The sequence below is a fragment of the Argentina silus genome, assembly GCF_951799395.1.
Source record: "Argentina silus genome assembly, chromosome: 3".
In the NCBI taxonomy this organism is placed as follows: domain Eukaryota; kingdom Metazoa; phylum Chordata; class Actinopteri; order Argentiniformes; family Argentinidae; genus Argentina; species Argentina silus.
Window position 1 is genome coordinate 7,394,262 of NC_139657.1, and position 144,179 is coordinate 7,538,440.

Genomic DNA, 144,179 nt, shown 5'->3' on the forward strand with positions numbered 1-144,179 from the left:
GTGACAGAGTTGCGGGCCTTATGTTGATGCAAAGCGACAAAGGGGGGCGCCACTCGGAAAGCACATGTGCAATGCACTGTGAGTCATATTACACCATGACAGACCGTCACGGCGAATTAAAGGCATGGCGCTCGAGGGGGCGGCGGTCAGAAAACATCATTAACGCAAAGACGCCCTCGTCCCCTCTAAACAAGCGGCGTGCACGTGGATGGCAGGAATGGTGGTGAGAGCAGACGAAAAAAGAAAAAAAATGTGTGTGAGAGAATCCACTACCATCTGAATGAGGAAGTTCTTATCCTTCTCTGAATTAGTTCCAGTCACTTCAGTCCCACACCAGGTGATATGTGGAACATTGTGAGGCTGGAGAAATATGTCTTTAGAGATCACTCTCCTTTCCACGGTGAATCACTGGCTTGCGAATGGAAAAGTAATCCTGGCTGTGGTTGTATCAAGTTGCGAGACATCGTCATGGAGAAACCCTCCAGGTGCCCTGTGTGTAATACTATGGGATGTAGTAAGATCAACGTTGCTAAAACATCTTTAAAGTCAATGGTACATTTGCCAAAATTAAGTTATTGAAATAAATACAATTGTAACTAATGATGGCTAGACAATGTGTGGTTTTACAACAACACATTTTTGAGATGCAAGGAAGATGAGGAAATTGAGGTTTGTGGATGTGTGACTAACTGGGTTTGAACCAAGGTCATTAGCACCTAAAAAGGCTGTGATAGGCTGGGTCTTAACTCAGGAAGCTAACACAAGTCCTCAGGTCTCAGCCACCTCTGTTACAGATGCACTGATAGGAACAGCCTTGGATCTACACAGCAAATGCAGGAGATACGAGAAAATACCATCATGTCTGCAATTGTCCAGGCCAAACAAGACATGCTAACGTGTCTATGGCTCCATACCAGAGGAGACATGCTAGTGTCTGTGATTTATGGCCACACTTTCCTGCAAATAAATCACACAGATGCCTCTGAAACAAAAATGATATCAGCAGTCATCTCCTGCCAGACTTCCATCTCTCTTTTCTGACTGCTAAAATGACCTTCATCCCTATAAGAATGACAAAGCAATGTGTTTCAGATGGGTTGCATGCAAATTACCCCTCCATGACTGTCATTGTGACTGGGGCTCAGGAGGGAGGGACAGAAAACATCACGTAATTTCATTTGATGGTGATGTTGTTTGTCACATAAAAATGTTGGGGTGCCATTGTTTTGTTATGAGTTTTGTATAAGTGAGTTTTGGTTGATTGAAGATGCCTTATACAGCACTACTATAATTAGTCTGCTATCTACAATCCTTTCAGACTATTCTGAATTGAATATTGACTTAGCATGCACTATGTCCCTGGTTGGAGTCCAGATCCAATTCAGGCACTTAACCCTCGAATTTGCTACAGTGGTGACCGAGGGGGATGACTGACTATGCTCAGGCCATCAGAGGCATACAAAGGTATTTTCCCTGAAGGTGTTCAAATTCAAAGCACTTCCTAAAGGTGATTGACATTGTAGCGGCCACATCTTAAAGGTCCGGTATGTAGATTTAAGCGTTAAAATAGTGCTAAATGGCCATGACAAATCGGTAGTGATCAAGGAATGAGATCACATGATAATGAACTTTCAGTGAAGAGTGCTGTTTTGGTTCAAACAAATCACTTTCTAAAATATCGACATTTACAAATTTGCTACTATTAGAAAAGGTAGCATATTGACATTTTAAAATGTTCAGTGTGGCCAAAGAGTGCAGCAAAGCGCAGAATGTACTTTAACGGAGTACTCTTTGACCTTACCAAGGTCCCTATAGATGGAACCCTCCCACCTGCCTCAAAGTTCGCATACCACTCAGGACATTTCATTTTAACGACACACTAAAGTGACTTTGATTTCCATATCAAATAATTTCGGGGTAAACATTAGATTAACTATAATTGTTTACAATTAAAATGATTAAAAAAATAAAAATAAAAATAAAAAAATGAGCTTTTGTGCTGACCATAGTTTCTCAAGCCAGCACCACTGACCATAGTTTCTTAAGGACTGTCTCTGAGTTGTGTGCGGGGCATGCTTTGGATTTTCTCATCTTTTGCAGCAATTTACTGTAAGTTACTGTGCGCTATCAGAACAAGTCCTCAAACAACTGAAAAATATAGAAACACAGTATGTACCTTTCAGCAATGGTTTTATGCGATAGCAACAAGACAAAAACAGTCTTCAAAATTCAATCAGTAACTGGCTACTTTTAGTATTAGAACTGTTTTGTAATGGCACGGTGAGCAACTACTATGCTAGTTTTTGTCCTTATTGTCAAACTTAATAAATACTTTACCCTTAACTTCAAAACTCTTTTGCTAGTCATACACTCATGTAACTAATAAATTGAGAGAAATGTCAATATAAGTTAAGGTCTTATTGTTTTGATGAATAGACTCATGACTGGTTTGAGCCTGAAACTCAAGTTCGTCTTTCACGTTGCATCCTCCGGATTGTTACAGGCATGTTACAGCACCGCCAGCAGGGGTCTTGCCTCTAAACAACGTACCGCAAAAGTGTGCAAAACGTGCACACAACGTTACTTGGGAGCTAGGTTTGTAAAATTGTTCAACTCTTCTTAACGCAAGTTAGCGAACATTATGCATATATCTAGCTTGCAAAATACAACACTGTGCTAGCTCAAACAACAAGATAACTTAAGCTACATCATTTTCTTACCGGTGTATTCTGAGCAGGCTTGCTGTATTTTACCACAACATTCTAAATGGCCAGTTTAATCTAGTTTCGGCTGTCATCTGTACCTGCCGGGGACTGTCGCTGGGTGCACTGCTAGTGCTGGCTAAAACGGGAGGAATGTAAAACCTAAACAAACGATATTAGAAGTTAATTTGATTGAGTTGTACTACCCAGAGCAAGCATCTTATTGGTGTATTACATGAGCAGGTCTTGCTGATGAACACGAAACCTCTTAAATCACACCCAAAAACGGAGCCTTTAAGGGAGAGTAGACAGGGCTGGGTTTTTACATAAAGAGTACTGGAAAACGACAGAAAACTAATTTTTCCATATTTGGGTTATGGTAATTTGGTCTGGTGAAGCCAAAATTGAAACCAAAATACTGGCAATTTTCACTTTAGTGAATTATAGTTTCTGCTTTTCCATTCCTCTGCATTACACAGCTCTCACTGCCTATCCTTTTACTTTGTATTCACAAGACACTCTGGGTCCCATGTTGCTTCTGTTAAAGAGCGCTGCGCAAGACTAGAGTGGGCATGGCCGCTAAATTGGTAATTTCATTCAGCAACGTTTCAGTTAGCGTAGATGTATGATATGAAGATGTCAATTGTCCTCGCCAATCAGGATTTCACTGCTAATGATAGAATGGATAATTTGCCCACACTATCAGTTGTAGGTAACAAATGTAACCACGAGCTGAAGTGTCTATGATATCATAATCTAAGCACTCAACAAGCCTGCAGTGGCGCGCCAAATTCAACCTGCTGCGCGTCTCCAAACGCTGTAACGGTTTAATGAACCTGTCGCGACTTTTCTCATGTTTTTTGTTTTGTTTTGTTTTTATCATTTGCATCAGCTAAACAAATAGGCAATTCTGCTTTATCTCTCGCAACCACCAGTCATAACTATAATTACCTAGTCTTACAGTTGCCTTAATGCATTTATCATTGCATACCTTTTTAGTTTCCTCTCTGTAAACGCAGTCTGTAAAAGCCTATTGTAGGCCTGTTTAGGGTTGCTGGCAATAGTGGATAATATTCAACGTAAAAAATAAAATACAATACAACCATTGTGTAGCGCATTGTTTGAACCTGTTAAGACAGCGATGTGCACGGTTCCGATTATCAGTGTGGGCGATCATGCAGAGTGGGGGTCGATTTACACAGGCCGATTGTACGGTATACTAGTTTATATTATTCCCTCCTCCCAATATTACCATGGATTGAATACATGTAATTGGACAACTTTCAGGATGATTCTAACATTCATCTTTTAAAGGCTCTCCAAACGAATTAGGTATGCATATTTTCCTATAATCTACAGTATACAATGTTTAAGATATTCTCCTATTTGATTTTATACCCTATCAAAGACATGCACGGTTCCCTGATTTAATTAGAAATTGTCACAGAGAGCGGAGGCGATCAATGTATGCAACATTGGTCATTCGATGTTTACAGAATGTAGTGACGCGAGAATATACACTAGGCCTACTTCCACATATTTATAGAGGGTGTACTGGAGGGGGATTATCCCCAACAGGCGACAACTGGTGCCCGTTATGATAAAATAGGCCTATTGGTAGTGATTGAACGTGGAACTTCATAGGTGTTTCAATTTGCCATCTCTCCTTCCTCCAAAAACTCCCATTTACTGCCCCACCTATATATGTGCTAAATTAGTGTTGGTCGGGACAGACGCATTTTGCGATGACACCGAATTACCATAACAGTCTTCGCACATGATTTTAGTGCGTTACGTTACGCAGCGCTCTTTAGCGGAATCAAATTGGGGCCTTCCATTTGTTATCACTACTTCTACGACAAATGCTTCCCTGACCGCATGGCAGGGCTGAAACTACCCTCCCTAACCTTAACACCTGAGCTCAACCAGTCCTGTTCCTTACCACAACAGCTACACAAGACTGCTGTCATGAAAAACAGCCATCAACTCAGTTTGTCACATTGTACATTAAGCATTGAGCCCATTGGAGGAAATTAGTAGATGACCTAGGCTACCCAGGGAGTCAAAACATGCAGTATGAAATGAAATCAGTTTTTCCTATAGGTTTACTGAGGACTGAGGAGTAAAAAAACGCATATCATAATTATGTTTGGCCGTGAATCCAGTAATGGAACGTTGCCCAGGCGCCTGGACAAGGCAGCTGACTCAAACATTTGGACTTCATTAATGAAAGGGAAAAGGTGAATGCGGGGGAGAGGAGGCGTTCAGCGAACAGCTGACAGAACACCGAAATGTTGGATTTCTCTCTCTACTCTCTATATCACTGACCACGTTTATATGCACACTAACACCCCAATTTTAAGTGTTATGGTTAGGACATGGCCCATGTAAGCACCTTACTCTGAATGGAGTAACCAGAATAAGCCATTGTTATGATAATGGAAAACCTGGTTAAGGTGTGTGGGGTATGCCTCTGATAACCTGAATACTGAGGCATGTATACCTTACCCCAGTTTCTCCTCATATTGGAAAATGTGCTTCCGTTAGATTATGCTCAGTTTTACAAATAATGGTGGGTTATGTAGTTTGTACACTGCAGAGCAGAGAAGATTCAGGTGTTTGGAAAGAAGAAGAAACAGACTTTTGTCTATCGGTAATGATAGTCTCTGAGTGTTCTGATGTGGCATAAATGAGAGGTTGCTCGGGATCATCACAACATATGCATTTTCTAATGCCTCGTGCTCCAGCATGCCACTGTTTAGGACATGAATCTGCACAATTGTATATAAAAAGTTGTTCTGCAATAATGGGAAGAAGAAAACACAGGTTAGCAAAGACGAGCATCTTCTCCCTAGTACAGTTGTGAGCCAGATGTGTAATATTTAGGACAACATCTAAGGTCGAAGGTGTATACATGTCCTAATAGTCCTATTATAATCTGACCACTACCGTGATATTCCATGTTCTATTGGGAGTATGTTTACTCTGATTAAGGCCTTATTCAGGGGAACAAAGCCAGAATACAGTGTTTACGTGACTCATGCCTTATTCAGACTATTGCCATATTCAGGGTAATATCGGATTATTAGCGTGCATGTAAACATACTCACTGATGAGCTGTTTTGTATTAATTGCTAAGGACATGGAAGCAGGTGAGCCTGATAAGACCTCTTCACCCCCACTACCCCCCTGTACAAGTTCTCTCCTGTTAATAAAAAAAAAAATATATATCTTCTTCTAGCATTGTTACTGCCAATGGCCCCTGGTCAGAGCACTGACTACTTTATCTTATGATGACTGATGGATAGATGATTCACTTACTTAAACAAATGTATTTGTTGTAAGTCGCTTTGGATAAAGGCGTCTGCTGAATAAAAAATTGCCATAAATGTAAATGTAAATGATCATCTGATGTGGAATGTTCAGCGTGGCTCTCCAGAAGCCTCCCTGTGAATTTCTGCAGTGCCCCAGTATCGCAATAAGGTTCTAAAGGTTCCATCTTATTTACATATTCTATTTAACACACAAGATGTTTCTGATAGTGAGTATGTAGGCCAGACCCGGTAGGTCTAAAGTGTTCTTACACCTACAAAGTGGTTGAAAAGGAGCCACTCAGAGCAGCACAACACAAATAAAAACAGTAGAGGGTCAATGATTGAGGAGTGTTGAAAGATGGAACAACTTTATAGGGCCAATAGGGGATTAGATTTAGCAATAGCGAGTCCTCGTCATATCCAACCAAATATTAAAACCACAAATAACCTTACACTGCTGGGTGAAACGAAACTGTGATATATACTGAAATGACAGAAAACCACCACTTTCAATGCATGCGGTGTAATGCTGAAAGTGTAATATATAATTCAACCCCACACTGAGAGTTAAACCCTGCTCCCCCTGGCTGAGTATGGAAACCACTTAAGCTTAACATGTAGCACGTCAAAAAAGACCAGAAACTGTTAGCAATATCATAGGTTCCCCATTGCTGACTTGCACTTGGATTTTACAGACTCCAAACTCACAGGTGCTGTAAATGCCAGATGGAGTCACAAAAGAAATCGCTCATATTTTTTAAGCAGCGTAGTCTGCCAGTGTTTTGTTTGGGAAAAACTGCTCTCTGTACAACACTGACACATATTTTCCAAACAGAGGGTGAAACTTGGAAAAGCACAGACTCTCACACACACTTAAAAATACACATTCACACATGCACACAGGGCCTACAGACACACACACACACACACACACACACACACACACACACACACACACACACACACACACACACACAGACCATATCAGAGATTCCAGTGCCGGTTGCTATGGCAATGCTTACATTTACCACAAACATTTGGGTTCTCCTCTACGGCTTATCATAGCCCCTGGGCCTCAGGGAGAGTCTTTTCAACTGTCTGCCTGGAAAATGTGAAACTGGAATAGCATAAGACAGAACTAATTGATCAACTCTGATTGACGCCCAAGAGAGAGAGAGAGAGAAAAAAAGAGAGAGAGAGAGAGAGAGAGAGAGAGTTGTGTGTTCTATAAAAAGCAGCAGTGGATCTATCCTTACAAAAAGAAAAAAAAAAGAACAGTAGAATGACTATTATGGAAAAAGCATTATACATAATAAACACTGAATAATATATCATATAGCACACTTACACATATACATGAGTTTACTAACATCAACATAACTGATAAACAATTTTGAATATTACGCATTATTCAATCGTTTATTTGAGCTTCTGCATGCTTGTGTATTGTAGAATGGGTTGAAAGTGTAATTTAGTATTTTTAAAGACAGTGTTACAGTGTTCTCTCTGTTCATCTTTGTAATTCAGGTGTTCACAAAGGTAGTCTTATACCACAGTGCTAGATGACACATCTGGGTGTATCTTGATACAGGATAAAGATAGTCAGCACTGCAATAACAAATGGTCTCAAGGAGGGGTCTTTTTGAAATACAAAAATCTCTCTTGAGCACAGAAGGAAATGCGAGATCTATTTATAGCGTCAAACGTGCAATTTTTCAGCCAGCACTCAGGGGAGGGCACCAAGTCCCAATTAACCCACCGGAAACTCACAGAGGCAAACATTGAGATAACTAATAATAAAAGCGCTCCCTCGATGCTGAAACACAAGTGAAAATATTTATTCAGTCTTACAAGACTAACAATAACATTATTTTTCAGATATAGAGTGCAGAAGGGATGTTAAGTATTGTTATTGTTCGTCCCTCTCTTTCAGATAACAAATTACAAAAAAAAACAGTAAACAAATTATCCTTGTTAAATAGACTATGTGTAATGTGGTTGGGGGGAAGTCAGACCATTTTTAAGTGGGCGATAGTGTAATTTGGTGACCTTTGGACAGGGTAATTGTTAATAAGCAGCACTTTAAGCCAATTCTTGCAGGATATTGTTTTATGCAGTGACTTTGTTACTGTGCAGCTCTTGCACTAAGAAGTCAGCCTTATTCTACACAAAGCTGTAGTGTTCATCTTCTGTGTAGCATTCAAGTCTGGATACTATACGCCTTGAGATGTAGGCTGGCTATGTGAGCAAATGTTTTTGCCAACAACAGCGTACTGACATTGAGGAACATTACCCCATCACAACTATTGACTGTCTTCTCTACAAGCCATCCCAACACAAGAAAAAAATAGGCACTAATTACTACTGTACATCTAAGACAAACACAAACGTCTGACGAGTACTTGCTATCAAGGATACCTGTGTAGTAGTATACCTGTGAGTGCAGAAGGTTTCTGACTTGGGAAAATGAACCAATATGTACTGTGTACAAAATAACATATAATCCATTTGTTATTCATAAAAATGAAATGAAAAGGGAATTTTCCATCGCTGCTGCAGCAACGGTTTAATGTGCCAGCTGCAGAATATATCTGAAGAAGGAGCAGAAAAACATGACTGTATAAAACCAAGACTTGGCTTGGGGGAGAAAGGACTTACTGTTTGGGGCTTGAGAAGTCAAACAAAAATCCTAAAAGAGAACTTTGTCATGTCCTGCGTAATACACCCTGTGTACTGTAAGTACAAGCCTTCTAAAATTATTCTGTGGATCTGGTCCAAACAAAATGAAAAGACATGCAAAGCCCTTGAGTGCTGACTGTTATTTTTAAACATTTTTCTTCGACAAAATCAACGACTAGTGTAATTGCAAATAAAAGAAACTCCACAACACCACTCCATGCAGAATATATCCCTGACATGTTTTGTTGGGCTTGTTCTAAGTGTATATCCTGTTATCAAATGAATCAAAAAGTAAATAAACCCTTCAATTATGAATGTTATGATGTCAGCAATATAAACTAAACAACAGCATTCTCCACCCATCAGCAGTATTTATGCAGCTATATATCTTAGTTGGTTGAGAAAAATGTGCTCTCTGACACATGTGCTCTGTTGTAGCCAAAAGCCACAACTTTATCTGTGATGTGGGAGGTTAATTTTGATTTGTGAAAGCTTCACAGAGAGATGTTATGACATTGCTTGCCTTGTACTTGAAATGTTTAAAATGTTTGCATATAAATTGCAGGCCAATCACTTACAGGATATGTGCGCCAGTACACAATAGTAGTTACCGACTAAACGTGCTAATGCACACATTGGCCAATAGCAACCGGCAGAGAACTACAAAAGAAACATTGCTTTGCTAGGTGGTAGGCTGGGGGTCGAAGAGGGCGTATAACCATGACTTGCAACCTGAACGTGCCAGGTTTGAGTCAGCTTCGGGGCAATTCAGACAAAAGTGCTTATAGTGTTTCACAAAAGTGAAACGGGTGGGTTTTTTTCTTCCAGGTATAGTAAAGTCTAGCTTAAAAAAATCAAATAGCATTTTCAGCCACATAGGCAGATATCCAAAAACTAACTGCAATCCACAACCTTTATTTCTCTTGAGTCTCAATGACTTTTATTTTTATTTTGGCAAGAGGAGAGAAGCAACACCCTTAATGAGAATTGAGGTTTTGTTGACAGTCCATGGACCATGCAGTGTGTGCAAAGAGACTGCACAGAGTTACAATATTCTACACATAAAGCGTGTGCAATGAGTAGGATAATGTGACACACAACCTTTGGTACTAGCACTCATGAGCGCTACTTTTTTAGTGGCCAAAAGCTGATGTGATAATTGATATGACAACCACATGCTTCATGACATACTGACATACTGCAGCCTTAGTGTTCCAGAACATGTAGATCCGGAGGTGTTTCAACTAGTGGAGGCTGGTGGAGGTAGAAATCGGAGGATGGGCTCATTGTAATGCATGGAATGGAATGTCCATTCCAAACCATGCATTACAATGAGCCCTTCCTCCGATTTCTACCTCCACCAGCCTCCACTGGTTTCAATGACCACTGCTTTATCCACTCCTCTCATATCTCAATGGCCAATCCAATTCTCCCATAGCTGACAATGATGCATCTGTGGCCCCTGAAGTTAACCAGCAGAATGGTAGCCCTAAAGCCAACAGCTCCTCATCAGAGAATATGTTTTATGGTTGGGTAGCTGCTCCGTTGCATTAAATCTAGAGCTTGTTGATATACTGCTGCACCACCGCAGGGCTTCAGGTTGCACCCCAAGCAACAAAACACTATGTTCAACTCCATGTGACATCTTTAAAATGCTTACCTGTCCAATGGTGTCCTAAAATGTAAGCCCCTTCTGGCCCAGATTTGTTTTTTCATGTGTGACTTCAAAACTTGAGACTACTCTAAGGACAGCACACAAAATGTGTTGTTAAAAGATGGGGGGATGCAATTAGACCACTTCCCATTAATGGGATAGTTCACTATTTTACACCATATAGTCAGTGATTCCTTACCTTGAAAGTAGCTGACAAAAAAACAAGGGAGTGATTGGGGGGAGGGGGGAGCCTCAAAGTTACGATGAACCAAGTCAGATAGTTCATTTGAGGTGATTTGGCCACAAATGTTTCCCAATCACTCCCATTGTTTTGTTGTTAGCGATGGCTAAAGTTAGTTGAAGTTAGTAATGGCAATTTAACCCTTTGACGTGTACGATCACATGGGTGTAGTCAGTCTAGAGTGGTCCCTCAAGCATACAATCACACTGATGTGATTGGAAGACTTGATTAGAACGTCTATTTACGTTTGAACAATCAGGGTTTGTGCTAACCACACTGTTTTTACAACTGTATGTGCTTAATGTGAGCAGTTAATTCGTTCACATAAGTGGCAATAGCATAACACAGTTCTCATCCAAATCGGAAAATGTTGCCGATGTTATTCCTAGCTCTGAAAGAGTGATCTTACAAGCAGTCTAATTGAACTCTCGGCTGACAGAAACCATAATATAAACAATATATACAGTAAACATGTTGTCCCTCTCGCCCCTCCTTGTGTGAATTGATGACAATTATTCAAACGTGACTGAAAAGTTACCGGAACATGTAGTGCTTATTTGATTGATTATCAGTCTTGCTTCTTACAGCTTTGTGTTTATTTGAAGGCAGTCCACGGATTTGAGGTAGGCCGAAAAGTTACCGGTGCTTGTAGTGCTTATTTGATACATTTCCAAGGATTTTACAGTATTATTTGAAAACAGTCAACATTCAAACTCCTAAACAATCTCAACGGCAAGACGCAACATTTCCATAATATAAATTAGCTTATCCGACTGCTATTTGTTTGTGCATGCTGCCATGTTTTTACAAGATTGGACACTCCCATCATTCACTTTACAAGTCTTCTGGAAAGCTTTGCTATGGGTTTCCCGAAATACAAGTCTTTGGTCTGACAGACGTTTATGTGACAACCGGAATGCATTGAATGATGACAATAATTAGCATAATTATCTTATTATGATCAGTACAACCTTCAAACAAGTATTTTACACACATCATATGTGTCCATTACAATGTATTGGAATATTGGAAGAATTGGAATACATCATTTGTCACCAGTATTTGAAAACATGTGAATAATACAGTAAATAAAAAAATTATCATCACACAAACCTCTGTCAGTGATTTTTCAAGTGCCGGTGTCTTGGGCTGAATAGATTCGTCGGATATCCAATACAGGCAAAATTGAAGATAACATTAAGCTATACAAGCTAGACCAACCTAATTAGTCTACCAAGGCTATGATATCCAGCTCACAGGGAAGACATGCATACTGCATACACTGTGTCACAACAATCAAATTCTAGAACAGGAGCTGTGTATTCTGATATCACGCCCATAAAGAACATACGTTGGGAGGGCAGTTGGAAATGTCTAGAATATATGTGCATGGATTACATGGATTACAGTTTATCCTGGCCCATAGATTACTTTCAATGTAAGGAACCATCTGACTAGGGTTGTAAAATAGTGAACCATCCCTTTAAATTGGGCTTAACTGTGGGATAACTCTGTCGTTACCACGTAATACCATGCCTTGTTTATGACTAAAAGTCATTACGTGGTCACATCACGCAACAGCAGTTGACTTCCAGACGTGTAAGTGAGGAAACCCTACACAAAAGTATATGTGTAATTAGCAACGTAACCTACACGTCTGGAATTAGGAAACCTAATCATCCCTATGCACTGTCGGATTAATTCAAGTCACTGGAAAGATCAGCTGTGAGACTTAGTGTTGTGAACAAAGAATCGGGTTGCCATCTCTCAACAACGGTATATTATGTAACTACTAAATCGAAACCACAAGGTGGTTTAGACTTACACTGAGGTTAGAGTCCCAGGGATCCAACATGCATATTGGTAAATCTCCCCGGCATTTGAGAACAAAGATAGTTTCCATACAGGTGACAAGCTGTATGGAAACAGTATTTCCAACCTCTCCATACACATGTAAAAAAAGGTTTTGCCTTTCAGTTATCTCAAATCATGTTCTAATGTCAACTCAAAAAGAAAACAATGAAATTGCTGCATTTTGGAGTTTTGGAGGAGTCTACTGCTCAGTAAAGGTTGAGAAGTTGACTAAATGACAAATTTTGACCAATGAATTTAATAATTTATATTGACTCAACAAGAACGGGAATCATGTGAAGTTATTCCCCCAAAGTACCCATATGTGGTGTACTGTATGTGCAATTTGTACGTCTTTGACACATGTCCATCATCCCGGGAGAATCAAATAAGACAGTGTGGGTAATCATTTATGTTCTTTCGGTTGCATTATCTCACTAACTAATGTACCTGTGATGTTGGCCCTTGTTTAATTCTAACTGTTTTACGTCTGCACTTATGTTCTTGCATGTGCTTCGTTAGGGTGGTTGGCCGGCACCCATTGGCGTGAAGTTTATGCAAGTTCGGCCCTCCACCTTACAATTACAATCACTAATCAGGGTTATTCACCTTTGAGGAATTTTGTGGTACACCCTTTGAAGAACCCTTTTGGATTCCATGTTGAACCCACTTTGGAAAGGTTTTTAGCATGGAACCTAAAAGGGTTAAACATATACAGTATTATAGTATTACAGTGTTTATATATATATATATACAGTATTAATTAATAATAGAAAAGCAAAGAAGACAACCAAAGTTAATATGAAATACATGAGAAAATAGCAGAGGGTTCTTGGTATAACCATTTACCATTTACTGAGCAGTTGATTTGACTTTGAGTTGCGTTACCTGATTCAAATTGAGTCAGCACAACTTACTTTATGAAGTTGAATAGACTTTAGATTAAGTTAACCCAATTTACTATCCTAAATGGATTTAAATAAAAAATTATAAGGCAGCCACATAACTATATATTTCAAGTTGAAACAACTTGGAATTGTGTACAGTGCAGTGTTTGTGTTGGAATTACATTGTACTGTAGGCTAGATATGTTAAGGGAGAACTAACCACACTGCGAATGTCCAGAGAGGAACACATGTCTATTTGAAAAGGCACATGGCCATAGTCCTCAGCCCCTACTAACCCTTTCTGAAATCTAGGCCATAATGCTGCTTTTCATTTCCTACTTTCATATGAGGGACTGACTATAGACCTGGGACACCAGGGGAGGGGAATCTCTTATCAACTATCAATCAAATACCAGGTAGATAAGAAACACAGCAGTACTACGGATCTCAAGGCTCCGATTTGAGGACCCCTGTTCTAGGCAGAGAACAGGGGTACTTGTAGTTTTGAGACGATTGGATGCAGTACCTTAACCTGGTCCTAACTGAAGTTGGTTCCCCCTCATCACAAGGGCTGAGCATAGTATGGTACCAAATTTGCACTACAAAAGATTGTCATGCACATGCACACAATCGTGTCTCTTAAGCAGTCACAACAGCTTATATCACTGTATGACATACTTAACTCTATGGCATGACACTAACCATTTTTTAAGCAAGCTCATTGGTTAGGAATATCACCAGTCAACTAGATTATCGGAGGAACATTTTGTGTCATGACTGTCATAAGCTGCATTACGTAAGCATTAAGAATGAGGTGTGAGTATAGTTTGGGTTTGTGCCACACAGGAAAAGTATGCAGGTGCTGTGCAGCCATCTTGTATAATTATTACTGTAGCTACCCCAGTAGTATAAACATACACACACACACACACACACACACACACACACACACACACACACACACACCACTTTCCCATAACTAATTACAGTCTTTAGATGCAGCACACAACACGTTGCTTCATGAGACTGTGAAGTAAGTACAATGAATGTGAGAGGCTATATATTTTGTGAGAAGTGTTGACAGGTTTACTGGATAAACTCTGAAAGCATGAAAGCATGAAGGGCAGTCAAAAATTATAGAGAATGTTGCTTCTGTCTGCCAATATGATTCTCGACTCAATTGTATGTCTCAAATGAGCTGAACAGACCTGTAAGATATAATTCGATATGGTGAACAAAATTATGCTAGTTTGGGGGTCACTGTCTTTTCCAAATGGCAAATTATTTGTTTCAAATATGTACAACCTAGCAAAGAAAACATCTACCACACCGTTACTCAGCCTTAATTCTTCCTTTACGCGCGCAATAGTTCTTGCTTAAGAACGTTGCAATACATGATATAGTTAGGACCAGTACATTTCTGTACAATGTAGGTGGAATATTACAATATATAATTTCATTAACAAAACACATGCAAAACGGAAAAATATATTCCTTTATAGCATGGGCACCCACGTCTCGAAATGTTTCCAACGCGCATTGTGGAGATCAGATAAGCCTACTTACTGTGCGCTCGCTCACGGTTGTATACGTTTGAGCGTTCCTGCTAATGCCCACAATGTTTTGTTATTCAGCAGAAGGTACACCACAAAAAAGGCGGATAGCACTGGAACATAAAATGGGGACATACCTTGAGAGACACCTGCCTCTTGGAGATCTTGCTGCGCTCTGGGATGACCGGTATACTTGTGCACAAAGTCCAGCGGACAAGAGATGAAGTCAACAAACCCAAAGTTTCCATGACACATGAGTCATTTTGCTATAGGTTTCCGTCAACATCCGTGTAAAGGGATATTGTCATTTTGAGGTGGGTTTAAAGGGACGGGGTTGTTGTTGCTCAAGGCATATCCGTGCAGAATCTCCCAGGTCAAGCCCGTGTTGAGCGATTTCACAAACCAGTCTGCAGCGTAGCATATGTTATTCCTGTGCTTCCCCTCGGTGGTCGACTTTATTTTGGCCTAAGCGTTGCGAATGGTGTTTGTTCGTGGAAAGTGCCGAACAGGCGTATAGGGTGAAGTCTAGCCCTAGTTCACTTGCTGACCGAGTGAGCATTGGAATTATGTGCTGCCAATGTAGTGCTAGAGCTGTCGAAATTAAAATAGGTATCATGGTCAAGCACCTCATCCTTCAAATCAGCTATTATTTTGATTATTGTCACACTTGGGGATATCAGCATGGGCCACACAATTATTGTTGATGATGACTCGGGAAAAAAATAAAACATTAGCCAAACGGTCGACGGTGACTTAGTTATTGCCATTTATATGGCCTACAGTTTTTGTCTCTCTCTAAAAAAAACTCCAAGTCTGCCAGACTGTCTTGGAAGTCAGCGACTCAAGCAAGTATGCTTTTACAATAGTGCAAACGAATTTGACTTTATTGCATAACAGCAAAAATATAATTGTATCTCTCCCCTTCCATCATTTACAAATGAAACTCATAAAGTGCGTATGCATCAGCCTGATTGTTTCTATATTGATTTCATAGGTTATATTTAGGAGGCCTAGATCGGTCTGTCTGATATCCACTATATCAACTCATATTGGTAATATAAATTAGGGCGTCTATTTTCCGTATAGGCTTTATTCTTCTAAGCAGCCACATGTCAAAATAAAACATTATTTTATCTCCCCAGGATATAGCTAAATATAAATGGTGTGTGTGTGTGTGTGTGTGTGTGTGTGTGTGTGTGTGTGTGGGTGCGTGCGTGGGTGCGTGCGCGCGTGCGTGCGTACTGGAGTATAACCACCTATATGTGTGTTTTATTGGAGGGCATATCTTCATCACGAGAGTAATCCTTTTTTGTAATCACACATCCGTCTGAAGCGATTTAGAGTTACTGTTTTTCCTGCCAATGTCTGTACCATTTCCCTTGCTTGGGCTTTGCTTGTCCACCCCACACAGCGACTCAGTTACCCCCTCCTCCATCTCCATGTACTCCGCTTTGTCACCCAGCGAAGAGCCCGAGGGGGATCCTTTGAATTTTTTCAGAAAGTCAGGGAAATAGGGGCAGGCAGGAGGTGGGCTTTCAACAACCGGTGCCTGGTCTTCATTATCCGTCTCTCTGTGGTAGAAGTAATTGAAGTTGGACACAATGACGGGCACTGGAAGAGCTATGGTTAACACACCCGCTATGGCACAGAGCGAGCCCACAATCTTGCCACCGACGGTTATCGGTTTCATGTCTCCATACCCGACCGTGGTCATGGTGACGACAGCCCACCAAAAAGCATCGGGAATACTTGTAAATTGAGACGAGGGTTCGTCTGCCTCCGCGAAGTACACTGCACTTGAGAACAAAATGACACCAATAACGAGGAAGAAAATCAGAAGTGCCAGTTCCCTCATACTTGCGCGGAGGGTATGTCCGAGGATTTGCAGTCCCTTGGAGTGCCTGGAGAGTTTAAAGATGCGAAAGACCCTGACAAGACGGATTATTCTCAAGATTGCAAAACTCATTGCCTGCTCCCCTTTGCCTTGCTGTTGAGCAAGGTCTGTGCCGAGAGTAATGAAATAAGGCAAAATGGAAACAATGTCTATAGTATTCATAATGTTTTTAAAGAAATCGGCTTTGCTTGGACTTGCAAAGAAGCGGACTATGATTTCAAATGAAAACCAAATAATGCATACCGTCTCCACAATGAAAAATGGGTCGTTGAATGGAGTAAATCCATGGTCAGGTTGTGTCGAATTGTTTCGTGGTTGAAGGTATTCTTTTTCGTCCCTGAACTCTGGCAACGTTTCCAAACAGAAAATGACAATGGATATAACGATAACCAAAACGGACACGACTGCAATTCCTCTAGCAGGACTTGAGCTCTCTGGGTATTCAAAAAGCAGCCAAATTTGGCGTTTGAACTCGTCCTCTGGTAAGGGCTTTTCCTCCTCTTTGACAAAACCCTCATCTTCCCGAAACTTAAGCATTGCCTCATCCCCGAGTTCATAGAACTTCACCTCCTCAGAGAAGATGTCAAACGGTACATTGGCGGGTCTCTTCAAACGGCCGCCTGACTGGTAAAAATAAAGAATGGCGTCGAAGCTTGGTCGGTTCCTGTCAAAAAAATATTCGTTCCTTAGTGGGTCGAAGTACCTGATTCGTTTGTCTGGGTCTCCCAAGAGAGTGTCAGGAAACTGTGCGAGAGTCTTGAGTAGAGTTTCAAACTTCAGACCAGACACATTAATTACAACTCTCTCGCAACACCCATACTCACTGTAAACATTTTCATACCCTGATTGGGGACGTCTGTCTGTGAGTGAGACAGTATCCTCTTCATCATCCATATTACAGAGAAAACTTGATCTTTTGCTTCCCCCGTCCTCCTCTTCTCCACCTTCCGCCTCCTCTTCTTCTATCATAATATCCTCCTCAGATCCGAGTAGCGCCAACTCTGAGTGGCGCAAGTCCCCACCGAGAGTCGGGCGACTCCTTCTCCAGCGTCCTACACCGCGTTGCTTTTTCCGTTCTCTGAGAACTTGTTGTTCAGGCTCGTGTTGGTGCTGCTGTGGCGGTTGCGAGGAGGAGGGGCGCGAGGCGGTACCACCGCTACTGTTGTTGGCATTTGATGAGGAGGCGGTGCGAGACTGATGCTGCTGGTGGTTGTTAAGGAGATGGCTGGAGGACCCCCCACCCTCTCCACTCGATCCACTTTCAGCAGCCGTTGCCGCTCGTGACTGTGCCTGTCTCTCCATATCGCACTCCCTCTCCCGTGCGCGAGCTTGGGCATATCCGTAAGGCAGGTGACTGTTGCATCCACCATCCGCACCCATCAAAGCAAACTCCATTTTGATCAGTGTGTAATTCAGTCCTCAGTGGGCGTTATAATCCCCTTAGAGACACGTGCAAGCAAACCAAATTGACAAATTGCAGCCAGGACGCACAGGTTGGCTGGTGGTGCATTGACAGGTATCAGGCACCTGTTATCAAGTGAGGCTTATAAATATGTTAAGGATTTCTAAACCTTAGAAGGTCCATTTTGGATTGTAGTCCATGTAGCCACTCACATGATAAGACAATTTGAATGTCTTCTCCTTAAGCACAGTCTTCATACAGTGTAGGCCTAACTTATGACATCATTGTAATATCCATATGGATGGAGACTAAAGGCATATTACGCAAACCTTTTCTTTGATCAAATATGCCTAACGTAAAGTGCCGTTTGCCTGGGTTTCTTTTGCCGATGTAAGTCACTGGAATAACACACTGACCAATATCCCCATAAAACCACATCTCATGTGCCCCTCAGATAGTTAACTTCTCCAATACGAGCACTTGCAGAAATACGGCATTTTTGCCTGTTCGTGGTCACTCCTGGTTGCCATTTTAGGTGATGAGAAAACCGTTCCCTTAATCCTGCACACCTTCAGTGATTCTGAATGACTTTGTTCATTTGACGTCTTCAACAACTGCAAAGAGAAAACACCGTCTAGGTTAGACAGCCAAATTGATGTGAGCTATTCAAATAAATGCCCCTATGGCGATAGAATAATACGCATCTTTTGAATCGCAAACATGTTCAAGACAACGTTAAGTCTGATAATAATAACAACAATAATAACAACAATATGAATAATAACAATATGAATATTATTGTTATTATTACACATAATAATACTAACAACAACAATAATAATAGCCTAAAATAATGACTAACACGGCAACAGGAGACAACGCATGACAACACTCTCCAACAGCATGTGTGTGTTCTTAATCATAAACACGAACGCACGAAATTCCTCTGTTAAAAAATACCCCACCTACATGAATTCTGATATTCTACTTACATTTGAAAAAGGCCAAACGAAGTCTTCTCAGACCCATACAAAAATGTGCTGTAGGTAGGTGAGGATGCAATTCCTTAGTTTGCCCAAATTATTCTCTTGTTTAAAATCTCCAAACGGCGTACATATCACCTAGCTTCATCCGTGCTCTATTGCTCTTGAGGGATGACACTGTTGGACGCGTCTCGACGTTGTCTTGTCTCAATTCAACAGGATCTATCATCACTTGAGTATCACCCCCCTTCCCGAAAAAAGATGCACCGCTGCATGGATGCTGGCAGCAACAACAAAAAACAGGTGTGGAGCATGAACAGCCCGCCTAATAGCCAAATAATCAGCGTCGCAGAAAGGATGAATGGAAGTTTATGTTGACATTTGAAATAGCCCACGGTAAGTGAGAACATCACACATCTGTCTGTTGCCCCTACCTCCCGTATTTCCCATTGTGCGTGTTATTGAGGAGCTCTGCCCTGACGAAGTCAAGCCTGTGCTGCAGCGCAGGCAGAGCTCGATCATCCCCCAGTGGATAGATTGGGTCACTACGCACCTCCGCCGCCACAACCATGCTGCAATCCCATACACTCTGATGCAAAATGAAACTGTTGCAGTTCTTAGGGCCAGTCCTCTAAAATGCATAGATGCCATGACCGTTCTACGCAGTTGTAACAAAAGTCGCAGGGTAGATTACAAAAAGCACTCGATGAGACAAGCGTCGGTTTATCTTCAAGGTTTCTCGAAAATGAGAGAGATATGGATCAGTCAGGATTTGCCATGAGGAAAAAGTATAATTAGAGAGCTAATATTGTCCATATATCTGACATGATTGGTTCCCTATATTTTCCTAATACCATTATGATTGCACTCACAACTCACTCATGATGTAAAAAGCCTTACATAAGGAATCTTTAGGCTACCAATTTACATAACATATTATATATTTACATAGGCAATACAAGATACTCAGCTAAGACCCATCACAAGTTACTGTACATCATACAGTTTGTAATTTATTGTGTCACTAACCTGACATGTTAAAGGTACATTTATGACAAGGTCATGATGGTGTATTATCCATATTATACATCTTAATAATCTTATGGGGACTTTTAATAGCAAACCAGTTACTTTTTACTTTTTTTAACCACAAAATGACATCTCAGAACTTGGATTCCCACACATCAAAGTTTGTTATGTTCACATTAGATTCCCCACTAAGCTATTATTTGGGTACACTCTTGAGATAGATACAACCATGTAGCATCACGTTCCTCAATGAGGATCTGCACATTTAAGATGTGTGTACTGTAGTCTGAAAAACATCAGGTCAGCTAATTCCGAGGCTCTGCATACATGCTTTTACTTTTGCTCCCAACCCCCTGCAATTTATGTAGCAACCAACTCTGTCAGCACAAGGGGGAGTTGTGAGGTCAATAATAATAAGGGTGGTACAGACCTATAAAGTGAGGAGGGGAGGCTGTTGGAGGTAGAAATCAGAGGACGGGCTCACCGTATGACCCTTCCTCATTCCATTCCATGCATTCCATTGAGCCTGTCCTCCGATTTCTTCCTCCACCAGCCTCCCTGTGCACTTACAAAAGTCACATATATTTAGGGCCAGTTTAATTAAGCCATCCTTTACTAGATCATACTTTCAATGGGAGTGGGCTTGATGTTTGGGAAACAATCCCTTTCTATGTTGGGGCTACAACACATAGACTGTATGTCTATCATCTTGATTATTTTTTAAATCTCATAAACTATGGGAAATGCTATTAGCATCCTACATATTTGCATTAGCAACAACAACAACAACAACATTTTTTGTAATGATTCATATTCACAATAAACATTGGGAAAAAGTCAAGATTCATGTTCACCAGGTAACGTAGGCTCAAATACCTAAAGTACTACCTCATGTACAGTTTGCATGCTGGGGGGAAAAAAGCAGATGTCATTGACAAAGCACTTTGGAACATTCAAACGGTCCCTCCACCTGCCCTGTTGTTGGCTAGTTGCCAAAGGCAATGAGGTTCATCCCAATTACTTATTCAACACAATGCATGAGAGACTTGCTTGGACTCATCACAGAGTTGTCAGCTATATACAGAGTTAAATCACCATCCTTTCTAGATTTGCAGACAACAGCTTGGTCCTCATGAATGTGAATAAGACGTTTATGTAAATAGTGTATAAATAGTGTCATCTGAAAACATTACACACACAGTGCTTGCTCTGATACAGAGGTTTCTCAAGGGATGAAAGGCATGTAATTGTATTACTAAATGGCCACTGTAATTAGCATTTTTTCATACTTTATGTAAATCTATTGTCTGACCAGATGCTAATGACACAAAGTCATAATGACTGCCTGAATTCATATGATGTCATATGAATTAAGTAATCATGTTCTCATATTACAAGCAAATGATTAAGCAACCACTTTATCATTGCTCTAAAAAGAGGGCTTTAGCCAGCTGGTTAACAATTATATTTAAGTTAATTACTAATTTAGTTGCAACTTCTGTGTGGAAAACAACAGCAAGCAGGTTAGCTTGGAGGACATGATGTGAGGGTGACATGGCAAAAAAGCTTTTGAGGCTTGCCAGGCTGGTATGGTCTTCAACGGGGGTGGCAGGGAATTTGAGTCCCCAGTGCCTGGAGGGGCAGATGGACCAGCAGTAGGGCGAAGCATGGCTGACACCCAAGTAACTACTGTCACTGCAGGCTGACTAGGCTGTGGTGCAGCACTAACTTTTACTGAATGCAGCAAAAGTTTCCGCTTTTAAAAAAAGCAGACAGCAGTCTCATGGGCTGCATCTGCTCTTGCCATCTTAATAAACAAGTTGAGTTGGGGAGAAATAGATAGATAGTTTCCTTTTAGATTTTCCTCAGATGAAAGATGAATACGACATGAATGTCTCAGAAATGTTTTAGCAATGTTGTGCATGTTCCATAGCAATTAAGGGTCCAAACGTTTCCAAACAAATTAACCCTGTGCTGCTATTTTGGTCCAATGTGGTTGTGGAATAAATGTATGTATTGCTAAAAGCTAGCATGGAGTGGTCTGGGAACATTTTGGAAACTTTTGCAAAGCTTGTGGGAACATTCTGAGACCAATTATTGTTTGCTGGGATCTGTGGTAGAACCAGATTATGTCCGACCACAGAGCACCACAACGATGCTGCTTAAGAACAATAATAATTTGACCAAAAGTGGGGTTGGCAACCTGGTGCTCAACCAAGCATAATTGGCATGTGTAAAAATGTGCCAAACTCGGCCATCTTAACTGTAATATTTCTACTGTAATATCTAATATAATATTTCTACTGTAAATCTTTACCCTAATACTTCAAATAGCGTGAAGTTTTTTAGAGGTTTTACAATTGCATTGTTTACAAAGAATTGAGTAAAACAAGCTGATATTTTGGGTTCAAGTAGGTTAGCTCATGAGGCATTTGTAAGTTTGATTCTTCAAGAATCAATATATATATATAATATATATAATTAATTAATTAATAAATGTACCAATTACAGATTGCCCCTTTAAAGACAAGGTACAATAAAAATCATGCAGTGTTGAGTATTCTGAATTGTTCTTTTGCTCTTCTCAGCACTATTTGCTCAAGCAAATCCATGGGAAAGTGTTGATAACACTGTTAGAGTCTGTGAAAAGACAGTGATGGTCCTCTGTGGATTTGGTGAGATGTCCTCTTTTTTGAGATGTTTGAGATATGGAGGTCAGTATATCAATATTGTGCCTTCGGAAAGTATTCAGATCCCTTCACTTTTTCCACATTTTGTTGTGTTATAGACTCAATTTGAAATTGATTAAATTAAAATAATTTGCCATCAACCCACACACAGTACCCCAGAATGACAAAGTGAAAACACGTTTTTTTTAAAATGTCAGTAAATGTATTAAAATTGAAATATGGCAGTTGAAGTTTTCGCTTTGTCATTCTGGGATATTGTGTGTGGATTGATGGCAAATTAATTTTTAATTTAATCCATTTGAAATTGAGTCTATAACACAACAAAATGTGGAAAAAGTGAAGGGGTCTGAACACTTTCCGAAGGCACGATATGAAGCATGTAGGCGTGCTATGGATTTTCCATGGTGTGGTTGTGCTGTAGTGGGAGCAGACAGACTGGCTGATCCATTTAAGCCCCTTTGCCTCATGTTTTTATACAAATTTCTCTAAGATGGAAGCTTGTTCCCCTTATATGTGGGAGTCGTGACCTTGAGGTGTAGCGCTATGCCCATCCATGGAGTGAGAAAGCTAAGCCTCTACATTTACTTACACAGACCGAAAACCTCACCATACCAAGGTAACAGAGATTAAGAGATTCGGGTACACCCCCATAGGTATAAAGAAAGGCCTTGTCGGCTGAAACCAATCACAGATGCCTTGATACCCTGCGTGGGCGTTGTTGGGCATGCAGCGAGGATAAAAGAGGTGAGGCTTCTTCAACACTCAGTCCAAAAGGAGAATCCGACAGGTGAGCATGCTGTCGCCAGCGACTCTTGTGTACTTTTGTGACATTAATGACTTTATCTCTATCCCTTTAATGTCTCTATCTTTAATGTCCTTATTTATCTCAAATGAGCATATCTGTCCTCCCTGTGTGTACCGAATATCTGATTATTGTGTGTTTTATCCTACATCTTCTCTCTTCTAAATTTCTTTGATACAGTTGGCTTTAACTGTTTCTTAAAGTCTGTTGCAATTGTGAAATTGGGTCAGGGTAGCATATCATTTTAGGGTGTTGCAGATGCTCTGATAACATAATTAATCCTTTAATGTGTTCATTTATAAGATACTGTTACTTAACATCTTCATTTGGTTGTGTTATAATACATCATTTTGGCTTTCGTCCAAATAGGGAATTAGTCTTTAAACCTATGCACTGTGTGTGTCTACTGTACATACATTTTGATATCAGAGAATGTGACCAATTGGTAGATTAGGCCAATATTATGTTCATTTGACACAAAAAGAAAACATTTGGCAATTTGAGAAATTTCAAGAACAGTTCAACAAGATAACTTACTACAATCATGCTCATATTCAAGGTTTCTACAATGCATTAGTGGCAGAGTATATGTCTACCTGTTAGTGTTATCATGGCCAATTCATATCATTCTCAGCATCAGCATCTCTTTGTGTGGCAGATACCCAAACGCTCCTGTCCCCCTTGTGGAAGCATTCTGTAGTGTACCCAAATTGAGGATGCAGCTGGTTGTCATGGCAGCACTGCTGGCACTGGGAGGGGCAGGGCTGGTGCCAGACTGCAGGTATGACTGTCGACTAGATGCCATCTCTGTCAACATGGAGAGCGAGGAGTGTGGGAGCTCCGTCAGCATCCAGACCACCTCCTGTTCAGGCCATTGTTTTACACAGGTATAGGAATGAGATGATGATGAGTATGATGTCCCCTATTGTTTTACAGAAGCAGAGGAATGAGATGATGAAATTATGAGTATGATGTCCCCAGTTTTGTATTTTCTCCCCTGATGGCAAGGATTAGGAATGGGGGAGGGTAAACTGGCTCTAGATTAGCGACTAAGGGAGCAACTTGTACCCAGAGCTAATTATTGTAAGAGCCATACTGTAGATAAACATAGACACCACCATGTATGTATGTGGCTTTAATGGTAACCATCTGCACTGTACTGTATACAGAACCTTTCTCATACTCAAAGTGCTCCACAATATATGGGAGTGACGCCCACCTTCCACCGCCAATTTGTTGTAACTAACTTCGGCTAGTAAGGAGGTCCGGTGGGAGCCTGTTTGATGTTTACATCAACAGTCCCCTGATAAAAGACCATGTCACAGAGGCAGCAGCAGAGTAAGACAATTGGTTATGTTGACGATTTCAACCGTGTTCAGAGATTGGTGATTGCTGTCGTTGGCAGGATCTAGTCTATCGGAGCGTGATGATGAATGAAAATCAGACGACCTGCAACATCAGGGAGTGGTCCTACAAGACCATCGACATACCAGGGTGCCCGGAGGGGGTGGACCCCCGCTTCACTTACCCTGTGGCCGAGAAATGTGAGTGCAAAGTTTGTGACACGGACAACACCGACTGTGGGGCCATCAGCCTGCCTATGCCAAGTTGTCTGTCCCGCTAAAGACCAAGGGGCTCCAAACAGCACATCAAAATATCCGCTTACCCAAAGCAATAGGCTTTGACCTTTTTGCCTTTGGGATCTCTACTGCTTCAAACTAATAAACAACATTATCATCAGTGAGCATTTGTTTACTCTCTTCATTTGTGTGTACCATATAGACCCAACTGTTGAAAAGACGTCAGCATTCTAAATGGAATGGTGAAATCTGTATGATTCCCTGCTGTTCATAAAATATTAAGTCGGTGCAGCTTTTTATGCTGACAATACCATGTCTACTTCCTCGACCCTAGCCCTTAGTTATACAGTATACCAGCCTTGTGGCGCTGGATAATGACTCTGGACATTATTAATGCAACATGTACTTCATAATACAAACATATTATTTGTGTAACTATGACACAGTTATCCTCTGTTTTGCTCTGTAGTGGTGTCTGAATGGTCATACCTGGACCTGTTCAGTAGGCGTTTTCAGTATGCAAGACTAGAAAGTTTTGCAGTATTTGAAATTTACCGAAATTTAGTACAGGTATGTATAAAATGCCAGGATGTCATACTAGCTTTGCCTTTCCATGTAGTGTGAATACACTGTCCACTCTTCAGGAAGTCCTTTCCGAAATGTAACCAATTACCATGAACAACATGGTTTCTCAGTATGAATGAGATGTAGTATGTTGAAATGTGTCGCTTACTGCATACATTTGACTGAATTAAGCTCTAAATAGTATGTAGTAGGGTTAAGTATGTAGTAGACACAAAGGTCACATGTTTTCATGTTCTTTCATAGTAAAGGGGAAGCAACTGCCTATAGCACCGCCTGTAGGAAGAACAACTTTGCATTTGCCATGTTTACACAAGTGCCAAGTTCATATAATCACATAATCGCCTGTTGTCATGTTAAAAATTGCCAATTCTATTTTAACCAGAGGTCAGTGCTGCAGGGGTGGCTGGTGTTACTTTGATGTCTAAAAGGGAGGTGGAGTGAGACATGGCTTGAGGAAGAAAGTAAACATAAGATACCTTAGTTAAGCTGATCAAGTCTGAGTATGAGACACTTCTGACAGGTCAAGAATAAACCAAAGATGTCACATCCAATAAGTGAGAAATTGTTCCTGGGGGATGGCAAACTCTGTGTTTTTTTTGCAGTGGGAAGAGAAAACAATGAAATAATACTATTCCTGGTCATACATCTTTGATTCAACAGTCATATGACAGCAATACAGTGGCTCAAGTAAGTATTCAGCCCCCTGGTCTTTTTCCACATTTTGTTGCATTTAAGATAAGTGTGTCAGTAAAGCAAAAGGGGTGAATACTTATTGACTCTTTTCATGTTGAAACTTATGGGGTATTTTGTTTAGATCTATCAATCTATTTTAAAGTCAGGTTGTAACACAACAAAATGTCCAAATCGAAAAAGTCCAGGGGTTGAATACTTACTGAAGGCACTGTATCTAAGAACTACAAAAAGATGCAAGGCTTGCAAAGTCTTATTTTGGTAGTAGAAAAAGTTTAAAGATGGATTAAAGATGGTTTGGACGATAGATAGATCTGTTGGGTAATAAAATAAATTGATCTAATTTTATTATGGAAGTGGATCAAATTAAAGATGGCTTGGTTGGTTGGTTGGATGGATGAATGAATGGTTGGTTGGTTGGTTGGTTGGATGGATGGATGGATGGATGAGAGAAGGTTAGATAGATGAGAGAAGATTAAATAAATTGATATAGATCAATAGATAGATAGATGAGAGGTTAGAAAGAGAACAAGATGAAAGAAGGTTAGACAGAGAGATGCTTAAGTAATGGGACAGTGAAGCATTTTTTCTTCTTTCGGCTCTGCTCTCCAAAAGTTTGGATCTGAAATCAAATAATTACTATGAGGTTCAAGTAGATTCTCAACTGCCTGAAGTCTGTGACCCATTGACCCCACCAGACACTGGGTATCTTCTCTGGTGATGCTCTGCCAGGCCTGTACTGCAGCCATCTTCAGTTGTCTTTTTGCCTAAAGTCTTATCATCAGGAAATGAAGGTATGTTCAATTGGATTTAAATCTCAATAACTTGGCCAGTCAAGAACTTTCTGCTTTTTGGCCCTGAAAAACTCCATAGTTGCTATGGCAGTATGTTTTGGGTTGTTATTTTACTGTATGATGTAACGCCATCTAATGAATTTGGAGGCATCTGCTTGCACTCGTGCAGACAAGATGTGCCAGTTCAGAATACATTCTGCTGCTGCTGTCAGCAGTGACATAATCAGTTAGCCAGTTCTTGTGGCAGTTATGCATGCCCAAACCATAGCACCCCCTTCCACCATGTTTCACAGACGAGGTGGTATGCTGTAAAACTTTTTTCTCCAAACTACTGTACATGATAATATTCGTCTTATTTGTCCACAAGACCATTTTCCAGATCTCTGCAGGCTTTTTAGGTACTTTTAGCAAACTGTAACCTGACCATCCTTTTTTTTTTAGGATAACCAGTTTGGCTGGTGACGTATGCTGTGAATGTTTTATTTTTATTTTTTTCAGTCTAATAATGGCTTCCTTGACTTTGATTGACACCTACTTGGTCCCCATGTTGACAGAAACAAATAGAAAACTCCAAAGGCAGATCCAAGCTCTCTTATTCCTGCACAAAAGATGTGACGGAAAACACCTGTCAAGCCAATTGTCCCATTACATTTGGGTACCCTAAAATAGGGGGACTATGCATAAAAAGTATTATAATTTCTGAATGGTGAAACCAATATGTACACAAATACCATCAAATAAAAACAGATAATCTATTTATCCTCATAGAAATTGTTTGATTTCAAATCCAAACCTTGATTTCAAAGCCAAAACAAGAAATGCTTCACTGTCCCATTACTTATGCAGGGCACTGGAGATGAGGAGGTTAGATATATGATAGGTTAGATAGAGAGACAGATGAGAGAAGGTTAGATAGAGAGACAGATGAGAGAAGGTTAGATAGACAGACAGATGAGAGAAGGTTAGACAGATGAGAGAAGGTCTTATTCCTCGACTCAATGATCAGTGGCAGGTGGGTTGGACAGACTCCCACCACATTGCTTTCCCCAGACATGCTCTTATTACTCAACGCTCCTGAAGGGCAAGAAGAGAAAGAAAGGAAGATCTGGACTCACAGGAAGCTGATGGAGGTGGAAATCAGAGGACGGACTCATTGTTATGCATGGAACAGAAACCATTTCTCATTCCCTGTCCGTCCTCCAATTTCTACGTCCACCAGCCTCCACTGGATGTGGTTGCAGTCTTATCCCTATTCACTTCACTCAGTATAAGGCTGGTCTAGAAGTGAAATTGATATGGTCAGGTCTGGGCAATTCTTTCATTCTTGCCAGTGTGATGAATTGCTGTGTCATGCTGTTTACTTGGGACGTCCTCTGGGTGTATATTGACCCTGATGACATGGAGCAAATCTGGACTGCTGTCCTATCCTCCATCCTTCTCCCTGAAGGATGACGAGTCCCCTTTCCTATTTTTTCTATCCTATTTTTTGTCTATGGAATGTGAGAACGGAATAACTATAGTTATAAATGTGTTGCGCAAATACTACTTTCACCTAATCACATGCATTATTCCCATCCTGGTCACCACCTCTTCCAAAGACTTCCATCCGACAAAAGGTTCCGGTCTATAAAGACCAAAACCTTGCGCCACCTGAACAGTTTCTTCCCCATGGCAGTGAGGCTCACAAACAAGCCCCCTGTCTCTTACTGACTCTGGGACTTCCACTCCCCCCCACCCCACCCTGTCACTCTCTCACTCACACACACACACACACAATGCACTGAGTGTAATTTATATTTATTTACATTTATTCTAATTTATAGTGTACATGCCCCATACCCATTTCACAGCCTCTAGCCTCATTGCCTCTTAGCTTCGCACAGCCTACATAATCTATTGTTCAATTTTGTACTTTTTTTTGCTATGTTGTTAATATTTAGCTATTTTGTAATTTATATACATATTTTTGTTAATATTTTGCTTATATATATATATATAATGTCCTATGCACCAACCTCACCAAGTCAATTTCCTGTATGTGCAAATATACTTGGCCAAATAAAAGAATCCTGATTCTGATTATCATATAGATCAATTTAATCAATCAAATGCTACACAGACACTATTTAAAAAAATAAAAATCAACACAAACTGAACATTGGAAATGTAACTATAAGTGAATAGAGCCTTATAGAAGCCTTACAACATTCTTCTGGCACAGTCACAAGAGTGCATACCATACTGATTAGCCTGAAAAAGTCCTCATAAAAAAGTCATATATCAGCCAGAGCCTCTGGAAGGGAAGGAGGGGCTAGCTGGCGTACTTGTTGCGGATGATCTCGCCCCCTTCCACCTCCACCTGCTCATAAAGCCACTTCCTGTCGCAGCGGCACTCCACGCCGCACTTGCGGGAGCCGCACTCGGGGCAGGCATAGAAGCAGCCCATGCAGTCCACATCCAGACAGTCGCACATGTCCTTGCCGCAGGAGAGCAGCCAGCCCTTGTTGTCGTACACTTTGCTCTTGGCCCCCATGGTCTGTCTGCACGGAGAAGGAAGTGGTTCAAACACACACAACGATACTATTACCCTTAACGGCGTTGTGGGTTTTCTGTATGCTGTCTCTTGTGTAGGGCTACTGTATATTACTTTCAATAGTTTGGTTATCTTGATTGCACGTGTAATTATGCTGTGGTGTATTTTGTGTTCAAACTGGTGTCCAATCTCACCTGTCATTGGTAGAAACTCTACCTCCTCGCTTCCCCCCCCCGCCTCTTCCCTGTGACACCAACAAACATTACAGACAGTCCTGATAGAAATATATTGAGTAGATCAGATTTTTGTGCTGCATTCACATTTCTGAACCATCCATGGTATCTCCTCTGTATAAACCCAGGAGACTGGAGGCCCTCTTTTGTATCTTACCCTGACAGAAGGACCCTGTCGCTTGTCCTTGCGTTGCTTGGCAGCCTCGCGCTCCTTTGCCCAATCAAACCGGTTTGCAGCGTTTGTGTCCTTGGTCATCACCCCCCTTTTGCGTAACTCAATCTGCAAAGATTTTAGTGAACATTGTTTTTTTAATAGACTTGTCTAACTAAGGCTTATTCCCACAGAAATAATGGTAAAAAAAAAAATCCCTGTATTTATTGTAATTTACAGACCTTGATTTACCTTGTTTTACTTGGGTAACCCCAATTACACACAACAGTGCATGCTGGTAATGTGGGTGGGTTGGGGAGGGGGGACGGAGGTCACAGAGTGGAATTCAAAGCAAAATGCGATTGAGCGTTAACTGCATTTCCCCTCTCCCCCATTTACACAGACCCTTTACCAGGAATTTAATGGTAGCATAAGTAGGTCTGCCACAGGTACAAGATTTAGTGGTGTGCCCAGTCACCGGCTCAGTTGACACAGACAACAGTACCAGTAAATTACCGGGAAATGCCTCTGTGTAAGTGGGGTTTAAATAACACTAACTCAACATGTATGGGTGGAGCAGTCTATAAATAAAGCAGTCTATAAATTGAATTTCATTGTGGTGATTCTACTGATGTTGAAACAAACATGTGAAACAGACTCATAGCTTTGCTAAGAACAGGCAGGCTTAGCTATGTCAATCCACCTATGTAATGAGCTCAGACCTTTGATGAATCTTGCCCTGAGCCGAAAATGGTGGGCACAGCATCTTCCCTTAGAAACTGCTTTCCATTGTAGTCTCGGAAGCAATCCGGCCTAAAATGATCTGAGCAGAGGCAGGTGTTGGTCGTTGGGATGAAGTTTTTCATTCCCAGACTTTTGACCCATTGACTGGCAAGCTGAGGCTTGCTGATGGGAAACCTGTGGGAAAGGAAGACTGCATTACTTTAAAGGTATTGTTTGGAATTAAAAAAACAACAAAGTGGACTCCGCACCAGCTGTTTTTGGAGGACAGCTGAGGGATCATGGGGCTGGAGAAATGTAACCACTTTCAATTTCATAGACAGAGCCATGGATGCAAGGACTGACCATACATAAGATCATTATAGTTTTAAGACAGTTGAACTAAGCTCATGAGGCATTTATACGTTATATTCTTCAATAATCAATGGCCATATATAAATAATTTAAAAGTAAAAAAAATGTTGCCCCTATAAAAACAACCTAAATAAACGTTTCAAATAATATCAAATTCACTCAATAATACTCATATTTGTATCATGTCAAAGATAATTTCTAGCTAATGTACTGTTTCCGACATGTTGTGTTCTGCTGCTATACATTTTGCCACCGTATGTTATTGTTTATTATTATATTGTATTGCATCGTTGGTTCTTGTTTGCTGCATTGTTGAGGAGCTAGCTTGCCCTAAGCATCTCATTGCAACGTCTACGGCTGTATTCTATGTATATGATGAATAAACTTTGATTTGATTTGACATGGCTGGAACACCAGCAGCCCGCAGAAAAAATGTAATAGCTAGCTACAAGTTAAGACAGTGGTAGTTAGCCAGATATTATGCACGACTTACCTATAAAACCTAATTTCTGACCCTTTAACAAACTTGTTGATGCAGCCATTTGCTGCACAAATTACAGGCATGATTAATACCGTTTGTCTGTAGAATCTAGTTCATCTACTCAATACAAACACTAAGTGAGCCAGCTAGCAATAGGAAGCTTTGTTTTGTATCCTTCTTCTATTACGGAATTAATGGCGGAGTAAATTACGTAGAAGATGTATTGCGCCATCTCCTGGCAGAAAGATATCTTCTTCTACTGTAAGTGTAGCTAAGACAAATCAATGCCTTGATTATCGCCGCCTAGAGGATTCATATATTCCAACAAACACCAATTATTTCTTTTTTAAAGGGAAAACTGCACGAGAAGAGATCAACATAATTTGTTGTCCATCGATATTTTCTTTGTTTAATCAACGCCTTTAATCAGCTAAGTACTCTTACTTTTTCCATCCATTTGACCAAAGCGAGTACCGAGAGAGCAAAGGCAAAGCTTCAAAGTGGAGCGTCATGGAATGACGTCACGAACAATCGATCTGATGAATGTTGTGGACAAGTCAGCAGTGGTATGTATCATACACGCGACTTTTACAATACCATTCCTTGTTAGCTGTTAAATGTGATTTCTGTATTGGACTACTTACGGCAATATCGATATTATTCAAATCTCTATTTAGGTAGCGCGCTAGCAGTTGTTTTTGCTATGGCCTAGCTTAGCTTAGTTATTTCCTGCTCGTGTCACATGATGGAGGAGTATACTGAACACTAGCAATAGCTGCTACTACTACTAGCTTCGTGGCTGCATTGTCAAACCGAGTCTGTCAACCACGAAACGGGGTAACTATCGGTTAGCTACGATCTCCCAGGCAAGCCACCATTCACTTCTGACTTTGATTTACTTGAGCTGTCAATTTGAACTGTCAGTGTCATAAGATAGAGAGACGCTAGCTGTCAGGACCGACGATCCTATATTAGCGTCAGCTTGCTTTTCGCTAAATAGTCAACTAGAACTAGCAAAACAATCAAGCCAAGGGAAGACCGTCTAAAATACAGTGTAGGAAGTATTTCCACGCTGTACTAGACGGATTCTAGCCAAACATACCTAGCTTTACTATGTAGTTCAACTTGGTCAGCTTCGCCGACAGATAAAGTTACTTAACTTGTCAATTAACTTGGCTAGCTAGCTTGCTAAGTGTGAATGTGAAAACAGAAAACAAGCTAGCTACTAAGAACGCTACATAACCTGTTGTTGTTGTGGTGGTCGTGGTGGTCATGAATTACGAAACAACGAGATTGCCTAATTTGGGATCTTGTCTTGCCATCTAGCTAGCGTCAGCACCGTTAAGCACTGATCGTATAGCTAGCTAGATAACCAAGTTAGGTACGTTTACAGATTGTTTGTTGGATAACGTTTATTATCACCATATTTGTCATTTGGTCCATGAATCATGAAGTAAATGGCTGTACTAATTTAGCTAGACAAAGTTCATAACCAAAGGAAAATCTGTCTCACTGTGACTCTTATTTTTTCACCCACAACAATCAGTTTGACATCAGCATCATCATCATGATGGTGATTACAGATGAATGATATATCTAGTCTAGGTAAGTTTTGAGACTCAATTCTTCAGACCCCTTTGAATGACATTTAATCTACTATAGCTAGCTAAGATAGGACTTCTTCTATATTGTGTACTCTTGATTGCGATGCATTCTGTTAGTGTCACACACCCATTTCTTCCAGTAATTGTGGAAAATTATTTTTTGGGGAACCCAAACGACATTGCTACCCTCAATAGGTCAATGGAAAACAAACTTCATGATGTCAATCAGTAAAGTGTCCTGTTTTCACACGGTTGTTGATGCTGAGTATGGAAGATCTTTTTTGCTTTACAAGGAGAGTTGCATCCGCTGATGGTGTGAGATTATGGGAAACAGAAATTTCCCACCCAATTTGCTTGCTAACTCCTTTTGCTTCTCTGTTGGAACTATATTCTGTTTACAGAGTGGTAGAACTTTCAGATTATTCACACACGCACACACACACACACACACACACACACGCACGCACGCACAGGCAAAAGAACACAGAGACACACTCAGACTTATGCTCACCATCAAACGAGGTACTGAAACTTGACATTAGTAACATATAACAGTTTTTTCTCTAAGAGCTTTATACGGCCTCTTCAACACATTAAGTAACAATCCTATATTTAGAGACTAGGGGATTGTTCCTCGTAGCTCTCATGACAGGCTCAGAATAAAGTAAAGGGCATAGGCTATCTCAGATCTAAGATGGTCACACAAAAGAAAAATCCAGAAAATGTCCACTTCTGACCAACAGATGCTTCCATTTAGGTTTTGGAATTCATTTAGGAATTCAAGTTCTATAGAGATTCACAATTGTGACATTTGAGATTAATTCTCGTCAGTCTTTGAGAGATCCCATTCGGACAAAGGTAGCTGACTGATAAGCTGTACAGAACATTGGACTTGGAGGGAGTGAGGGAATGGGGTTACTATAGGTCAGAGGCAGCACAACATAACCCACCCTCTGAAGCTATAGGCTAGATCTTCTCATCCACCCAGTTAACGCTACGTATCTCATCACCCACAACTTGCCCTGTATCCTCTATTTCCTGGAATTGATCTTCAATCAGGCCAACCTACAGTTAGGCTATTACGTCAAACATTTTGTATTCAGAATACAGGTCCTAAGTATGTGCATAAAATGGGGCTGAATGTGTCTGCACGTAGCAATGTAGACCGTTGAAAAGGGACCAAGGCTTGCCGTTTGAGTGTGAAATAATTGAGTGTATTGATTTCTGGATGTCCTCTTGAACCTGGACTTTCCCCCCTTAGTGAATGAGTGTGGTCACAGAGAGCAGGGACCCCTGTGGCTGATGTAATGCATGGTACAGCTGTGCTGTCTCTGATTCATCTAAAGCAGTGCAAGAGGGTGTGTGTAGAGAGTACTTACCGGTAATCATGAAAAACGATTGAATCCCCTATTGTAGGAATGTGTTTTGTGTACAGTGTTTGTTCTGTTGCTTCTAACCGCTTTACTGAAGTTCGTATTGGTTTGTGTTTTGATATAAAGAACTTTGATGAAGTCCTTAATGTGTGTGTGTGTGTGTGTGTGTGTGTGTGTTGTCAGGGTGTTTGTGAAAAGTGTCTGCTTAGACACTCAAACAGGAAAAGGCTTGATCATAAGGCCTTGTGGGGATTTCAGAGCCATGTAAACGACCGATAGTAACCTCTCCTGTTCCCATTTCCCCCCACCCCCCCTCTCTCTCTGTTTCTTCTCTGTCTCTCTCCCACAGGACACAGCAGAAGGGTTTGCTCCTCTCTCTTCTCAAGATATTGAGTCAATCAACTTTCACCAGACAAGCAGAGAGATTTGTGTGTTTTCTTGATTTGGGCACGAAAAAGGCTTCTCACCAAAGAGGTTCCTCTGTCAACACGGGTGCAGACGGGCCGGAAGAGTATGAGGTTTGAGTCACACGTGGACAAGATGGACAGTTCATAACAAGGCATTACTCCAGAGGTATGTTGAACCCCATGCTTTTCCGGAAGTCAATCTCACATTTTGTCACTCGCTTAACAGGTGCATCAGAAAGTATTATGCTTTGCAAATTCTGTGCTGTTTTCTCGGCCCAGGCCTACAACTATCTGAACTTGCGGCGCAGCAGTCTGTTTGTGAATGCCCTAGACTAGTTATTCATTGCACTTCTTCTTCACGCTGCACCTCTTCTTCAGTTGTTCGAGCAACCTTCTTTTTATTTCTGTCGAGTTTGCCTTTGTCACAATGTTGGTCATTTTTTAATTTGGGTATCAGTGATCATGCCTGAAGTCAGGGCAGACACATTTTCTGTCAGATACAGTTGTGCTGATGTAGGCCGTTTCCCAAGCGCTGTCACTGCGTGGCTGGAACACCACTCTGGGTCATGTTCTGTAAGGGGTGAGACACAGGTCATTGACCTTATGAATCATAGGGATAATGATTATGGTTGTGATAGTATATGGCCTTCTTTATATATCCATACAACCGTAGGCCTGCACAATCAATGTTTTTCCGTCCACAACCCCATAGACTTAACAACTTGATTGAACTGCACTTATCTCTTGAACACTCACATTGGAAAATCTCAATTCTGACTCCCTTAGATTGTGGCAGACTAAAGCATACTGTTGCCCACTTTTTCTTTTTTGAAAATCTAATTTGTAGAAAAATAATACTTTTACGAACAAAATCTGGAATATGATGGCATGACAGTGATTTGGGCTATCCTTAGATTACGATTTCAAAATAGGCTGATTCCATATTTGAAAAATCACTGATACCATTTCTGCTTTTCTACCACTTCTGCTTCTACTTATTTCCTTTTTTTTTTTCCATGTTCACTTTTGACACACATTTAAGTATTACCAAGTAGGCCTCTGGATGTTTTAACTAATACAGAATCGGTGCCCCAACAGTGATTTCCTTCTTACTCACTGCAAACAATATTCAATCAAATACCTTGAGAGAAGTAGGAGTGTTCCATAATGTTGACTCTTGTATTCTTCCCCTAATGTGTAGATTGATTTCGTAATGACAAGCTGCTGTGCAGAAGATGTCCACACTGTCTGCGACTGATATCACAGATGTTGGTCATGGTAAGAGCCCCATCTCTTTCATTCTGAAGAACTATACTAATTGGTTAGGAATGCATTATGCAATATGTTCATATTCAACTATCTCTACATCTGTTATGGTAAGGTATGGTTATGTAACCAGGGATGGGCATGAGTACTCAAAAGGCCGTTATAACTCAATCTTTAACCAGAGATGACATTTTTTCAAATACTGTAGAACTATTTGTCAGAACAATTTCATAACTTTTGTCAAAATTAAAAATGTGTTATATTGAGAGAGTGATTAACTATGACATTACAACTTTTTTAAATTTTTTATTTAAGCTTAAAAAAACAACAACACTGTTTTGTTGTGAAGTGCTTCTGATGGCAGTGTGGGAGCTGTTTCAGTTTAGGTGCTGTTAGACGGGTCGTGGTGGCAAACAGTGGGCAGGGCATGAAATTCACTTTTTGGTCGACCAATGAAGGCATCTAGTGGATGAGAAAATTCACCAGCCACTCAGAATACCGACGTTCTCAAGTGATTCCATACCTTGACTAGTAAACTAGTTTGGTGGGTTTTGCTCAACATACAGTATTCTCTCTGTAAGGCAGCACTCTGTGTACAGCTTGCGCTGCTCTGTCGCCAGTGAATGGTTGATTCAGAAATCCGGGGATATAAATAACGTATGAAAGGTGTATAAAAAGTGTTGTTGTTTCTAAGTGGTGAAACCAATATTTATACTCAAAAGCTGACAATCTGTACTTTAACCTCATATTAATTGATTGATTTTGAATCAATCCTTTGGAGTATAGAGCCAAAAGAAGAAAAAATGCTTGCACTGTCCAAATGCTTGCACTGTATTTCCTGGAATAGTCTCATGATGATAGTCTCTGTTGAGACTATTCCAAGAAGTAAGTCTGAGCTCACAACTAGGATGTCTGAGGTTTTTATGCACACATTCCTTATATTTTTGGACCATATCAATGATGGGCTGATGAGAAATATACCAATACATTATTAATGAGTAAAATTGTGCTCCCATCCCCGTGTCTAGATATTCCCCCCTGCATGTTTTCTGTCTTGTGCTGTTGAGCATAGTTGATTTTCCTTTAATGATATATTTGAATGCATTATTTCAGGAAGATCATGGTAAAGTGAGTGTGAAAGGGAGGGAGTGAGTCAGCTGGGGAGGCATGTGCAGCGTAGAGATCTCAAATGGTACTTGTTTTTTTGTGTTGACGTTAACATATTGGAATGCCATATTGGAATGCCACGGCACTATATTTGAGTGCTTGTTCGCTGTCTACAGCGTCTTTCCCAAATCGGGTTGGCCTGGAGCCTATTTAATTCATTATCATTTTCCGGGATCATATAATTATGCTTCCCATCACGTTTTCATATGATGTTTATATATTGCTTATGGCCTGTCTTGATAGAACAATTATAATTTGGCACAGTCATGATTTTGAATGCAGCATTATTTTGCAGTTGCGGATGGTATAGCCTATTCACACTGTCTAAATTCTTACTATTAAATGGAGCATTATGGCAGTTAGGCACATAAAGGTGACATTCTGGTAATTCTATCAATACATAAGTCAGGTACAGGTACAGTGTGTTGCCAGCCCTACCCCAAATCTTCCTTTCTTATTATGTCAAATAGCCAGTTACTGAGTGGACCCATGCATAATTCTCTCTCCCTTTATTTCATGTTGCCTAATCATTCAGGAAAGATGACATGACTTGGCCTTTGCTTGTTCCTATGGTGTTTTCTTTTGACATTGAAAGAGAAATCTCTCTTCTAGCAAAATGTTTTAAGAACAGCTTTCTAAATGCGGTAAATACCACGCACCATCAACAATAAAGTTGGAGCTGAGTACTGATGTGTGTGTGTGTGTCCGTTTGACTGTGTGTGTGTTTGACTGCGTGTGAGTGCGTGTACGTGTGTGCGTGTGTGTAACTGTAGGTGGCTCATTTGCAACCTTCGGTATTATCAGTACAGTCTCCTCCTCCAATTTAGCACCTCCTCATTGAAATTTGCCACAAATGCAAAACATGTGCGGTCCAGGTTTTCTTCTTATCACACTAAAACGCTTTAGCAGCACTACAGTACATTGGAACAAAAAAACCATCATGTAACAATGTTGCATTGTTACATGATGTTGAAAGAATCCAGTATATTCAGACTACTGACAATTCATCAGACTACTTCATTTACACTTGATTAAAACACTTTGAATTGCATACCACAGGTGAATTGCATACCACAGGTGAATTGCATGCCACAGGTGAACAGAAGACATGAATATGTCTCTGAATATGCTGTGCTCCAGTTGAGACCTGAGGGATAAAGCTGTCAATGTCTTGTATTGTGCTGCAGGTGAGAGCAAGGTGTTTGATGGGGCCTTGGAGCTGCAGCTGGACTGCATCAAGAGCAAGAGCAGCACGGCTGCTGAAGTGAAGCATGAGGACCTTCTGTCCCTGCCCCACCCAACCAAGTTCCCTAGCCCCTTTCAGAATGGCCCCTCGCTGGCTGAGATGAGCAGCCCTCTGTCCATGGAGCCCAGGGACATCAAGCTGGATCCCGCAGCAGGCGATATGCCCGCCAACACAGGTGCGAGTGTGTCCTTTCGATATGATGTCTATGATGAAATCAAACCTGTCTGCCTGGTTTGAGCTTGTAGGCTCCTCAATGTTTGTTCTCAGTCAAGTTTGCATTTAGGGACTTGTCTTGGCCCCTCATATGACATGTTGTCTCTGTGTGTGTTTACATAATAGGCTGCGACATGAGTCACTAAATGTCAGGCTGCCATTCTAAACTGATTGTCTACCCTTTTCAATGCCCCTGGAGAAAAAAAAAAAAAAAAAGATATTTTCAGACCCGTTTCTTCTTATAATATATCATGAAACTGGACCAGAACTAGAATCCCCCTTCCCAGATTTTCCTTGTTGTGCAAATTGCATCCTACGGTACCAGGTAACTAAAAGCGACACACACACACACACACACTGTATTTCCATTTATGTGACACAGCCATACAATATCTCCCCAGAGGGCCAGCCGGTGAAGAGGAAGAAGGGGCCGGCCCCTAAGATGCTGGGGAACGAGGTGTGCAGCGTGTGTGGGGACAAGGCCTCTGGCTTCCACTACAACGTGCTGAGCTGCGAGGGCTGCAAGGGCTTCTTCCGCCGCAGCGTCATCAAGAGCGCCCAGTACTCGTGCAAGAACAACGGCCGCTGCGAGATGGACATGTACATGCGCCGCAAGTGCCAGCAGTGCCGCCTACGCAAGTGCAGGGAGGCGGGCATGCTGGAGCAGTGTGAGTGGCTCGATGGTAAAAGACTGACCGTTAGACAGAATGCAGTTTGTGTTTAGAACAACGTGAAAGAAAAGGACTTGAGTGGCAATGCTCTACATCAGAAACATAGAAATGTTATTCCATGAGGCAGGGGGTTAGGAGGAGGGTAAGTCTTTAATGTTGGAAAGCCCTTATTACCCTATATAGATAAAGGGAAGGTACTGTATCCCCATATACTCCCCCCCCCCCATGCATTTTTCCATACAGTAACTGCGGGCCTCATGATTGACGTCATTCCATCGTCACCATAGATATATAAAGCTGACTGGAAACCTAAACTAAACACCGGTCAACCCATCAAGGAACGTCGATTTGAATTGGAACGTTCATTCTGTGAAATGTAATTCTACACCATTTAACTCGTTTTGGTTCCTCTCCTCTCCGTGGCTGCAGGCGTTCTCTCAGAGGAGCAGATCAGAGTGAAGAAGATGAAGAAGCAGCACGAGGATGAGACGGCTCGCACGTCTGCGGTGGTGACTCCGACCCCGCCGCCGGAGGTGGTCACCCTCGCCCCCGAGCAGCTCGAGATGATCGAGAAGCTGGTGTCCATGCAGAAGCAGTGCAACAAGAGATCCTTCATTGACCGCCCCAAAGTCACTGTGAGTGTCGACAGGTCAACCCCATAGAAGGGTCTTAACGTACTATTAGGGGAGCCTGGGTGTCTGTCTCTGATTTAGCCATGTTTTCCATTGTCTTGTTGAGATTAATTTAAGAAAACTGTATCATCTTCTGAATATGGTGGGTGTTTATATGTACTGAAGGTATTTAATCGATTCAGTATTGAGATGGATCTTAATGAACTATTTGACAGCTCAGCTCCTGATTTTGATGTTTATCATCTCTGGGCATATGAGTCAATCTCTGTGATGATCAATATGTGGATTGATTTATTCATCCAATCATCGATTGGTTCATTCATTCATGTCTGTATATGTGTTTTCTAGCCATGGCCACAGAGTCAGGACCCACAGAGCAGGGAGCTGCGACAGCAGCGCTTCGCCCACTTCACCGAGCTGGCCATCATGTCTGTCCAAGAAATCGTGGACTTCGCCAAGCAGCTGCCCGGCTTCTTAGAGCTCACCAGAGAGGACCAGATCGCTCTGCTCAAAACCTCAACCATCGAGGTTAATAATGCTGAAATTCACCTTTCCCTTTCCATCTTTTAATCTGATGTTTATTTCCCAGTAATAACAACAAATGTCTGTTTTGAATGTTCTTTGAAAGATTTAGACAGGAAATAGTGGTAAGTCTGTCAGCGTCAATGTCTAGCACTGTAGTTCTTTCTCCCAACATCATTGTGACGGCTGTCCGGAATAAACGTCTCAGTATGTCACGTAGGCGAAGTCTCGACTATTTCTCTCACCTGCGTTCCAGTCACCGAGACGTGTGTTTGTTCTGCAGATCATGCTGCTGGAGACATCTCGGCGGTACAACCCTGCCATCGAGAGCATTACATTTCTGAAGGATTTCAGCTACAACAAGGAGGATTTTGCCAAAGCAGGTACACTGTCACACTCCCCTTCTCTCAGATGGTCTACTTTAGCTTATTATCTACACTCCAGTTGCCGTTGCTTTTGGAATACAACGCAGACTGGTTGCCAGATTGACAGGCATTGCTTTCAGTCTCAGGAGAGAAGTAGGCGATGTTATCACCAAAGATAAATTGAATCCATAACAACAACACCCTGGTTTGGTTGTCTCACCACTGCTCACAGGAAAACGTTGTCGCTATATAATCACCGACGTCTAATCTTGAAAGTATTTACAATATTTGCTTTGAAGTCATGAGGAAACGGATCATTTGCTCAGTGATGAAAGTGACACTAGCTTGATAGGATGGCTGGCGCGGCTTTGTCTTGTTATTGTCTAAAAACATTTCCATGCAGGATTTATTGGAATATCTGAAAATATTTTAGTCGCATGAAAGCCCTGAGCTTGTGATGTGAGCGGTATTGGAGCGTAATTGGAGCGGTAGAGAAGCCCGGTGCTCCAATGTTTTGAATACCTGCTCCAATCTCCGGTCAAATGACGTCAGCTCCTCTCCGCTCACATGCTCTGACATGGGTGGTGTGCCAACAACTGAATTATAATCCCAGGGAACATAAAACCACTTCAGCAATGCCCATTTTAAAAAATATAGCTTGCTGGTTAAGTTGATCACTGACTAATTAGCTCTTTGTAAGAGTAACAAAAAAGGTGAGGGGATATTGTTCACAAAACATCACTTCTGCTCCAAGCCAATCAGAATGACACCACTCACAGCCTGCACTCCATTCAAACGGAATCAACTAATAACACTTTCTCCAGACCTCGAAAGGAGGCTTGAGAACAATGTGATTTCGAGGTCACAGGATATGGTCTCTGCCTGTGAACACCCAGAGGACTCGCTGGCTTTGTGCCAGCTTTTAAAGCTATTGAATGAGAGTGGCTGCACTCATCACAACCTGTCTGTTACCATTTAGGCCTATGCACTTTGTTGTAGTGGGTGTGATGTAATTGTATGTTAACTATGTATTTTGTAATGTACTGTTGTGTTTTTGATGAGCTGATTTATTATTTCCTGTATGTGTCATTCTGGAAAAATGACATTCATCTGATCTAAACTAAAAATGTCTCATTTACTTGTTCATTAATTTTCCCCTTTTTACCAACCTTGAATAATGACCTAATTTCTCTGAGTACCTAAAGCGCCACACAGCTTTGTTATTGTGCCATATCACCCTCCTGACAACGGCCCAAGGCTCCTTCCCCTCAGCCCTCAACCCTCTTGTCTCTATTTCTCTTTCCCCTCAGGGCTTCAGTTTGAGTTCATCAACCCAATCTTTGAGTTTTCCAAGGGTATGAACGACCTGCACCTGGACGAGGCTGAGTACGCTCTGCTCATCGCCATCAACATCTTCTCTGCAGGTCAGAGGTCAAAGACCAAGGCCAGGCCATAAGGGGCAATGCTTCAAATGCAAGGGCTTAAAGGGGAAGCTCACTCTATACAAATGCTAGCCTGAGGCAGTTGTAATGTAGTTGAATAACCGCAATATACAAAAACAGTCTGGGTTCATCAGTAATAGCCAAGGTAAAGAGGGAAAATATGTCAACTTGAGTGAACTGTCCCTTTAAGATCGAACTGATATTTGTATGTGTAGTCTGGATGGCAAACTCAGAATAAACTCAGAAAACAAGGGATATTTGAACAATGAATACAATTGGTTCAGCATTGATGAGATTTACAGAAAATGCACAACGTGGGAGCTATTTACAAGAGAGCACAACTCAAAACAAAAGCACCATGTGCCAGAGAGACTTCTGTAGCCTAATGCTTTTCATGTATATACAACAATACAGTTTCCATCGATGCAGGTCACAATACATATTATTTCTTAGTTGTTTGCCACGTAGAGAAATCAATCAGTCCAAAGTTGACAAATCATCTATCTAGTACTATCAGTGTGTACATGTATGTTACTCCAGATCCCATACTGATGTGTTACATATAAAACATGGTTCATCTGTATCCACATGCTCTCCAGATCGGCCCAACGTGCAGGACCATGATTTGGTGGAGCGACTACAGCAGCCATACGTGGACGCTCTTCGCTCCTACATCATGATAAAGAGACCAAATGTAAGTGCCATCCAGTTACAAAACCTCCCAGGCACATATTGAACCTAACTGGATGGAAGATTTGGTCAGCAGTGACCACAAGCACACTGCAGGGTTGGGCTAAATTCCATTACAATTCGAGTGTGAAGATCGTTTGAAAACTTGCTGTGTAGTCTATTTACAGTACGTCTGAATAGATTCTGATTGATGATTTAGCGTTTTCCCTGTTTAGATAAAATAATAATGATTTAAACATTGGTTTAATGTTCCTGTCCTCTCCCTCAGGATCACCTGATGTTTCCCCGTATGCTCATGAAGCTGGTGAGTCTCCGCACCCTCAGCAGTGTCCACTCGGAGCAGGTCTTCGCCCTGCGTCTCCAGGACAAGAAACTCCCCCCTCTGCTCTCTGAAATCTGGGATGTTCACGAGTGACCAACCTCCCTCTCCTGCTCAAAACTAAAAAACGATGTAGACTTTCACCGCCCTGCATACCTGGGTAGGACATAAACAATGGGGCATCTTCTGTGTGACCGGAAAGCCCTGAGAATAAATCAAGTCTCCCAGGCACCCAACTTCCTCTCTCTCTACCCTACTGGTCAAACTTGTGGATCGGTTGCCAGTTTGGAGGATGTTTTCTTCTTCTCTGATTATTCTTCCATGGGATTTGGCGGGATAGTGATGCCCCCCTCTCCTGTGGACTGGGACCCTGTAATCAGATGCGGGGGTGGGGGGGGGGGGGGGGGCTGGCACCCTGTAATCTGATTGGGGGGTTGGAGTGTACAAACCTGGTTTCTTGCCGCCCTTGCTCATCCTGTTGTCAAAAGATGAGACGGACGTATGGTGAGATTTGCTAGCCAGTGTTAATCATGAATAATCTATTGATGGTTAGTCTAGAGCGGTTCTACATCTCTAATGATGATTATTACCATGATGCATTGAGCAGGCCATGGCAATAGCTCTCTTGTAATCCAATTCCTGGACAATGCCCCCCCCCCCCCCCCCCCCCCCCCCCCGAGTAAAAAAATAAGCAATTTTACGACCCTGTGCTGCAGTAGGACAGAATACGGAGGACTGCAAACTGCTACCCAATGTTAGTAAGCAATGTCCTATTATTAGTGTCCTGATTTATCATGGAGTGGTAGGTCATCTGGTTGGTATTGTGTGTTGTTGGTAGAGCAGGGCTGCACTGAGTAGGGCACATTGTTGTAGAATGTTTAGGAAAAATTCTAATTCAGGAATGCTACAGGGGTCCGGGGAGGTGGTGGGTCAGACCAAGGTCTGCTTTAGTGTAAAAGGGCAACCCAGGTTACTCAAACATATTTATAGATCCTGAACACGGCCACGCCTCCTACTTGGGTCAAACAATACAATGCAACGTTCTAGCAGGAGGTGTGCATGTGCCTTGCAGAACCAGTATTGAGGTGGTCCTTTGTCAACAGATGCCTCCCGTTAAATTCCCTGGGGACATAAGCAGATCGATTCATAGCATTTCTATCTGCACCGTTCATTATGCTGCACCCTCCTGAACGCAGCCCTGCCAGCGGCTTGATTGTCAGCCTTCTGATTGGCTAAACTGAACATGAAAACAATTCTGATTGGTGTAGAAATGTGCCAGGTAAAGTCATGTGATGTGTATTGTTGGTATAGAGAAGTGTACTCTCTAGTCTACCACTAATGTTTCCTCTTCCAAGACACCGTAATGGGGCTCTTCTAGCGATTTATACAGTAAATGTCCCCAAACACTCACATACATCCAGAGTATATATTCATAAGAGACACACATATATATATATATTCTATAATTTAGTATGATCACTATTTAATACATGATACAATCAACACACACTAACGCACAAGAAAACGGTTATTTTTCAAACATCATTGGATATGTGACAGACAGGCTGATTTCTCATACACTGGTTTACGTAAAGTTCCTTCATGCTCATGCATTGTTATTCTAAGAGGTTGATTCAAACACTTAACACAAGTGCTGTAAAAATGTTGAGGATGGGATAGCTTGTTCAGTGTTTATTGAAAGGATGTTCTATTGTCCTACTTAATCTGTGAACTGTGTGCTGCTGCTCTGTTCATTGATCAGCCATCTGCAAAGCATTCCTTGGGAGATATGCATCCCTCGAAGTAGATTGTTATTGGTCTAGTCATTTATCCTGCCCCCCCCCCCCTTATGGCCTCAGACACATACAGATATATAAACTCTTATTTTACCTGCTACATATACCAATACCCACTAGGCAGTCAATTAAACATCATCAACCAATGAATCTAGCAATCAAGCATGTCACATACTGTATTAAAGCTAATTCCCACTAAGTCTCACTCTCTCTCTTGACATTATGTACCATCATTATAAACAAATAAAGTAATTAACACAGATACTGTATATTGTTTCCCAGCTTGGTAAAATGTTGAAATACTGTTTTTTTAGTTGAAGTCGTACAAGTTGGTCATGTTGTCCAAATACAGCACCAAATTTGAATCACTGACCACCGGCTTGTGTCCAAAAACATCTATTAGATTCATTACATCTCATTATCTACGGATTTATTCATTTCTGTTTCTATCAAACTGGAAAATAGTCCTTACATGGCAATGATTGCAGACACAGGATAGCTGTTAGGGGTAATGGTTTTGTCCATTCCAAACACTTTACTCAACTGTAATCTGTCTGAAATAGACACACTCTATCATAGAAACAGCTGCACAAATGAAAGACTGTGTCTATCATAGAAACATGTGAAAGTGGCACAATAATAAGGGAATTAGCAATATGGAACAATTACTAGGGGGGGATTTCAGTCATGGAAAAAAGCAATGCAACAATATGTAAAAAATGTACAATATGGAATATGGCCTAAGGGTTGGCAGTCTTGCATCTGCAATCAAATGGCTTCGATATTGTGTTTACATGAGCTGACTCTAACTCCATTCAAAGCTCTTCCTCTTGTCCTTGGACCTAAAAAATGCCCAAGGGAAATACACGTGTGGAGCCATAATCTATTTTCAATGACTCTTGAGAACCAAATGGTGTCTACTGTGGAGGAGGGCAGGATAAGGGTTCGCTTGTCACACTCACTGTTCTGCTTCCATTGCAAATGTGAAGCGCACAGGGAGGGCTTCATCTGCAAAACCAGGAAATCTGTATTTTCTTTTACATTTTACTCCCCCTTCAACATCTAACTCATACCATAGAATGATAGTTGTCTGCATTTAAATGATTTATTTCAGTATTTTCAGTCTAAATGATAATCATTAACATATGTGATATACATGGTATGGGTCTTAAGTCAGATGTTTGTTCTCAGTTGTTTGACATGCATACAGTACATGATCTTCCTTAAAATTGTTATGTTAATAGATAACTGAAAGTTGATTGTAATTGACTCTGGTGTGCAGAATTAATTCCCTTACCTGTATCTCAAAGGGTGAAGCTGTAAACAATGTTGATATAGAAATGCAAACTTATTTTAATATTTTTTAACGCCTTAAGACCTTGTACAATATTCTGCTTTATATGTATAAATTAAAAAACGAAAAAAAACAAAACATATTGTAGCCTAGTGCCTGATTATATATTTGTGTTACAACTGAAACGAGAAACCACTCATTTTCCGATGTTTTGTTATCGTAATTTCCAAGTAAGTGATTTGAGTTGAGACATCAATAAAATGTACAATTACTGTAGTGGTGTCTGTATCTTGCTTTTCTCTCTCTATATGTAATATTCTGTGTTATAGAGATTGAGGTGATCATGCGCATCGCTTTTAATCTTTCATCGCGCACCCGTTCTCACACAATGGTACAGTCTCCCTCTGGGTCAACACAATGCGGAACTCCCTGCACGATAATCTGAGGAAATGTTGTGAAGTCAGTTTGACAGCTGACCATTCAATGACTAGGCTAGCTGCTAAAATATCGCGTATTAGCAAAGAAGGAGTGAATATGGACCACACACGGAATAGATATTAAAACGCGATCTACAGACAATGCATCCGGGATATTTCTTAGATCTCATGTTTTGAGAAAGGTCTCAATTCATCTCACTGGCTTCTCCCACCACCACTGCCAGGCCGACGACATCAGTTAGCTAGCACTAGCAGGTATTGCTAGGTAGCTAATATACTACTACTAGTAAGATGTTCTTGTGTCTTGTTTGTATTATTGTTGAATTTAATTAATGGCAGTCACGAGGTATCATAATAGCGAACGAATCGAGTTCAAATATGTAATGTAGCTGTTTTGCTCGCTGTTAGTCATATGTCAATATGCCATATGAGCCACGGGTAGCGGACAGAGCTGGCTAGCGAATGCACTCGTGACGTAAGAAGTGATGAACCAGACCTGTCCAGAGCCTGTATCTGCTAGCATGGGGAGGCTGATTATTTATAGACGGCGCTAGCCGAATATGCATTTGGAGGTAGCTTGTCTACACCGTGTTTCATTTAGCTAATACTATAGCCAATTACCTAGATATAGCTAGTTGGCTAGTATATCGACGTCGTCGTAAGGCAACCAGCTAAATTGACTAGCTACTAAGCTAGCCAGTTCCTTCATTGCCTCAACGACGGGAAGATGGGTCGCTCCCCCACACCCATTAAAGCTCTGCCTACCTTATGATGCCCACAATGACAATTTCTTCTTGGTTAGTGCCTGTATGCCCTCAATGACAATTTCCTCTTGGTTAGTGCCTGTATGCCCTCAATGACAATTTCTTCTTGGTTAGTGCCTGTATGTGTGTGTGTAAATATCTATATCTATATCTATATATATCTATATCTATATATATATACACACACACATACTATCAATGGTTAGTACCAGGAACTGAGGTCAAGGGCGTTTAGACCTAGGTGGGCTACATTAGATTAGAGGAGATGGAGATGAATCTTGACTCTTGCATCTTTACGTCAGCCAAAAGTATTACAATGATGTCAATGAGAATTGCATGCACGTTGTTATTTAACCTGTCAAAATATAGCAAGAAAGACATCTTGTCAACAGACTGCACATTGCCACGTTTGGAAGAAATTCTCATATGTTATCAGAAACCTTGCACATGACCCAACTATCTACATTTCCAGGCAGGCCAACAGAGAGAGTGAGGGAAAATCCCTATTTAGACTAAGAGACTCTGGCTATCTAATTGTTTTCATATGACAGATCAATAGAAAATATGCAAAAAAAGAGAGACTCCATAATGTGTTAAGTGGAGACGTGTCTTGCCAATAGGTCTGTTATCTGTTTTGATGTGTGGGGGCCATTTTATCCTGTCTTTATTGCAGGTCAGTTTTACTGGCAAGAACTGGTGTGCATGGTGTGTGAATCATCTCTCTCCCCTCAGTGCTTACATAACCAGTGAGTGCTGCCTGCAGACCCTGCCGACTAGATTCAGCTGTTGTGTTAACCTGCACCATTATTTAGCCTGTGTGTGATTCGATTTCAGTTGGCCTGCGTTTCCTCTCATGGAGGATCAGGGCCAGGCATTATGCACATTAGCCCACACTGATTTCCTGTTCACAAGAAAGGAAGGCTTTGATTGTTTGACCCGTAGCTCACCTCTTGTCAGATGAGCCTGCTGAGAGGTTTGAGTCTTGAGCGGTGCATCCATAAACAAACAATGTGCCCCTCCCCCAATTTTTTTCCCTTTTTTAATTTTTTATACTTCTGGGCCCCACCATTCAAGCTGTGTTGATAATTTGTATTTTGGGTTCCATGGAAACATGATTACATTTTGGACGCATAGGCATAATAATGTAGAAGGTGGCAGTTGGCTTCCTCTCTCCTTCCAGATGTGTTAAAATAGAATTCCACACAGGAGAGATCCTTTGAGAGTGATATATTTTTACATCATATATACTGAGAATTCCTAGACGTATAGGAGTCCTGTTTGAAAATATCAAAGGTATTTGTGATTCATTTGACATTGTTTATTTAGATTCCTGCATCCAGTTCTAAGCGTAGATCAGAATTCTCAGTACATCTTTCCATAGGCCGCTTTACATCAAAGAACGATGATATGATTAAACAGCTTTGCCTAATATGACCAAGCCTGACTATTTTATAAAATGTTATGAAACATTTTATATAATTTTTTACAAATGTATCTCCATATCTCCCAGCCTTTTGACTGAAATCTTATAGAGTGGGCCCTGAGATTCCATTTGAGAATGATCCTGTTGGAAGCAAAGCTATGATACCAATGCATCAGATAGGATTGCAAAATGAATAGGCCTAGGCTAGCCTAGAAGACATGATTGGCCTAAATGATGGGTTTACTGAATCGTTTTTTTAGGTCACTTGGCAGACGCTGAAATTAATTTGCTGAATCACACGAGGAATTAGCTGCAGTCAGTTGTGTAGGTTCCTTTGAATCATATCCAATCCAATGACACAGCACCAATCAGCAAGTGGATGAAGTGTCCTATTCCGCCACACACATTATATAGTACCTAGAGTGACTGTTGTTTTCACTGCATTCTGTAGACCTAATTATACTTTGTATGGCTCGGTCAAGTTTTTTTGTTGCACACGTCTGCTATGCAGCATTTTGATGATGATTCCAATGTATTCAAACTTTGTCATATTCCACTTACTTACCTTGAAATGTGAGTTTGTGAAATAGCCATCTTGAAAAAACAATAGGTAGGCCTATTTCAAATGAGAGCCAACAAAACTGTTGACGATGAAGGTGGTTAGACTTATAGAGAGAGTCTATCTATGGTTAGACTGAAGACTTACCAGTAAATAAGTGACTGAATAGCTTCCAACTTAACATTCAAACATGAGGCTCCATTTTTCCGTTAAAGTATTTTTTAAATGTAATCCTTCACCACCACAGAGAGTTGCTGCATTTGCCTCTGAAGCACTATTGATTCACACAGTTATACGTTTGGATCGTTTGAGGATCCATTACTTTATCAGATCAAAGACAGCCACCTCTGACAGATTCTTGTAAATTGATATGATTGGAGCATGTTTGTCTTTCTGGGTGGAGAAAGGAACCACCTGCATATTTACCTTTGTCTTAAATGCTGTGAGTAGTTCAGAGGTAGGCTAAGCACTGCAATACGGACTGAATGTTTTCACTGTATAGGCTAGGCTAATTTAGTTATGAAAAGGACACCAGCGTACATTTGAGCACAGCTTTGTGTATTTTGCTGCCAGTTAATTACCGAGTTCCCAAGTTGATCAGCCCCCACAAATGTTCAATTGAATTACTGGTATGCCTTGGTGTAAATGCAGTCAACAAATAATGCCATTGCAATGCTCTCTGATGTATTTTTGATAGAAACTGCTGTGGGTGCAATAATTGTTATGATAAAATAGTCAATGTGGGGATGATTATGTAAACTCTTGCAGGATTAGGCCTAGCCTGTCGAAAGTGAGATTAAAATATACCCTTTCTTTGTGTGTGTAGCTGAAGAAAACATGCCAAAATGTAACTATCAATATCCCCAGAAGATCTAGAATGGCTTTAGGCCATACTGCCTTGGCTATCATAAGTTTATTAACACCTTCTGTCTAGACTAGACAACGTTGAGTTTTTGTTGTATGTATTGCTTTCACCTATTCAGTCATTAGATCAGTGGTCTAAAATGAATGGAAATGAGATGAGGAAAAGATGCATGGGCCAGGTCTGGTCAGAGATGGTTGTGCGAATGGGATTTTTCTGATCGAGGATCTGGGTGATGTTTGGCAAAATGGGAATGTTTAGGGAACAGCAATGCCATTTTGTCAACTGAACTGGGAATAATCGTCAATGGACATCTGTTTACACCAGCCACGGTGACACTATCCTTGAAGGCATGATTGTAAGTTGTGCACACAACCAACACCATTTTCTGTAGTCTCTCAGGTTAATTAGCCTATGCTTTGTTGCCTTAGTGAGGAAATTAAAAAAAGTATGCCTCTGTATAATCAAACATTAACCCTCAGACAGTGAAAGGCCCGCTATTTACCGACGCTGCCAGAGGAACTGTAGCAACATGATCATGTTTATGAACCCTATATAGCTTTTTTACAACATTTGCTCTCTGAGTACCACTGTTAAAAGGATTGTTTTTGTCCTATTTCATCAATGATTAGGTAATGAAGTAGCATTAGCCAGTGTCTTCAAATGTGTCCTCTCAGGTTTTTGATGGGTTTAAAGTTTTGGTTTGTTGTTTAGGCTACCGTAAAAGTTGAGGTTGGGTTGTTTAGGCTACCGTAGATGTGTCCTGCTTACCTGCTAATGATTTAGGGCCAGTACAGTGTTTTTTGTAATTTGATTGGTTAACCTAAGCTTAGCGCAAAGCTCAGCTGTATTTAGGAATATTTCCCATGAGGTACCCTGGAAGTGCGCAGAAAAGCTTGCCATAAGCATTTCATTGCACTGTATCCTGTATATTGTGTATTTGATGAATACACTTTGATTTTCAATGTCCCAACTTTTTAGTTTTCTGAACTATGACTCCTACTGACTTACTTAAGTCTCATTGCGCCAGGTGACTCACAAGGCCTCAACAAGGTCGCTCCATCTCTTCCTGTGTTGGGCTATTGTTGATACTATGGCTGTGTTCCAAAATGCGTTCTTGCATTCTATCTAGAGTGTATATACAGTACTTGGATGTCTCTGGGTCAGTACACTATTTTCTGATTAACAAAAGCCCACACAGCTGAAGAAGAAAGCAGGCTGGGTTGCTATGACAACCGTGTTGAGTGAGTGTCATTACCTCAGGGTGGGTGATGCCAGTGTTGTAGGTGGAATGAAAGATGATTGACTGGGGAGCAGGTCCCATGGCCAATTAAGTACGGATGTGAGACTTCCTATCTTTCCAGAGATTCTTAGATCTAGACCAACACTCAGCAATGGACCTTTTCCTTTATGAGGAAAGAGTACTGGTACTGGTTTCCCATCTAAAATGATTATTCAAAGATTTGATGGATTATTGCAATAATAGCAGCGCCCTTGTCTATCAAGGCATTGCTTGTTTTTGCCACTGCAATTTATGTCAGAATTTGATTAACTCATGGTCTCTAGAGACATCTGGTGCTTAGTGTAGCCATAGTGATGATCTTTCCTAAGAACTGCTTTATTGGGAATACTGTGGTGAATTTGTAGCAGATCGTGGTTTGGTGAACAACAGATGGTTTGGGACGATGAGCAGCTTAGACCTAGGCGTTAGGCTTGAAACGTGCAGATGACCCAGGTTCGATCCATTTGTCACACATTTTCAGTTGAGTCTAGACCTTCCTTTAGCTAGTTTTCATTAAACCATATCCAAAAAGAAATGGGGAATTCAAGTAGGCCTATATTTTCACACAGGTTTACAGATAGTGAAAGTTGTTAATTTTACCAGAGCAACATTATGGTCTCTATTGAAACCCAAGTTAATTTCTGCGACTTAAAAATGCTTAATAGTTTAAAAAGTCCATATACAATAAACAATCTGTGTAGAGGTTATTTGAGTGGAGTCAGTCTAGACACATTCCTAAATTGGATTGGGGTGTTTAGCTCAAAAGATTAAAGAGTAGATTGCATTTAAAAAAGTACCATTTGAAAACCAATAGTGATACGAATCAATGGGATTTTACGCACATTTGAGGACAGTTACTTTAATTACCTGAAATGCAATGAAACCCCAGAAACAGGCAAGAATGGCCACGTCCCTTTTTGCCACATTGAGAAAACATGGGAAACTACTGCCTACTCACCAATTTGTCCCTATATGCTAGGTTTTTGTTGTTGTTGTTGTTTTTTTATGAAATTTGAGATCCAAACCTCGTTTGTAGCCTTGTTTACAAGTAATCAAAGATGTCTAGAATATGCATCCACAAAAAGTATTATCTGACAAATTATTGTCTTTGTCAAAAACTGCTTTATATTGGAGGAGTGCACACCACACATGTACAGTAGAGTAAACCAGCTGGCTAGCTGAACTATGCAATTTTTTTGTACTCATTACCAAACTTAATAAATACTGCACCTTCAACTTCAAAACTCCTTTGCTAGTCATACATTCATGTAACTAAGAAATTCGCTGGTAAGAATTTGTTTTGTTGAATAGTCATGACTGGTTTGAGGTTGAAAGGTTTGTCTGTCCCACTGTAACCATTGTAACGTTTTAACAGCGGCGGCCATGATGGAACCTACAAGCGTTAATAGGAGCTTCTATTCAAGAAGCATTCTGGGTATTTCTGTATTCTAAAATCTCTAAAAGTGTTGTTGCTGTAATTATATTGTTTTTTTAATTTGTTATGGAAAATGTCCTTAATACACAGGTCTAATGTATACTCATTAGGCTCTTACAAATTAGAATTACAATAATTTCAAACTTTGGTCTTTGCTCCAAATGGAAATCTGTTGGGCAATGTTTTAAAAAATAAATAAATAAAAAGAAGAAGAAGAACATATCTCATTTAGAATTTCACGACAGTCACCCTATGCTTTCTATTAGAGGATTTATGCTAATGTAGCATCTCTCAGAGATGCTGTAAGGCCACAGTGCACTTTGAAAGAACACAATGAGATTCATATTGTACAGCTTTACAAAGCAAGCTGATGTATTGTCTCATTGCAAAAAAGGCCTATGTCTTTTGGGTTCCATGTGTTTGCATGTCTCCTGCTCTTCAATTATTCCTCTGGCCGGCTCAGCTGCTAGAACTGAAATGTACGCTGCGATCCATTCCTAGTTTCAGTTACACATCTGTTGTTATGCTCTTTTAGCAATAAGAGGAGTAATATCTAAACTGTTCTTTGAGGAATGTGTTCTGCGTCACTGGAATTTGCTATCTAAATGGTCTATTACTGGTGACTTACAATCAGCCAAACTGTCAATTTCAAATCATTGTCCTACAGGTTAATTATGTGCGGTATGTTGACTCAAACTGTGAGCTAAAACTGCTTTTCGAGCAGAAGTGACTGCTCAGTAATCACTAAATCAAACCTTCATTTCCTCCCCCGCCAACAAGAGAGAGATTGATAGGTTTGCTTGGTTCAGAGCTGCTGGAGACTTGCAGCCAAAGTGATTCTCCACAAATGGTAATCAGAGAAATGTGCCATTATGGAATGGTGGTCGTTGATGCTAATGTTTCTAAAATGTGTCGTTTTAGGGAAAGCGGTAGGTTCTGGGTGCTTTGTGTGATGTACACCATGACTCAGGCATAGGCTAGCTAATCGACTAATGATGATACACAATGTCACTAGTCTATTTACTCTTGTTGAAAACTTCAGCTATGTGAGTGAATTTGTTAGTTCTTTGTACGTCAAGGGTCGGTGAAGTTGTAAAGGTGGGATTGGAAAAAGCGTAGGTTATATTCACATTTCATATAAAACTCGACCTGGATTTCTGGCAGTCATTTTCTTTCTCAACCACAAGAGTTTATAGTTCTCAATGTCGATTATTATGACATCTGAGCTCTTTTGATGGGAGAATGCAGTAGCTCATCAAACATGCTATGCTTGTCCTGTGAGACAGTGCACCTGATACACCTTCTGCTAATTTAACACCAGTAGGCATCTCAAGTTTGTTTGGGGATATCATATACATGTACCGGTCCCCATGTGCCTTGCAGGCATTGTTTTGAGATGTCATATATCAGCCAGGGATGTGTCCCATTAAATCTGTTCTCCTTGGGGGAATGTTAGGGCAACTCTTTTGCTGGTGTTATTGGTCAAATAGGCTATTGTGGATTGTGGGCACCATGCAGACCTTTTGACACAGCACATGGTGTTGTGGAAGCCTCAGTCACACCTGGCCGTATTTTTTTATAGTTAGGGTAATCCAATTGCTGTAGGCTGACTTGTTCCCGCCCAGTTGTTGTTTTTCCTGTGAGTGGCTAATGCGGCCTCATTGCCTTTGGAGGGGTCCTGCTAAATGCAATGTGCCACTGAGCTGATTACTCCATTGGCGGTGTACCTTTGGACAACTTCAGCACAGACCACACACACACACACACATACATACAGGCCTGCCATCTCTCTATGAGACAAAGCACAGACAGCCATGGAAGTTATAATAATACAATTTAGGGCCACCAATGAAAGCGGCTAGGTTTTTCCCCATGTGACATTTCTGACTGCGACACACACACACTTGCCCCACCCTGAACTGACGGTTTTATGATGGGTCGCCCTAAGGCTATGTGCTCCTGTTTAGTTCTCTGACATTGAGTTGATGTAGAACCAGTACCTTAAGTGGCTCAGCGGTGGGGGATGGTCATGTTTACTCCTGCGTGCTGAGCCTGCTGCCAGTACCTGTTAGAATCAGATGGCTGGCAGGGCCATGGTGCAAGCTCCACGAGGGAGCTTATACTCCCGGAAGACCTCTCACCCCGGGGCCCTGGGCCCCCTAAGCTGCTTACGTCATCATCACTATTGATATTCTCCCTGGTCTCTGGACAACAGGAAGGAGGGTTGTCATATGCATATTGTCACATTACCCAAATGAAAAGAGCTTTGTGAATTAGAGCAGTTAGTTTAGTGTCGCTTTGCCGGTCCTGGCTTTTTGGGAACATGATGAGCATGACAATTTATTTGCCTTTTAACCACACTTTGAGTCTTTTCTTTGCCAGGTCTTCACAAATACACTATGTCAATATGTCATACTGCTGTGGAACATTTTAAGTACTCCTGACGTTTTAGTTTCCAGGTTGATCAACTATACAATGTTGTGTGAAACAGAAATAAATGGATATGAATTCAGAAAGCTCCTGTTAAATTGTTGTCGTATTGTAGACCTTTTCATCATCCAATCTTTTTTCTTATTTGACAGGTCTTTCCATTTCATTACGTCAACGGTCACAATGATTACCAAGGTCCTGTGTACTCCAGCTAGACCTGCCTTGTCCTGATTGGACCGACTGACTCGAGAGGTGATACGTGACTTGAGTTGCCATGACTTAAAAGACACATCATCATTCAAAGATGGAGAAAAAGAAAATGTGCCCCCGTCTACTAGACTACCTGGTGGTGGTCGGTGCCAGGTAAGAACGTTAAGGTTTTTCCTCAAGGTCTTTGTTTAGCTGATTTGAGAATACAATATGTCTACAGTAAAGTGTACAGTACTGTATATGTACTAATGCGTGTAGTGGAAACTCGTCCGGCATAAGAGTAGGGAGAGCTGTTAACACCCAATCCTCACAGATCAGCGAGGGTCAACAAGTCACCAGGTGCTGAAGGACAGAGCGAGGGTTTGGTTTTGGATTACAGTAATGTGAAGCCCTAGGTTTTCATGTTCCAAAAAAGAACAACATCATCCTTCATGGTATCATCCTTCATGGCATCATCCTGTAGTACTTTATTACCTCTCAAAGGACCACCATGCTACAGGATGCTGCAATGAAGGACGGTGTCGTCTCAGGTTCTTCTTGGGATCATGAAAACATGCACAGTCCAATCGCCCTCCTGTACCTTTACCCCACCTCTTTACCACCAACCCTCCAGGCAGCCCAGCAGCGACAGTGCGGCTCAGACCCCCCAGCTCCTCCGCCGCTACCCACTGGAGGACCACCCAGACTTCCCCCTCCCACCGGACGTGGTGTTCTTCTGCCAGCCAGAGGGCTGCCTCAGCATCCGACAGCGCCGGGTCAGCCTGCGCGACGATGCCTCCTTCGTTTTCGCGCTCACCGACAAGGACTCTGGCATCACTCGCTATGGCATTTGCGTCAACTTCTACCGCTCCTTCCAGTGGGGTGGCCACCACCGTAGCCGTGGCGACAAGGCGGCACACGCCGATTCGACGGCACAGGCAAGCGAGACTGCAAGTGAGGGATCCGATGGCAGCGGTGGCGGTGGCCCCCCTTCCTCATTGGCACCGCCTGTCGGTGCAGACACAATGGCGCCCCCTGTTTCTGGTAACGAGCCTGGACCGCCAGGTGGTGAGCCAAGTGCCGGCAGGTCCCCGCGGCACAAACGCAGCGCTGCCAAGGCGGCCAACCGGAACCGCAATAGCACACTGACCTCGTTGTGCATCGTCAGCCACTACCCCTTCATCTCAACCTTCAGGGAGTGCCTGTACATCCTCAAGAGGCTGGTGGACTGCTGCAGTCAGAGGTTGACCCAACGTGCCGGGCTGCCCCGTGCCACCCAGAGGTAAGTACCAGCCCTTCCATACCTCCTTAATGATTTACCTAATTTCATTGACTAGTTCTGAACTCATACATACTGTAAAATTTGCCTCGATGGACCTGTGTACCATTGCGATACTCAGAGGAGCCATTCTACAGTATGTGGTCATTGAGGCTGCTTGTATTAGGAAACACCCACTTCAATGGCCTCCACATGCGGTTAACCGCTAGTTGAAGGGCTGATGAAATGAGGTAATGAAAATACCATGAGGTTAGTTATGAAAATGAGCTTGAGCACAAATCTGGGAATAGCTTGTTGCATTTTAAGTCCTTTGTTTATAAAGTCCAGAGCCAAGATTCAAGATCAGGATACAGTATGATAGATTCTTACTCCATATCAAAGTCCAAGGCAGATCCAGTATAAACTGGTTTTAGCATCATAGGGAAAATCGATTTTCCCAAAGACCAAAGCAGCTCTAATATGAGGTACAGTACATGGTTCCCTCTACAGTCTATGTTATTTTACAAAATTATAGAGCTCATAAAATGATGCACTGCAAAGTAGATGAAATACCCATCTCGCAGTAGTTCAGGTCCAATAATTAGTACTTAACTAATAAAGCATTCAAATACAGCAAACGTACCTATTTGTCAATCACAAGGTTATTTTTCATAGGCAAGATGCTTTTCTTTTTGAATTTCGGAAGCACTGCCATGGTATCATTCTTCCTGGACAGTATATGCATGTAAATGTACATATGTTAATTTATTGGAAACTGTATGTTGTGGGATTCCGCATTAACGTGGCCAATCCACTAATCACTTCATTCAACCTGTAATGATCATTACCACAGAATGTACATAAAACGTCAGGAGACAACAGTATAACATCTCCCAGCGCCATGAAAAGCACAACTGGACCAATCCCTGGGAAGAGCAGCTGTTGGTTAACAACACTGACCTATCAGAAGCAGGGGATGGAGACTGTGCACTGATGCACAGTAAGAGGCTACAGCCTGGGGTTAATAAAGACCTCACTCACTCTCCTGACATGTTGTGTCACAGCGGTGACAAGGACTGAGGGGCCGTTGCGTAATGCTGCGAGGGTCTCCGCTGCGCGGCGGCGCTGACAGATTGAGGTCTGTGGCTGCCTTCGGGGAGCAGCTGCAGTGGGCGGGAGAGAGATGGCTTCTGAAGAGCTAATGATTTATCTCCCTCCTCGGCTCGCCACAGTAGCACCAGTGAAGCACTCACTCCGAAGAGGCTTTAATGCCTCGGCTCCATGTGTACTGTGTGCTTTTAGAGTGGAGGGGCCTGGCTCTCTATGTATTGGCAGTGGCTCAAGGGCCTTTAATGTGTGTGCGTCTCATTTGGCTTGAACGCAGCATACTGTGTTATGTGGTGGAATGGAGGATTCATGTAAACAGCACAATTCTTATGGTTGATGTACGTATGTTCTTCAGGAACTGCCGTACTGTAAGGTTAGAGGTCTCTATAGGCTTAGAGAAGACATTCGTGTTTACATTGTCAATTACATTGACTTATAATTCAGCAGGATGTGCTTTCATGAGGTATTTTGTATTATTTTCAATGCCAATGTTTTTCAGAGACATCAGTACAAAACAATAACAAGGCATAACAATGCAGATATTGTCTCATTGTTTTTTTTAGTTTTTTTTTAAGCTTTGTCTGTTGTTTTTGTTAAACTCTTTCTTTCTCTTTTCCTGTCAGGGACACCATGTGGCGCGTGTTTACGGGGGCCCTGTCTGTGGAGGAGAAAGGCAGCCAGCTGCTGTCGGACCTGCGGGAGATCGAGTCCTGGGTGTACCGGCTGCTGCGTTCGCCCGTGCCCGTGGCGGGCCTGCGGCGCGTGGACGTGGAGGTGCTGCCCCACGAGCTGCAACCGGCACTCACCTTCGCCCTGCCGGACTCCTCCCGCTTCTCCATGGTGGACTTCCCCCTCCACCTGCCCCTGGAGCTGCTGGGGGTGGACGCCTGCCTGCAGGTGCTCAGCTGCATCCTACTGGAGCACAAGGTGAGGACGGAGAGACTTTTTCCATTCTAGGCAAAGTTCTCCGGTGGGGTGGACTGGTGGCCATCTTTTGTGGTACCATTTGGAAGGACAGAGCACAGTCCTAGAGGTTGTGTCCCTGAACATTAGTGGCTACGGTATGTGTCCTTGTCCACAACTAACTAGGCTTCTGTCACCATTTTTCTCCTCTAAAAAGACTGTGTCCTCCACATGTTTGCGTCCTTGTTCCGAACACAACCCACGTACATGCAATATCATTCCTTGCCTTGTGTACTCGTCTACAGTAACCCAAACACTTCTCCTCATTCTGCACCAACGAGAGCTCTATCTGCCTGTCCTTGTGTGATGATGACTAACGCCTTTTCTCATCCTGCAGTCACTGTTCTATACCCCCCTTTATCACTCGGTATCTCATAGTGATAGCCATAAGCCCCCTTACACGTTCACTGCTCTACGCCCGCCCTCTTGTTCCATTGTCATTTCTGAACACCTGCAGTGACCTGTCTACACTCTATCCCCCCTCCCCCCCCGTCCCTGCCTGCTGTAAGGACAATGTGTCGTGTTACCCTTGAAGCTGTTTGCTCCCCACGGTGTGCACACGCATGAAAACAGGCTGCTGTTCCTGAGTGGAAACAGTACCATCTTGTGGTCATGCTGCACATTTATCAAGATACCTGAAAAAGGTCTAAGGGCGCTACTGTACCGGCCAGGGTTCGCCGCGTTTAAAGGGGAAGTTTACCCCCAAATCCATTTTCACGTGTATTTCTGGTCAATCGACGATGTGTACCGTCTCGAACCATCATCATTTTGTGTGCAGCTGCATCATAGCTACCGAAGCGCGAGGTCTGTGTTTAATTACTGAATAACTCTCATACTCTGGTGTTAAAGTATAAATGAATGCCACGATATATTGTACAGAGAGATCCCTTTGACCCTAGAGATGTGTTCCGACAATTGCTACTTTAGTTTTGGTTTAGCCTACTGAGCTCCTCTTGATGTAGGTCATAGTTAGTGGAGTGAGTGACTCATACTGTATAAGCGTTAGGAATATCGCTTGACCTTCACTCGGGAGTTTCTACCAAAAAAAGACAGCGGAAATAGCAGTTAAATCGTTATGTGTGGATGATCACTATGTCGTAGGAAAGACAAACAAACTCTTTTGTGTCACTAGCTGCATATTGCTAACAGTTGTTTGATGTGCTTCCTAGGTGGTCCTTCAGTCGCGGGATTACAACGCCCTGTCCATGAGTGTCATGGCGTTTGTGGCCATGATCTATCCTCTGGAGTACATGTTCCCTGTCATTCCCCTACTGCCCACCTGCATGGCCTCTGCTGAACAGGTAGCCTACATCAAGCAAAAACAATATTAGTAGTTTAAGTAGTGTTATAAGGAGAAGTATTGGCATTTTTAAATCAGTATTTGTACTCATGCAATATTAGATGGGCTAACTACAAAGTTATCCTGCTTTGTGACTCGAACTTTCTGCCTTTTTTGAGTCTATGTACCATGCGTATGAATATCTATTAAAACCGTGCATTCTATTTTTGTCCATATATCTGATTTGTTCTTAGTTTTGTAGCAGCTGAGATCATCTCCTCAGCTAGTGCATTTTAGGATTGTTGGAATGCGTAAAGAGCTCAGGACAGCAGTTTTGGTTTCATGGTGTGTGGAGTCAAGAGGTTGTGGTTCCTCTCCTCTCTTCCCTCCACAGCTCCTCCTCGCGCCCACTCCCTACATCATAGGGGTGCCGGCCAGCTTCTTCCTCTACAAAACCGATTTCAGGATGCCAGACGACGTGTGGCTGGTGGACCTGGACTGTAACCGGGTCAGTGCCTGTAGTCACTAGTCTTCTTGTGGTGTTTGTGCTCTATTTGAGGTCCATCGTGCCTGATTTATCTCGCCATTGAGTGGGAATCTCCTTTGAGATATAGTTTTCACAGTGCTATAACAGAGGGCTTAATTAGAGGCCTTAATAGAGGCGTCAGTCATCTCAACATTACATAAATGGTTTAAGATCTCCAAGGAGTAAAAGACCCGCATGTCATCCTGTGTTAAGCCCTGTGCGGAACTCTCAGGACTGAATTCAACATGCTAGTCCTCCCACTTGGTGAGAGTGTGTCAGTGTTTTCAGCGCGAAACAACCACCCACATCCCAGCCTCTTTGTTACAAGGGTATCATTTGCCGTTCGTAAGTGTTGAGATACTGTATGTCTCCATCTGGTGAAGCTGTGTGTGTGTGTGTGTGTGTGTGTGTGTGTGTGTGTGTGTGTGTGTGTGTGTGTGTGTGTGTGTGTGTGTGTGTGTGTGTGTGTGTGTGTGTGTGTGTGTGTGTGTGTGTGTGTGTGTGTGTGTGTGTGTGTGTGTGTGTGTGTGTGTGTGTGTGTGTGTGTGTGTGTGTGTGGTGGGCTAATTGGCTATACTCTCTTGTCTTTACAGGTTATAGCACCCACCAATGCAGAGCATCTTCCCCCTTTCCCTGAGCCAGAATCCACAGAACTCAAGAAACACCTGAAACAGGTAAATGCCTTGTCCCAATACACATTGTCCAGTAAATCTATCTCCAGTATCATGCTAGTTAGCGTACTAGAACACTACTAGGGTAGTAAGCGTTGTAAGCATGCAGATGTAAGGACTACAGATGTGATGTACATACATTTTTATTTATTTTTTTACCTCAGGCTCTGCTTTATTACTGGTGTACTGTATGAATACACGGTATGGATATGAACGAAACGTAACGTGTGTGAAGAGAGTTTTGAGTAGGGCCAAGCACACCCTTAAGTGTTGTACTATGCATAGTGTGTGTATGTGTGTGTGTGTGTGTGTGAGCATTTTGAATTAAGTATTGCACTGTAAACTAACGGAAACTAGTGTATTTAGTTTTTTCTTTTCCTCTTTTCTTTGCATGGGCTAGCTCTTGGAGGTAAAAGCAGATACTAGGTCTTAACCCCGGGACCTTAGTAATGACTATAATAGTAGAACTAACCCAATCCTACCCCAGAACCTCAAATAACAATATATACACTCACTGAGCACTTTATTAGGAACACTATACTAATACTGGGTTGGGCCTTCCTTTGCTCTCAAAACAGCCTCAATTCTTCGTGGCATTGATTCCACAAGATGTTGGAAACATTCCTTTGAGATTCTGGTCCATGATGACATGATTGCATCACGCAATTCCTGCAGATTTTTCAGGTTCACTTTCAAGCTGTGAATCTCCCGTTCTACCACATCCCTAAGGTGTTCTATTGGATTCAGATCCGGTGACTGGGAAAGCTACTGAAGAACACTGAACTCATTGTCATGTTCATGAAACCAGTTTTAGACGACTTTTGCTTTGTGACATGGCGCATTATCATGCTGGAAGCAGCCATTAGAAGATAGGTAAATTGTGGCCATGAAGGGATGCACATGGTCAGCAACAATACTCAAATAGGCTGTGGCATTCAAGCGATGATTGATTGGTATTAACAAGCCCAAAGTGTGCCAAGAAAACATTCCCCACACCATTACACTACCTCCACCATGAGAAGGCGTACAGGTGTTCCTAATAAAGTGTTCAGTGAGTGTAGAATCTGGTTCTGATTCATGGAAACCTCTTTCTCTTAGAAACGTTTTCCAAACAAACCCCCAACGCCAATAGAACAAATGTTGAATCGGACAAAAAAAAAAAAAAAAACGCCAACGAACACCGACGGGCAACACACACCGCCACAACACTGTTGTTTGTTAAGAGTTTGTTGGCCTGTATTGGCCATTGTATAGATAGTGTGTAAGCACCTTTATCCTTTAGTAGTTTTTAGACTTTCACAGCTAGTCACTACATATCACTATAGGACATTTGAGGAACCAGTGACCTGTTATCTAGGTAACCAGTGACCTGTTGTCAAGGTATCAACAGCTATCATAACATCGACATCATCATCCCTACTAAGCACCATCTTGTCACCATCATCCACCATGTTACTAACATTTGAACATCATAGCATTATTCATGAAACTTCTAACACACATGAATGTTAATTTATCATAAGTCATTATTCAGTGGTTGTTTTTTATGTTTAAACTCAAGCTATAATTTGAAACACAAATCATATGTTATGATGTTGAAATCCCAGCATGTCATGTCTTATTGTCCCCATGATATACCCAGAATCAGAACCAACACAGTACTTGTGTGATATCCTTTCCCACCCCATTGTGTAAGTGTGTTTTTGTGTGTTAGACAAGTGTGTGTGTGTGTGTGTGTGTGTGTGTGTCTGTCTGTTTGTCTGTCTGTCTGTAAAAATAAGCCAACGTTTTACTACAATAAACTGATAAATAGAACTGTGAACGATAAGATTAAACAAAAATACTGCATCTAAAATAGAACTGCACTGCAGAATTGTTGAATTTAGTCGTAATTGACCACTAAGACCAATTCTGTTCTGATTGCAAACAAGTTTTTCCCAGTGACAGATTGAATAGATATTTGCAAAGGTGCGTTTTCAGAAGATGAGATTTGAGGTTTCAAATACAGGTCCGAAATGTCTATAAGGAGGGAATCTAAGAAGGGAATGTTTGGAAATGACCTCCGCAAGATTGCGGAGAGAATGGGAAAATTCAGAGGGAATGTACTTGTGTTTCTTAAAGAGTTTTTCTTTTTCATTATTGTCAAGAGATCTGCTCCTTTATCTTTGTGTCAGTGTCACCACTCCATTTTAACCACTAGTAGTCTCCTTCAGTGGCTGACGTGTGTTGGGTGCAGTGCATTACTGTTGTCGTACTCATGTTTTCATGTCTCTGTTTGTCTCACTGTCTTGTCTCACTGTCTGTTTCATGGTTTGTTCTGTAAATGTGTTGTATCTGTTCTCTCTCCCTCTCTTGCACCACTCCATCTCTCTCTCTACCTGACTTCTTTGTGTACTGTCTTACCCTTGTTCTCTGGCTATGTCCCAATTCTCCAGAATGGCGCCCTCTCCTTTTCTCCTGCCTTCAGTGATGGCTTGATTTAGAGGATTGAATGTGAAAGTAACATGGTGACATCTCACCCTAGCCTACTGATTGACTAATGAAAGGCACATTCTGTAATTTCCTTGTACCCTGTGTTGCAGGAGTACATGAAAAAATAATCGAGACACACATACACACACACACACACACACAGTCCTGCCAAACTAGAACCACAAACCACCTTTGATGTTTTCCACCAATGTTGCTTTCGACTCTCCAGTCCTCTTAGTTAAATAAGCATGATTGAAAAGAGATTAGCAATGAAAGCCATTTAAAGGTAATTGGACATAGCCTCTGTCTTTACCCTTTTGTCATGTGTGGGTTCCAATTCTACTCAGCGATTGGTCAGCCCTGCCTTTCATGTGATCCACCTGGCATCTCTCTTGTCCCCCCTCCCCAGTGTCTGGTTAGGTTGACCGTGATCACCCAAAAGCAGATCTTCTCCTCTGACAATAAGGTTCCTTATTTCTCTGTCTGTGGAATGTGTCATGCTCCTGCATGGATATTCTCCCTTGCAAAACTTTTATTTTTTTATTTTGCTTGTGGTTATTATTAATATTATTTCAGTATTCTCAAGTCTCATACACTGCTGTTGAGATGTTTCAACATACTGTAGGCATAGAGAGAGATCTTGTGATAGGTCATTTTTTGCAGACCCACCACTGCTTAGTCCTGGCCCAAGCATGACTGAATGTGTGTGCATCTATCTGTCATAAGTGAAGTGTTCTTGTCAGCTAACCCAATGATGCAGATAAGGGCCGTCACTGCAACACATTATAGGTGCGTCCAAAACTGACCACCAAGCGATCCATCGTGCTAAGCCAAGTACGGAATGAGAGTCTGCCGCAATCCCAGAGTGCTTTAACAAACGAACGTGTCTCGTGAACTCCCTCCCCGTTGCAACTCCTCCTGACCTCTGCAAAATGACGCTCCCATTTCAGGCATCGGCACTCCCGCTCCTTGTTCCAACACTAATGCTAATCCTTAGGTAATGCTAACATACAATGTTATCCTACTCTCTCGTCTCCACTCAATAAATCAACCAATAGCATACCTCAATCTGGTAGAGATGGTCTCAATTTCAGACCCTTTGGTTATAATTTACTGTACTGTTTGAAACCCAGGCAGTTTCACTGGTCCTAGCGAGACCATTCTTTTGCACTTACCTTCAGCTGATGCCTGAGGTGAGGATGCCTCCTCATGGGCCCTGAGCCCTCTCCCCAGTGCCACTGCAGTTTGATAAAACCCTGCCTGCCTTTCTACCTGCTCTAGGCCTTGGCCAGCATGAGTCTCAACACCCAGCCCATTCTGAACCTGGAGAAGTTCCAGGAGGGCCAGGAGTTACCCATGCTCCTCCCCCCCAGCCGAGATAAAGCTTCCCCCTCCTCCACCGAGTTCAACCCCCTCATCTATGGCAACGATGTGGACTCTGTAGACGTCGCTACCAGGTACGGCTGCTGGACCCTCCGTTTTGTGAAGCAAAGTGAATATGGCTGTGTGAGAAGATAAAAATGTGACTTGTCCTGTGTTCAGTTGGAAGAGGCACTAGCTACGCTAAGGTTGTGGGTTAGATTCCCGTGGGACCATATATACCAGAAATGTATGCACTCACTGTACTGTGAGTCACTTTGGATAAAATAAATAATAATAATAATAAATTATCATTACTTATCTCTCTCGGACAGGGTCGCCATGGTGAGGTTCTTCAACTCCCCAAACGTGCTCCAGGGGTTCCAAATGCACACACGCACCCTGCGCCTCTTTCCTCGCCCTGTGGTGGCCTTCCAAGCCACATCCTTCCTAGCCTCACGACCCAGGCGCTCGTGCTTTGCCGAGAAACTCTCCCACACTCAGGCTGTGGAGTACTACGGGGAGTGGGCCCTCAACCCCAACAACCTCGCCTTCCAGAGGATCCATAACAGTAAGAATCAAGCTTGAATGTGTATTTGCCAGTGAGGGAGCAGTTGTTTATGGTTTACTCTACTGTATATGTTTGTGCCGATGCTATTTGCATGCGAAGGAAGAGCCAGGTTTGTTTGGAAGTGTCTGTAGTTGAGTGTTTCTCCCATGTTGCAGACGTGTACGACCCTTCCCTGATCGGTGACAAGCCCAAGTGGTACGCTCACCAGCTGCAGCCTGTGTTCTATCGAGTGTACGACGGGAGCTCCCAGCTGGCAGAGGCCATGGCTGGACCCCTGGAGGACGAGGGCAACGACTCTGACCCCACAGATGACAGGTAAAAAAACAACAACAACAAAAACAGACTGAGTTGAAGGTCTGATGAGTATTTCAGTGAACCATTTTTTGTAGCATCTTTGAAGAGCCCTCTCTTGGCTCATTAAGTATAACTAAAATGGCTTCAGGTAAAATAAAAACGTTCTCTTTTATCTCAGTGGCAGCGACAGTGAGGCCTACGACGACTCCAGCTCTTCTTACTCCTCGCTTGGTGACCTTGTGAGTGAGATGATCAAGTGTGACATCCAGGGGGACACGCTAAGTAAGTATATCATGTAACCCACGCATACCCTACTTTTATGACTGGCCAGTATCCACTTACGGTTAACAAAAAAAAGAAGGTCTGAGAAATGGAATTAATACAGGGATATGAAAAGCAATGGTTCTGCATTTGTTTCCATCCCCCAAAAATAGCGACTTTTTAATGATGACTTTAATTGAACAATTGCTTTTGTCATCTGGTTATTCAGGACTAGATGCAAGCTAACAAGGTACATTCTACTGCCTTTCTTGCTGTTAATACCAATCGATATCTGCCTCTGGTAACTTAGACTTGGATCCCCCTACCCATGCTGCACTGGGAGACGCCAGTGAGGTAGAGTTCCAGGACTTCCAGGAGTTCAAAGGAGGAGAGGGGCCGGAGCGTGTGCCTGAGGGCGGGGGAGGGGACGGACCCTCTGAACCCCCGGATGGACAAGCACTTCGCTCCAGCTCCAGTACAACCGCCAGCTCAAGCCCCAGCACAATCATCCAGGGAGTCAACCATGTGAGTGCTCATATGGAATGCACAGATCACCAGATCTTCACAATGCTATTTACTATAATGATCCTATATTTAGTGCAAATGCACCAAAAATTTATGAAAACCCATTTGTTAGCCTTTTAAATGACCAATCCTGTCAGCTGTAAGACTTGTGTCTGGAGATAACACCATGTACACAATCATTCAACTGAATCAATATTAAGCAAGGCCAAGGCACGTTCGCGTCTAGGACGTTCGTGTATCGGCATAATAAATATGCTTCTACTGTCATTTCTGGGCTATGGAAAAAATCGGCCAACGGGACAAGACTAAGTGTAATATTAGGAAATAATAGAAACCGCAGTCTAAAACAGTCCAGGTGAAGTACAAAGTTTAACATGGGTTTCAATGAGGAAATATGCTTTTTGGCACCAGGCACTGCAGTTCTCCACTTGGCCACATGGTATAGCTGGCTTCAAAATCTCTCTGCAGGATTGGTCCCCTGGTAGCAAATGACCGTTTGATTGTTCTCGTCTGCAGGAGCAGGCAGAGCCAGTGGAAATGGAGGCGTCAGCCAGCGCAGCTTTACAGAACCCTGTCCCGGGATTAGGAGCCCCGCCCTTCTCCAGACCTCCCCCAGACACTGCCCCAGTGGACTCAGCCAATAAGAAGAGAGAGTATGACAACCCCTACTTTGAGCCTCAGTATGGTTTTCCTGTTGAAGATGATGCAGAGGCTGAGGAACAAGAGGAGACATACACACCCAGATTCAACCAGAACCTCAATGGCAACAAGTGCGTTCAACACTCCTTGATACTGACACCCAAAAGTCCCACAGCCACACCCTCTGAAAAGGGATGTGTGGTTTCTATTAGAGCAATTCACTCATCACTTAAATAGTGTCATCATCATCATCATTCAAGTGTTCAGGCAAACCTCCTTATCTTACATGTAGCCTATTATGTGTGTCTCAACACGCCCTCATCAAATCCATACTCTTTTTCCCCACTCCTCAGGGCCCAGCGTCCGCTCCGACCCAGCAGCCTGAGGCTCCCTGGGGAGTCTGATGGAGAGGGTGACTCCCGCAACAGCTCCCCCAACTCCACCATCTCCAACAACAGTGGAGACGGCTTTGGGGGCCTCATGTCCTTTGCCAGTGAGTATCCTGGACCAGGCTGCTTCTCAGTTTTAAGTCCCTACACCCTCAGGATTCACAGATGGATCTGATGGGAACATTTAGTCAGAGTGATACTATGTATATGGCAGTGTCTAGTTTGCCAGTTTTAGTTTAATTGGTTATTGACAACTCTCTCTGTCATTGCAGGCAATCTGTACAAGAACCACGGCACCAGCTTCAGTCTCTCCAACCTGGCTATCCCCAACAAGGCTGCCAGGGAGAAGACCACGCCCTTCCCCAGTCTTAAAGGTACAGTGATACAGGCCTGTTGGTCGGCTTTTCGAACCCTTCTATGTTTCTCCATCTGTCCTCCTGTTCTGTGTCCATCTTCTTTACTTTCTCTCTCCACATCTCTCTCTCTCTCTCTTTCTCTAAATGACTCATCTCATCTCTTTCTCCATTTGACTCTTCAAAGGGTAGTCGCATTATAGAAGCAATTTTTGCAGTGGTTACAAAAATAGGGTGAATGACAAAATGGGCCCTCTTCAGACTTCAGATAGTATGGAAATAGAGTAGCTTATATTAGTATCTCTTTAAAAGGAAGATATCCTTCGCCTGCTGTTGAGAAGAAAAGAGACTGAATTTGATAAAGTAACTCGATTGTGTTGTTTTTTAATGCAAGCATGTATTTTGCCTAGAAGGCTGGTGCTTAGTAGGATAGCTATGTGTCCTATTGACAGGATGTGAAGACAGCATTAGGTCTAGTGCTCCTGCTGTAATGACCAATTCATCTTTGTTCCCTGACTTTCAGTGCAATATTTCTGCAACTTAAGACTTCTTGTTGTAGATCTTTACTTTCTTCCCCTTTGTGTTTTTTCTTATTCTTTTCATTTTCTGAATTATTATTTTTTTCATACAAAAAAAGAATATTTTAATTTCGATGTAGGAGAAGAAGTGGAAGAAGGTTTGTTGAAATATTTAGCCTGTTTGAAATGTTTAGCCTGATTTATTTTTCTTTCTCCCTCTGGTTGCCAAATTGATAATATGGCACTATTTTTGAGGTGGACATTGAGAACTTGACGTTGTTAGATTTTTCTCTCAAGTACTCAGTCTTAGATAATGTTCCTACATGGTTTTCTGAATGTAATGGGAACATTTTGGAGAGAAAAGAAGAAATGCATGTTTGTATCTCAATAGCTCCACACAGTGTGGAATAGCTGCCATAGCAAACCAACATTTTCTTTCCTTTTATGGTGATGTGTTTTGTCTTTGTCGTTCAGATGACCCAGACAGCCCGGGTATGTTATTGTCTGATGTGGTAGTTTGATTTGCCCTTCTACTAGCCCCCTCTTTGACCCTGTTACGACCCCTGCTTATCTGACTCACAGTTAACTAGTCAACGCGTAGGTTAGAGATATACCTGTATTGTCTCATATCTAATATATAGATATAGATAATTCTCATGTATATCCATGCCATCCCCTCTAGTCCCCTCTCATTCCTCTCTGTGTGTTTGGGGCGAAGTCTTTTTGATGCGTTATGATGCAGACATTTATAGACAACAGATTTTTGTAGTTGCCACACAAATGTTTCCAACTTGGTGTGACAGTTTCACTAGGACAGGGTGTTTTTCTCCTCCCTCTGGGGTTCATTTCTCTTGCAATTCCAGTCAGTTTAAGGGGATTAATTGATATTACATTCCTGGAGTGAGGAAATTCCCATAATTTTCAGTGACGATATTTCACTTCATTGATTGAAGTTCAAATAATTTCCTTTGCTGGAATTGACTCCCCTGGCGTCACCTTGCTTGTTTGTTCTGTGGCTCTCCATTGTCTTTTTGTGTTCCTCTCCTTCGGAAGTCTCCCGCTGTGTTCATAAAACAGGCTCTGTTGGTAGCAGTGCAGAACTGTGAATGTCCTTGGCTGCACCAGCAGTGTATTTGAGCCTACACATCTGTAGTTGTTATGAGTGATAATGCTACTCTGTGAAGCTCCTGCTCACAGAGGTAGCAAGTCCTGGAAACGTGAACACCAGCTCTGTGCACATCCAGGCGCACCTCTTTCCTTCCCCATCATACTCCAGAAGTATATCTTGTTGGCTTGTAGACTTTATTTCATTACTTTTTGGTTTGGTCAATACTGCCCCCGTTTCTCTCTCCCTCTCTGCTGTCTGTCCATCTACGCTCTCTCTCTTTTCGTGCCATGTGAGTGTGTGCATGTGTCTTGTTTTGTGGGTTGATGTTTCCGACTGGTTCTGTCTGGGCCGGTGTTCCCCTCTCTGTCCCTTTTTCCTGCTGCACTAATAATTTTGGGTTTTGTGTCCAGTATTTGGGCTAAATTCTCTAATGGAGATAATAACAGAGGCCGGCCCGGGGAGCGGAGAAGGTGGGTTCCGCCTTTTTTCTGCGTGAGCTGCATGCTTCTCCAAGCCAGTCAACCACATCTCCCAGCATCCTCCTCTCTCACGCCCTCGCCCCACACACAGTCACACTAACGCGTCATCGAGGGATCATCCCACAACATCGTGTCTGCCACCCTGTTGTCTTTCACCCTTCACTGTGACTGTTGCCCCAGCTACTAACCTCGTCGAGTCACTCCACCCATCCACTGTGTATAGTTGGGGTTGGGCCCTTACCACAATCTTAGTTCAAGTTGATTTGATAAGCTTGGCACCCTGTATCAACGATTGCCAAGAGTAGTCTTATACTATGGCATTTATGAGCCAAGCTAAAACATGGCGTTCTGCAGTTGTGTATTGGACTTGAGGAACGAATTGTGTGTGTCAGCAAAGCAATTGTTTTCCAAGCCAAGCGAGAAGCCAGATGTCTTGGTTGGCAGCCTGTTAAGTCACACACAAACCTGAACAGGTGTCATATTACCATGCCAGAAGTCTCTAGAGTCTGGCATGCAAGACTACTATGCCAGAAAAAGGAGGCCTTGGAGCCCTGTCCAATCAAAACTGCTACCCAGGAGGTAAGGCAAGACATCATTATTTCCATGCTGCAAGTAAAAGCTGGTTTTGATGAATTAATATTCAATGAAGCTTTATATTTAATTCTTGCGGATTTCAAGCTACAGATAAAAAAAAATATATTTCTAGAAGTGCAGAGAGTGCAATGTTATGCCCTACCTCTAAAACTTGTGGACACCAGTTTCGATTGCAGCTGTCATTGGATGTTTAGCTGTCTTTGTGGTTGGTTTACTGAGTACCTGATTCTGAGCCAATGGAATGACATTCCCTCAATAGCTGTTCATCTTCTCGAAACATTTGTTGGGGCACAATGATGTCATTGTCAGATGAGGTCTTTGGTAACATGCTGTCATAGACCCTACTTTATGCCATGGCATAAGTAGTCTAATGGCTGATATTGATGGGGAAACCTTTTCCATCCATTTTGTAATAGGTCCTGTCTGCATTTTAAAATGTGCTTTTCGCTTTTTTTTTAATAATAACAATGATAGCCTAATATTCAGTTTGATCAAAATGTTCACGGGCCCAACCCCTTAAGGTAGTCCACTCACACAGTTTCTTTCATGTTTTTTCGTCTGTGGCACTGTGTGTACGTGTGATTGTGATGCCTCTGTGTGAGGCATCTACGAACACCAGGGTACAGTGCGTATCCATGGAGCGGGGCGTAGCGTGGTTGTCAACCCATCTCCTCTCTCTTTCTTTTTCTGCATGACACATAACTTGTCAGTCTTGGTGCCATGCAGACCCCCCTTGATCTGACCTCTCACCTAGCCTCTGATCTCTGCCAATGTGTGATGCCCAAACACAGCGACATTCCGACTCCTGTGTGTGTGGCGTCCCCTGATCTGTCCTTCACCTTCAGTGTGAATATTAGACCTGTAGCTCTGTTAGTTATTAGCAACCCCCCCGCGACAGTAACTGAACTGTGTGAGTGTGTGTGTCCCATTCTCAGTGTAATGTGTGTGTTGTCTTATGTCTCTACTAGTCTGTGATGTGATTTGTGTGTGGCCGTGTCAGTTTTATGTGTACCCCGTTTGGGTGCATTGTAGTAAGTGTGTGCCCGAGTTTTAGGTGTGTGTGTGTGTGTGTGTGTGTGTGTGTGTGTCAATGTGTACCAGTGTGTGTCAGTGTGTCTGTGTTCGTGTGCGTGTGCACAGTGGTGTTTATCCAGACCTCACGTTCTGTTTGCCCCCTAGGTGTCCGTGGTGCTCCCAGGGCCCTTGTTGACCAGAAGTCCTCAGTCATCAAACACAGCCCCACAGTGAAGAGAGAGTCCCCCTCTCCCCAGGGACGCGTCAACAACACCAGGTAATGGACCCATAACATGGTCAGAAGCAAGGCCAACATGTTATTGAGCAGCTGTGATGATTTTCTGCTACTTGGTTTATTATGACGCATGTCACATCACCACCATGACAGCATTATCTATAGTAACTAGTATAACCAGTAACTAGTATTATTTTACTGTTATAGCTATAACAGTTACTCTTAGATATTTTTTAAATATGTAATTATATTTTCGGCTAAAACAGATTGAAAGGTGTTTAAAACATGTGTGCGTTTGACACAGTGAGAACCAACAGTTCTTGAAGGAGGTGGTGCAGAGTGTTCTGGAAGGCCAGGGAGTAGGCTGGCTCAACATGAAGAAAGTACGCCGCCTGCTGGAGAATGAGCAGCTGCGTGTCTTTGTGCTGAGTAAGCTCAACAGGGCTGTCCAATCGGAGGAGGACGCCAGACAGGAGATTATCCGTGACGTGGTAAGAAAAAATATTTCCCCTGCCAACGGGGGGGGGGGGGGGGGGGAAGCTGCCAGGTAAAATAATGAAGGTTGTATTTGACCCCTCAGGAGGTCAACAGGAAGGTGTATAAAGGAATGTTAGACATCCTGAAGTGCACCGTCTCCAGTCTGGAGCACTCGTACACCAACGCGGGGCTCGGGGGCATGGCCAGCGTCTTCAGTCTTCTGGAGATAGCACGCACCCACTACCAAACCAAAGGTAATGTTCAAAAAATCTCACACTGAGTGCATACGGTCATGAAATATGTCTCTTGCACAGTCAAATCAAACGGTACTGTTCACATTGTGTCTCATGGCCCCCAAAACGGTTACCTTTTTACAAACATTTACCACCAGCAATAACGGAAGCTTTGTGACGACATGACTTTGTGCATTTTGGGTGTATCATGGTGGCAGGGCAAAAACACACCTTGTTTGCATGCTGATTGTCCCCGAGCAAATCTAACCTTAACCTGTAAACCTCTCACACGACTGTAATGGTGGTAAGCTGAGAAACTCAACACCTGGTGTCCTCATCTCTCCACTACTCTTTCCCCTCTTTTTCCTCTTTTCTTCCTCTTTCCTCTTCTCGGTGGACTGTCTGTCCTTGGCCACTTCACTTTGGTGGCCCGGTAGATCCGGAGAAGCGCAAGCGGAGCCCCACTGACAGTGCAGGCAGCCCAGGCAGCAAGGAGAGCCCATCTAGCCGCATGGAGGGCACCAGGCCCCCTGGCCTCCTGCTCGTGCCTCGTCTTCAGCTGCCACATCCCACCTCAGGCAAAGGCGCACACCATTTTGACACCCGGAGCCTGAACGAGGAGAATTTTATTGCCTCCATTGGTGTGTACCCCACCGCACCTCCCCTTGCATGCGCTACGAGAGACCCTTCCCTGCCCTGCTCACCAACCGAAAACCCTTCCCCCTTGCCCACCTCTCTCTCCAACCAGGCAACCAGGGGAATCCCCTGCCCCTTCTTAAAAAATATCTCGCAGGTGTCATGATATTCCATTCACTTTGACCTACACCAGTGATGTTTGCCCTATAGTCAGTTATAATGTAAAGTCTGAAATCCCCTACATTTACCAGAGAATGATGCTGAACATAATACATATATGATCTTTCACCTTATAATTGGACACAGGTTGCATATGTTTACGCCTTGCAACTGATTCCAAACAACAATTTCAAATGCATATTAATTTGAGATCTGGCTTAGGTTATGTTGCCGTGTGTATGGGATTCATATAGCTTTGAGAGGTGTAGGCGTGTGTGGAATATTGCCCTGAGTCCCAGCCTGGGTTGTGTGTTTGTGTCCCCCCACCCCCTCTCCGAATGTTGGAACGTGCGAGTCCCTGTTTGCCACCTCCTCTTGTGGAGTCCCTCTTGTTTGCCTCTTAGCACCATGAATGCATGTCTTAGTTTTTCCGTTCTCTTTTCCGAAACCTCAAATCTGCAGTACTGTGCCGAGGAGACCGGAGGATTGAGCATCGGTAGAGTCGTGCTCGCCTCCGTTTTTACTGCAGGTTTCTGCGAGTCGTGCTGTAGAAATGGCAGCTCCCTCAAAGCATGGAGGGTGGAAGCATCGCTCCCCAGTAAACAGTCCCAAGAAAAAGCAAAATTTCACGTTCTCAGGTGGTAGTGAGTCACTGTTGACACTAAGGCCACCTGCCTGTAAGACTTGGCAAGGGTTAGTGCTGGACTTTGTGGAAAAGGAAAGAAGCCTTGGTTCTCCTTTGGACCACTATTAATTCTCGAGTGATACTTTGGGTCTGTATACAGGGGACAGATTCACCCAACCACCCTCATGATCCTCCCTACCTACCCCTCACCCCTTCTCCTTTTTCTCTCTTTGGGAAGATGCACCTTCAATTCTACGGAATGTTTTTTTGTTTTGAGACTTGCACCCCTGCTTCTGCAACAGCTCCATTCCACTTGCTGGCTAGCTGGCTGGCCACTCACCCCCCATCCCATGCCTTTTTCAGAAGGCCCTGTCTCTCTCACCCTGGTTCTGGAGAGCCACACACTCCTGGGTCACTTTTTAGGGGGACCCTGTTACTGCCCTCCTGTGTACTGACTCTCTGGGACCATGGTCCTGGAGCTTTGTGGATGTGTTGTAATGTTACCTTAGTAGCAGTTACTGGCAATGGATCAAATTCTGGACAAACAAGGATGATTATACAGTTGTGTTCCATGTTGCCAAACTGAAATGTGGGCTACCTGCAAACATTACAAAACATCCCTGATTGGTAAATGATAGAACTTTTATTAATGCTTAATTTTGTTTTATGTTGTTATGGTTTCTCTAATGCTCATCCTCCATACCTGCTGACTCAACCAGCTCTCTGACTCTCTCTCTGTCTTTCTCTCCTTGCTTGCAATGCATCTTGGGTAGAATTGTGGAGCAGGCACCAGGATAAGCAAAAAGCTATGGAAAAACAACAGAGTAAGATATTTTTCACACACCGAAAAAGACTGGGGTATTGCATAACTACCAGTTGTTAACGTTTACAACCTCTTTCTTTCCTTTTCCCTGTTTTTAGTCATAAAACTAAATTAAAAGTACATTCTAGTGATATACAGTAAACAGTAGCATGTTAGCATGGATAAAATGATTATAGCAATGTAGGATTTTTTTGATGAGAGATGTGTGTGTAACACTTTTATGTTAAAGGGGAAGTTTACCCGAAATCCAATTTGAGTTGTATTTCTGGTCAACCCACCCTGCGAACCGTCTCGGAACTATCATCATTTTGCGTGCGGTGTGCGGTGTAGCTATCGAAATGCGAGGTCTGTGTTTACTTCCTTAAAAAACTCTCGTACCGTGTTAAAATACGTCAGAGTTGTTGCACTCTGCCCTGCTCTACTATGCCAGTGATTCCCAGAGAGCAGCAGGCGCTAGCTCTGGCTCTGTTCAACAGAAGGACCTCACATGAGAGGGAGAGGGGAATCTTGGGAGTTGCAGGAATTGCCATCAGGACTGATTAGGGCATTCAAAGCGAGACATCTTGACTCAGAGATTGTTTTAAAACAAAACATTTTTATGAACGTGTCTACTATTGACTAATGAAAACACCATTACAGGGTCAAATTCCGCTTTAACTTGTGGGTAAATGATGCAGTGTGAGTGAAACTGATATCAGTGAAACCTACAGTAGTTATCCATGCACATCTCAAATCAGGAGTGTTGTGTAGGCACAAAACATGATAACAAATATGTTTCATACCTACTGAACGAGAACTAGGATTTAATACACAGTTGGGTCCTTTTACTCCTCCTCTGTAGCTGTTCTCATCTAGTACATGTACGCCAACAAGGATCGTTTCCTATTACACTGGACTGGGACATCTTGGTTAGAAGATAGAACCATAGACATTCACAACTCACATTTGCTATAAGACATTTATTCTTGAAAAAGACTGAGTTATTGAAGAACAGTGGACCACAGCCATTGAGATGGTAAGTCTAGTGGGAATATTAGAATAGCCTTGTGCAGATCCATGCAGGTGTGTTGACTGCAGTAAGGGTTATAGTATCTCTGCACCAGGGGTTTATACACGATTGCTTCCGCTTAGAAATTAATCCTTGACAATGTTGAGTATTTCAGAGGCAGTTCTGGATGCTTTTCACAACATTCTCAAGGTATGATATATGTCTCTCAAACATATTTTTTTTTATTTTCTCCATTAATTGGCATTTAGTACCACAGGAATTAATTATCATGTATCCTCCTGAAATGTAGTCCTCATTTACAATGTGCATCGAATGGTCTCTTTGCAGCGTTTACATTCCAGGCCCGACAGGTGTTTCAGTTGAGCTTTGTGTGAAAAATGTGGTTTTCCCATAGAAGCACGTCACGTGTCAAAATAAGGTGTTTCCGCAAACAACCAATTGCAACATTTACGCCAATGTGAGTGGTCAAAGCCTGACGAAAAATCACTGTTCAAATAGAAAAAGGTCTCCCTACTATCTTGGCTGTCTGCATGCCCTAACTGCCTGTGTCCGTATGTCTATTTTTGTAACTTGGACTGCATTTGTAACTTTGGCAATGCAGATTTATTGTTGCACATACATTTTTCATGATTTAGTTGTACTCTCCACTTGATCCTCCTTGATAATCACATACGGTACCTGGCCATTTGAAAGCTGACGTCTGTAGAGCTCCATGGGAATTTGTTTTCTTAATCTTGCTGTTTACATTGTATGCCAAAATCTATAACATTGTTTAATGGTTACGGTTACCTGTAAGCCTCGCTACCGCAGATAAAGTAAGGAAAAATTGAAACAGTTTTCTATTGATTAGTTTCACTACAAATGTGAGCAAATTGGCACATTTATTGTAATATCAGTGGTGTAACTTCAGTGGTGACATAGTTCCCCAAACCTGCTGTATTTACCGTCTTCGAGAAAAGGCAACTAGGTCACCATTGAGGCCCCACTGCCAGGCATGTGACATACTGATAGGGTTGAGGACGTGCGTCTGGCAGCGAAGCTTACGGCAACGTCTGTCCTGCAGGGGCGGAGGGGGCTAAGCTGCAGCAGCGCCCCGAGATGACGGACACCGAGGAGAAGAAGTCTCAGATCAGCGCAGACAGTGGACTCAGTGTCACCTCTGGATCTCAGGTCAGGGCCTCCAGATGATGCCGGCCCTCCGGCCCTCAAAGGCCTGCCACAGTGTCTGCCGGACCTCCGGCCCTCAAAGGCCTGCCACAGTGTCTGCCGGCCCTCTGGCCCTCAAAGGCCTGCCACAGTGTCTGCCGGCCCCCTGGCCCTCAAAGGCCTGCCACAGTGTCTGCCGGCCCTCAAAGGCCTGCCACAGTGTCTGCCGGGGCTCTTTCACTAAACAGTGATTTTGATTTCATTGTTTAAAACCCATGTAAGGAGGCAGGAGAACCAGCAGATACGGCACCCTTTAAGGACTAGGATTTCGACTACACCACATCATGAGACCATTGACCAAGACTCTCCCTTTGCCTGTCTGTATCCACGTATCTGCTCACCTCTCTCATTCCCTCTGTCTTTCTCTATGTTGTTTTGCAGAAGAGTGACACAGAGTCAGTGACCAGCTCTGAACCTCCAGTGCTTACCAGAAGCACTAGCCAGGATTCGGAGGCCAGCACAGTGGTAGGGCATGGCCAACGCAGAGACAAATCATTCTCACCACAATCTAATGCTTCCAGTAGTACATACAGTATTAAACATGCAAGATGATCTAGCGGTTACCACACATTGTGCCCAGTTGGGGATTCAATCCTCGGATTGACACTTTCTATCCCCCCCCCCTCATATGTCCTAATACAAAGAAAAAGAAAAAATAGTGCAGAGAAACCAATAAATAATGGGCCGTGCAGCCAATGCCAGAATGTGCAAGCTTAACACGGCACACACACACACAGCACAAAATATACCTAGTGACTCAGCAAGTGCAATGTAAACTCAGCATTGCTTCTCAAGACTCTTATACAGTAGTTAATGAGATGAGACATACAGTACGAACTCATTGCCAGCCTCATTACCAAGGATCACATCTAAAACTGAGTATAGAAAGCGTGTTTGGATGCCATATTGTACCAGTTCTACTGAACATTCCATTATGACCATTTATGACTGAATAGAATGTTCCCTCAGATCTAGACCTCTGGTGCATCGCTATCTTCTCACACAGTATGTTGACCCCTGACCCATGTAGATAAGTAACAGCTCTGGGGAGACGATGGGAGCCGACAGTGACCTGAGCAGCACGGCGGGGGATGGCCTCGGGGGCAGGCCTCCGCCCCACCTCACCCTCTCGAGGGGGACACTCTCTGACAGCGAGATCGAGACCAACCCGGCTACTAGCTCAGTGTTTGTGAGTGTCGCCCCAGTAGACTACGGCTGATCTCGTGAGAGAAGAGGCTCCCAATCACTCGCTTGCAAAGTTTTCCCTCTTGATTGATTGAAGTACAGTATCAATGTTTTTTTGGTCTACTGTCCTTTGTTAGGGTATTACCAATATTTGTGAATTCGACTCCTTCAGTGGGAGGTGGAGTATGCAAGTAGCTGTGAATCCTTTCCCATGATTTTTGAAATGATAGACAATTTACAATTCAAGACTTAGACATCCGTTCATTTTCTGATTGGACTTAATTGAGGTGTATATCACCCCACCTATTTGTCTGAATGGGTGATATTTTGGTTGTGTTTCCTCAGGGGAAAACACATAAGCTGAAGCCGGGCAAGAAGGATGCTGTGCCGGCTGTGGCCAAGGGGCCTCCTGCCCAGCCTATGGAGGACATCAGCATGAGGATCTACTTATGTGAAGGCCTCCTGGGTATGTTCCAGTGTGTCTTTGGTGTAGTCCCTGCTCAGTCAATCTATGGTATTGAAACTGAAATTCATGTGGATCCCTCTAGACTAGAGTGCAAAAAAACACTACATTGTGAATGAGGCTGGGTTGCCTTGGTGGTGCTTTCCCCCCATTTCGCTTCTCTCTCTCTCTCTCTCCCTCCCTCCCTCCCTCCCCTCCCTCCCTCTCTCTCTCTCTCTCTGCTTTGCCATTAACCCACTCACTTTTGTGCCCTAACCATCTTCGCTTTATTGCTCCTCTTCCTCCCTGCTGCTCCTCCTGGGAATGGGTATGCCTCTCAGGGCGTGACAAGAGCTCCATGTGGGACCAGCTCGAGGATGCTGCTATGGAAACCTTCTCTCTGAGTAGGGCTGACCTTTCATCTTTCACTTTTTTTTGTGTTTGTGTGTGTGTTTTGGCTGCATGCATTGCCCACCTGGGCTGGGTGGGTATTTAGTCTGTGTTTGGGCTTCGATATGCCGGTTTGCCATTTACCGTCACCTGTTTCCGGAGCAGTTTATAAACAAATGAAGATGTCTTGTCTCCCAAGACATTTTCGATAATTACAAGGCTGTGATGGTGCTTCAAATTGCCAGTATGTATTTCTTTAAGTGTGTGTGTGTGTGCATGCGTACATGTGTGTTTGTGTGTGTGTGTGTGTGTGTGTGTTCGTGTGTGTGCTTGGGTTAGTCGTGTCTGAGTGTGTATACTACCATGAGTGTGTGTAGATTTGTCAGTCAGCCGCATGTGTTTTTTCGACACAGATAAGTAGTGTGTGTTGTGTGTCTGTGTGTGTGTAGGTAAGGAGCGTTCCACTCTATGGGACCAGGTCCAGTTCTGGGAGGATGCCTACCTGGATGCTGTCATGTTGGAGAGGGAGGGAATGGGCATGGATCAGGGGCCTCAGGAGATGATTGACAGGTAAATTATCTAATTATCTTGTATGCCAGGCTTTGTCTACAACTGTTATGTGTTCACCGTAGTATACTGTTTGTATTATGGGATGAACCTGTGATGTGTGGATGATTTTCCGGGTTGTTGTTTGTGTACAGTATGTTAGAGTCTCTGGAAAATAATGTCCTTGGAGGAGAACAATAAACTGTTCTGTTGTGTTCACGTCGTATCAGTGACTGTGTGATGGTGAGGCAGGGAGCTTCAGAGGTTCATGTCCATCACTGTTTACACAGATACTTGTCACTCGGGGACCACGACCGCAAGCGCCTTGAGGATGACGAGGACAGGCTGCTGGCTACTCTACTGCACAATATGATTGCCTTCATGCTAATGATGAAGGTGGGCCTGACACACACACACACACACACACACACACACACATATATAAACAATCTAGCAATCTATTCCATCCTTTGAATGTCTTTTTTATTTGTTATATTTCTTTGCCCAGGTGAACAAAAATGACATCAGGAAGAAGGTGAGGCGTCTGATGGGGAAGTCCCACATCGGCCTCTCACACAGCCAGGAGATCAACGAGAGTCTGGACAAACTGGCTAATCTGGTAAGAGTCTGTCAACCAAGCAATTAGACCTGGGACCGGCTTTTCTAGTAGTAGATATATTTGCAACAGTTTTATGTGTGTGTGAGAACGCGTCAGTGTTGCCAATCCAATATTTAGTATTTTTCCTAATGTTGATCTCTGTCCAGGACCTAACTTAGTAGTGTGTTGATATTTTTAATGTGGTTCACCTGTGTTCCAGAATGGCCGTGAGCTGGCCCTCAGGCCCAGCGGAAGCAGGCACATCAAGAAGCAAACATTTGTGGTGCATGCTGGGACAGATACCACAGGGGACATCTTTTTCATGGAGGTGTGACACCTTCCAGACTTTTCTCTGTCATCTGGCCAGTACTTTCACATAGAGATGATAAGAAACGAGATGAGGAGAGGAAGCCTCTTGACAATATTGAAATGCAGCGTTCAGTTACTGGATGTTTCATCCCTTGCTCTCCCTAGGTTTGCGACGACTGCATCGTCCTGCGCAGCAACATCGGCACGGTGTACGAGCGCTGGTGGTACGAGAAGCTCATCAACATGACTTACTGCCCCAAGACCAAGGTGCTGTGTTTGTGGAGACGCAATGGCCAGGAGACGCAGCTCAACAAGTTCTACACCAAGAAGGTGAGCCTCTCCAAATAACATCTATATAATATAATATATACCATTTAGCTGACGCTTTTATCCAAAGCGACTTACATTGCAGTGAGTGCATACATTTTTCAGTATATACGGTCCCAGCTGGAATCAAACCAACAACCTAAGCATTGTTAGCGCCATGCTCTACCCACTGAGCCACAAAGGACCACATCTGGTGTTAAACATCGAACCATTGACTGACTGACTGATCTTTATTAGTCATGTTAAAAACATACAATTCACCTTCTTATTGTACAGTAACACAATAAACAATGTAAGACATACATACAGTGTACAAAACCAAAAATGTATATTCATAAATGTAAACATGACATTTAATATTTAACTCACTCTCTCCTTAACTCCAGTTTCGCTTTCCCATCCCATCCCATTCACATCCCATCCCATCCCATTCACATCCCATTCACATCCCATCCCATCCCATCCCATTCACATCCCATCCCATCCCATCCCATTCACATCCCATCCCATTCACATCCCATCCCATCCCATCCCATCCCATCCCATTCACATCCCATCCCATCCCATTCACATCCCATCCCATTCACATCCCGGCACTGAACATGACTTTCAATTGATATGACGTTCATGTTGTTAAAATGGTTATTATTAATATATTAAACACCAGAACTGGGTTATGGATGCTCTACTTCACTCTACTTCTGTCTCTTTTTTATTCCAGTGTCGTGAACTATATTACTGTGTGAAAGACAGTATGGAAAGGGCTGCTGCTCGACAGCAGAGTATTAAACCAGGTATGTGTGCATGCATGTTGGCTGCACCCTCTTTCAATATTTGGGTCTGAACATTTTGGCTGCGTTTTAGCTAGTGTCAACAATCGTGGATAAGACGCGCAACACAATATGGACACATTTTCTTATTTTAATATGATGTTAAAAAAGAAAATGTTTTGGTACTGTAAGAATGTACAGTACTACAACTACTAGATTTTCCTCAGACATAGATGCTTCCCATATTCAGAATAAGAGGTGTGTGTGAGAGCAGTAAGTTATAATAAATTACACTGCATAAATCGCTTCGTGCATTCTATTCTGAATTCCGGCCCTAGGTCTCCTCCCTGTTGAGCAGAGGTACAGCAGACATGATGTGGACCTGTTGGGTAATGCTCTCTTGCTCTCCTCAGGTCCAGAGCTGGGCGGGGAGTTCCCTGTGCAGGACATGAAGACAGGCGAGGGAGGACTGCTGCAGGTCACCCTAGAAGGCATTAACCTCAAATTCATGCACAGCCAGGTATGAGACCTTTACTACAGCAGTTACACACACACACACACACACACACACACACACACACACGCATGAAACATCCCTTCAAACTCACGATGGCTCTGTAGGCCACCAGGTCACCCCCTTAACCTCCCTCAACCCACCTCATCAACTCTCTTTTTCTGTTTACTCTCTCTCACAACTCTGTGGCTCACTTCCTCCAAGGTCCTTCTGAACACTTGTGGAGCCTAGAGTAATAAAAGGCATTTTGCATAAAACACAATTTATTTATTTTTAGGAAAAATATGCAACAAATGTGTCCCTTTGCTCTGGATCAAATGTGAAAAACAGACTTAAATTGGGTATTATTTTCTTTTACCCAACTTAAGTCTTTTGACAGAGACCTTAAAGGAAGAACTCATTCTTGTGCTTTGGCATCTTTGATTTGCTCTATGTTCTGTTTTATTTGGTGTACTCACTAACATTTATGTATTTTTGGAAATGTGAAAAAAATGTCCACATACAGTACAGATTCCTGTCATTACTTAACATTCTTAATGATGGCGCCCAGACCTTGTTGTTGTGTTCATGTGTGTGGGGGAACAAGGCGAGTGTTTTATGTGTGCGAGAGACTTGTCTATCAGAGGTAAGATAGATGACCTTGTGCAAAAGCTTTTAATTCATAATTGGCATTTTTATATTAACATTCTTTTTAAGTTTTGACTCTCTAGCATAGTAACACCTCTCTTGTACTTGGAACATCAAACCATCAGGTTAATTCAGTTGACCGTTACAGGTAGATATTTTGTAAGACCCAAGGGAAAAGCTTGGCTCTTAGATGGCAATTATACAGTCGGCCAATGCAAGAAGGTCATTGCCATGGCACATATTATTGCAAAAGAAAACAAATACACACAGGACACCTAGATGCACCAGAGAATCCAGGTCAAATGCATAACTCCACTGAACTTCACTTGCATTGTAGTGGGATAGAAATCCACATCTGTCAATTGCTTCCTTAATTTCTTTAGATCACAGTGCACCCAATTTAAATAAGGGCTACATATTGCAATTGCCAGTTGGGAATATTATTTGATTCAGCTAAGTGCTTGCTTTTTCCTGCCACATTTTCCTTTGCTATTTTAGGACCCACTTTTGTTTTAGCATCCTAGCAGAGGGTAGAGCACATTGGATTCTTAAAGGGATGGTTCACTATTTTCACACTTAGGTAAGCGCATAAAATACAACTGGGTCAATAGTCAAAATGGGAGATTTATCTAAAAACTAATGTCTAAATAGTTAACCATCCCTTAATCTTTTAATCGTTTTTAGGAGCAACACATAGCCAAATGCTGTAGTTTGTGAAACCTAATTGTAAATTAATTGTTTCAACTGTCATTAACAAGCGTGGGAAAGTCAAATGACCTGTTTTTGTGCCCTCATAATTGGCTCCCTATTAGTTTTCAATCTCTGTCGTGCATCAACAACCTCTCTGCAGGATCTTCATATACCTGTAGCAGTACATCTACTGTAGGTGTCATCATGTAAAAGATCCAATATCTGACAGGCAGGCATAGTGTTCATACGAAAGCACATGCTAATCCATCACGTTGCCACAGCAGGTTCATCTAAGCCATCATTGTCAGGCATTCACGCAGGTCACAGTCAGATTAAAATCTGAGAGTGGTGGCAGCCCATTTTGTAGGGAAAGTGGTGTCGGTGACTGCCCCCTTGTATTTGTCCTACTGTGTGGGCAAGTGATGTTGGTGCCAGCCCTCGTTGCTGGAGGAGGAGGCATGGAGGGCACTGGGGGCGGGAGCGGGTAAAGAAGCCCAGAAAACAAAAAACAAAAAGGTGAATCCAGCTGTTAACAGTGTAGACAAACATCGTCCTCTTTTCATATTTCTCAGATAAGCTATTTGTTAATCGTTCAGGTTGAATTCTCTGCGATGGGTATTCATTTTTGCCATTGATAATCGTTAATATGTTGCGCCCAGTCCCTTAAGGGGTTTTGGGCATAGCGACACACCCTGCTGGAGCGCTGTTGAGTGTTTGTGCTCTTCTGTCCGATAATAATCCAAACCGTTTCTCTCCCATGCTCTCTCCCCCTGCAAGGAGCGGAAGGTACACAACCTCTGCTGTATTTGCTTGTTAGCGGTTACGTTTCATTGGGTTCTTTTCCTTCTTTCTTTTTTTTCCAGTATTTTAGCTGTGTGGCAAATCTAATTTTCTGTGTCCTTGTCAATATCTTCATATGGAATTTCCATGTATGCATTACATGGGCCATAGCACATTTACATTACAAGGGAAAACAAAAATATATTGATTGATTATTGATTATTATTGATCAGTTACCTTTGCTTCACTGTTGACAACAAATAGCTACCATAACTTTGCTGATAGCTTATAGCTACTACATGATAGTGTGAACAAAATAGTCATACAATTATTTCAGAAGTTATAGTTAGCGGTGCTTTTTTTTATATAAACTTTTTATCCTCAATGCATTTCTATTCACCTAACCATGCCCATGTATGTGTTCAAACATGGAAACTTCTGTATTGTGCTGTCCTTTTATTTTGTTAGATTTTAATAGCTTGCATATCATATGCAGTAGTCTTTTCCTTACTTTAGTATTATATAGACAATATTTAACATTGTTCATTTCTATCTGAAATGTTTAATTTCAGCCGGTGTCATTGAGTTGCTAATGTTCTGTCTTGTTGTTTTGTTTTTTGTTTTTTTGTTTTAGGTTTTCATAGAGCTGAATCACATTAAAAAGTGCAATACTGTGAAGGGAGTCTTTGTCCTGGAGGAATTTGGTAATTACCCCCATCTATTGATTCTAGGTCTGTACTCGACACGGCAGTAACTCAGTGACATGACGATTACGTTGACAAAAGCTAATCAGGGATCAGTGAACTTTACATTGGATTTGCAACGTTGCTTGCTTACCTAAGGGAAGAGAGTACATCATAGTGGGTGCCGGAGTCGGCTAGTGTCAGCAGACAGAGTTGAGTCAGGTGTGAACAATAGTGTCTGTCTTTGGGTAGCGTTACCCAATGGAAATCAAATTTTGACTAGACAATCAGGTATCACAAATATGGGTATTTAGTTATTCTTGCAGTATATGTTTGATTTCTATTAACTTCCCCTTCCAAATCGAGTAGGGTGTGATGTGAATTTTGTCAGAGCGCCTGGCAGAGCTGAGCTACAGGGAGGCTTTTAAGGTGAAGCATGTAGTTATGTGCGTTGCTGCCCTCTCTGGCCAAAGTGAACATTTTTAAATGTACATATGCTACTGTTTCTAATATATAGAAATGTAAAATTGTTACTTAATGGCCAATGCTTGACCTCAACACCAGATTTTATTCACTGAATGTTCTTTATCATGTTTCATTCCTTGATCGCTACCGATTTGTCATTGCCATTAAGCACTAGTTTAAAGCTCAAAACTACATGCTAAACCTTTAAACTCTCGTTCAGAATTAGGATATATAAGTTGTTGGTGGTCTAAGTAGGTTATTACTTAAAGGGATGGTTCAGCCTATTTTCACATTTAGGTGAAATATCATCTTACCTTGAGTTGTCCTCATAGACCAGTAGTGAAAGCTTCTCTGGTTCTCTGTTCTCCACTTTGTTACCACAGCACAGGCTAACAGTTAGCAGCTCTGTCTCCAACAGACAGGATTCTAACAGACCCTAAGTTATGTTGTTTAAATTTCATGCTGTAAACTTGTCAGAGATTATGACAGATCATTGCATATTATAGCAAAATTGTTTAGAATTACAATAAAACCATTTACGGTTTGTCTAGTATATAGCCACTACTAAACTTTGTTTGAAGTTTCTCTGACAAGATTATGGTATGTAATGTAAACATACTAACTTAGGGTCTGTTGGAGACAGAGCTGCTAACCGTTAGCCTGTGCTGCGGTAGAAGAGTCGAGAAGCTTTCACTCCTGGTTTATGAGGACAACTCAGAGTAAGATGATATTTCACCTAAACATGAAAATAGGCTGAAACATCCCTTTAGATTATAGATAAATGTTTTTGTCCTCAAAGGAAAATAGATCTGCGTACTTGAGCATTTTATATGACTGAAACTGAATTAGAATACTTATTGATAAGCGATATGTCCACAGATACTAGTTTTTTGCAATTGGCCACAGGTATTTTACGGTAAGTACAGTAAGAGAAAACAGGAGAAAAACATTTTTGGAGAGGAACATTGGGGAGTAACATTACAAAAACATTCTCTACTTTCTGATTCAGTCCTTTTGATTCCTCTACTGAGACTGGTCTTATGGGAAATGTAGTTGTTAATAGCAGTCCCTGTTGTAAGACAGAGAGTAGATTGTGTGTGGACTTCTCATTATATTGTTGCTTTTTGTCAGCTGAGACCTAGGCAGGCTGTGGATTTCAGACAACTCCGGTGTATATTGCAAGGAAAGGTCTGCACCTGCAAGGTCAGGTTCATGCTATAGTGTAGCCCCAGCACTGGACTGGGTTACTGCCGTGTCTCTGTGCTGCTTTTGTAAAGTGTTACCCTCATCTTTGCCGCTATGAAAACCTTCATTCTCCAGCAGGTAAAGTGCTGTCACCTTTCTCCTCTCTTCTTCACCTTCTCCCATGTAGCGCACTCCTCCCCTTCTCCCTTCTCTCATTCCATATTCTTTTTGCAGAATCCCTCTCTTTTCCTCACTGTACCCTCTGGCTGCGTTTCTGTGCCTGTGCGGTGGGGAGTAGAGAATTTGAACCCTACCCAACCCCTCCTTCCATATCTCTGCCCCCTCTCTCATAGGTTCACAGTTACTAATGAAAAGTCTGTCTGTCCTCTGACAGTGGCTTTAACCTTGGTCTAGGGATGTGGGCCTCTCTAACTGCTTCACTGTGATGTCTTTATGCTTTCAGTTTCTTGGTTAACGCAGATTTTTCCCTATTATGTCCTTCCTCTTTTCCTTTCTCCACATTGTTTTTCTGTTGTTGCAGTAAACATTTGCTCTCACCATGTGCTCTGTGATGTATGCGTCTCTTGTTTTGTGTTTCTAAGCCATTCCTATGGTTTCTTTCATTTCCGTGGGCCACGTATGTCCTTCTGAAAACATAATCATTTGATGCCTTGATTCACATGGTTTGCTGAAGCAAACAGTTGAATCTATTCACCAAAGCAAAATAATATATGAGTTTTGGGGCAGGATAAAGCAAATTTAAAAACATAATTAGTCTCTGTTTAGCGGGTGAGAAACCCCTAGGCCAGATCAGGTCAAATATATTGTGCTACTAGGATGCATCCGAAATCATTTGGCTACACCTTGCCCTTATATGGCTAGCCATCATTATTTTCTAATATGATAAAGGCTAGCTCTATCAGGGTAAGGCTAGACGTACAGTCGAGGTGGGAGAACTCATATTTTTCAACAAAACATCCACAGCTTTAACAGTGTACTGTAGATGTAACATTGTGTGTGAGAATACCACAATCATAGAGGTAAGCTCGTTATTGTGCTCTTATGGTAAACTAGTCAGTCGTGCCCAAATGTAGGGTGTTTTTATTTTTTTTATTTGGTCAAATCCCTCCAAAGCAAGTCACCGAATATTATGTCGAGGAACATAACCTTCAAGACATTACAAGTTCAATCTCACAGTGCATGTGGACTCTCTTGGCCCACAGCCTCTTTTGCACCCTCTTTCATAGTCTGAAACTCTATCACATGGCACTCCCCCTGCAACCCTAGCTCTCTCACTCAACTTAACGGGGGTAACCACTCCTGTTGAATCCTTTGTTTTGTCTCTTGCACCTGCGGTTGCAGTTCCTGAAACTAAAGAAGTGGTGATCCACAAGTACAAGACACCCATGGTGAGTGATCTGCTCCTTTCTTGTCGCTAACTTATGCTACGTCAAGGCATTTACTAGCCACCAAGTCTGCGTACCAGTACTGCATATCCTTTGATATCTAGACACTATTTTCAAGTGCAATGCTTTTTACATAATATTATACACTACACCAAAGCATTTGATGCCTAGACCTAAGTATTTTCTGAAATACAGTGCCCTGCATAAGTAATGGGACAGTGAATCCTTGGCTCTGTACTCTAAAACATTGGATTTTGAATCAAACAATTATTACATGAGTAATATAGGTTAACATATAGATTGTCAGCTTTAATTTAAGGGTTATTTTCAAGTGCAATCTTTTTTTACATAAAATTATACACCGCAACATTTACCTAGACCTAAGTATTTTTTACAAATACAATTTTCATTGTATTTATAGCACTGCAAATTCTATAGACCTATAACATGACACAGAATAATGAGTTTAAAGTCTGTTGAAACAGAAGCTCATGTAGCTTGGCCAGAGCCACGCCCTCCTAGCCTGGTGACGGGTCTCTATGTGCGAGCCAACTCTACTTATCTCTAGCTACTGTATACATAACAACCAGGCTAACACTGTCCACCTCGCATCCCTTCCTTCACTCCCTCTCAACAGGCCAATCAGATCTGTTACTCCGTCCTCTGCCTTTTCTCCTACGTGGCTGCAGTGAAGGGGAAGGAGGCCGAAGGCAAGCCCAAGCTCCTGTCTCCAAGACCCCTGCCCAGCTAGTCTACACCGCTACAGTCTCTCCCCTTCTAACTCCCCCACCCCACCCCACCCCACCCCACCCCTCCGCACCTCTCACTCTGTTACCACTTGGCATCTCAGTCCTATGACACATTTGACTTGTGACAATCCCTTACCTACTAAGCACACAACCTTGTACGTTTGCCCCCTAAGTACATCGTAAAAAAAAATACCCCTCTAGCCCTTGGTGTGTAAATAGATATTTATGAACCTGGCCATATATGTACACAGTTCCCTAACCACTGCTTCTGGTCACCACATAGACCCAGCCTGTGGTCCTGGCTGTACATTTGCTTGTTCTTCAAGAGGGAGATATGGTCGCCTCCTCCCCCCCCACACACTTCTCTGTTCTTCTTTGTGACTGTATCTGTCTTCTCTTGTCCCTGCTGCCAAGGTCTTACTGGTTGTTTTTAATGGAAAGGAAACAGAGAGGGCGGAGGGGGACTTGAGGTGCTAGCTTGCATGCAGGTCCCATGCACAGCCCTACGAGTCAATAAAGAGAGCAACCACCCCACTCCACTTCACCCTATATGACTGTGTGATGAATATTCTATGTGATCCATGGTACTACTGTAAAACTCCAGTCTGTCCAAGTCCAATCCAAGTGAAACGTTTAAAAAGCATCTTGTAGTGCAGGGTGTCACTTTTTGCAAAATGCAACTGCAGAACACTGCATGTATACGCTTTTTAAAGGTTTCATTATTTTGAACCCTAAATACTGTGAGTGGTCCAAGATGTGTGTTATCTTAAACTTGCCCTGTGAGGCTAAACTACTGTTCTAGTTCTACTGTAAAGTTCTTGTCTGTGGTCAGTCAGCTATATTGAATTGCATGTTACTATGGAGAAGAAAAACATATTTAAAAAGAGAAACAAAATGCTGTACATTTCACGTAAGAATATGTTACCAACTGTGGTTTATTCACTAGATGTGCAATACTTTACGTAGTTAGCCAGTGCCGGTGAGATCATTGTTCTGATAAAAAAAAAAAAAATCAAAAAAAAAATCTTGCTATTCTGGCTTTCGTAGAGTGAAGAATGTAACAAAGGACTTCATTGTCTTACATAGTAAGTGAAGTAAAACGGATGACATGTTGTTAACTGCGAAATGACTGTATTTGGAGATTCTGTGTTCTTGAGGTGTAAACCTACTGCTGTCGAGCCCTGCTGTAGTGGTTTTGTTCATTGGGGAGAAGAGTGAAATGTTAATGTTGTCTGTATTGTAATAGGAGATGAGTCAAATCTGGTCCCATTGCTACCCTGCTGTAAGTTCCACACTTTGTGTGTGTGTGTGCGTGTGTGTGTGCGCGTGTGTATGTGCGTGTGTGTGCGCGTGTGTGCGTTCATGCAGTGTACCGTCTCTCCAGATCAGCAATATATGGATAATACAGCTATATCATTGGGAGACTGTTTTTATGTTGATGGCTTTTATTTTTTAGAGATGAAAGTGTGTGTTTGTGTGCGTAAGGAACATATTGTTAAAACTTCCATGAGGCAATTATTTTTGACATTCCATTCTTGAGAATAAAAACACTCAAAGGTGTAAATAGTATTGGTTGAGAGGAAGGGACAGTAGTGTCTCCAAAACAGTTTTAAGATGGGAACAGACTATGGGGTACTGTTCATTGGACTAGAGTTAGAGAACATTATGAAACTGGATGATTTGAAACCTACCCTGTCATTATGCTAGCCTGCTGCTGTCAAGAGAGAGGAAATAAATTAAATGAGACGGGTGTACATATTTCAGTGTTGGGAAGAAAAATATTTATAGAACATGTACAGCTTTGGCAATATCAAAATAAAAGTTGTCCAAACTGACGCACCTCCATTGTCGTAATTATTTTGCCACCACATTTGCATGATCTTTGGCCAGCAATTTTGCAGTATTGCAGAAGGCATACCTGAACATTCATTCTCAAAGCTGGTGTTAAGGTCGAGCACTGGCGTTAAGGTTGAGCATTTTTACCTTTTGATTGTTTATAAGGATATGCACATATTTGCAGCCAAAACGTGGCATATCTATGTTTTCAATTTCCAATGTGGCCACAGGGAAGCAAAACACAAAACGTCATGCTGCACCTTTTAAGTGGTACAAATAGGCTATTATCATGAATTTGGTGATGTTACCATTCATTCCGTACATTGACAACCAGAAGATGGTAACCTTGGCTAATAATAGCAAACTTGGAATGCAACCCAAATGCACACAGTTTGCCGCTTTCTCTATGCTACACATGTAAAGATATAAACATTAAGTTAAATAGTCATCTACAACATGTTGTATTCATGGCTATCAGCAGACATTCTGAAGGTAGTACGGTTTAGTAAACACTTTGTGCCACAGTCAAATGCTTTAGAGATATCTATTGAGAGATATTTAAATTTAGAGATCTATATCTATTGCATTGGTGGCTTGCATACTACTGGGGACAAAGTGACAGAGGTAGAACATGTTATAACAATTGTCACCTGTTTTGACACCCTTAAGACATTGAGAACTATCAGATGGGCTTCAAAGGCCAATAAGTTTTGCTTCCTGTCTTTAAAAATACTCAAAGAACAGAAGCACAGGTAAACACAGGGTGGTGACGTTAGTCAGTCAATGGAGCTATTTGGGAAAGTAATGCCAGATATAGCTAGGAGCAATAATATGTGCCGAAAAAATTCAATGCTAACTATGAATAACACAATGTGTTTCAAGAGGATCACCGACATACAAGAATACATACAGATAAAAGAAAAAAACGGAAAAGATCGTTCAACCTTAGCTTGGATAGCTCTATGAAGAAAAGCCCCATGAATTTACAATACTATAGCTTGTCAGTCCAACTGGCCAAGAGTTTGAAACCTGCTTAATTTTCTGCCTGCATCTTTTGATGAGATCGCTAACACAAACATAGACAACATGCCTCTGCTATACGATGTTTACCAACATCTCCCTGTGGCTCATGTTTACATTATGAAGAGGCACAAACATGCGTCACAGATCATGATTTAGCTCTTTCTTCCCTCTTTTTCCCACAAAATTTGCTTCCACATTTTCTTGCACTTTGCCCACCACCAACTCGTCTTAAGACTGGGGACAGCCTCTGTCCTTTTCCCCTCCAAATTCCTATAGAGGCTCTTCGACAAACAGTATGAAGGGGTGTTCTCTCTTCTCAGTCCGCAGGTCTAGCTCTCCCCGTGGACAGACTTGTGGAGTATCCGCAGGCGGGACATGACCTCGTCCCAGTCCAGGTAGGCCCCCTCCAGGTGTCTCACTCTGTCTGGGTGGGTAACGTAGGACTTCCGCCCATGGAGCAGGCGCCAGTTGTCAAATGTGACCAAGTCGCCTGAAGGAGGAGGATGATACACTGACTCAGTACACCTTTCCCACCTTACACAAATACACTCACCGGCCACTTTATTAGGTACACCTGTTCAACTGCTCGGTAACGCAAATATCTAATCAGCCAATCACATGGCAGCAACTAAATGCATTTAGGCATGTAGACATGGTCAAGACGACCTGCTGAAGTTCAAACCGAGCATCAGAATGGGGAAGAAAGGTGATTTAAGTGACTTTGAACGTGGCATGGTTGTTGGTGCCAGACGGGCTGGCCTGAGTATTTCAGAAACTGCTGATCCACTGGGATTTTCACACACAACCATCTCTAGGGTTTACAGAGAACGGTACGAAAAAGAGAACATTTCCAGTGAGCAGCAGTTCTCTGGGAGAAAATGCCTTGTTTATGCCTGAGGTCAGAGGAGACTGGCCAGACTGGTTCGAGATGATAGAAAGGCAACAGTAACTCAAATAACCACTCGTTACAACCAAGGTATGCAGAAGACCATCTCTGAACGCACAACATGTCGAACCTTGAAGTAGATGGGCTACAAAAGGGGGTCCAACCCAGTACTAGCAAAGTGTACCTAATAAAGTGGCCGGTGAGTGTATACCATAATGAAAACAAATGAGTACGCTGACTGGTGAGATATGGAACACTTATATGTGGGCCTCCTCCTGTCACCACAACTAAGGGTAATAATACATTACATTTGACATTCTATTTATTTTGCTGACCAGATCCAGAGCAGTTTTGAGTACAGTTGAGCTTATTTTGTCTATTTAGTGCACACTGACCAGGCTCCATCTTGTAGGTGACCACGTTCTCGGGCCGGGTCATGAGCTGGACGTAGGCTTTGAGGGCACTGTAGAAGGGCTGGACCTGATGCAGGCGGAGGTCCAGCACTGAGTCTCTGGTGGCATTGTTGTAGTTGATCCTCACCACACGATCCTCACTGTCCACACTGCTCAGAGAGGGAGAGGAACACATAAAAGGCCACTCCATTGAAAGTACGATTTAGTCCCCAGAATTGGAACATCTAGGAACCAGACCTAAATGTTCAGCAAAACCCATGAAGCATGGTCGACTTATAACAGTGAAGACTGAAAGATCCTTTCTTGTTCCCATTCTGGGCAGCAGATGGCGATGTCCTACAATTTTCTAAATTCATATGCAAAGGTTCCAAATCACTCCTGTGCTACTGTCTAGTGTAACAGGGTTAGAAATGTACTAATGCTATATTATATGATTTTCACCAAAATTAGTTATAGATGTAATCCTAAAGTTAAATGTGACCTCTACTGGTGAGAAAGTGCAACTGGGCTTATTGCCAATATTTATGGTCACTACCTACTCCAGCCAAATAATGTATATCCTATGCTGGAGGTATGTACATGTTGCAGTGCTACCCTGAGTAATTCAATATTATAATAAATCAGTTGTTTTAAGTTAAGTGTCTATCTATGTTAGCAAGTTGCGTGATGTTTAATACAGAGTCCTGTCAGATAAAAGCAACTTTATGACCATGCAGAATTGTATCACAATATTATGCCAGCTAGCCAGCTAACTACTGTACCTAGCCAGCTAACTACAGTACCTAGCCAGCTAACTACTGTACCTAGCCAGCTAACTACAGTACCTAGCTCGATTACAGTAAGTGATATGAGTTTCATGTCAGTATGCCAATGTCGGTGTTACTTTATTTTTTTTATTTACATGTTACTCAGATCTATTGGCACGTGATTGCCCATGGCTCTGCTATGAAGATAGACTGTTGTTGTTGTTGTTGTTGTTGTTGTTGTTGTTGTTGTTGTGTCTTCCCAGGTATGTCACGTTCTGTTAATTTAGTGTTGTACTAAATTAGGCTTTGCCCTAGAATGTAGAAGGCCCGCCCTCTATCTGAGGACAGGCGTTGTTTATTTAGAATGTTTCACATTCCAAGTTGGTATTTACAAAATGTTGGTTAATGTGCAAACATTTAAAAAATGCCACTATTATTATTGTGGAATGCATAACAAGTATTGTATCCAAACATTACGATCACATGATTATATCATTTTTATATTTGAGAATGAGTATTTGTATTGCTCTACTATGAAGACAAACTGTTGTTGTTGTGTCTTCCCAGCTCCGGAATAAAAACCCAAGAGAAAGCAAGTCCTGTGTGTCCATCATCAATTGTTACACTGGGACAACTGTTACACTGGGATGCAGTTCTTAGACTGAAGTATTATACAAAGTCACATCAACATGTGACCAAGAGCCCTTTCATGTTTGAACAGGTCATTATCATGTTGTAGTTGTCAAGGAGATGCGGGTGGGGGGGCTTACTCACTCAATTATGTGGTTCTTGGACTGAACCATGAAGTCACAGTAGTCTGCCCCTGTGTCAGTGAAGTCCACTCGCAGGGAGGTGAGGGTCCTGAAAGCCTCAGGGTTATCTTTCCGCAACCGTTCCGCCATGTGGAAGCCATCCACCACCTCACTCTCTCCTCCCTCACGAGCCTGGCTCAGGCAGTGCAGAAACTGCACCTGCAAACAGCCGTACCATACAGGAAACTTGTATCTTACTATCTTACTGTACAAGACTTGCACCATTAAGGATGGTCCGGTGTGTGTGTGTGTGTGTGTGTGTGTGTGTGTGTGTGTGTGTGTGTGTGTGCGTGTGCGTGTGCGTGTGCGTGTGCGTGTGCGTGTGTGTGTGTGTGTGCGTATGTGTACTCACTCCAGGTGGGTTGTGCAGTGCTGGGTAATCTGAATGGAGACTGAGTTTGCCAGAGGTGTAGGCCACATTGTTAGCGTCAGGTTTGTCCTTGACCTGCCATGTGTGCCTGGAGGGAGAGAAATTATTTAGTAAACAGTTAAAAATCAAACAACCCGTTTACCAAATTCCCAATGAAACAATGAAATGGTCCCTGCGTCAATGTCTTTTTAAATAAACCAAATAAAAAGGGAAAACTAACAACAACACTGAACGAAGAACAGACCGCCATGGCCTGGCCTACTAAGGCTACCTGAGCTGGCTCCACCCCATGGAGGGGCGGCTACAGTCCGGCCGCTTCTCCCCTGCAGAGGTAGTGAGTCCCTAGTGGGTGGGGTCTCGTGACAGTTTACGTTTATTTGATTTTTATTTCCACATGCAACACTACACCAGAGATTTTTGAAATCAGAGATACCCAGAATCGGCTTCTTCAATAGTAGCTGCTATTCACGCATGTACGCTCATGGCTACCGCTGTTAAAACGTCACCAATGTAAACTTTTCAGCCTCACACCAGTCATGACTATTCAACAAAACAACAAATTCATACGTTTCTTTCCAGCGAATTTCTTAGTTACATGATTGTATGACTAGCAAAGGAATTTTGAAGTTGAGGGTACAGTATTTATTAGGTTTGGTAATAAGGACTAAAACTAGCATAGTTCAGCCAGCCAGCTGGTGTACCTTACTGTGCAGAGATGGGACTCCAGTTTTATAGTATCTATGACTGCACTACACCGCGGGCCAGGTCTTATATCCCTGTAGATAGCTACCTGATTGGTAGGATACGAGATAAGGAGACTATAAACCGTGACACAGGGGAAATCAGGGAAGAGCTGTAACTATAATTCCAGGATTTGTTAGTTAATTAGAGGCTGTTGATATAGTGTGTTAATTACACTTGGTCTCGCCTATGCAATGGATTTCATCCCATTGTGCCTCTGCTGTAGTAAGTATACGCCCTGTTATTTTGTTGTGAGTTGCTATTCAAGACTCCAATGTTGAAGACATAAATACTCAAGTTTTTCATTGACAGGCATTTTGCTTCGGTTGCCAGACGTTTGCTTTCATCAACATGAGGTCATCCTCTGGCAGCAAGATGCTTTTTATTTCAACCTCAGCTCTGATTGAGTGCAGGTAATGGTTTTGGAAAGGTTTCCCAGTCTCTGTCCTTGTGCAATCAGCACTGAGCTAATTCAGAACAACGTCCAAATCTTGGTGGGGGAGTGGAGTCCAGGGACACTAAGCTTGTATGTCCATGAAGCGTCACCAAACCATAAATACAATTACAATTACCAGGATTTGGATGTTGTATGCTTTATGCTCAGTGGAGTAGAAAGGAGTGTTGGTTTATTGTGATATTTTGGGCCCCTTTTGATTTTCAGAAAATGGTAGTAAATCTAACATGGTGGGCAGGTTTTACAATAGCACCCTTGTGAGTCCGCTCTGCTGGATATATGAGCTGTGGAAAATGCAACACTTTTAGATTTATATATAAAATGATATAACAGTGGCTTGGCTCAGACTGAAGTACTTCAATAGGCAGAGACCATGCATAGTTTCTTACCCGTAGAAAGTGAGTCTCAGGTAGCCGATCCTTTCGCTCAGTCTGGCCACCTGGCCTTGCTCCACCGGCGCCCCCTTCAGGTAGACAATGCCCACGCGCCTGAGAGCCAGCAGCCAGGCCAGAGCTGCCTTGTCGTCATGGAGGACCTCCTCGTAACTGGCCGTGGGGATCCGCAGTTCAGAGTCCCAGTAAACACGTTCTGAGACAGAGCACAGGAGAACCGAGGTCTGGGTTAACGACTTAAAAGTATTTTGGGTGCACTTGATTTAGTTTGGAGTCAACACTTTTTGGCAAAGTTTGAAAGTAATTGATCCTGGCCTGCCACTGATGCAGATATAAATGTGACATGCTAGTTTAAGATGAAAGGGTATGTCATGGAGCTCATGTTTGTCATGGAGCACATACTATTGATGACACGTTCTTATTGAGGTTTTTGTCCATTCCACTTTTAACTGACATGTACAATAACATTTGCTATAGGAAAGAATAGTACAGGCTATCCGAATAATTGTCTTTCAACAACGGGACAATGCACAGAAGCTGACTCCAGATCAGTATGGGCTTTTGCAGAACAGAATGTCCTCCAATTGGCTCTAGTATATCATCTAGTAACATCTCAGGTTGTCATAATGCAGGTGGATACACAAGAATAGGCCATCACAGCCTGTCAATGGACAATGAACTTTACTGGGATGGAAAAACGCCTCACAAAACAGAAAAAAAAACCGGAAATGTTTGGAAGTACACGAGACACACAGTCCCTCTACTATCTGTACATAATGTGATTCTGTGTCTATGGAACATTTCAGAGGTGGGGAGGCCAGCCAGCACGCCATGGTCGGAACACTCATCGAGGAGTGTGTGAGACTGTGTGTGTGGATGGGAAGAGTCTGCATTTCTCGACTGACACCAGTGGAAAAACCCTCCCACCTCTGCACACCCAGCTGGCTCAGGCCCTGTTTCCATAGAGGCTCTCCAGTGGCTCCTGCAGACACAGCTGCTGAGCACATTTGAGCTGTGGGATGAGGCGGGGTGGGGGAGCCATGGGGGTGTTTCACTGGCTATGAACACTGTGGAGCTGTCTTCATGTTTGTGGCCTTCAGTGTCTGCTCTCACCTCCATGGAAGAGTTGTCCAAAAGGGATACGTCACCACAAGGCAGCAGACAACAAAGCTTGCATGAATTAATAATTCAATAACAACCCAGGGGGCAAAAGTACAGAGCCTGAACCTCCCCAGTGGCAATTCATCATCATTAACTGGATTCAAGTCAGATGTGAGCTCAACTGGTTTAACTTACTATAACACATGAATGCACAGATATCATGTAACTCCATAGAATGAAACTATTTAAGTGACACTAGCTGTTGTAAGTGAATAGTAGTGAGTGTGTGAATGAAATACAGTGAGTATATAGTCTGATACAGAAGGATGCTGTGGCTGGAGTATCACTCTAGGGAATGACACAGAGCCTCGTCAGCTGCAACATGAGTCATGGAGACAGACTGACACACTCTGATACCCATGACTTCACCCACTGCAGGGTTTCAAATCCTTCCCCCCAAGGTAACTCTCTGTCAGGATAGGTCAAAAGATCAAGTACACCAATCCCTTGTTAAAACCATTTTAGGAGGGTTGGGAACCACTTGGAGAAACAATAAGATGCTGTAAAGTCTGGCTGGCCTTTAATGTCACTCAAGACAAGAGAGGCTAAGAATGAGGAACTAGGGTAAAGGTTGTGTTCCAATGTTACAATTACTGCCATAAAATCAGAACAGCCGGTGTGTGTCCACACACAGAGAGGGAAAGACAGCTATTGGCTAGAGTTGCTTCGCGTTTTTGTCAGGATACAGCCCTGTCAGGATACAGCCCTGGGGTTTTAGATGTCACACATGACAGAAAAGCCATAACACTGGAGGTTAAGTGCAAAGTATCGAATGATGAGTTTTTGGCTGAGCTTCCCCTGTAAATGGAATCTGATCTTTTCCTCATCAGGTGAACTTGCCATGTTCGGCTACCATCCCTGAGGACCATGTATTGTAAAGCAAAAAGGACCAGAGCAGTTTATTGCTCAAGGCATATTCTGCCCTTGCCATGTGATTGAAGATTATCTTAACCATTATGTCTTGGCCCAAGTGTAACAGATATAGAAATCCAATCCTTGAGGGCCACAAGGTGCTCTGTTTTTCACCCTTTCCTTTCATTCAGCAACTCGACCAAATTTAAAGGGTCACCAACGTGTGCGAACCATTGCTGCCCTAGTCAATATGTAAGTGAGTGAGGTGGAAAAGTAAAGCTGAAAGTCATGAGTGAATGAAGTTCTCTAGTAGGGCATTGATTGATTAATTGAGATAGAGTGACGGAGAGAGAACGGGGAGAGAGAGAGCAGGGAGAGAGGGAAAGAAAGCAGAAAGAGAGAGAGAGAGAAGGCCAATCCTTAGGACAGTGACTTTCACCCTGTAGCCAGGATGATCAAGAGAAGTAGAGAGAGAGAGAGAGAGAGAGAGAGAGAGAGAGAGAGAGAGAGAGAGAGAGAGAGAGAGAGAGAGAGAAAAGAAAGAAAAAGGAGTGAGTACAGTAAGTTGAGTGAGTATAGCTGAGAGGTCTATACCCGGCCAGGCTCTTCAGAGGCTGGGGTAAGAGAGGGGCTGGGCAGCGGGCCCAGGCTGGGGGAGTTCAAACGGTGCAGGACCCAGAACGTTCTGCTCTTATTGGCGTGTAATGCTTGACACTCTCTTTCTCACCAAACGCAAATTCGCTGCTCTTGATTTCTTGGAACGTCCCATGTTGCCACAGCGCCAATCAGAGATTAGTCTCACTCCTGCATAGTTTCCAGCTGGGGTTAACTGAGATACAATGTGTGTGTGTGTGTGTGTGTGTGTGTGTGTGTGTGTGTGTGTGTGTGTGTGTGTGTGTTACCATAAGTCTGTGTCTCTGCTCCTACCTATGCAAAAGAATGCATGAGATTTAATGTGAGCATACTGTAGATTTAATATGTGCCATAGTGTATTTGTTTTCCTGGTGTGTGTGTGTGTGTGTGTGTGTGTGTGTGTGTGTGTGTGTGTGTGTGTGTGTGTGTGTGTGTGTGTGTGTGTGTGTGTGTGTCTGTGTGTGTCTGTGTCTGTGTGTCTGTGTGTCTGTGTGTGTGTAATCCCTCTGCTCTGCTTCCCCTGGTCTTGGTCTGCTGCTGTGGCTTTTCCAGACGAGGAAACCTGAAGCCGCGGCTCCTGTGGCTGGCAGGCAACTGATGGCAGTCTGGCTCTCTCTCACAGAGCTCTGTTTAAGCTGGGAACTCTTCTGCTTTGCTCGGAAGCTATGAGCTCTTTCAAAGCTCTGTTTGAGTCGCTGAGTACTCCAAAAGAGCTAAGTTTGAGCAGTTATGTTTCTTCACTGACGTTTAATCCGGTAGATTAACTCCCTTACAGGTTCATCTTTGTAGATCAGTTCTCTCAACGCCCTCCGGTCCATCTGGAGGCATGGGTGACATTGTCAGTTGAAATCCTTGATAATGGTAACTGTAAAAGCTTTCATTACAAAGGGGCAGGGAGAATGTTGATGGCAGTGTACCCATTGCGATAATAACTAGATACAGCTAACCATAATCGCCCAATGGATTTCCTATGAGAGATGGGATTGTCACAGTGAAGCCAGGAAATGCCTGTAATGGGTGCCGCCATAGCGTTCATAACAAAATCCTATTGGTGACACCAATGCAGGCATAGCCAGTTACTAAAATAGTGGTGCATTTCAGTGTTTTTCTGACCTGCATTGGGTTTACTTTTTCACTGACACGTGCCATGGACGTGCGTGTATGCTTGTGAAGTGCATGCTTGTGGCGTGCCTTCAATTCTAAAATAAAATTATTATAATAATAATGATATGCTTCTTACGTGGCTTGTGGGCTATGAAAAAAAATCGGTCGCAGGGAGAAGACTACATATAATACTAGGAAACAATAGAAGCAGTCCAAAACAGTCTTATTTTGCCAGATGGAGTACAACGTTTTTCAATGGGGAAACATGCTTTTTGGCACCAGCTGGCCACACTGTATAGCCGACTTCAAAATCTCTCTGCAGGATTGCTTCCCTGGTCAGGTCAAGACAAGCTTAAAACATTGCTGCATCTTCATGATTATCACGGTAATCCTGGTATGGAACGTGATATCCAGGTAATACTTTCCAAAGCCAAAGAGGCTAGAGAGAGCTAGAGAGAAAATGAATTTCGAATTGTGTCTATCCATGTGAGCAGTAACATACACACACAAACATGCACTGTGCTTCAGTTTACAAAGGCCCTGTGTTTAACAGACCAGCATGGCACAACCAGCCCTTCTAACCCTAACCCACTCCATCAGATACAACAAATGTACCTTTCTCCATGTGGTGGAGCAACCTGAACCACTGCATTCTCAGCTTTAATGACACAGTAAAAAGTGTTCTCTCATGAGGTAGGTAGGTAGGTAGGTAGGTAGGTAGGTAGGTAGGTAGGTAGGGATGTGTGTGTGTGTGTGTGTGTGTGTGTGTGTGTGTGTGTGTGTGTGTGTGTGTATGTGTGTGTGTGTGTGTGTGTGTGTGGTGTGTGTGTGTGTGTGTGTGTGTGTGTGTGTGTGTGTGTGTGTGTGTGTGTGTGTGTGTGTGTGTGTCAGGGGAGGGTGGTGGAGGTAGAAATCTGAGGACTAGCTCATTGTAATGCATAGAATGGAATATGTGTGTGTGTTTGGTACCATTCCTATATCATTGCTCATTCCATTCCATGTATTACAATGAGCCCATCCTCTAATTTCTTCCTCCACCAGCCTTCCCTGGTGTGTGTGTGTGTGTGTGTGTGTGTGTGTGTGTGTGTGTGTGTGTGTGTGTGTGTGTGTGTGTGTGTGTGTGTGTGTGTGTGTGTGTGTGTGTGCATGTGCATGTGTGGCAGGGGATATTGATGTTGTTGATAGGCAACAGACGGTGTGTACGCAGACGGAAGTGAGGTTTGGGGAGATGCTTGTTTTTCCATTGATGCACCACCACAGCTATGTTTCCAGGAGTGATGAGAACACGTACCTCCACTAGAACACGTAGGTCCAGAGGGGAGAGGAAGGGGGCTTAATTCAGACCAGATGACAGGCTTACAGTAAGACAGAGGATAGACGAATCAGCTGTTACAGTGAGACAGAGGATAGACAAATCAGCTGTTGCTTGTCCGATTAGTTTTGACATGGACCAACCAATTCATAATTAGTCAGGCAGATTATCATAACAATCAAAATCAGACGGTTTACTGGTTGAGATGAAGGTATCTTAGACAGCGAAATGACTGAATACTGATTGAATTGCAGTCTGTCCTGAAGTGACTGCCTGTCTATATCCAAGTCATTTCCATACACACGTTTATCCAGTAGTGCCAGACCACGTACCAAAGTAAAGGTGTGTGGTATACAAAGACAAGGAAGTTTCAAAACCCACCATGATCCTAACTACCTCAGGGTCAGTGATCTCTGATCTCATAATGGGGAAGGCTTAGGCTGATGTGGTGGGAGCTGATCCGACATCTGTACTGCATTGGAAAGAAAGAACAATAAAAAGCTTTTTCCTGAATCACAAAGTCAGTAATCAGGGTCAGGCCTAGAGATAGCCGAATGCCAGAAAGACAGCAGAGATCAAGCTACAGATGGAGCCAAATACAGTATATTGCGTGTGACGACGCAGCAATTGTGCGCGCTTCATTCGTGCCTATGTAAAGGGTTGCAGTAAATTTAAGCTAAAACTGACCTTGTGTACACACTGACCTCGGTTGCTAGATGGCACTAGTAAGTTGCGCTTGGGCTGGTTTTCTAGAACTACTGTAATGATCCAAGTCTGTATCCCACATACTATATTTTCAAATGTGACCATTCAGTTCCTATTTTGGCAGCCTGGGACATAACAGAGTTTTTATTTTAACATTATATTTAAAAACGTGTTTTCGCTTTGTCATTCTGAGGTATTGTGTGTGGATTGATGGCAAATTCTTTTAATTTAATCCATTTTAAATTGAGTCTATAACACATCAAAATATGGAAAAAGTGAAGGGGTCTGAATACTTCCCGAAGGCACAGTATATTATAGCCTACATAATATTAATAATAGCATGTCAACATGGCAGCTTACTATCACTCTATGTGTGCTTAATATTGTACTGTAAAAGCGTCAATCCATGACTTTTAAATAATCTCAAATGTGTTCAGGCTGTGCGGAGCCTCCAGGAGCTTCCCGGATATTTGAGTAGCGCTGCAGCACCGCGGACGGTGGCCCACAGGAATTTCCACGCACTCTTTTTGGCTATAATCTATAATCTATTAATCTATGTATAGCTTTCCACATAAGGTATTGGGATTTTTTTTAATAGCTTTTCACATACGACATTGGTGGTGAAATACCCCAAAAGTCTGACAGTTTACAGAATTTGAAATCTAGTTTTACAGAGGCGATAAATATGCCATATGACCATCAAACAAAATATGAATTTCAGGCATCCTAACTTTCCACATCACAAAGACACATAATATGGGTTCTGAGGGGCAGTGGGGTCGAGGGTTGACAAAGCGAACCGTGGGCTGACACGTTTACTGGCGGGAGAGATAAAGTCCAGATGAAGATGTGTGATAAATGACTGGCGTCACTGTAACGCTAACCTGGCCTCGTCACTCGACCCCCTCATGAGGTTCAAAGTGCACCAGGCCAGCCAGCAAGAAAACACCATGTCACCCATTGAGGGTAATCCTTGGGTCGTTGAATGACAGCTCCCTCTCCTAGGTGAGCTAAAGAGCATTAGTAGATAATTACTACTGTTGTGATTAGATCCGATTATTAGCCACGCTCGATTATAACCTGATGTGGGATCAGTCACAGTCTGTCTGTCTGACAGACATGGAAACCCATTTGCAAGAATCTAAAGAAAAAAAATGCAAGACAGACCAATGGGTAAAACAAAAGACCAGACTAAAAAAAATGGCCCTGATAAGTCAAATCCCACTCTGTCTGTTGCCAGAACAGGGTCTCACTGAGTCGCAGTTCCTGACCTGTCTCAACACAGGGGTTATTGGTTCAGAAAGAGTTTTAGAGTTTGGCCTAAAAAACAGTGACTCTGAGCTGTTCTTTTTTTAAATTAGTATTCTTTCTGGCAAGCTAGGTAAGAGACTGTACAGACAGACTTCAGCTCTGTTGAAGGTCTCCTGTCGCAGTTATTAAGCTATTTCACATAAGGACCACGCATACCTCTGCAATGTAGTCTTGTCTACATGTGTGAGAGCAATATACTCTAAAGATCAACAGGCTGCACACTCATACACTGCACCAACATACAGTATGAACAAGCTACTAGCTACACCATATTGGCCAAGCTAGTAAGAGAGCGAGAATCTCTTCATACCTGTATTAAAAAAGCTTACCACGCTGTTGACAGGACTTCATATTTAAACTGAATCAAGCCACAGCCCACAATCTTTATGCTGCATGACACCTGGGAAAAAGTGTGGCCCACATCTCATATTGTCATCGTCATTCCTGTGTTCCGCGTGTGCTACACTTTCACAATCCGGAACACTTTAACAGACCACTGCTAGCCTATAAAACCTACTGCTCTTCCTCGAAGAAACAAAACATCGACATTCCAACCTAGGCCCCTCTGAGATAGAGAGAGAGCGCTCCTCCAGAAACCTCCAGGAGCTAACATTATTCACCATCTGAAAATGTAAACCTTTCCAGGGTTTTTCGGCGGGAGGAATTTCAGGACGGCCCTCAGGAGGATATAATTAAACCCAGAGACTGTGTGTGTGTGTGTGTGTGTGTGTGTGTGTGTGTGTGTGTGTGTGTGTGTGTGTGTGTGTGTGTGTGTGGAGAACAGAGACAGACTCAAAATGAGCTAAGCTCTGTCTGCTAGGAGCGCTCCTGGTGCTGAGTTGGCAGTAGTTGGAGAACAGAAACCCAGCACTTAAAAGTGTGTGTTTGTATGTTTGTGTGTGTGTGTGTGGTGGGGAACCTCTTACACTCTTGCTAAAGGAGTAGGGGGGGGTTACTATCCACACACAACCACACCCACACCCACACCCACAACCCTTAATCACTCTATAGTGGAGACTAAAGCAGGAGCCGCTCAACCCTTTGGGTCCTTCAGGACCACGTGTGGACGTAAACCATCTAGAGTTTCTCCTCCATTGAAATGCAGCTACTTTTGACCACAGCAGCTTAATCTGTTAATGTGTCGATGTGTTGTATTGATTAGGACATTGAGATGTTGTAAATGTGATTTGATTCACTTAGACTATAGTGAGCAGGCTTACACTGTAACATGATTAACAAGGCCACACACAAGGTTACATTTTAAAATTCTAAACATAATTTGAGCTATGTAACACTGTATAGTATTTTCATGTGGAATTGCACATTCCATGTCTGTTGTCTTATTCAAAACTGCCTACTTACCAAAGTATACAACTATATGAAAGATCACCCAAAGCCACCAGAGACAAAAAGCATCTGAAAAAACGACCTCTTTATCATTTGGAAAAGAGGTTGCTTGGCTGCTGTACAGTACATATGAAGGCTTAAAGGAGCAGGGTGTAGCGTACGTTTGTTGGAAATCTGCCACCTCTGGCTACTGCGGCGAAATTCAGTTGGAAGTTCAACATCCTCCCTAATAATGATATAACACCCCTGGCAGTAACAACATGTTTACATATTTAAAACAGTGTTCGTAACTGAAATATTTCTTTCAAGGGATCTCATTCCCCGATCGCTGCAGATTAAACATAGTCATTACAACCATTAGAAAGATTTTAGATAGCTTGAATGTTACATACTGGACCTTTAATAAACTCTTTGGAAAAGAAAGCGTCCACATATCTCGTGGGGTTCTAGAAAGCTCCGCTTCAATCAGCTACTGCTACACTGGCCATACAACTGACAGCATGATGAGAGAGCGGGAGAGGGGAGAGAGAGAGAGAGAGAGAGAGAGAGAGAGAGAGAGAGAGAGAGAGAGAGAGGGAGGGAGAGAGAGAGAGAGAGAGAGAGAGAGAGAGAGAGAGAGAGAGAGAGAGAGAGAGAATCCGGAATTCCTGATCTATGAGAAAAAACGATGATGATAATGATATGATCACATGCATACAAGGCTTACCATTGAGGAAGAGCTCCTCTTGCAGGGCTTGTCTGGCTGCAGGAGAGAAGCACCTTTTCTTCAGCCACTCTGGGTCATACTCACTGGTGTGCTGGTCAGGCCACACTATGGACACCTGTGGAAGAGCAGGTGAGGTTGGTCAATGATGACATACTGTACATGGGTCGTAATCATAAATGATAATACATTGAATTGACATAGCGGTTTTCAAGGACCCTAAGATGCTTAACAAAAAGAAGACATTCATCATCAGACTCACAAGCTATGTACATACACATGTGGTACCACTGTATACTTCGGTTCCTTCTGCCGGTAGAAAGGTGGCAGAATGTTAGCTGGCTAAAAATGACAACTTGTTGTGGCATGTAAATTAGCTAATAAGCCAGGACACAACGTAAACGCGACCCATAATGATTGAAAACGAATACATCTCGTCTAAGGGCCCGTTGAAACAAAGCCTTTTTTTAAACTTGCTGCACACTATAGGCTCTGAACTAGTCACTCTCACTCATTCATTCGAAACGGAGGCCTACCTTGTTGTTGTCTGTGAGCTGGACTCTGTCCACCCCTGTGTGGATGTCGAGCTGGGAGAGCTGCAGGCTGCGGGCCTGTGCGGACTGCAGCGTACACAGGGGACACTGGCAGTTGTCCCTCAGCCAGGTGAATGGGTACAGGCTGTTGCCTCCGTCCTCCCATTCCACCTCCACCAGCCTCTCCTGCTCCAGGGCCCTGGCCTGCCTCACCCCTTGGGCTGCAGGGATGGGGGCAACCACTAGCGTCTGTTGCCCACGGAGCTGCCTTGAGGTCGGGCAAAAAAGAGCAGCAGCAGTTGGAGACCTGGGCCTACCGCCTGCCCTCAGGGCCCGAACAGAGGCTGCCAGGGCACATCGTGCTAGTCCGGTCATCCACATCCTTGTATAGGCACCTCAGAGTGAGATAAGTCTGGCAGGTCAGCTGGAAAGCAATAAGAAGGCAAACATTTTCGTAAGGGTTTAAAGCAGGGGTGCCAATTATTCCGATTCTTTGGCATGCTACTCATCCTAGAGCTTTTAAGCTATTCACACCATTCCAACTTTTTTAACTAGTCCTTTTTATAACTCAAAAACTCCTATCTTTTAACATGATGAAATGTTGATTTCGTAAACATTCTCAGAGCCCCATTGTTACTGCAACTGCTATGGATCTTTCAGAATTCTTGAATAAAAACAACAAGAGACCTGCAGAACACATTCTTAGAATGATTACACAACAATGCACTCTCTTGGCTACAGGTTCTACCACACTGAAACCACTCTCAACCACTTAACCAACCAACTCTACCAATCTCAACCACTCAACCAACTAACCCTCTACCCACTCCACTAAACTACCCTAATCTAATCTCTCATCTATCTATTTCTTCTAACATATTATCTATCTAACCATTTAACAACCTTGCATCATCCTTTCTTCCTTTCACAGTATCCTCTTGATTGTATTTATCTATCTATACCTCCCCTCTCTCATCTATTCATCCTCTTTCATCGATCCATTCATCCTTTCAAACAACCAACCATCCATTCATCCAACCAACCAACCAACCAACCAACCAACCAACCAACCAACCAAACCATCTTTAACTTTATCCGCTACCATAATAAGACTCTCACTTCCTTTCAACAACCAAGAAAATGTTATCAACCCTGATAAAAGCTTTCTGATACTGTAGTGGAATTTAAGTAATGGTATTGTAAAATGAAAATACCGTTAACCAGAGCTGTTGATTCTTTCAGAGACTTTATTCACAGAGAACAAAGCCGGGTCAGGTTTGCAAAGTTGAACCCCTTTCACTTCCGTTACCTGTCCTTTTATAAACATCACACAGGTCAACGCCCTTCATTCAAATTCCTGTCTACTTACACCAATGATATTTAAGAACTACATTTCGTCATCCAGGGGCTACTCCCCCTTTGACTTGGCGTCTGTCAGTCTACTTGAGAGATCAATTGACCTAGGCTATTTTCTAAAGCCTTTTTATAGATTAACCTCCAAATGTTTATCTATCTGTACTTACCCACTCTCATCTACCCATCCTATCTATCTATCTATCTATCTATCTATCTATCTATCTATCTATCTATCTGTCTGTCTATGTGTCTATCTATGTGTCTATCTATGTGTCTATCTATTTATCTATCTATCTATCTATCTATCTATCTATCTATCTATCTATCTATCTATCTATCTATCCATCTAACTTTCTCTCATCTGTCTATTTGTCTATCTATTTGTCTATCTATCTATCTATCTATCTATCTATCTATCTATCTATCTATCTATCTATCTATCTATCTATCTGTATGTCTATGTGTCTATCTATTTATCGATCTATCTATCTATCTATCTATCTATCTATCTATCTATCTATCTATCTATCTATCTATCTATCTATCTATCCATCTATCTAGCCTTCTCTCATCTATCAATTCCATCCAATCCACCAATCAAACCAACTTATTTTTCTAGTTTTACTTACAAATGTACTATTTTTGTGTGAAGTTGCATTTGATCCAATGCGGCCCGCAATCAACAAAACGAGTTTGACACCCTGGGTTTAAAGGTTCCGTGTCGAATTTGTTTTGTTTATTATGGCTTGCGTCACCTGGAATTATGCCAACGTGTAACCTGTAAGTTGAATACTTTATCGGGGTTAGGGTTAGGGAAATGTTCTCTTGGAAAATCAAAGAGATAAAATGAATGAAATACCATATACTGAATTTTCACTCCAAACAATCTTATTAAGTTTATATCATGTTTCAAAGACTGAGGATTCTGTAACTAGCCTACATTTAGAACATCGCGTGCACCTGTTACATAGGAAGCAAATCAAGCTAGGGATCTAGAACTTCAACTGTGTAATAAATTTCAAAAATGGTAACAATAATATAAAGCAACGAATAGAGCGTTGAAGTGTTACATTTGTTTCCGCTTTGGAATCTAGGTGAAAGGTCGTGGGCAGGCGTTCAATATTTCGCTGCCCTAGTCGGCGCAGGTTAAGTAAACAAATTCGCATGCATGTATATCGATCGTAGTTACACTATTAGAACCTTGCCAAATTACAGAGTCAGTAATCGCAAACTATCTTAGGTTGGCTGTCGAGATGTAGATATTGCATCTGGCTAGCTTTTATAGCTTAGCAAACAAACTTGCTTGCTTTTGTTTATAGCTATTTCACCCAACTTGGCAAACAAATGGTAATTCTGACATTGCATTTGACAGTCGCAAACTTCATTTAATGTAATGAATAACAAATGAAGACAATCCCGGTGTTTATCTAGCTAATTTTAGCAAATATCCGTATTCATTTTTAAGTACAGTACAAGCTGGCTAACCGGTTAACAACACTACAGTAGCAAGCTGTTTGTGCCAACGCATTCTGCTATTTGCCAACAGTACTTCTGTATTTTCTAAAGAGTAACGAAAGATTAAAAACATATATAATGTTTAATTTACCTGTGATCTACTTATGATTTATCAGGGAAGCTTGTCCGTTTCAATGCAATCCTGTGCCGACAGTCAAAACTAGGTGAAAGGTTGGCTCGTGGGCGTAGCAGAGTGACACGGGGACCGGGACGAGTTGAGACTACTGTATGAACTTTGACACTCTTTTAGTGACATGACATAATCTTCAGCAAAAGGCCAACGCATTTATGATGAATAAGCCTACCGCGTCAGATGAGTTGGTCAAATATGCAAGGTGTTTGCTTCATCAAATGACATCAATGCTTGTCTGCATGGGCATGCTACATGTATAAATAAACCTACATTAACAGGGGAAAATAAACTCAAGAATAAATGGACAATGTTTAGTTTTTTTCACATTACATCGAAATTGATTGTTGTACTTTGTTATTGTGGCACCATGACAGGACGTTGAACAAAATACATTTTGTAATTATTACATATGATTACATTACCTTCACAATGTTTGTGTGCATTCATGTATCTATGCCAAGGTGGAGAACCAGAGCACAGCCAATGCCAAGAGTCGACCAGAGAATGCCATGTTCATACTTGCCTCCTACAGTAAGCCTTTGCCTGTCAGGATCACTGATGTATATACAGATCAAGAGGTCAGGAGAGGTCAGGACCAAGAGGTACAGTATTCCTCTCAAAATACATGGTTTTCACTTACATTAGCTGTAGTCGATTCATCCAGACAGTTTTAGGATACAAAGTTCCCGTACTTAAATATTAAAGTAGACATTTTTGTTTTGATAGTATTGATGCAGGGCCTTATTCATTCTGAAAATAATGTCTAAACCATCTTACTGACTGACACTCCTATTGCAACAGAAAGTTCTCTTTTTTTGGGGGGTGGGGGGGGGGGGTAAAAAGTTATAATCCACCCTTTTGCATTTGTTGATGAATCATAACAACACATGCAAAAATATATTATACTGTAGCTTGATGTACAGTGCCCTCCATAAGTATTGGAAAGAGGAAGTATTTTGTCTACTTTAAGCTCTATAACAGGTTGGATTTGAAATAAACAATTACTCATTTTCTTTTTTTCAGATTGGGTTCACCATTTATAACCCTTTTTATACATAGTCCTGCTATTTTAGGTCACCTAAACTATTGGAAAATTGGCTTGATAGGTGTTTCTGATTAATCAAGTGTGTTCCGTTACATGCAGGCATAAGAGAGCTGCTAATGTCTAGTATTGATTCTAGGCTTTGCATTTGTCTGCTATTGGTGTCTTGTCAACATGAGGAACATGTAACATCATTAAAAAGAAAGAAAGCACTGGTGAGCTCAGCAATCGCAAACGAGCTGGTAGGCCAAGGAAGTCTTCTACAGTAGATGACTGAAGAATTCTCACCATGATTAAGAAAACCCTCAAAACAACTGTCCCACAAATCAGGAATACTCTCCAGGAGGTAGGCTTGAATGTGTAAAATCTGCAGAATACGTCACCAGCCGAACTACAGAGGCTTCACTGCAAGATGCAAACCACTAGTTATCCTCAAAAAGGGTGGTCAGGTTGCAGTTTGCTAAAAAGTACCTAAAAGGCCTGCAGAGGTCTGGAAAATGGTCTTGTGGACAGATAAGACAAATATGATCATGTACCAGAGTGATTACAAGTTTGGAGAAAAAAGGATCTGCCCAAGATTTACAGCATACCACCTCACTTGTGAAACATGATGGAGTGGGTGCTGTGGTTTAAACATGTACTGTACATTATAGCTGCCACAAGAACTGGCCAACTTGTCGTAAATTATGTGTTACTGCTGACAGCAGCAGCAGAATGTATTGTAATGTAAAATGTACATAAACATCTTGTCTGCTTGAGTACAAGCAAATGCCTCCAAATCCATTGGATGGCGCTTCAACATATAGTAAGACAATGACCCCAAACATACTGCCATAGCAACTAGGGAGTTTTTCAGGGCCAAAAAGCAGCATGTTCTTGACTGACCAAGTCCATCTTCAGATATAAATCCAATTAAACATGGATTTAATTTCCTGATGACCAGATTGTAGGCAAAAAGACCTAAAAACAAACAACAACTGAAGATGGCTGCAGTACAGGCCTGGCGGAGCATCACCAGAGAATATACCCAGCATCTGGTGGAGTCAATGGATCGCAGACTTCAGGCAGTTAGTGCATGCAAAGGATTGCCAACCAAATACTAAACCTGAGTACTTTATTTGGACCTTATATGTTTTTTTCAAATATTTTTGCAGCCCTGAAATAGGCGGAGTAAATACTTTTTAAATGGTGAACCCAATCTGAAAGAAAACAAAAGAATTTAAACTGAGAATCTCTACTTTGACCCTATAGTAATTGTTTGATTTCAAATCCAAACTGTTGGAGTACTGCATAGTGCTAAAAGAAGACAGAATGCTTCCTCTTTCCAATACTTATGGAGGGCACTGTAGTTGCCTTTCAAAAGTGTAATGTCACCTTTCTACTCTAAAGAGGATATTGTGAAAAGCATATCAGATTGTATTTTGAGGGAAATACTTTAAGGAATTTTGTGTCAGCATCAGCATGCCCTCATAAATGAACACTGATTCTTGGATCTTTGTGATCATCCAGTGTAATATATGTGTCTGCCGTGTACTGTGTGTGTATTGTGTAGTAATACATTAGATTTTAGGTAAATGTCTGATCTGTATGCATTATCACCTGAAGTTGCCCACGGGAAACAAAATAATTATATGCTAACAGCTGTCTCTCTCATTCCAAACAACACCGAGCCTGAAAGGCTATCACCAGGGTTATGACCAATTGAATTCAGTTGTGTTAGTGACAAATTAAAGTGTATTCTACATGTCTTAATTGGATATAGTGTAATGCTCATCTAAAAATGATATTCCCTGGAATGACTGATTTAGCGGAAAGATCTGTAGATCTCAGGTAAGATTTGCAGAAACACAAATGGGCTAAACACATTACCATAGTGTGCTTATATTTGATTTTCATATTGTCCCTTCCGGCAACTATGGTTGATGCATAACCAGGGCAGCCCAGTGCAGCTTGGCTCAGCTCAGTTTGGACTGGATTGGTAAGCAAGATGCTAAAATGTCAGTAGGGGCTAGAGGTTGTTCCTGGACAGAGCCAAACTTACTCATCACAAGAGTGCATTGAGGCGAAACACCACCCACCGCTACATTTCAACCTTCTCTAACAACCTACTGTACTCCTCCACACAACAACCAAGCAGACAGATCCAATTCACTTGCTCCAATTAAACTGGCCATTCAGGTTGTCTGCCAGACCATGATCACTTTAGACCATTGAGCAGAAGCACAGGCATTTGCTCTGCACAAGTCTTCAGGTCACATTAATGATATACCGTGATCTCTTTAAAACAAGAAATCAGAAATTCTCTGTCCTCGTAAACACATACAGGCTGCTTCCTTGAAAGCAGACAACAGTGACACACTGTGTGTGAGTGTGTGTGTGCGTGCGTGCGTGCGTGCATGTGTTTCTGTTTGTGACTGAGTGAGACAGTGCTGATGTTTACTCACAGCAGTACTCAGAGCCTGGTCATAAAACACTTTGTTGGACAAACAGTACAGAGGCACTTTGAAGTAAGCCTGGAAGGCTTCATAAGATGCTATCTACCATTTTACCTGAAAAGCTCTTCCTCACTGGTTTTACTAGTTCCATACCCTCCCTTTTAGTATAATAATATGTCCAAGCATCAGAGCATAGAACTTCAAACATAACATCTTTATTTAAAAAAGGACACACATGACCTATCAGGAATGTTGCCACACACATCAGTGTTTGAAGTCCACAAGTGCTGCCTGCAGTCTTTTATTTGTCAAAGTATTTAACATACTTGTAGCCATATATATTTGAAAGGATTACCAAGAATATAGATATACTGCAAAACTGAAACATATCATACGCAACATAGTCTCCAACAGAATACGTTCTGGGGGATTGTTTCTGCAGACCAAAGAATACGTTCTGGGGATCGTATTATCTGGAGACTGGGTTTATCATACAACATGATGGATAAACTATAATTAAGCTCTTCTGTCATAATGATATTGACACTCACAGTATTTATTTCAATAGTACACTCTGTACATTTCCCAAAATATCATTGCCTCCACAAAATGGCAAAGCATGAAAACCATACGTCACAATCTTGTACATTTAATATTGCCAATAATTGTGCATTAGGCTACTAATTAAGACTTAATTGTCCATTAAATATAACTTTACAGTTCAAACCCATTTATATTCATAAAAGCCTAACAAAGCAACAATGGTTGAAACTGTTGGTGCATTATGAGATGTAAACATTTTTTTTTTTAATTATTCTCTAGCAATATTCACGAAAGAAAAGACTAATGCTGCCAAAGGGTTGCTTCAATATCATATGCCTAACATAACACCTGTTGCCACTATTACACTACGTCATCACCATTCACGTCAGTCATTCCTTATGGGAAAAACTTTGGGATTCCCAGAGGTTTGAAATTCCCTAATATACGAGAGCAGTAATGCAGTGAGAAGGATCCATTACAAAGGCACTTTAAAGGCACTAACGTAATTCCAAGCCATTTTGCAATTGCTCATATAACATTGCCGAAACAGTAAACCTTACCTAAAATGTAAGGTCTACACTTGGAGAACAGATTAAATAAATTTCCATTGAAATACATTTTCAATTCTGCTGAATCCTAACTGAATAATAAATAAACACATGGTCTTCTTTCAGCCCTGCATGGTTTTTCTAGCTCATTAACATACACCAAGCAATGAAATGCGCCGTAGTATCTCAGTAACACTGTTACTATGCCTACATTTAGACCTTCATGTATTCATTTTTCAGTCGGCTCAATCGAGTCCCGTGACTTCGAATGATGAGAGAGAGAAGCTCGTGCTTATCCTTCAACCCAAGAGAGATGTCCAGCGTGTCCTTTAACACGTCTCTAGTATGGACAATCATGCTCAGAAAGTCGTCGTTTATGCGGTGCTCCTCTTTCAACTCATTCTCTTGACTCTGTTTAAATTTCACCTCCAGTTCTAACAAAGATTTTTCGGAGTTTGTAAAAGCCTCGCCAATTTGAGTCGTCTCCCTTCTCAAATATTTTCCATAGCTCTCCTCTCCGTCCAAATCATAGGAGATGCTTTTCCCGATTCCCTCAAGCACCCTGGCAGAGTCTTCAATGTGTCTCTTGATTATGGTGAAATCATCCCGGATGACCGAATCGTGGTCCTCGTCAAGACCGCATTTTCGGTCATCTGTCATTTTAAAAAGCATTTGACATTTTTCCGGATCGTCATTGTCCTCATAGTCGCCATCTGGCACAAAGTAGTGATGGAAAGTGCCGTTAGACATCTCTGGATGCAGAGGTCCGTTAAAAAACGCACCACAGAGCGGCAGTGAAAACATCCAAGCAGCGAGAATCAAGTGGAGCAAAGACATCATACCCACTTCTCGGCAATTTGTAGTCTGTACTATAGGCTATTAAATCGACTTCCCTTTGGAGAACACTAGGTTATATCATTCCACCTCGAATCACAAACATTGCAAATGAAAGCAACCACACTACTATGCAAGAGCAATACGATAGCCTCCTATAAGTCCGAAGGACAACCTTTGAGATATTTTTAGGTCCGCTTTGAGCTTGCTCTTCGTGCAAACGCAGCTTCAAACAATGATCACGTGAAAGTTTTAAATACTCTTGTCTTTGTAGATTTACGCATTGAATTCCCACACAGATTCCACACAGGAGTACCAAACGCAACCACAGGACAGAAATGTGAATGTGCCCGACGCAACTTTGTGCCTCAATTTCAACATCTGGATTTCTCAAGCACCGCGCTTGGTTTTGGCTAATGATACCCCTTTCCGACTCTCAAATTACAACTCCGCTTCGTCACTTAAAAGGCAGCACAGTCTCGGCTGGGCTGACTGAAGCAGGACCTTGTCATTATGCTGAGAGCAAAGTGCCCTTTAAAACCAAACAACAAAGCAATTTGCGCACCGTTCAAAATTAAGTTATGGCATTTTATCAGCCTGTACAATTTAAGGTTTATCAACAAATGACTTTTCTGCCTATAGAGAATATTAATATGAATTATGAATTAATGTACTTATTGTAAGTCGCTCTGGATAAGAGCGTCTGCTAAATGTCTAACACATAATGGCCCAACATCTAGAAAACCATGACATTTTTGCACTTGTCTAATTGGAAATATATACAAAAATAAATTAGTTATTATTATTAATTACTGTTAGACCAGAGTGGGTAGGGATACTAATAAACAATACCTAACCAAGTTAAATGATTACCATAAGTCTACAAAACTACATGTGTGGGTATAAAACAGTTCCCTCAACCACATTTTTAATGTAAGCCCAGAGTATCTATACAGTATGTCAACTTCTTTGCCAAAACCAGTCTCAAGGAATACTAGCCACCTGCCATTTCCCACACCTGTCATATGAACTCTAAGGCCCAAAATGGTGGTGGATAAGGTTCCCAAAACCTTTTGAAATCCTTTGTGGAATATGGGCTAAGAAGGTGAAGTTTGCCTTAAGGTTATGCACAAGAAGCCCTGTGTTGCTTTACATGTGGATAACACTGTTTAACAGTATGATATTGTTTAGAGGTCCTGTTGCATTCTGTTTTCTCAAAAGCATTTATGTTTGTATTAAAGCCTTTTTCATTTTTGTTTGCGTTTACCAACATAAATGGCATTATAGAGTCCCTCATGTTCGAACAATATGGTTTAAAAGGGGGGAATTTTGAGGCAGGAAACAGTTTTTCTTGTGGGAAAAGGTTAATTTAACAGTCTTGTACCAAGTGTCATTCACTCGTAGTAGTGTTGTCAAGATGGCTGTAAACCCTTGACCTATGGGTTTAAGGTGGTCATGGAACCTGAAACCAACCAGTCCTATTCAAGTTTATGTTGACATGGTATTTAAGATTGATACGATATTTGTTTCGTGTGTGCTTTATTTAAGCAATACATTTTCTAATAAGTAGCTCCATGTATTGTCTTATCTCAGAAATTCTAAATGGTCTTGATTGTATTGGACCCATTTAAAGCTATACCTAACTTGTGTTTGGCACAGCCCACTTTACCCATGAGTCTATTGAATATGTATACAGCTCTGTAATGGAAACAACTGACATCCCAATCACCCTTTATTTAGCCCCTTCCCTTTACTGATGTACTCCCACTGTTTAAAAAAAAAAAAAAAAAAAACACCCTGCAGTCTTTGCGTTCCACCTAATGATGTTCTAAACAGGCGCAGTGAGTGATGACTTAGAGGTCATGACCTGCATGAATGGAGCCTGAACAGAACACAGTTTTGCATTGACATCATGAGCTCTGGGCCGCTGCTTCTTGCTTTAGCTTGAGCCATCATGACAGACAAAAAAGGTCAACTGAGTGAACTCAGTGGGATGCCAATAGTGTGATGTCATATATTCCAGAAAACATTGTTTAGCGTGAAATTTGTCTCATTTCCAGATTTTTCATTGGGTTATAGAGCTGACTGAGGCGTCACCACTACCCAATAATAGGGGGAATACGTCATATTGCTCCACCAGCTGTATGCTATTATTCACACTGTATGGAAGAGTGTTATTTAAGCAATGTGAATCACGAATAAAGTAACAGCTGAGGGGCGTTGATTGCAAACCGGCAACCCCTCAGCTGTGACTTTATTCACGATAAAGCACAGACTCGAGTGCCTTATTGCATTTATACAACGGTTACAAAACAAAATAGAGCATTATGATAAGAAAACAATGCCTTAAGTATTTATTTTGTGATAGATTGTGATGTCTCCTGCCCTGCGCTCAGAAATAGTTTTCAAAACGACCACTGTTGTCAAGGTAACGTGATAAACAAATTGCGTGATTCAAGTGTTTGCGCAGGGCTATTTCTGCGATGTATGGTAAACACGTAAAACGCGTCATAACTGTTACTTTATCAGAGAATAAAGCACGGCTTCGAACGCCTCTCGGACAATCACAATGCTTGTTACATTCATTACAATAATTACAATTTTAATTGCAACAGAACATTGCAACAGAACATATATCCAGTTGTCTGAAAAGATAAACACCATCAAAAGAAAATTAGGCTGTAATGACGAGTGATGCCCTTAAGGGTGTAGCCCTCCATTTTTATTGGAATCCTGTAGTGCCATTTATAGGTAATGGCAAAACCCCTCAGCAGTCTGGAGAAGAAAAACAACACCCATTCACTCGGATGAAGGAATTTAAGTCTGGTGTCTGTCAAGAAAGAAATCCTCACACAAAAGTGAATAATAAATGGAGCCATAAGGGTGTGTCTGTCTGTTTTTAGTTAGAACCCTGTTGTGGCCACTCTAACACTGTACATGAAGCATTTAGTAGAGTAACCTCACCCTCACAAACTGTAGGGTACTCAGTCTCATAAAAAAGACACTACAAAAAGGTTGGTGACCTCACTACCATTACACTGTGGATGTACAGTAACACAATGCCGGGACGGGAAGAGAGGCTCTGGGACGGATTGCGTCATCCATGATGAGTTAAGCAGCTCACCAGTCTCCCTGAACTTTTACAATGTCCCAGAGCTAAAGACAAGATATGCCTTGGCCCCTTATGTCTCCTTAGGTCAGGACCCCCCCCCCCCCCCACCATGGTGGGCTTCTGGACACACTTAACATTACTTGTACCAGTGTAACTATGTAAGGGCAAACCTACATAATTACTTATGATAATGACATGCAGTTATGGAATATATTCAGTCACAATGAATAGTGGTATGTATTACAACAGCCTGCAGCCTGGTAATTAACAAAACAATTGTAAAGGAAACACCTTGTATAACAGTTTTTTTCAGTGCATGGGTGGCTGGATCTTAATCCAATCAGCTCTCAGGAGAAGTAGGCATTCATTTTCAAACCATGAGCCTCACATGAACTTGTACCTATGCCAGTTCAACTGAACTGGGTAGAGTCTATGGCGAGGTTGTTATTATTCCTGTGGAACCTGATAAAACACCACTGTTTTGGGGCTCACAGCATTTTCTGAGAAAAAAAAGGTTTCAGCGATTGAAGCTCTCTTTTCAAGCGCCATAGCATTAGAGGGCAATGAAATCCGTAGATGCCAGAGATGCTTCTATTCCAAATTAAAAGGGCAATGAAACAGCATGACGTCTTTGGATTTCATTTACGAGATATGATCTCAGTCTGGACACGCGAGCGCATGTATCTACACATTTAAACACACACAGACACTCAAACATAAACACACACAAGCAAGCAAGCACGCACACACACCTGATTTACAGTTACACAATTAGACATGCAAGGTGTGCATGCACACAACAATGTAAAATCTAGCAATGCTATTGAATAGCAACAGACAATAGGCTGTCAGCAGTGTTAACAATGGCCTGTCTGAGTGTCACTCCTTATGTGATGCCTTCCAACAAATAATGGCATTGTGTAGAGGAAAAAGCATGCAAATTGACATAAGGTGAACAGTACGGGGGAGGCTGGTGGAGGTAGAAATTGGAGGGGGCTCATTGTAATTGGACGGGCTCATTGGACGGGCATGGAATGGAATGAGAAATGGTGCAACCATGCCATGCATTACAATGAGCCTGTCTTCTGCTTTCTACCTCCACTAGCCCCCCTGAAACCAATACCCTTCCATATATGTGATGGCAACAGGTGTGCATTGAGACAATATGATCACGGCAAATAAGAGAGCACATTTATTACAGCACAATAAAATGTCCTTTTATTAGGTAGCTGAGTGGAAAATGGAAGCCTGGTTATGACTCTGGTAGCATTTGGCTAACAAAGCAGTCCGACTCACTGTGCCGAGCTGTAAAATTAATAAGACAAGTATTTCTTAATCATTTTTATAGTGCCAGATCTCTGATATAAATTGATCTACACAGAAAAGCAGGCATTGCTGCAAGTAAAAGCCCTACAAAACCTTTTTTATTAGAGATTTAAGAAGCCTGGCAGAAGTCAAATTAGTCCTGCGTCATTCTTTCGTATTCCTTTGAGTTATCAGACACATATGCTCCCTGCATGCACTGTCCAACGGTGACCTCAGCAGTCTTTACAATGACTAAAGCTGCAAGGGCCACTATAAAACCTCAGATGGGACCTGGCCAAGGGGACTTTTACTGTGACACATTTTTGGAATCTCAGGTGACCTTGGGAATTAATGGACTTTTTGTTAAGTATCCCAGCATTGAAATAAAGCAATGTCAAGCACAGCCAGCTGAATTATTTGGTTTTATTTTGTGGGAGGGTGCTTACAGTTATAGGTTACTTTGAGGTGATTCATCAGGCACCTCTGCTCCAAACAAAAGAGGAGCATTATTACTTTCTTCCCTTTCTCTAGCATTGTGACAGCTTCTGGCACTTATTCTTATGGAAAGTCTTACTTGCGATGATTGTGATGTATATTTGTTTCACTTACTTTACACAAATGTATGCTACAGTAAATTACTAAAATGTAATGTCAATGTACAAGGTTGGCTTTCTGCATTATTTTCTAACCCAAAGGCAGTATAGGTCAAGGATTATAAACAGGCAGTAAGAAAGACACCCATTCATGTAACACAGTGAAAAGTGTCCTTAGTCTCAAATTCAATGTCAGTGCAACATTACAATAATAGCAGTTGTGATGCTTCCAACATGTATGGCATAGCATAGATGAACGGGGTCCCAAAATAGATGAGGGAAACACACAGAAACAAGCAAGTACATTCACACATACGCATGCGCGCAGACATGCATGCATGCACAACTCAAAGCTCTTTTCCAGTCACAGATCTATGACTTTGGGGAGTGATGCACATGTTTAAGAATTCTCTCCCAGGTTTGGGATGTATGACTCACTATCATTAGTGATAAAGATATGGGGAGATTTTCTTTTTCAAGGACAAAACAATGTTTCTCATGTAGGGCCACTTTCAAAGAAACACTGAAGCAATTACACTACCCTAATCCTGCAAGAACAAAAAGGACACAATTACGATATGAGAGAGAGAGAGAGAGAAAGAGAGAGAGAGAGAGAGAGAGAGACCACTTTGCCCGCAAACGTTGACCTCATTAGTAGAAGTAACCTCCTTTGCTCTCTCCAAACGATTCTTTAGGAGAGCCATAATCATAAAGTTATAATAGTTTGCATATGTTGTCATGAAATAATGGTGCCATTAAATGCCCGATTCAATCATGAGATGATAATGACTTTAAGGAGATTTGTGGGAGTCAGGGAATGTACATTATTGAGACAATGACTTCATTCATAATAGGAGAAATGGGGAAAATAAACAAGCATGCTCAGACCCAAACAAGGCACACTGAACAAATTAAAACAATACAGTAGATACTCAAGATGGTCCATTTATTGTATTTTTTTATTATCAATTAATGTTTTTTGGTAAACAGCTAAGGGATGTGGCGGGGGAAATGTAACCACTCTCAAATTCATAGACAAAGCTATGGTAGACCATTCATGAGATCATCATAATGTGAGGATGACCATAAACTGGTCTCTTGTTAAATATACAGGTGTGAAAGAGATTATTCTAATTGCAACCAAGATTCACCATGCGACTAGAACATCAATTAGTATACATTCTTATCAGATAATCCAATCGCTACCAAACATTTGCCCAATAGTTTGAACCATGTTTTGAAGCTATACAGTGTTTCTTTACATTTCTTTTTATTTAACCTTTATTTTGACAGGGAGACCAAGGTCTATTTCACAAGGGAGCCCTGCATACACACAATTTACAACCATACCTTGATAAAAATGTTTGATTGCCCAAGCAGCACCAGAACAACTAACTGTAACATACTCTGTAGATTGTTCCAGCAGTGAGGGGCACAAGAACTAAAAGTGGATTCACCCAATTCAGTGGAGACCCGAGGAACGCCAAGAGCTAACCCTAACCCTGAGAATGAGTTTGGTAACTTATGTTATAATACTTCAATAACAGGGTTAGGTAAGCTGAGCTTATGCAGTAGGGAGTAATGAAGAGATCTACAGAACTTTAACACGGTCCACCCAACCTTTTGATAAAGTGTGCAACGATGAGTATTAAAACTATAATTTGTGATAAAGCGAAGGGCGCTATGGTAAATGGCATCCAAGGATTTAAGAGTGGTGGCTGCTGCATTTTGGTAGATGACATGACCATAATCAAGCACTGGCATGAAGGTTAATTGCACAATCTGCTTTCTGCTGTTCAGGGAAAGGCAAGATCTATTCCTATAAAAGAAGCCCAGCTTAAATCTTAGCTTTTTAACAAGCCCCTGTATGTTTTCTAAACGTCAAACCAAATGCCTAGTTATGTATAAGTGGTGACACACTTAATGGGGGCACCACCTAATGTACATATCCATAAATAAAATAACATATACTTTAAGTACCAATTTCAGTTCAACAAATACTTTCTGTAGGACATTAATTTCTGTAGGACATTACTTTCTGTAGGACATTAATACTTTCTGTAGGACTGTAACTCTGACAGAGCCTGGTCAATCATGGGGGCAATAGCATATACAACAGTTTCATCTGCATATAAGTGCAGGTTACAATTATTTATAGATCCAATATTGTTAATGTAAATAGTAAAAAGAACTGGACCAAGAATCGCAATAGCAAGCTTATATTTGGGGTTCTGATGAGGTAAGACAGTTGAACTAAGTTCATGAGGCATTTATAAGTTATATTTTTACAGAATCAATGAGTGTATCATTGATTTAAAAGTCTGAAAATGGATGTACCCCAATCCCTGATTGCCGCTTTAAAGACAAGACTTATTTTTTTACATTGAGACATACTAAGAGACCTTGGTTTCAAAGCTACTTCCCTGAATAAATAAAGGATAAATACAAATAATAATAAAAAATATACTTGAGAGAGGCGAGAAGCATACAGTATAACTTGCAACCAGGTGTTGTTGTGGAACACATTTGCGTTATTTACAGGGGCTATGCTGGAACACATTTGCGTTATTTACAGGGGCTATGCTGGAACACATTTGCGTTATAAAAGGGCTATGCTGAATTCCCCATTGATATCAAAGTCTGGATTTTCCAACTGTCCCAACGTAAACATCAGCAGGTCTCTTAATGAAAGACAAAAGATTCCACCATACAAAACGTGATATTGTATAAGCCCAGTGAATGAATAGGTCGTACAAGTTCACATTTCTATTGAAGGCATTCCAACAAATGTCCACGTGCTTTTAAGAGCTCATTTTAACAGCCTCTTCGTGTTTTATGGAACTCAGGGGATGCCGTGGCACGGACCCCCAACCCAACATGCAGCTCCAACCTCCAACTTACAGTTCAAAGTTAAGGGGGGAGCCATATCTCTCCCTAGAGGTAACAGGAGGAAAAACTGACTTCAGAACAGATCATCAGATCCTTTAACATGGAGGGTTTGTTTTGGCTGAGTACCACCGCCCACGCAAAGCAGCCAGGAAGACAGAGTGAATTATAAGAGGGAGACTGCTGTTTATTACGACATTAGACGCAGCAGACAGGGAGCCAGCACTTGTCAGACTGGAAAAAGATCAACCTGAAAAACAACACTACCATTTTTCAAGTGGCTGGAGGAGCAGAATATGATTTCCATAGCAGGAGTGCATTTTCCATCCACACTGAGAATGCTTCTTCCCTCTTCACTCATAGTGGAAGGCACAGATTCATCACAAGAACAATTTGTTCTTTCTTTTGCAGACTGCTCTAGTACACCTGCTCTCACTTCTTTTGATATTTCATTGTGGATATCAAGAACTCTATAAAACAGCAATCAGTTCCTTTGGCTCTTCTATGATGAAGTGGAATGTGGTTTGTTTCACGCAAACTTTTTTTAAAGATGTGCTTTAACCATAGCGAGACAGACATCAAGCACACAACATTTTGATTGAGGACTGCAGCTAGTTCACCACTAGTTTACTAAGCATTTAATCACGTTTCTAACTGTTGTAATAATTATTTGTTAATAGTGAGTTCATTATTTATGAATGGTTTATAAATGGCTTATAAATTAACGTTATTAAAAAGTGTTACCAAGGTTTTTTTTCGAATAATTGCTTTTTCTTGCACTGAATGTTTTTTTTTTTTAGAAAACAACAACACATGGCTCCCTTTTCATTCACACAATGGAGAGTATATGGAATGGCGAAAGATGCAATGTGTGTGCATGTGTGTTTAAGCCGGTGTACTGTAAATGGTCTGTGATTTAAAAAAACACAGGAATTCCTCTGCATATTCCCTTTCTCCTTGGCCCTACTTCACTGAGAATGGCTGCCCATGACTGCAGATCAGGCACAGCGGCACGCTTGGGCCTAGCGGGTCTAGGCCCACCCACTTTGCTCATTGGCACACCCAAAACATTTTTGTTTTCGGAGATGAAAATGTCGAAAGATGATAACCAATAATTAAATACACTCCTTGTTGCCATACTGTGCTAGAGAGTGTGTTGGCAGCTCATACAGAGCCTTCAGAAAGTATTCAGACCCCTTCACCCCTTTTCCACATTTTGTTGTGCTGTACTCAATTTAAAATGGATTAAATTAAAAGAATTTACCATCAATCCACATACAATACCCCAGAATGACAAAGCGATTTCAGTCAATCTTTTCAAATTGAAATACAGAAATACCTTATGTACATAAGTATTCAGATATTTGCTATCACACTCTTAAAATTAGCTAAAATGCAAAAATGTCATCACCACATCACTCAATAAGTTGAATTGAGTCCATCTTAATGCAAGGATAATAGTTCATATAATTTTGGAATATATATTTGCATAGCAAAATCATATTTAGGCTATTCATGGCCCGCCCAAGAATTTGTCGAGCCCACACAATATTCCATTCCTGGCACCGCTTCTGCTGCAGATGCTGTTTTCATCCCAGTCCGTGACCACCACACTACAATAAACCTTACAGTTAGACTCTGGGATATGATGTCACGCCTGTGAAAACAGAGCAACTTTCATCAAAGATATTGTAGTGAACAAGAGTGAATAAGAGTGTCCACTTGTTTCACTGCCCTCAGACATAAGATGGCAGAGAGCATGCGCCAATCGCATTCAACTCTACAGTGTAAATTCTCTACTCTGTTCTATCCCCTTTATTGAAGGTCTCTGGCAGGGTCACCCCGCTTGCTTTGCTATGTATGTCATATCCCAGAGTCTACCTTCAACAAACCAACATTAAATAAACACTATAAACACCCAAACCCCCAAATTATAGGACAAAAACATGCATTCCAATGCTCCTCATTTGTTGTAAAGAACAAAGAACTTGTATGCTTTGCTTTGGTTCCAGAATGAAAAAGTCTTAAGTTAAACCAGTTGCTTCCCAGCACAGTGAGGTGAATAATGGAGCGCTGAGCTCAGAGAGACAACCAGAAAAGCTTGTAATCTGCTAAATCAATGAAATGGTAATCATCTAGTGAAAAGATAGTAACCGTGGTCATCATGTGTTTTTCCTCAGAAAAATAATACCGTTTGTTATTCATCAAACAAACTGGACAATCAACTTCAAATTATTTGGGTTACAACATGAGCCAGTTCAATTCCCCATGGCCAGGAAACCAAAGGGATCAGTCAGGTCAGGTGGAAATTAACTAAACCACTTCCAGGATCAGTCAGACAAGCAGAAGTCTGATTGATTTACCCTGGAGAATTGGTTTGACAAGTTGAGTGGTAAATCAGACACTGAACATAATCAGATGGTCAAGCTGGGTAATGAATCATTTAACCCAGAGAATCAGTATAACAAGGTAATCATTATTATTATTATTATTATGATTTTTGTTGTTGTTGCAGAAACACACAGTCAAAATTAGCCAGATAAAGTGAGGAATGAACAAGATACCAATTACATTAGGCAGACGTGAACTATACATGTTACATTACATCCTTTACATTGGGGGTTAAATGGGTTTAATGTGTGTGCTGAGATATTTGATTAATGGGTGGCAATAGAACCACTCTGGATTCAATCAACTTGGTAGAATGAACATTAAAAGGAAGGAAAACAAGAGTGAAGTCAGTGTTGAATGTCCTTGAAAGAACCCATGACTGCTTTTAACAAAGCTTATGTTTTTATTGCCATGGCACAGAGGTCCTTGACGTGTAATTACACTAGAACACTCAGCCCCAGGAAAAGGTTGCAGATGGTGCGAGTCTGTGCAAAGAAAAATAAATAGCTGTGCTTTTCACCAAAGTAAAACTGTTATACCTCTGTAACCTTTATGTGTGTAGTGGCGGATAGAGCTGACCCTGGGTCTCAAATGCTATATACTTCCTAACGGATAAGATAAGGATTTGAGTTAGAGTTAGTTGATTCTAGATCATTACTTTGGAGGAAAACCATTTAACTTTTTATATGACCATGTGACAGTTGGAGAGATCCATTGCAAATAGCAGGTGTGAATGACACAATCAAGATACTGCATTAAAAACAGAAAAGCAAACAGCTGAAACAGTGTTAATAACACCTTTTAAATATCCAAAGAATTTCTGCTTGGTGTGTGTCCATAATTCCAAGTGGATGCATTGTTTTGCATTGCCCTATTATCATCACATTACAAGCAGGTACTGTACAACATTCCAGTTTACCCCTGTATTACAATACACAAGCAGGTGTTCAAAAAGACAGAGGACTTAAGATTGTTATATTAATAGATTTTGCAGCAGAATGTCACTTTCCATGGAATATACATTTGGATTGAGCAGAGTAAAAAAAATTGATCAGGATGTTATAAGTTGGCAAGTTTCCTTTGGAACATTCCAAATGACTGAAGTTCCCAATTTCACTGCGTGAACATTTTCAGGAAATTGCAATGCCATGTGATTAACAGAATCGTGCAGAAAACCATGTAGTTTGTCCTCAGCTTAAGGCAACCACATGTTTGGAAAAATACCACTTGTTGATTGTTGAATTGGCTTTGAGGTGAATGACAGCTGAAATGTTCTCAGAAATCTTGAGCCACATGAAAGAAAAGCCATTTCACATTTTCAATTGTCTTTTCTCAATTGATACAATGCTTTGTATATTAGGACATAAGTCCTGTGGTAGCCCTCCATGGTAATTGATTCCAAACACCTGCAAAAAGGCTGGGATTGCGGACCATACCATGTCCTTTCAAACTGCTATTCAGGCACACAATGGAGTTGTTGAGAGCCTTTTGAAACCCAGCCACATGGCCGCTTATTTTAGCTTGGTGAGCACACATGCTTTCCATATGCAGTAAGCATTTTGTGTGGTAGTTGGCACGACAGCTGAGCCAGTGCGGTAATCATTGGATTGCGCCTGGTTGGTGAATGGCGGCAGCAGTGCTAAACTCTGGTGCGTCTGCCAAGGTGCCAGCCCACAGGAATGAACCGTCTCCCCAAGGTCTACCGCCCTATTAATGCCCCTATTGTGCCCTGACGCAGGCACCTTTACTGGCACAGAGATCTCTGCTGTGCAAATGTGCCTTGAGAGGATAGATACAGTACATTTTACTGTAAGTACAGTACATTCTGTGGGTAGTTTACCAATTTGAATCAGTCCATGCATTTGCAAAGTTCTCATACACCGTCTTAGCCTCACTGAGTCAAAGAAAGCATGATGAGCCACATTCTTATGGCTGAAAAAAAAAACTTGTGTCCATTTACCCAATAACAGTATCACTATGCACGAAGTCTGCTTCTCTGATTTCAGTACTACAGAAGACCTACCACTACAAGGTCAACTTTGGAGTGGTGACCTAGCCCAATACGGCCAAACTATCCCATTAGCTTGATCTCTTCTCTTTAAGAACACAACGTTTTAGAAAATGTTATGATAGAGTATACCTAAGGACCATGACATAGTGTCAGAAGAAACTAAAATGGAAAAGCTAGAGTGAGAAGTTGCAATGACTTTCCATTGTGGTTACGCGCTTTCATTCATCAAGCATCACGCAACTGAACCCTTCAAAGTCCAGTTCGCCCACAATGGAGTAGAGGAGGTGCCTATTATGCAACTCTTTCCATTAGTCGTTGAAACTGATGCTGAAACATGATCACACTGATGTAAAGTCTCAGATGTGATGGAAAATTGGGTACAATAACTTTGTTGTATCATTTAATGGACAGTGCCAAACACAGTGTGATCTAATTAGGCATTTCTGAATATGACTTATAGCCTGTTCCAGGATGCAGTATAATATTAGTAAGAATTACCATCATTTATTTGTTTTATTTGGATCCCTTTAGCTGTCACCTTCAGTCAATGCCTCCTCCCAAATAGATCTAAAGACACCTATTCTATAAATCAGTATAAGCTTTGATTGTCTCTGCAGGTCCTCCTCCTGGACAAACCCACCGTCTGGGACTCATCAGGAGTCCTCAGGTCTCAGTAGGTTACTTACCACACAAGCGTACAGTAAAAAAAATAAAAAAAATAAAAAAATAAAGCCACTTCATAAAGTACCAAACTCCTCTGCCATGTTAAATTGAATTGGGAAACACCACCCTGCAAATCACTGCATTGGCCTTTCAAACTAAGATTTTTCTTGTCAAAAGTTGCGATCTGTGAGATTATTTTGTGGTGATTAAGGAAACGAGTCCCAGTGACCCAATTCCACAGTTATTTGGAGGAACTGAAGTGTTGTCCAAGAAATGTCTTCATAGGAAATGTGAAATTAGGTCACCGTTTTCCTTTGTTGGCTAGTTTGTAATCTTTCTATTCTATCTTTACTTTTTTCGTATTTTCACTCTCTTTCCCTCCCTCTGATTTCAGGGTGCCTGTCAGTTCATTTAATGGCTGGCCAGTAAATCGTTGATGTCATGGCTGTCGAGGGCCCTCTCTCTCTCTAGGCCTTCCTGCACATGTTGTTGCTGCTGCTGCACAGTGGGAAGAGATGTTGACAGGGCCTGCTCAGTGTCTGCTGAAGTCCTTCTGAAGTATCTTGTTTCAGCTGCTCAAGGATCACGGGCCCTCATTAAGAATATAAAGATGTCTCTGGAGACAATCCAAAACTCAACAGAGAATATTGATCCTCTAAAGTTTCATGATATCAGCTAAATAAATCAACAACAAATCAACAATTGTGAGGCAGACAGTAATGTTTATTTTACATTTATAAGTAGAGGTTCATAACTCATAGCATGTACATGATATAATTGATGGTAGATACAGTGTTTGATTTATATTGCTTAATCATCAGCCCATGCTATTTCAAAAATGTTTACCGCATAAATGTTGACTATGTTGCAAATGGAGAGGGCAGGTTTGCTGTGAGTAAAAATGTTTGTGCCTGACATACGTATAAGCGTATGTGAAGGCCTGGGTTAGAACCCACGTAGAAGACCCAAGTGTCTGACATTCGGCAAGAGGACATCCTCAACGTCTAAGGGTGACACTTCAGTTTATTTGTCTCAGGGATATGTCATCACTAGAGCGTGATTCCAAATCAGCTCCACTACAGGTACAGCAAGACTTTAATGTGTGAGTCAAGTCCATTTAGAGGCCACGAGGGAACACTGAAGCATGTTTGGTGAATAAAATGTATGTACTAGATTGATTTGTTTTCCTTTTAGATGTTAGTAGAAAGAAATACATAAATGTGCTTGAAAAGGTAGTGTCCAGCATCTAGGTACTGTACAGTGGTTTGGGCTGACATCTAGTGGCAGATATAAAACTTAATACAAGGGAGACCTGAGAAATGAAAGCACGCAAGGAAGACATGAAAAATGGTGACGATCACTATTCAAGGTGGCAACAATGAGAGGTGACAATGCATAGCTGCAAAACACACCAGTGCAGCATTTCTGGAACACAAAGCACTTGTAGTGATGTTTTGACAAAATAATATTAACTGATTCAGTTTGAGATTAGCCTGAATTAGGCAAGAAAATAATGGTGAAATCAAATATCAATGAATGGGAAGAAATAAGCATTAGGTAGCATTCCACTCTCAGTTAAATCTAGAGGGGGCAAAGAAATGGATAGAGTTTCCCAGTGAAAATACAGCCAGTAAAGAGTAGATATGGGCAGTTCCGTGTAAAATACCCATAAGGATAAAAATGTGAAATTCATCAGAGCATATGAAATTGGGTGTCAAATGAAAGCTAAGTCTATATTTTTGGGAAATTAAGTCAGAAAAACATTTCTATGCACCTTCCATCATAGAAATAGGGATAAGCAAAGGCTTTGACTTCTGATCAAACATATAGAAAAGCATCTAAGAAAACCTCTGTCAGAAGGTGTTTAGAAACATCATACCTCATTGATGTTCAAGTGGAGACCCTGGTCAACTAATATCAACGCTTATATTTATTTTTTAGGAAATGGTTTGGCTTCGGTAAGATCTCTGTCCACAAAATAATCTCTGTCCCCCCTTCACCCCACATGGTCTTCCCCTTCACCTGCACCTCATAGTAGAATCTCCTTAAGCCTTTCTGGCCTGCAAAGCGCTCCCGGCCTGTTCCAGGCGTGATTGAAAAGGGTTTCTGTGCATAGGGTACACAGGGGTGCAAATCCCATAGTGAGATGTCTCCCTCATCTGCTTCAGAGAACCAGGGTTACCTACCATAACTCAAGGTTTTGGACCATTGGTCCCACCCACCCCACAGCTCCCTTGAGCTCCCACCTTCAAGCCGCAGGTTCAAGCACCAGTTAGCAAGGAATAGCTGGGGGGCTAGTACTAACAGACTCTCAACTGCCTGGACTATGCCCATACCAGTTTCAAGCAATTCTGCACATTCAATTAACACTCTTAATGATTTTGCTGTATATTGTTGTAGTATATATTGTTGTAGTATATATTGTAAAGTATCTACTACATATTAACCATACAACATACTATTTAGAGCCTACTGTTTAGTAAAGTGTATGCAGTAAGTGACACATTTCAACATACTACATTCATACTGAGAAACCATCATCTGTAGCTCAACCTGTTCATGGTTCACTGGTAGTTTTACTTCAGCAAAAATGCTCCTCCCTCTCCTGTAATGCTGTGTGCTTTGTCTGCTCTTACTTGAACAGAGTTAACACTTACATGTCTGAACTCTCTTTCGAATGCTAGTTCAACCAGGGTCTGTATAGTGTGTATTTCATAGTCAAATAAAACAATGTTAAAGTGTCAATAAACACACAATGCAGAAAAATATTTAAAAAACAATTCATAGAAAACAAAAGGTAATGACAATTGAGACAGAGAGAACAGAGGCTTTCATAGTCAAATAAAACAATGCAATCCCTTTAATTTGGATGATTTCACATCAACACAAACTTAACTTTTTTTCTTTCTTTTTAAAAAATTTTTTATTCCACTTTCCTCTAATAATGTGTTAATTTACACAAAATCTGTCTTTTATCCATGACATGAAATCTCGTGTTATGAAACCCAGTATTATCTCATGTTATGAAACCCAGTATTTCTGTCTCATAGTTGGACCATGGACATACTGTGTTATTCCAAGAGCAATTTACAGCTCAATTTAACTTTATTCACTTTCACTGACTTGTGTTCAAGAATCATTAAAAACTCCCAAACTGCCAATAAGTTAAATTTGACTCTATAAATGTTACTGTTACTTTAACGGTCAACAGAGGAAATAAAGTGTGAAGTCATTTCAAGTCTCCATGGAAACATTTCATGGAAACGGAGGATAGAGTGCCACATTTCAGATTGCGTAACAGAGTCATATTGAAGTTCAGTCCATATATCCCAGGGCATTATATAAAAACCGGTACTCAGGTTTCATAAAGGTGAGCAGGGACGTGCACAACGGGGGCGGGGGGAGGCAAAAACCCTGTTCCTTTGTCCTGTCACTCCTATCCTACTGGATTATGTTTTTTACACATTACATCACCCCCCCTCGTAGTCATTTTTCTCATAGTTTTTTTCAGTGGCAGATACTAGAGTACGCGACAGCTTAGAACTTGTGCTGACTTCTAACATACCAGCGTCACTTGTTACAGTAAGTGCCACTTCGGCCTGTCTGGTTTACTCAAGTGAGGGTTTCAGGTTCTATGTTGAGCCACGTTCTCCACAGAACGAAACCAACAATACCGGTGAATGACACACAAAACCTACAGCCACATGAGAACAGCTCCACGTCAACCATGGTAGCCCAAAATAAACCATAGACAAGGTGTGTACGGAAGACGAGCCGCATGACCTCACCGTTGCCGTGACGACAGTAGCCTTTCTACCGTCACAGGGGAGGAATGCTCAGAAGACCTGTGAGACAGAGCCTCCTCCCACTTGGGGAATTCAGGTACAATCTGGCAACCCAGAAACCTTGGAACCTGGCAACACTGAATACTAATATGATAAACAAATGATGTTCCCAACTCAGGGACACTGAAGTAACCACACACCCATCCGCAAACACCAAGATTTTCATCTTTCTAAAAGCCAAATCTCTTTTCTTTTCATCTTCAGCCAGTGCAATAATGTCATAAAGGATTATCATAAAGGATTGGCTTGATATCAGGGTCTGTTGCCATTGCTAGCAGGTGTATAAGCAGGTAGAGCAGGTTCCTGGTGATTCTTTGAATGCCGTGCACTGCCCTCCCTCTCTCCTGGCCTATTGTTCCTTCTCTCTCATACGTTGGCTGCTTCGTTGAGAGATCTCACTGCCTGCCGTACACCTGTTACCACCGGACTGAGTTTAACAGTAAGGTAGGTGTCTGGAATTTTGGTTATGTAGCACTGTAGCAATATTTCCTCCCTGTGTGGATGTACTTAATTTAGATGTGACAGTGTAGTCTGCTAAAGAAAGTGCTCTTGGTAGACTTGTTTAAGCTTACAAATATGTATCAGTGTAATGATTCATGAATCAATGATGTTATCATAAACAAAAATAACAGGCATGATATATCAAATGCCCTACCTACATCATAAAAATAAACATATTGTTGACACTCGTTTGACTGGATCATGAACAACAGTAGTAATTCAGTATGCGTTGGTCTGCAAGGGCTCAAGTAATCTTTACACTTATTCTATGCTTATACGACCCCAGAAAATAAAACAACTTGATTTAGGTAACCACCCCATTTCTATTGTTAATGTCATATTATCAAAAAAACATTTGACACCTTAGCTTTTAACAATTCTAAATGGCCATGTAAGACCAGACACACAAATATTTAAAAGTTGTCCAAGCTGAACAGATTGTTCTTCTGCATAATGCTACAGTGTTGATATTGGTTTGGCTTTCTATCTCGTACTTTAAATGTCTGTTTGCAGAGGGTCTTAATTATGTTTTTATAAACAGATTTTATGTTGTTGTACCACATAACTGATTAAAAAGTTAGCAAACTGTCCCGGTCATATTTTTGTTTTGGTAAAACATGGAGAGTTTGCTTCCATTCAGAGAAATTAATTGTCCTCCAAACTCTGAGCCAGCCTTAGCAAAACTGAGGTCACAGCTGATGCTATCAACATTTCAAGACTGATCAAACTAGATTCGGTTTCTATTAAAAGATAACGATAGAGTCAAATCAACCGAACACCATTGCTCTTTTTATGTGATATTGAGCATTAGTCTCAGACCATGGATTAGAGTCCTTATCATTAGATTAATACATGTTATATATTCATTTGTTTTCTAATTGCAACTGATTTGTTTTGAGTTAGAACCACACTTCAAGTTTGCCAAGTTGTTAGGATATTGGAGCATAAACATCAGCAGATCACTAATTTGGGGAGAACATGTAGGCCTACTGTATGTTTCTAGTGCAGATAATGGGCAATCTATAATGAAATAAAATATGATGGATATTGTACTATGAATACAATTTAGTTTATTTGCTTGTTGGTTTATTTTGTTTATTGTTCAGAACAGGAACAAGAGAGGGGACATGGACCTGTATATAAGCATTACTGCCGGTCTTCTTCTACTACTCCAAGGTTTTCATGTGGCTTTGCTCCAGGACCCAACCAATTCTCCAGGACGTACAATTGATAAGAGTTGGCTTCGTCAACTGGTCAAAACAGAGATCCATGACACAACCCAACATAATGGAGAGGTGGACGAGGATGGCATGGAGTCAACGGACGATCAAGGTTTAGGTATCCTACAAGGCTTCATTTTTAGTGGAGAGGACGAAGTCCAGGACCAGGGCGCAAACATTACAGGTGTCGTGACGATTGGCACCACGATGCCACCTGGTATCATGCCAAATGATACAGCAGTGGATCCTGAATCTCCCTCTACCACTGTCGCCCAAACCCCTCCAGTGAGTGTCCCCCTGAACTCGAGCCAAGCCTCCAATGCTACTGCTGAGGATTATGAAGGGTCCCAGAATACAATCAAACCCCTGCAGGACACCACCACTCATCCAGTCACACAAAGTTCCAATGGATCTGCGTCCAATGGCACTGATTTAAATGACATGACCATGGTACCAGAGACCAACAGCACAGCAGAGGCTGGTCCAGCTTCAGACAACGACACATGGGTAACCAACGGTACAGCAGACGGTGTCAATGATACGACCACAGAAGTACCAGAGAGTGAGCCATCCACAGCTTCCCCAACCCCAGAGCTCCCTCCTGGGACTACAACAGCCGAAATCATCCCAGAAACTACAACAACCACAGCTCCCAGCACTTCTGTGATCGTTAACACACCAACCATAGACTCAGCCTCAGGGAGCAACTCTGAGAGAGGTACAGCAACAGCAGTTTCAAGTGTCACAAAATCTGGTGCATTCTTTGTGTCCAAGTACTGCTTTGTGCACCGGTAACCTACTTAATACCCAGTCACCGCACCTGTAGTGTCTTCTAGAGAGATAATGAGAGCTTAATCATTCATGTCAAATTTCAGATTTATTCTGATTATAGCATTGTTTTGTGGTAGTTTGTTAGCAATTGATGAATTACTTAGGAACCCCACCAGTCATACAAAAGACCAGTCATACAAAAGACAGGTTGTCTGATGTTCAAAAACTGGAGTAACCTACTTAGAAGGTAACATTCTCAAACTCTCAAGGCACCTTCGTATAACACAGTATAACACTATTGAGTTTTTTTTACACAGCACTTTCCAGTCTTTCCTGCAGTCTGTCTCTCCCTGACCCACATTTTGCCAGATATTTTTTTTATCCAAGCACAAACTCCCCTTCTTTTACTGGATGGCTTTGGGTTGAGTTTCAAACACTATCTGTGTGCCCACAGTGAGTGGAGGGCTCCATTACAAACACCTTCCCAGCAGGACAATGGACCCCTGTGTTAGCCTTACAACAGGAAGGAGGGGTCAGTAACGGAGGTCAATGCCTGAGCGGTACCTCCGTACAGGGGCGTGAGAGTCCTCTCCTGTTTCTATCATAAGATTGAAAGGGGTAGCACTTGAGTGGCCGATTGGTTGCGTTCTATATGTTCTATATCAGGGTAGAAATCTTGATGGCTATAATGGATTTATGAGTAGTTGACTTTGCGATTATAATTCAGTTGGACCCTTTGCAAACAATTAACATACATTACTCAATTTCAAAATGTAGAAACTACTGTACTACTACTACTACTTTAATAACCCTTTACAAACACTTATTTAGTAATTAGCACAGAACATAAGAGAATGTGCTTGTCAGTCAGTGATTTGTGTGTGTTGGTTTGTTTGACCTGCTTGGTTTGTTTGACCTGCTTGTTTGAGTTGGTCAACGACATGAGGAGATGATACAATCACGTTTGATTTGAATTCTGACGTGCCAGAATTTCCTGGTCGCGGCTCCTCTCTACGTGTGCAGTTTGAGAGGTGCTGCGAGGCGACACAGGAGCCTCAACCAATGAGAATCCAGAATGTTGTAAACAATGGCATTGTGCAAGTTGCGTTTGGGACCATACTGTAGAATACTTAATGCATTGAATAGCTACATAATGTAGTATATTCAAATTCTCAGTTTGGAACCATGAAATGTACGAAAAACGTGTGGAGCTCTGGCAGGACCATTTATAGGCCTATGCATTTGTAGGCCTATCTAGCAAAAATGATCATGATCATTAGAAAATGAGACTCTCTCGTCAGTTTGAATCCGTGAACAGAGTTGATCCGCCTGGTTTAAGACAAAAAAGGTGCAATGTGTCATCCACAAAAATAAACCATAACTGGATAATCTGGATAACACGCCTCAGTGCTGTTGTGAAAGCAGGGCTTAATATTCTTTGTCAAAAAAAATGTTATGCAAAGATGCTGTGTAGTTGGAGGATAAAAAAGAATGCCATATCTTCAGGCAAGGAAATGTCAGGGAGGTAGATATTTGAATTTCAAAGCATCTGATCACAGGATTAGCAAATTGCTGTTACTCGTGGTGCATTCGATTGTATGAAAACAACAAAACATAATTTGAATCGTAGGACCAAATAGTGTAGTGCAGTTGAAATGTTCACAGACCTTTCATGACGAATACACTTAAGGGAGGAAGAAGGCTTTTTTTTGTTAATGTGCAACAAATGGCAGAGAAGTTGAGAGTGCTTGACAGAAGATCACACATTCTGTCCTCAAATGCCTTTGAGTGCACTTCCCTCCTCTTTTCCAAACACTTGATCAGTAAGACTCTTGAACTGAAGAATAGAAGAATTGAATGCATACAAAATGGATGCTGCTTATTAGCAGAACTTCCATGTACCCTAGCCTACCCTATTCATGCATTTCAGCCTCAATGTTTTCTCTCACAGGGAAAAGCCAATTCACTCACGGTTTACATATTGAGGCCAATGCTCACTGGAAACTTCACAAATGCAATGAGATGATGCAATTTACGTTGGTAAATGTTCTTGGAGTACTGCATTTAACCCCAGTTAGTTATTTCGCAGCACTATTGGTTCAACAGATTTAAATTATTTAACAAAATTGCTATGAAAAGTTTTATTTGGCCCATGTTAATTGCACTAATTATGGCAGTGTTGAGTAGATAGATTGAAAAACATGCAGCTGTCCTATTGAGTTGAGACTGCTGAATGAATGTACTATACAGATGTATAGAGTACATTTTACCCTAAATTACATCAAACAAATAATTGCATTCATTATACATTGATAACATTTTCAATAATATGATTTCATCTTTTTGGATGTTTTGTAATGACATCAAAATATCAATTATTTCCCCAGGCTTGGCCTCTGAGGTGAGCAGGAGGAAGAGAAGTGAGGCATGGGGTGCCATACTGGGAACAGCAGTGGCAATAGCCTTCGTGGGGCTGGTGGTCTACGTCATCCTGAGAAGGAGAGGTCAACGGGACTTCACACACAGGAAGCTTGTGGAGGAGTTCCCCTCGGACCCAGGTAGGCATAATGGGGGGTTCTTTTCCACTGCTCTTATTGGACTCCCTGTCCCATCCTCCTTTAGTCTTGCAATGACTTTGAAAGGACTAAAAGGGCAAAAGCACCTGTTATCATGTGAGTTCATCGGGAAATGAAATGCAAGATACAGTAGGGGTAGCTTTAAGCAATTGTGTTTTGGTGAAGGCATTTAAACATGGATTTTATATGTAGCATAAACAGGGATTCTAAATGATCACCATTCCATACATTATCATTAGTTTTACAACTTGGTTTGTCTCACTTGTAGTTCTCCGGCTGGACAACAGTGAGCCTTTGGACTTGAAGTTTGATGGTTCGGCCTACTACAACCCTGGACTCCAAATGGATAACATCCAGATGACCAACTTCCCACAGGGGCGTTAAAACCAAAATGATTCCAAGATCAACACAGACTCCCTTTTGAAACATATTGACAGATATAAAAAGCTGTTCACATTGGCATTTTAAAACAGAAGTGGGTGTATTAGGACTTTCATACCTACAACTACTAAGACTATTTTGAGCTGACATACGTGTTAGCATTCAAGAATTTTGATGGATCAATTAATACTTATGTCAGATAATGTAATATATTATTATAATTATATTGATTATGTTGGATTTTTATTGAGATTAGTTTATCATAGATGCAGTGATAGCCAAAAATGAAGGAGACTTGATTGTCCACTTTTTCCGAAGTAGTTTGCCAAATGGAACTAAATGAAGTTTCCCCGATATGAAGATCTGCACTCAATGAAGGCTATTTTTACTTTGAATGTCCATGGGTAAAATAATTGTAAGTTAGTCACGTTATCTCAATTTCAACATGAATATATACTGTCACTACTTTCTAAAATCAACCTCTAATTAATCTTTACTAAAGGTGCCTGCATAAGAATAGTGAAGGCACTCTAATATCTTCAAGGGCTGATCAGTGAGGATTCTGACTAATCAAGAGAGCTTTTTTCTCACTTGTAGAGTGACAGATACTTGATAGAGACTTGCTGGCCACTTATTTAGCAATTTTCAAAAACAGATATATGATTACAGGTTATTTAAAGATTCAAAGGATGTTCCACCAGTTTTCAAAAACAACAATGATCACACAAATTGCAGGGACCAAAAATACCCAATCATCCTTCTTCATGATTGTATTTTGCACAACCAAAGACACTAGCAAAGATACCATATAATTTATAGAAATCTAAACCTGTCGTTTTCTCTTCTGTTTTGGTCCAAACAAAGTCCTTCCTAAAATCTAGTGTTGTGGTCGAGCATGGGCCTTTACTCTATCTATTTTACGTTTTGTTAGTTTACAAGGATATGCACATAGGGGTCTATTCTCCTTTCCTTGCAGATCTGTGCTTTAGGCGTCAAAAAGTGCTTGCAAACCTCCTGAGCTTATTCTAATATCAACCCAGTATGCGCCATTGTTCCAACTACGGAGAAACTCACATTGGGGTGTGTCTCATGAATATCATAGATAGGTACATTCTCATCTGATATTTTATGTGCAGAATCTCCATGTTCCCTGCGCGCTGAGGGAAGAGGCTGCATTAACTCTACCAACACTATTAGCAGGGTTCAAAATTGCATCTTTTGCTATCAGTATTTTATGGATGACGGTTGATTCAACAGTAAGCTTATCAGGTAATGTAACATTGCTCATGTCATGGCTATTTGTTGAAGTGACCCTGAAAATAATTTAAGAAAAAAAACAACCATTGGAAGCCAGTTTTGAACATGTTTGATGACTGTTTTTCCAAAGATACTTTTTTGATTTTTTTACATTTTTTTTTTTTTTACATTTTTGCAAACACTTTAGTGCTCCATGACAATTCTGACAGACAGTTGATGTCTTACATTGGCAATGTTTCCACCACTGATTTCCCAACGCAATATAAGCACCATGGACAGCGGCCATGCATGATTGATTGATAGCACTATGGACGAAACATTATTTTGCAAGCACATACATCTTTCTGTGCCTGTGGTTTAGATCATTTCATTGAAATCGATGCGATTCTATAGTTTATTGAAATGATAGAGAGGAAACACACGTTGCACTTTGAAGATCCCCTCAAGCACAATTCATCCCCACACGTAGCAACATTTACAACCTTATTCTCCACAATTCAATTCCACTCCAAAGTAGGTAGGCTATGGCAAAGAACAGGCTATTTAGTTGTTATTTAAATCCTCATGGTAATGATGAGATTCCAGTTTTTATATTTTATTATCCAGAAGGATTGCCTTCAAAATGAAGGTTTATAGTCAAGACATAGGAATTACTCAGACAAATATATCTTGAAACTCATAGATGGTTTCTCTTGGTGACCAGAGGGGTGTGATTTTGATGCAGAGGGTGTGATTTTCCAAGTGTGTAAGATCTGGAACGTCTATTTGGCAAGATACGCTCGCACCTTTTCAAAATGGGAATACCAAATCTTGGAAAGTGCAGGGCCAGAAGTGCGTAAAGGGCGTGGAGTGCAAGGAAATCAGAATCTATTCCATATTTGCCGTTATTAGAAAACATAGCATATTTACGTTTTCAAATTCGCTGTCGCCAAAGACGGCAGAAAAGCACAAAATGGCATGCTTCTCCTTCAGGCCCTCGGGGCTGCAGGTCTTTAGCTGTCATATTTAGATTTCAGAGTGGTCCCTGGTCGGCTCTTGTGGTCAGGAAACAAATCCTAGCAATATCAAAGTCCATACTAAATTCCATTCTGAAAACGTAATGACCTTAACTACTTACCTTTGTGCAAAATAATTGGGGAATACAATATGCCAAAAACTCCACCTTGCTTGCCTAAGGGCTAAGATGTGCTATTCAATAAATATCGAACCTTTTCAGTCATCTCAAATTCACTAGGGAGTGTCACATATTTGTGGAGTGGAATTCTAAGTGAACATTTATCAAACATTCTTTTTTGATGGGAGGACAAACAGGTTTGGAGAGATTCATGTCAACATTCCTTTCAGTCATAAAGAGCCTAATATAGCTAAAGATGTAAAGCTGATTGTACAATGCGGCAAATTCACATCACAGACTGGATACCTGTTATAGATTTGTACATTTTCCCAATTCCAAGTTAATTGTTTGCTGGAAATAAACTTTGTAAAAATGTTGGGAAATGTCCACACTTTCATCCATTTGTTTAACACATTATTTTCCCTCCAAGCAGAATACTTATGGCATTTAACTTCATGTAATCAGAATAATTTAAGGAACAAGCAGAATAAAGGACAGCTGAAATGTGGATTAAAATGAGTGATTTGCATCCACATGGATCCGCCTTGTTGATCTCAATGAAACACATTTTTCTAAATGCAATTTGGGTCAGTGTTGATAGATCTTGAATTCCCCAGTCTTCCCTAATGAGAGAGGAACAGTGGCGAAACGTGGCATATGGTGAGCGATTTGCAGCTGCTATCGCAGAGGGTGTCAGGAACCCACTTTCCTCACCCCACCCCCCATGCTCCCACCAATCTGCTTCGAATTCAGATGAAGACAAAACTGTCTCCATCCTGACCGTGTAATGCACCTCCTTCTCAAAGGGGGTCACTATAGCACAGGTAATACTCTGACTGGGATTGCCTAAGCGAGTGTATGGGCAACCTGCTGCTTGTAGTTGAGTAGGTGTTAGACATGCCTGGGTTGTTGCTACTTCCTGGCCAGACAGGTCCAGGACAGAAGGAACCCTAACCCAAAAACACATCAGTATTGATGAGGTCAGCTAAATTCCAGCTTGTAAAGAAGCCAACCAGCCATCAAGGAGTGCCTGCCTTCGCCCTGTTGGAGGTATATTTCACATAAAGCAGGCTCTAAGTGCAAGAAACGGGGGGGAAATTAACTTAGCACTTTCCTGAGGAAAAAAATGTCAGGTTTCCTCTCTGCAAAATGCTGAATGCTAAACTAGCAACCTGCATGTTGTGTTGTTTATTCACTGTGTTTATCCACGGCCTAAATGTTTTCTACAGTCTGTTATTCTGCATTTTCATAGCTCAACAATCTGTCAGTCATTTTGTTTTTTAATAGTAGTTATTAATTAAAAATGAAGTTATTCATTACAAATGTGTGACCTCGCCAGCCCTTTTTCATATGTGGATGCCTCTGAGCATGGCTCCCTCTGCGTGCCACCGTGCACACTGTACCTTTAAAGACGGGTGTGGTTTTGCATCAACATCCAATGACTAATGCCAGCAAGCTGCAAGAGAAACTTGGCCGCTTGGCCGCTTGTGGGGCCTGTCAGTTTTAACACAACTGACACCTCTATCATGAACGTTCTATGTAAACCTACAGTGCAGTTATCTGCAACTGATTGACTTAGGTTTTGGAGGGCACTCCACCGTACTTACAACAACATTGATTCCCGATGCATTGTCTGTTGTTGTGGTTGTTGTAGCATATTTTCTTATCTTATGTGTCAAGTGTGTCTTTATGTCCTTCCTCTCGTATTTTGTCCAATAAAAAAGAATATATATGAGCACTGCTAAGTGAGTCGACTTTGTCCACCTGAGGGACGTGAGAAACACTCTCCCGAACTGAGAAAGTAGTGTAACGACCTCAGCGTGTGTGTTACAACTGCTGCTAAGTGAATCCGCTCTGTTAAGCACTGTGGTTAGTGCACTCAGTTTGAGAGCGTTGAGACCCGGGTTCAATCCCTGCAAGAGTTGCACACTATACCCCCCTGTGCACTAGCCTCCCTCTCTCCATCAGTAAGAGATGTTCTTCTCCTGGTTGCTCCCATTCCACACTCCCCATTTCTCTTTACAGCTCTAAGGGCCTCTGATCTGCAAGGAGGCAGAATCCCATTCTCACATCCATGCCCTCTCCTCAGCATCACAGCTGGGTGCGCTTAGCCTATTGACAATGTCCTGACATTTTCCCTGGAAACGACACCTGAGCACTTGCGGAACAGAGCGGTTTTTATCTTTATAACCACTCCAGAAAGGGCTTCTGCATTCTCATCTGACTGCCGTTACTGAGTGCGAGGTGCTCTGAAGACAGCAGTCATTAAGGAGAGCCAGAGATAACTGGATAGGTTGATGAACCACATGAATACAAATGTTTCACATGGCACAAACTCGCACTGCATTATAAACTAGTGGGACAGATACGTAGTTACTGCTGTAACTAATTGAGACAACACTAAATTACGATTTTAGGCTGAGACCAATGTACAAAAATAACACATACTTCTCTGAAGGAGTATTATATCCTCATATTGGCCCTAACCAAATGTGATGTGTGCAAGGGGCATACATCAGCCCCTCTGGAGCAGCTCAATGAAAAATGAGGGGGTAACGCACCGGGAGAACTCGCAGGGGAAAATGTAGAGCAAAAGTAATCAATTATCACACCTTCCACTGCGTGCCCACTGCAGAGGCCCCTTGATTATGTAAGGGAATTAGCTATCGATCAGCTAAGTGAGTCAGCCGAACCGCCACCACCAGCCTGCCAGCCACCAGCCAGTCTGACTGCCAGCCACACAACTCAGCCCACTAAAGCAGAGCGGGCTGGTTAAGCAGTGCCACATTTCACTTGGCCGCTGAGTTATGACGACTGGGGAGGAGTGAGGAAATTAACACTCTGCTAATTATATATGGGAGGCAGGCAGCCTAATACCAAGGTCAGCAAAATTGGGAGAAGCAGGGAAATTGCACACCATATGCAGGATTTTTGAGCAGTGTGTGTGTGTATGCATGAGGTGGTCTCAGTGCGGAGCTCATTATTATGCCTATAATCCAACAGGACCCCGGAAGTTACATGAGTGAGCAATAACAAGTCAAATGTAAGAAAATAAATAAAAACATGAACAAATACTGTATATGGTATGATACACAGCCCAGTCAGCATACAATTAGCAGCAGACAAGTATTGTATGGGCTAGACCTGAAAGTAATGTTGTGGGCCAGCCCTGGATGAGAGTTGGCAATTTGCAACGGGCAAGCTCTGGCATGTAGCCTTGATACGCTCCTGTAGTAACTGGGCCATCTTTGGTCTGATAATGGTTGACCAGTACTGTGGAACACAGTCATAACCTGGCATTTTCATGACAAAGATAACAGCCAGACCTGGCCCACTTCTGGCCCGGAGAACAAGTTCTGAGCCACATCCGGATGTTGGTAGAAAACAGACATGGGCCAGATCTGGGCCGCCAATTATTCTGCTGATAGGGTTCTTCTGTGTGATACTAAGCCTGGTTTCAAATTATGAACAGAGCTCAATTGATCATTACATACACCAACACATCCTGTATGAAATTGGGTCATGCTTGCTGTGTTGTGTTTCATATATTCTTTTGAACACTGATAATAACATGTTCAGAAATACACTGGAGATTTTACTGGAGAGTGGCAGTAGAGACACTCAACAAAGCAAGATGACAGAAACAATAACAAGGAGAGCAGACCCGTGTTGCAGTCGTGGTCCCACTTTATTAGGTTTCTAAAAACATTCACATGAATACATTGCACACTGTAGGAAGTTACAGTACAGTTGTGAGCACGCAAGATTTCCATTGCAGTTGGTGTTTTATATTAATTAGTTTAAAAATATATTGTGTTAAAAATGATCACAGACGAAATCCATATTAGGAAGTCGTCAGTTCTTACACAACACTGCCTCAACTGTCATCCCGAACTATCTCACTTCTCATACCCTCGTAGAGACGCATCATTCCACATCGAGTAAGGCAAGTCTTATTTGTGTGTTAAAATGGCGTCATCCTCAAGTGTCACTCTTCAGTTGTCAGGTACAGCAGAACTCCCACGGCTGTCATTCCTCAAACATCAGATGAAACTTTCACAAACCGACCATTATAGCTATAACCTGTGCACCAGTAACTGAATGTAATTTGTCTGTTACCACCCCCTCCACCATCCTGTTCACTGTTGTTTTT

General features: G+C 41.8%; 8 protein-coding genes across 18 annotated transcripts; 4 read left to right on the plus strand and 4 right to left on the minus strand.

Moving 5' to 3' along the window:
* Nucleotides 1-16,196: 16,196 nt before the first annotated feature.
* On the minus strand, nucleotides 16,197-18,170 carry kcna4 (potassium voltage-gated channel, shaker-related subfamily, member 4; the record flags this gene model as incomplete). The annotated part of the gene is made up of 1 exon (XM_083667102.1): nucleotides 16,197-18,170. One exon carries the CDS (start codon nucleotides 18,168-18,170, stop codon nucleotides 16,197-16,199), a length of 1,974 nt encoding a protein of 657 aa, XP_083523228.1.
* Nucleotides 18,171-24,271: 6,101 nt separating this feature from the next.
* On the plus strand, nucleotides 24,272-25,387 carry fshb (follicle stimulating hormone subunit beta). Its single transcript, XM_083666209.1, has 2 exons — nucleotides 24,272-24,568; nucleotides 25,087-25,387. Exons 1-2 carry the CDS (start codon nucleotides 24,398-24,400, stop codon nucleotides 25,303-25,305), a joined length of 390 nt encoding a protein of 129 aa, XP_083522335.1. The 5' UTR covers nucleotides 24,272-24,397; the 3' UTR covers nucleotides 25,306-25,387.
* A 4,016-nt stretch (nucleotides 25,388-29,403) lies between these two features.
* arl14ep (ADP-ribosylation factor-like 14 effector protein) lies at nucleotides 29,404-31,998 on the minus strand. Its single transcript, XM_083666142.1, has 5 exons — nucleotides 31,836-31,998; nucleotides 30,970-31,165; nucleotides 30,254-30,376; nucleotides 30,058-30,107; nucleotides 29,404-29,870 (listed from the first exon to the last, which is right to left on the minus strand). Exons 1-5 carry the CDS (start codon nucleotides 31,904-31,906, stop codon nucleotides 29,642-29,644), a joined length of 669 nt encoding a protein of 222 aa, XP_083522268.1. The 5' UTR covers nucleotides 31,907-31,998; the 3' UTR covers nucleotides 29,404-29,641.
* A 330-nt stretch (nucleotides 31,999-32,328) lies between these two features.
* On the plus strand, nucleotides 32,329-44,388 carry nr1h3 (nuclear receptor subfamily 1, group H, member 3). 4 transcript variants are annotated; one of them, XM_083667034.1, is made up of 11 exons: nucleotides 32,329-32,389; nucleotides 35,150-35,373; nucleotides 36,409-36,485; nucleotides 38,828-39,061; nucleotides 39,501-39,782; nucleotides 40,200-40,405; nucleotides 40,751-40,930; nucleotides 41,208-41,307; nucleotides 42,600-42,713; nucleotides 43,331-43,425; nucleotides 43,690-44,388. In XM_083667034.1, exons 3-11 carry the CDS (start codon nucleotides 36,443-36,445, stop codon nucleotides 43,834-43,836), a joined length of 1,401 nt encoding a protein of 466 aa, XP_083523160.1. In that variant the 5' UTR covers nucleotides 32,329-32,389; nucleotides 35,150-35,373; nucleotides 36,409-36,442; the 3' UTR covers nucleotides 43,837-44,388. The 4 variants fall into 4 exon arrangements, with proteins under 4 accessions (XP_083523160.1, XP_083523162.1, XP_083523161.1 ...); XM_083667036.1 differs by having other exon boundaries at nucleotides 39,501-39,767; XM_083667035.1 differs by lacking the exon at nucleotides 32,329-32,389 and adding an exon at nucleotides 33,292-33,428.
* A 2,901-nt stretch (nucleotides 44,389-47,289) lies between these two features.
* madd (MAP-kinase activating death domain) lies at nucleotides 47,290-90,539 on the plus strand. Of its 8 annotated transcripts, none has more exons than XM_083666984.1 (33): nucleotides 47,290-47,553; nucleotides 56,175-56,385; nucleotides 56,846-57,493; nucleotides 59,200-59,503; nucleotides 60,709-60,840; nucleotides 61,213-61,326; nucleotides 61,938-62,018; nucleotides 65,769-65,944; nucleotides 66,182-66,417; nucleotides 66,573-66,732; nucleotides 66,890-66,993; nucleotides 67,283-67,497; nucleotides 68,014-68,267; nucleotides 68,490-68,629; nucleotides 68,798-68,899; nucleotides 72,757-72,868; nucleotides 73,131-73,317; nucleotides 73,407-73,557; nucleotides 73,974-74,177; nucleotides 77,852-77,958; nucleotides 78,376-78,459; nucleotides 79,025-79,183; nucleotides 79,525-79,645; nucleotides 80,461-80,581; nucleotides 80,848-80,953; nucleotides 81,066-81,176; nucleotides 81,376-81,483; nucleotides 81,630-81,794; nucleotides 82,513-82,585; nucleotides 82,975-83,081; nucleotides 85,807-85,876; nucleotides 88,868-88,914; nucleotides 89,549-90,539. In XM_083666984.1, exons 2-33 carry the CDS (start codon nucleotides 56,327-56,329, stop codon nucleotides 89,660-89,662), a joined length of 4,872 nt encoding a protein of 1,623 aa, XP_083523110.1. In that variant the 5' UTR covers nucleotides 47,290-47,553; nucleotides 56,175-56,326; the 3' UTR covers nucleotides 89,663-90,539. The 8 variants fall into 8 exon arrangements, with proteins under 8 accessions (XP_083523110.1, XP_083523114.1, XP_083523115.1 ...); XM_083666988.1 differs by having other exon boundaries at nucleotides 78,376-78,456; XM_083666989.1 differs by lacking the exon at nucleotides 73,974-74,177 and adding an exon at nucleotides 75,730-75,780.
* A 137-nt stretch (nucleotides 90,540-90,676) lies between these two features.
* bbox1 (butyrobetaine (gamma), 2-oxoglutarate dioxygenase (gamma-butyrobetaine hydroxylase) 1) lies at nucleotides 90,677-107,375 on the minus strand (the record flags this gene model as incomplete). Its single annotated transcript, XM_083665703.1, has 7 exons — nucleotides 90,677-93,009; nucleotides 93,801-93,967; nucleotides 95,339-95,535; nucleotides 95,729-95,834; nucleotides 97,331-97,529; nucleotides 106,465-106,579; nucleotides 106,998-107,375. The coding sequence occupies 7 exons, from the start codon at nucleotides 107,373-107,375 to the stop codon at nucleotides 92,849-92,851; spliced, it is 1,323 nt and encodes a 440-aa protein (XP_083521829.1). The 3' UTR covers nucleotides 90,677-92,848.
* Nucleotides 107,376-114,699: 7,324 nt separating this feature from the next.
* Nucleotides 114,700-115,406, minus strand: fibinb (fin bud initiation factor b; the record flags this gene model as incomplete). The annotated part of the gene is made up of 1 exon (XM_083665792.1): nucleotides 114,700-115,406. The coding sequence occupies one exon, from the start codon at nucleotides 115,404-115,406 to the stop codon at nucleotides 114,780-114,782; it is 627 nt and encodes a 208-aa protein (XP_083521918.1). The 3' UTR covers nucleotides 114,700-114,779.
* A 17,183-nt stretch (nucleotides 115,407-132,589) lies between these two features.
* LOC310801806 (uncharacterized protein) lies at nucleotides 132,590-141,736 on the plus strand. Its single transcript, XM_083665958.1, has 4 exons — nucleotides 132,590-132,650; nucleotides 133,814-134,645; nucleotides 137,086-137,256; nucleotides 137,543-141,736. Exons 2-4 carry the CDS (start codon nucleotides 133,835-133,837, stop codon nucleotides 137,656-137,658), a joined length of 1,098 nt encoding a protein of 365 aa, XP_083522084.1. The 5' UTR covers nucleotides 132,590-132,650; nucleotides 133,814-133,834; the 3' UTR covers nucleotides 137,659-141,736.
* Nucleotides 141,737-144,179: the final 2,443 nt, after the last annotated feature.

Coding starts and splice junctions, on each gene's coding strand:
- nr1h3 (XM_083667034.1), top strand. CDS start 36,443: ATGTCCACACTGTCTGCGACTGATATCACAGATGTTGGTCATG. Junction 36,486..38,827: donor TATCACAGATGTTGGTCATG/GTAAGAGCCCCA, acceptor ATTGTGCTGCAG/GTGAGAGCAAGGTGTTTGAT. Junction 39,783..40,199: donor GCAGTGTGAGTGGCTCGATG/GTAAAAGACTGA, acceptor CCGTGGCTGCAG/GCGTTCTCTCAGAGGAGCAG.
- arl14ep (XM_083666142.1), bottom strand. CDS start 31,906: ATGCCTGTAATTTGTGCAGCAAATGGCTGCATCAACAAGTTTGTTAAA. Junction 31,166..31,835: donor TCAGAAATTAGGTTTTATAG/GTAAGTCGTGCA, acceptor CCTTTCCCACAG/GTTTCCCATCAGCAAGCCTC. Junction 30,108..30,253: donor GACAGGGTCCTTCTGTCAGG/GTAAGATACAAA, acceptor TTGGTGTCACAG/GGAAGAGGCGGGGGGGGGAA.
- madd (XM_083666984.1), top strand. CDS start 56,327: ATGGAGAAAAAGAAAATGTGCCCCCGTCTACTAGACTACCTGGTGGTG. Junction 79,184..79,524: donor CGGCTACTAGCTCAGTGTTT/GTGAGTGTCGCC, acceptor GTGTTTCCTCAG/GGGAAAACACATAAGCTGAA. Junction 82,586..82,974: donor ACAGCAGAGTATTAAACCAG/GTATGTGTGCAT, acceptor TGCTCTCCTCAG/GTCCAGAGCTGGGCGGGGAG.
- fshb (XM_083666209.1), top strand. CDS start 24,398: ATGCAGCTGGTTGTCATGGCAGCACTGCTGGCACTGGGAGGGGCAGGG. Junction 24,569..25,086: donor CAGGCCATTGTTTTACACAG/GTATAGGAATGA, acceptor TGTCGTTGGCAG/GATCTAGTCTATCGGAGCGT.
- LOC310801806 (XM_083665958.1), top strand. CDS start 133,835: ATGGACCTGTATATAAGCATTACTGCCGGTCTTCTTCTACTACTCCAA. Junction 134,646..137,085: donor AGGGAGCAACTCTGAGAGAG/GTACAGCAACAG, acceptor TTATTTCCCCAG/GCTTGGCCTCTGAGGTGAGC. Junction 137,257..137,542: donor GGAGTTCCCCTCGGACCCAG/GTAGGCATAATG, acceptor TCTCACTTGTAG/TTCTCCGGCTGGACAACAGT.